Raw genomic sequence first — 144,179 nt, forward strand, 5'->3', positions numbered from 1 at the left:
CGCAGGGTACCTAATGATCCCTCCCCTCCCCTAACACTTCTGCACTCCTGAGGGGCACGTTCTTCAACCACACAGCACTGTTTGTTTCTCTGTCTGAACTCTCCTTTTTGATTGGTGCTTGCATCCTGCTCTTTGCTGGCGATTTTTCAAATCTCCTTTAGGAATTCCCTTCCTCCAGGTAAACCTCCCCTGACGGCTAATCCCAGTAGCAGGTCTAGGCTCATTTCTCCTTCTCTAAGTTCCCCTTGCACTCTGACCTTGACCAAGTCAACACTGGTCGTAGGATATCAATTCCCTTTATACTGGAAACTCTGAGTGAAAGAGAAATGTGTCTGCCTTCTTGACAATTGTAGCCCCACTGCCCCGTGATGGATGAATAAATGTTGAGGGAGTGAATATAGATTTGCAATGAAGGTGGAATGATTGAATGGATCTTTCCAGGGCTCCAGCTATGATTATTATAAAACCCATCCAATTCAACAAACATGTGCAAAACTTTTACTATTTTTCAAAGGTTGTCATGGGAGCAAAGGAAAGCAAGATAGATAAAATACAGTCCCCATGTTCAGATAATTTACAACCTGAAAAAGCTGTACATTTTTTAAAAAATTCATAGATATATTCTAAGAAAAAGAAAAGGTCTTTAAAGCCTCCACCTCCCAAGCACCTTTATAACAAATCCTACCCAGGAAAAATTTTCAGGGTAGGCTGCAAAGGAAACCTAAGCTCTACTTTACTAATTTCTGTTCTCATAGGCTTGGACCCCAAAATGCTTGAATTTCTGAACATGGGCTTTGACTGTTTTTTTGTAGATGCCTTTTGAAACTCTGGACATACACCTATCCACCTAGACACAGACGTTCTCATACATAATAACTTCCTGCTCCCACCAAGATGAATGAGATACAGCACCTTGCCCATAGCTGCTCCCAGGCTTTTATGGGTGACACTCGCCGGTCAGCATCCATTCTGCAGATGAGAACTGTGCAGCTACTCTCTGCTGGACACGGAGTGGGGTTCACACACCTGGGAGGAAGGCAGAGGAGAGGACAGTGGCAAATAGAAAGACACAACCTCTGTCCCCAAATACTCATTCCACGGGATTGGCTGACTGGACTAAATGCTGAGTGTATGATCAGAGATCCGATGGAGCAGTGGAACCAGGAGAAGAGAAGATGTTTAAGTTGAGTAGGTCCGCTGGGCCCACAAGAAAGCCGAAGAGAGAATGTTCCCTGCAGAGGAGCCTCCTGGGGCCAGCCCTGGGTGGGAAGAACACAGAACACTTAGTAAGGCCTCCCTGAAAGAGAGCAAAGAGCGGGGGGAGCACAGGGATGGGGCTGGAGGGCAGCTGAGCGGGATGGGCCTTTATCCCAAGGGCAATGGGGAGTCACTGAAGGGTTTTAAACAGGGGTGTGCTTTTATCATGTTTTCAAAGTTAAATGTTATGCTGACTGCAATGGATTGCTGTCCTCTGGATGGGAGGTGAGGTGGTCCAGGTGATGGCGAGGATGGAGAGGATATGAATAACTTAAAAATAATCAGGTATCATCACTGGAAGAGAGCATGAAGATGCCCGTGATGTATAGGATGAGTACAACCCCAGTGGGACCTTGTACCTGGTCAGGATGGCCCTGAAGGGCAAGTATTTACAGATGGACCATTAACCACATCCCTTTGTGACAATGCCCAGAACTAAGAACCATGAAAGTGATTCAAAGAGCCATGGGATTCCTAGGAAGGTCATTCTTGGACATAGAATAGGAAAAGGAAAAGTGACATTTGCTGTGCCTTAAAAACAGTTAAGGCTCAGGACCGTGGGCATGAAAGGGGGTGGAGGTATGACAGCAGAAGTCCCATCATTGTGACGCACATGGTCAAGGCCTGATTATAGAATGGTGCAGTTGACTGGGGAAATTGTGCTTAAAGGAAAACAAGCTAACCGTTTGGTGACTCTCTAATGGAAAGCGTCTTAAATGCCAAATTAAGGCAACTGTGTGTTATTTCATAAATCTGGGGAGCCGTTCAGTCACAATATGATTGAACTTGAATTTTAGGCAAGGCTTCACTGGACTCTGGTAATGCAAAGTCAGGACCTATAGGAGCCCAGATTACAGAGGCAGATGTGCAAATGCCTTTCACACAGCTCAAGTGATGTGCAACTGGAGGTGCCAATCTTAATGCCCAGGTGAGGGTATTGCAGAGTGTGAGCTTGGTCCAGACCTTGAAGAAGGAAGAAGACACCTTGGGAAACAGAGGGAAGAAGAGCGGACAAGAGTAGGAAAGAGAGAAAAGGAGAGAAATGTCAACAGCCAGAGAAAAAGGAGGAGGAGGATGAGGAGGAGGAGGAGACAGCAGTGGCTCAGGACTGAAGTTTGAGAAGCGCCTGGTGACTGAGGAGATATCCAACATCGAGGTCACCTTGAGAAGTCAGTGCAAGTCAGGAGGTGCTGAGGCCAGAGAGGCGGGCAGCAGTACTTCCTCCAGTCTTTGAACATTCCTTCTGGAAATTACTGAAATGTTGGTTTGGAGAGGTGGAGAGAACCCAGAGGCAAGGCTCTATTGAGCAATTATGACAGTAACAATGGAGTGAGGTGGATCATTTTTGAACTAAAGACTTGATAGGACCAGAAGCTTCTTTGGAAATCATCTTCTCAGGCATGGGGATATAACTCAATGGTGGAGGGCTTGTCTACATGCTCAAGGCCCTGGGTTCAATCCTCAGTTCCACATAGTAATAGTCATATTAATAATAACCAAAGATCACCTTCTCTAAACTTTCCCATTTCATAGAAGCCGGGAGAGTTGAACAGCCAGGCCTCATTGGGAGGTGGGGATGGATGGGCTGCAGTGGGTTAGAGGGATTAGAGAGGAAAGGGCTGGAAGAGAGCAGGTAAAGACAGCAGGCTCCCTGGGAGTCAGATCTTAGAGGACAATGGGCAGGTACCAATGGCACTCCACAGAGAGGACTAACTGGACATTATTCCTTGGATTGCGGGCCAGTTGTTTCTGTGAAGAAGGTGGGGGTGGAGAACAAGATGGACCCCTAAGGGAAAGAGAGGGCTGGTAGGAGGGTCACCTGTGCAGCCCTGGGCATGCTGCCTCTGAGGTACCTGCAAGCTGTCCTGCTGGAGGTGAAGCTGGAGCTTCAGAGAGTTGAACGTTTTAGCCAGAGTGATAGACTGAGGAGCCATATTTGGGGAGTGGGCAGCAGTTGGAGCCGAGGCAGTGGAGAAGCAAACCCTGGAAGTGAATAGAGATGAGGGCCCGGGACAAAATTCTAGAGGGAAGGAGGCATCAGAAAGGCACAGAATCCTAGGCAAGGCAGAATGACGAATGTCGAAAAGCCAATGTTCATCCAGTCTGGCCCTGGTCGCAGTCCCATGGCTGGTGGGCAGGTGGCAGGTCTAGAGCCCGGTGCTCCGACTCCTTTATCATTGCCGTCCCCAGCAGCCCATGCCACCACCCCTGGGCTTCCTCTCTTCCCCACTCTGAGTGCAAGGATAAAGAAAACTTTCAAAAAGCTCTTCAATGCCCAAGGATCATAAATACAGAGTGCCAACCCTGCCAAGACTCTAATTTCCCCTGGAAGTTTTATCTGAGAGATAATGTGGCATTATGAATGCGTTTCAACAGGCCCCACGGGCAAGCATTTCATAACCACAGGAATGGGCTAGAGGTGGGGTAAAGATGAGCCCGAAGTACAGCTTGCGTGAGAGGAGAGTACTGCTAAGAGGTGGGGGTCTGTCTTTGAGAAAGGATCCCACGGAGAAAAGTCTTCAATGGGCCCTGTCCCTGGGAGGCCATGTAAATAGGAACAAGTCTAATGGGCAGTGGATGAAAAAATCATTAGACCCGTGGGGAAAAATCTCAGCCTGGAATCTGGAAGCTAATGTTTTCTGAATGGCTTAAAATGGCAGCCTCAAAAGAGATGTGTGTATGGCTTAAGGCCAGCATGGTCATTTTTGTCCATCCATTTGCAGTGGGGCAAGGTCACGGCGCTCAGACCTGCAGTCTTTCCAAACACCCCATCTCCAAAGAGTCAGTGGACCCTTGGAGGGGGTGATGGCAATCAGACAAAGAGGAGAAGGTGGGGGAGATGGTCCAAATGTAATTGAGCCCTTGGCCCTAGTTGTTTGATATAGAACTTACTGTTATCTTCATTTTCCTGGCATACCTTGTTTTAATCTGCTTTTTCTCATTGTGACCCAAAGATCTGACAAGAACAACTTAGAGGAAGAAATGTTTATTTGGGGGCTCATGGTTTCAGAGGTGAGGTCCATGGTTGGCTGACTCCATAGCTCTGGGCCCCAGGTAAGGCAGAACATCATGGTGCAAGGGTATGGACAAGGAAAGCAGCTCAGGACACAACCATAAGGAAGGAGGGAGGGGGATAGAGAGGCATGAGGGACAAAACATAAGCCCCAAGGTACAACCCCAGTAACCTACTTCCTCAACTCACACCCTACTTGCCTACTGTTATACCCAGTTAATCTATTTAAGTGAATTAATTCATTGATCATGCTATAGCTCTCATAATCTAATCTAATGTGAATATTCTGAAATGTCTCACACATGAGCTTTTGGGATCACCTCCTATCCAAACCCTAACACACCCACGGAGGCTTAGAGAGCTCCAGGACCTTCGATCATATAGTTAACAAGGAATGGAACCGAGATTTGAATTCAGAACTTTCTGATACCAAACAGCTATGCTGTTTTCCATATTACAAGGAAAGTCAAGAGTCTTTATACAAGAAAAAAAACAAAAAGAGTAAGTAATAGCTGCTCCCTCAAGAATTCAGACAGAGATGGAAGATGGAGGGAAACAAGGAATCCCTGTAGGGTCCCAAACTCTAGGAACAAAAGAAATCATATTTCTTAGGGGCCTCTCCAAGGGAAAAGAATCTCAGTGATTTTGAAGATACCTGCAACCCAACCCATATTATGGTAAAATCACCTATGGACAGTTTTTTTTTTCTTTTTCCCCAGAGAAGCTATAATGTATTCAAATTCCTGGGTTTTCTTTGACTCATAGGCTAGGATTAGCAGAGGTCCTTGGATGCAGAGAGGAGTTCCAGATTAAGTACTCCTTGAGCCTGCTCTTTGCTCTTTGCTGGCTCATTAGGGAGACCAGACAGAGCCCCAGCCTGCACAAGCTTACAGCTGGTAGCAAGGCCGACTGCTGCATCACTGATCTAAAACAGCTTTTAACTAGGAATTAAATGTGTGTTCTGGAAAAAGACACATACATGAGGGTGACAATAAGGAATAGGTAAAACCCAAGAAGTCTCTACACCCGCCTATCAAGGGGAGTTTTGGCAAATTTTCTCCTCAATATTTCTTAGAACACTATTTCTCCAAAAGGTGCATGGAGCATTTTTATTACCAAAATAGAATCATAGAAGTTCCAATTCCCAGAACACATTAGCTTAATGGAGAGAATTTGCCCTCTATTGAGGATATAATTTTTCATAAATTGTTCTTAAACATTGGGTCCTGCGACCACTTGTCTGCCACCAAGTACTGCAGGTGACACAGAGAGTGAAGCACGTGGAAAGAAATGCTAAAGGAAAGCCAGGGATGTATTTTCTTAAAAATATTGTATGAGTGATTATTCATTTTTTACGTTGCAGCAACCTTTGTACATGTAATACGGCCATTTTCCCTGCTAGAAAAATTGTTCCTGGCCTGAGTGATGGAATTAAACATGTCAATATTTCAAGATATTTCACAAAGATAACTGAGACTCCCAGGCACTTCACCACCTAAACCACTTGCAAAGTCAGTGGGATAGATCCCCAGTGGGGAGAAGATGGAGCATATTCCAGATGTAGGAAGCAGAAAGAATAACTTTCTGCCAGGTGTGGTGGCTTATAACTATAATCCCAGCAACTTGGGAGGCTGAGGCAGGAGGGTGGCAAATTCAAGGCCAGCTTCAGTAACTTAGCCAGGCCCTAACCACCTTAGTGAGACTCTGTCTTCAAATAAAAAATAAGAAGGAATGGGTATAGGGGGTGTAGCTCAATGAACAGTAAATTATGCCTAGGTTTAACCCTCAGTATCAGAATAAAGAGGAGGAGGAGAGGATGAAGAGAAGGAGGAGAAGGGGGAAGAGGAATCCATATTTCACCTGCCACTTCAGGTTTGAAGCTCCATGGTCATAATTTTGACCTTATCATCACCAATGACAGCATCACATTTGAAAAACCTTGATACCAAGTGTCCACTCCGAAGACAACTTCTTCTGCTCCCAGGCCACCCTCTCCCATGTAGGTGCTCCAGCCATATGTGACCTCATCAATGCTCCCAAACTCAAGACCCCTACAGGTCCCAGCCCCAGTCCTCTTTCTTTGATGGCATACATTGTCACTACACCCACTCTCTACCAAACATCTTTTGTTCCTTTGCCACTTCTGCCCCTTCTTACTTCACAGAGCAAGCCCAGAGCATGATTAAATATGACTCTCCACCTGCTCCCATTTGCTAAAGGAAATCACAGGTTCATGAGATAACTGGTCTCACTTTAAATTCGTGGCCAGAAATGTCAAATGGGGATGCAGTGTTGCCTGGCAATCCTACCACTCTCTTCTGCTAAGTTCACTTGCCTGTTCTTCAATGACTGTTTCACACCTTGTACTTGGTACTCAAACTTGTCTTTGCCCCCGGATACTCACATGCTCATAGAAAACAGCCACAGTCCTTACCACATACTTGAATGCAATTAGATACACACTCTCTAAGATTTTCATACTGAAAAGAGGCTTGTTCAAAGCCCTCTTCTCTGCGTTCCCTCTTGTTTCCATGGATGAAGTGCCCCTATTCCTTTCCAAAGCTGCTTCTCCTTTTGTGTCCTGCAACCCATTCATCTTTTCAGCCCAAAGGGTTTGCTCTTGCAATTTCACACCCCATGCACCTTCCATTTCTCCCTTACTCTAGCACTATTTCCTTTTGTTAATTTTTTATTTCTTTTTAAATTAGTTATACATGGCAGTAGAATGTACTTATGCACTTTGATCTATCATACATAGACAGGGTATAATTTTTCATTTTTTTATTGGACATATTATAGAATCACATGGACTGTGCAGTCATATATACACATAAGGTAATAATGTCCATTCCATTCTATTATCCTTTCTATCCCCGTATCTCTTCCCCTCCCCTTTCTTCACTCCCCTCTATCTAATCTAAGGTAATGCTATTCTTCCCTAGTGCACACCCTTTATTCCATGTATCAGAGAAAACATTTGGCCTTTGGTTTTGGGGGGTTGGTTTATTTCACTTAGTATGATATTCTCCAACTCCATGCATTTACTGGCAAATGCCATAATTTCATTCTTCTTTAAAGCTGAGTAATATTCCTTGAATATATATACCACATTTTCTTTATCCATTCGTCTATTGAAGGACACCGAGGTTGGTTCCATAGTTTAGCCTGTGAATTGAGCTTCTGGAAACATGGATGTGGCTGCCTCCTTGTAGTGTGCTGATTTTAAGTCCTTTGGGTATAGACCGAGGAGAGGCATAGCTGGGTCAAACGGTGGTTCCATTCCCAGTTTTCTGAGGGATCTCCATACAAGCACCATTTCCTTTTATCTTCAGTACCCACATCCCATTTAACTCTTCAGCTGTGGTTTCATTTTTCAGTTTCCCTTCATAGTGAAACTTCCTTTTATAAAAAGATGCCTATACGGGTCTGTGTTTCCACCCCATCTTGTCTTCTCAACCCACACTAGCCACGATGCACACCCACCACCACCACAGAGACATTGCTCAGGCCTCCTGCCAGAGCCTCTGGGATGGCACTATCCAACAGCCACTTCTTCGCTCTCACATGGATGATTTCCCAGCAGAAGTCAACCATGCTCGCCTCTCCTTCCTGGAACCCTTTCTTCCCTTGGCTTTGGTAACTGATCACTTTCAGGGCCCACTCCCACTTCGCTGACCCCTCTTTCTAGTTCTTTGCAAATTCCTCCTCCTTTGCTGAATCTCTATTGGAGTGCTGCAGGGCTCTGTCTGGGGCCTCTTTCCCTCCCTTATCTACATTCCTCACCCTTGGTAATCTATATGCAAATGACTCCTCGATCTATATTTCCAGCTTTAATCACTTCTCAGAGCTCAAGTTGCAAATATCCCATGGCCTGCCTGACATCTCTGCATAGACATCTAACTGGTAGCTCTAACTTGGCAAGACCAAAACTTTTGGTCCCCAAAACCCACCTGAGCCTACCCTATACCAACATGGGCCTGTGTGTGCACACGTGAACACACACAGGTGAACTGGCACATTTTCTCACACATACGGAGCAACTCCCCAAATGACTCCCCACCGCCCGATTCTCTCCTAGCTCAGAAAGTATCACCACTGCTCACCCTGCCACATGCCAAATATCTTGAGTTCCCTTTATTCCTCTTTTTGACTCTCTGCCCAGTCCCCCAGATAATAGATCAACAAAGGCTACTGATTCTACATCCAAAATATGTTGGCAACTCTGCATAGATGTCTCTATGTTTCCATCCCTGCTGTTAACACCTTGCTCTCAGCCACCATCATTTCTCATCATATAACTAGAATAGCTTCCTAACTGGTCTCTGGCTTCCATTTTTAGACCCTTTCCTTCCCAGTTTCCATGCAAGAGTCAGAGAGATTTTTTTTTTAAAAGATACACATCTGATCATGTTATGCCCCTACATAACCTAGCTGCTGTATTTAGGACAAAAAGCAAAATATTCTTCTCTAGGAATTATAACACCTGCCATAATTCAGCCTTTACCTTCCTCTCCAGCTTCACTGTGCCACTCTGCCCCCTTGTCTGTAACTGATGATGTCTATCTCTTTGCCACCTCAGGGTCTTGGGACCAATTCTTCTTTCTATTCAGGATTCCCTCTCCCCCAGGTCTGAATCACTTAGTCCAAAGTAGCCACCCAATAGGGCATGAGCACATAACTCTGTTTTAAATCTGTGTTCCATATTTTCTTTCCACTTATTTATTGACCATCACCCTCATTAGAACATTATATATATGCAGACTGGGGACCTGGCCTTATTTTCTGCTGTGCCTAGATGGAACCTTCCAATGGAAAAGAGCCCAACAAACATTGTTGAAAGCATACATGAAAGGATATTACCAAGAAAATAAAGTCACTAATCTCCATCATTACAGAGATAATGTTTAGCCCACTCCAAAGAAACATATTCTTTTTAAGAACTTGAGCACCTTGCTACATTTGAATGCAAATGGACACTTACTAGTTACAAATGAGCCTTATCTGTACATGACAGCCGCCCAGCAAGACCTCTGGCCAGAAACAGTTTGGTAGTCAGGAGTTCCTGTGGTTTACAAATTGGAACATTCTTTTTATTTGTTTATTTTTTTAAAATTTGGCTTTGATAATGTTCTTTTGGTTTGCTAATTCAAGCTACTGTCTTCAGCCCCAAAGAAACAAGGTTTTGCTATACAGAATGGAGTGAGTTCCCCCAACTATCAGTTCACATTCATTCATTCAGCAAGAGCATGTCAACACCTGTGTGTTAACACACATGTGAATACAAAGCTGAGACACAGTCTCTGTTCTCAACAAGAACCCCATCTATTCACTGAACATGAATCAATATATTCTTGAGTAGTTTGTAAATATGGAAACTGGTTTAGGTGGGAAAAGAGACCACAGAAAGATTCACTATTGTCAAAAAAAGCCATGTGAGCACTACTTTCTTGCATTATCTCATTCAACCCTTCTGCCAACCCTAGGAGAAGGAATTTTTATCCCCGATTTACAGACAAGGAAACTGAGGCCCAGGGAGATTAAATCCTTGGCTCAGGATTACACAATATAAAGTGGCCATATCAGGATGATAACTCAGTTCTTCTAAGGCTTCCCCCGACCCTGGCAGCTACATCCAATGTTGTGCCCCAGACACCTATGCATGACGTGCTCCAGACCTTCCTGGTGCCACCCGCCTGCCTGGTCACAGTGACTGTGGACATCTGACTTGCAGTGGCATGGGTGCTACTGCAAGTAGAGTCTTCCCTGCCCAGTGCCACACAGCCCTGCCATTGACCACCTGATGAACCAGGCCTCCTTCTCTCTCCACTCTGCTCCTCCTGCTTCTGGGAAGGGCCACCTCCTTTTCTAGCAATCAGTCCAGGGATTGTTTAGAGAAATATCCACTCTGTATTGGGCACTGGGGAATGGTGATTAGGGAGCCACAAAGATGACTGAGACATGGTCTCCACTCAGAGCTGATCTCCACCTTGGGAGAACTAAGCATCTTCTGGACAAGCTGACCATCAAGCTCACTTTCAATGCCTGAATATGATAAGTGTCCCATGGCCAATGAACCAGGCAGGTCCCATGGTGGAACAGAGACTGGAGCACAAGATTAAGCTTGTAGGCATCTCAAAAGAAGAGTCAAAGCAAATCCAAGCTTCAAAGAGTGGTGGACCCCTGCAAGGTTGAGAAAGGCAGAGGACAGCCCAGGTACCACTGGGAAACTATGGGAAAGGCACCAAGGCTTTTCAGGGGCCTCTGTAAGGACGCATCCATGATTTCCCCATGGAGAAGAGATGGAACACACCTGGATGAGCACATGTAGGGTGATAGGGTTGGTGGTAATGAGCATGAGTTATTTCAAGAATTACGCAGGGCTGAGGCTGTAGGTCATGGGATGAAAGTAGAGACAGAATTTCAAGACTGGAGAATGCGGTTGCTGAGGCCTAATGACTTTCAGGTACAAAAGACGGTGACACCGACTGCCACTTCACAGAAGAGATGGGTCGAACACATGCAAGTGTATGGTATAGAAAGAAAGCACAGACACAGATCACACCACCTATGTCAAAGGGCCTTTAGTCTGGCTAGAGAGGAAAGATTTGGAGACCTGCAAAAATCAATAATAGGGTGAGGCAGTTCATGACAAATGTCAAGGCAGTGGCTTGGACCACAGGCAGCTAATGTACAAAGCAGATTAAATGTCCTTTGGAAATTGAAAAAATTCTTGAGATAACTGGTTAAGAATCACATGACTGCATTGGAGAGGATTAGGAGGACAGGGAACAGGGATTTCCTGTGTAGCTGAAGAATAAATGGACTTTGTAAGAGGAAGATTCCTGGGTGAAGGGCCCAGCCCTGGACAGGTCGTCAGGCCCACCTGGCCCTGATCTGTTTGGACAGGAACCACCTGAGACTTGGAACCTTTGGAGGTGTCTACACTCTATGATCCAATCTGCCTGTCCCTTTTCCTGCCCTGATTTGGATGGCTCACACATGATCCCTCAGACCTGTTGCTTGGAGCTACTTCTGGATGCTGACTTTGGCTCACCTATTTGTCCAGAATTTGCACTGGATATAAGAACTTCTGGTCCCTCTGAATAACATCTCTGGTCTTTCCAACCCAGTCCTGTAACCCTGCCCTTCCTGGCCCATCGGGCTCCCCAAAAGGAAGTGATAGAGTAATATCATGTTATCAACCAGCAAAGCAGGCTCCATCTGGAATTAACAGGAGGGATGAAGGGGATTCGGGGAGAAGATCTGAGCTTGACCCACAAGAGATCCACAGATCTGCAGAAGTGATCAGACAGGGCCATATCAAGAAGAGTCATCTCCATGTCCTACAAGCCCCCCAAACACAGCTGTGGCCTTCCTGGCCTAGGCAGGCTGGGCAGAGAATTCATGGCCACTCGTGGTTCTAATGTGGATTGAATCTGTTAGTGAAGGGTAAGAGAGTCATATCCGTCTCCAAGAAGCCAGGCTGTGAGGAGGGCAACTATCAAGAAGAGGGGCTGTTTGGATGTGAAGGGTCCCCCAAAGGCTCATGTTAGTGCAGGAATATTCAGAGATGAAATGTTTGAATTGTGAAAACTATAGCTTAATCTGTCCAGCCTAGTTTGAATGGTCTAACTGAATGGTAACTGTAGGCAGGTGTGGCTGAGAGAGGTAGGTCACTCGGACCGTGCCCTGGAAGCCATCATTCATCTTCTCTGTGGCCACTTCCCCTTGCTCTCTTTGCTTCCCGGCCACCATGAATGGAGCAGCCTCTTCCACCATGCCTTTCTGCCATGATGATGTGCCTCATTTTGGATCCGGAGCAAAGGAGCTGGCCCACTATGAACTGAAGCTCTGAAATCATGATCCAAAATTTACTTTTCCTTATCTAAGTTGTTCTTGTCCAGTATCTTGGTCACAGTAATAAAAAGATGACTAACACACTATCAGGGAAACAAACTTACATATTAATACACATAAACTCATATACATACATGTGAACACAGACAGAGACATAAGAGCTACCCACTTATAAAGCAAGCATGCCTAAGCCTGCACAAATGTGCGGATCCACGTGTACCACATACCCGTAGAAGAATACATCCCTCCACAAGGAGCCAATTTGCAATTTAAATCCCTAGCACCAAGTGAGAAATTCAGAGGCAGGCCCTTCTGTTTTGCAAACTTCCTCACGGGGAACCTCCAGGGGAGTGCTCTTGTCCTTCTGTACTGTGTGAGTTGATAATATCAAGGCTCTCAAAAGAGTTAAGGCCATCTTCTGCTAATGTCACCTGCCACTTGATGGTGGCATAGATTGATCTCTGTGTATTCATAGTACATTTTCTTGTGCTAAGCAATATTAAGTTTAAATCCAAATATGTGACTGTCATGTAATTATTCTTGGTGCTCACTTCCCTTTGGTTGCATTTGTCTTGCTATTTTATTTGTTGAGGAAGGGAGGAGTGGATAGAGAGCATTCTTCTCAAGAAATGTTCCCCTGAGGGAGGTCTTTACCCAGCATCCTGGCAAAGGAGAATCAGCAGGCAGGGAAAACCCTCAGCTTAACCCACATCTTCCCCCTGGGCCCACTCTGGTTTATCTCAAGGATCACTAAGCAGCATCTCCCTTTAGAGGTTGTCACCAATGTATCCACAACTGAATTTAGAGTGGTTCAATGCAATGAAGCATCCAGGTGTTGCCTAAAATGTACTTGGTCAAATCGTAACCCCTCTAGAACCTTGCCTTTCCTCTAAATAAAATGGGGATATTATAGTTAAGGTAATGATACCCAGATTATGCCTATGGGTTATTATTAATAGTGTCTCTGCATCAATGAATTATTAACACAGTGATGCTATTGAATGAACTACCCCAAAATTCAGTGGCTTAATAACCCTCAGTTATAATTGCTCTAAAGTCTCTACATATACTGAGATTAGCTGATCTGGGGTGGGCTCTGCTGAGCTTGACTCCATATGAGTAGCATCTGGGTCCCCTCCACATCGTTCATTCCCCTTGAACAGGCAGGCTGGCTATGACATGTTCTTATCATTGAAATGAGAGAATAAAGAGAGCAAGCCTCACAATGCCAGTTCATGTCATGTCCCCTACCTCATGTCATTGCCCAAGGTAAGAGACATGGCTAATCCCAATATCAATGATACAGAGAAAGGTATATTCTGTTCACAGGAGGAAGAGGTGAGGGGCAAATATTTGCTGAATAATAATTCAAACCAGGGGGTTGACAAACTGTTTCTATGAAGAACTATATAATAAATATTTTAATGTTTTACAGACCATAGCGTCTCTGTCACAACTGCTCAGCTCAGGCATTATAACTTAAAAAAACAACCAGAGATATTATGCAAAAAATAACTGCAGTTGTGAACCAAAAAAACTATTTGTCAAAACTGGCTTAGTTTACCAATTCCTGATTTAAACTATCACAGATTCATTTCACTCTCCAAAGTGACCTGGTTCAGATGATGGATCACATGGTCACCCTAATTATAAAAGTTTCTTCACGCATGGTCCTTGGACAGTCTTTATCAGAGTTACTCAAAATGGGAAGAGTGGATGCGTATTGAACATGCAGATCCCATGTCCCCAGCCCTGACTACTGAATCACAGTCTTTGGTTGGGAGCAGGGAAATCTAGAGGATTACTTGAATAAATTCCCCCAGGAGAATATGATGTACTCTAACATTGATTACTGCTGGATTGGATGGGTTAGATGGTCTTAACTGGTCCAAAATTTAAGAAAATCCATGCTCTTTTTTGGAAAGATCTTTCAGATAAGAGTATAAGCTCTTCCCTGTGAACAACATTTTAAATCCTGCCCCTTCCCTATATACATGACTATCCCAAGACCAAGACTTGGTACAGCAACATAGGGCATGCAGTACTTAGGACCCAAAATTCAAGGAATCAGAGAGTCTCAGGGTCATGCAAGTACCAGTGGCCCCAGACAGTGGTTGCTTCTTTCAATGATGTTCCCAGGGCTCCTTGTGTGTCTCACCTAGTCCTGGTCTGGGTTTCCTCGTGCAAACACATATGCACATATTCATTCACACGGGCACTGGCTTACACACCATCCAAGCACACACTGTTCTCATGTGTACAAAACGCTTGTTAGGCTGGAGCCCCTCTATGGTCTACACTGAAGATGAAGAATGCCTCCCTCCCTAAAATCATTGATACACTTGAAATTCTTCTGTTAGACATTTATTCCTTCAAATTCTAGAAATGTTTCTCTCTGACTTCATCTCCCAGGAAACCCAAGCATGCCTGAGGAAGGTCCCATCTACAATACTATTTGTCTAAATCAATGTTTGCCAACCTTGAGGCCCAGGGAAAGAGGGGAGGAAAGATACCAAAGAGTCATTCAATGAGCATTTATAGAGCACTGGCTTAAATGCTAGGAAAAAATATTCAACATTGATGGTGGACTCACAGTTCATTAAAACTTTCTGGGCCTTCTAAGTGAGGTGAGCAAGGCAAGAATAATTAACATTCTCCCTTTGCACTGGAAAAAAAAAAACAACTCTCAGGCAGGTTCAGAGACTAGCCCCTGACTATGGTCTCATTCTCTGGAGTCTTTATCTGCAAGCCTATGGCAGCTTGCATGCGTGGTACACTGGTCCCCAAGGAGATGAAGGTGTTTCTCTAACAGCAGCCTGACTTACCAGAGAAGACCTTCGTCAAATACAGCACACAGAGAGCAAAGGTGACCTGTGTTTTACTTGCTCTCTGAGTTTTGAAGCTGCTGACATTTCTATATTTGTGGCATTTGGTTATGTATTAGGCATTTAAGATGCATTTATAATTTTAACCTTTTTAGAGGGGCCACATTTTAAGCAGTCATCCCTGCCTGCTTAAAATGCAACTCTGAGTGCTAACTGCATTCCCAGCAGTTGGAGTTAATGAATCAAAGCTATGAAATGCAGGGACGTGTGGGAGGCCACAGGATGGAGAGGAGGATTTTGATAACAAATGACCTCCAGCAAAATAGCAGATCCCCATTCAAGTGGCAACACTACAGCTAAAAAGATGTCAAAGAGGCCCAGTTCATGCCTTCCTGGGATGTTAGGAGCTGGGAAGTCATCACAGCCTTGGGTTTGGATAAGGTCAGAAAGAAGAGTCAGCCCCACAAAGACAAATTTACCCTAGTGCTACGTGGGCCTGGCATGAGGAATGAAGGGCCCCCAATTTTCTGAGAGTCATACATTATGAGGGGATCCTTTCTGTGCACTATCCTCTCTAATCCAATTTGCACAGAAATCCAAGTGGCTTCTTAAGATACAAGTTGGGCCCCCCCTGAGTAATTTTTCCAAGGGCAGAGCAGGGCTTAGCAGAGTGTGGCCCATCGGCCAAATCCAGCTACATCTATCTTTGTGAGTAAAATTTTATTGGAACACATCCATGCTGATTCATTTACATATGGGTCAATTTTACATAGGGTCACTTTTACTCTAAGACAGCAGAAGGTGGAGGACATCACATGAACCACAACATTAAAATATTCACGGAAAAATATTTCTGACCCCAGTTTTATAGAATTGAAACTCCAGTCTATGGAACCTGAGTCCCAGAGCCTTGCAGGGTTGGGTTTCCTTCCATGTTATTCATTCCTTCTTACCTCTGTGATGTGCATTCTGCTCTGTCAGCCAGGAATTTCCCTCTCCTTGTTTCTTCAAAGCTCAGGGTGAACATCATCTCTTCCAAGAAGCCACCCTGGATTGTCCTGCTTATACCCTCTCTCATTGTCACTGGGATCTCACTTCTTCCACACACATACCAGAGGATGCTGAAGTCCCTCGTCTCACCCAATACTCCATGAGATCCCAATGGAAGGGCCTCTTTGCCTATCCAGAACACCTCAGAAAAAAAATCTCCATTGTCTTTGCCTTGTAAAGACTCAGGAACAGAAATATTTGTTGTATGAATTAATATTTGCTAATAAATATTTGCTGTATGAATTACCTATTTCACAAAAAAAATGCTAAAAGCAATTCCTAGCCCTTTTGACTGGTGAAGAAAAATTGAGACTCATAGAAGTAGAGTAATCTGCCTCAGGTCACTTGACTTGGAGGAAGCATGCGTAGCAAGGACTTTGGAGCCAGACCACTCAGCGTTACGATCTGGATCCTGCCATTAATTACTGCAAGTCATGGGGCAACAGCACTCTGCAGAGCCCCAGTTTCTATACCTGCAGAATACAGACTTGTGATGAGGATCAGTGAGCTGATAGATATAAAGGGGCCCAGGCAGGACTCAGTAAGTAGTAGCCATTATTACTCCATTCTATGGTACCGCTGCAATTTAAACCTAGGTCCGTTGGACTGCAGAGTTGGAGTACCTTTTGGTTATGTCTGTGCTACCTCACTGGAATGTCAATGTGCCCCAGGATGGTGGAAACTGAGTCAGGCCCTACCGATACCCTGGGGCCACTTATCTTCCATAACCCTCCATGAGGGGGAAGGACCTTTTAGGAACATACAGGCCGTGAGCCCAACATAGAAGAAGAAAGGGAGCTGGAAATTCTCAGGAGGCATTTCTACCCGGCCCAGACAGCCTGATGAATCACCCTTCTCTCTAGGAATACTTCTTTCTCAAGAACCAAGGCCATTTGCGTAGGGTCAGAGCCTGGCCGGCTCCTCTGGGCCATGATCACACTGACAAATCTGACTGTCCCACTCCTTTCTGTATCAGTCAACAGAGCCCCGTTACCTTCTATCTGACAAGTTACATCAGCATCAATTGGGCCTAGCTTTACAGAATCAGTCACAGACTCCAGCCAGCAAGAGTAAGTACCCAAGCTAAAAAGAGCAGGCTCGATGAAGGGACCTGGGTCTTGTGTCACCTGCCAGACCCAAGACCCATGGGTGCCACATCCTCCCTGGGCTTCTCTGTCCTCATCTTGTGGGGTGGGTCACTGAGAATCTCCTGAATAGCTGTTGGGGGGATCAACCTCCTCAACCACTGGGGAGCTCTGCCAATCACTGGCACACAGTAGGCACTCACCTCTTTCAATTCCCCCCTACCCTGACACCAGGACTAGGACAAGCAAGAGGCACTTGTTTCAGGTGGAAAACTGGAAGTGTTCCCAACATGTCAGAAACCAAGATAAATTTTAATGCGGCAACTCTGATAAAAAAAAAAAAGAATCAAAACTGATGTCAAAAAAAGAAAATCCGTGATGATCAAAAGATCCAGATTTTAAATAAAGACAGCATCTGTCTTAGTGACATTCCTTTGCTTCAGGTTCCAATATGGCTTGGCCCTGTGCACAGCACCCATGACAAACTTAAAGAGGCTAGGGACTCTGTGGTTATAAATGCTTCTTCTTCTTTTTTATTTTTTTCTTTTTAGTTATACATGAAAATAGAATATTTTTTTAATAATTCAGAGAGGTTGGGGTGAGGGAAGCATGCAGCAGTACTGGGAGGCTGAGCAGAGGGAGGGACTCTCTCTGACCTCTCCTGCCCCTGCCTACTCCCCCACAGAGAGTGGCACCCGAGGAGCGGGGTGGTTGGAGGATAACATAGCATGGAGATTATTGCCGAGGTCGGGATGCATTAATACCAGGAGAGCTATAGGGAAGTCTTTGGAAAAGAAATCCCTGACTGGGGCTTTGCCCTACCTAAGACCTGCCTGTGGGAATCCCAGGCTCAAATAGCTGCCGTCCAACAGGGGGTCCCTGCAGGGTCACCCCTGCTCCATCTTCCCCTGTGAGGCTCAGCCCAGACTTCTGCCTCTGGCTTTGCAGGCAGCCTCTCTCTGCCCCTGCTTCCTGTGCTTACAGTCTGCCAGTCCCCTGCAGCCTGGATTCCAGATCCCGTGCCTGGTTCTCACTGCCCACCTGCCAACTCCTTTGAGGTCCTGAGTGTCTTTTCCCCACAATCGTGACTGCTCTGCCCTGCTCCCGTTGCTCCTAGAGAGTCCACACTGCCTACGTGGCATGCACGGCTTATCACAATCTGCCCACATCCCGTGATGGCCCGTGTCTCTCCCCAACCCTGCTGCGTTTCTCTGCCCCACACGCTGGTGACAGTCACAGGTCCCAAGACACGGGGTCTCCTGTGCCTCTGTACCTTGGCTCAGCCTTCTTCCTCTGTGCTCTTCCTGTTTTCTTCCAAGCAAATTGCTAATCATCCCCGAATGATGACATCATTCAAATGTCACCTCTAATCAAAGGAGAGTCTGTGACTTAGACTCCCTCCCTTCTGTGAATCTATTATTTCTGAGTACAACTTGTGTGTCTGGGTTGGGAGCAGGAAAGCTGAACTTGAGGCTGAGTCTTTCTGTCTCAGTCCTAAATCCTAAATGCCAGGTTAAGTGTTGAATCGGTGATTCTGACATTGGGCATCCCCACATTTGTGCCTATAGTTGTACCATCTCAGCTGTCAGACCTCTTTTGCTTGGACATGCTTCTGCTACTCCCTTGGTGACCCAGATGGCAGTCCTTGGGACATACCATTTTTTTTCATTGGAACCTCTCAGAAGCATAGGTTCGCCTGTAGGTCAACCACACTTACGGATATGTAGACCACAGCCTGAGGTTCTAGAACATGTCTTGCTAAGTTGCTGAGGCTAGCCTCAATCTTCCAACCCATTATTCCAATCTTCCTCAATCTTCCAGGCCATTATTGAGTGACATGAGATTGCTTGAAAAGAAGCAATGTGATACCACAATGGTCAGTCTGATAACTAGGACAGCTATGCCTAATAGGCAGGTCATGTATACAGTGTGGATACACTGGACAAAGGGGATTGATTCATGTCCTGGGAAGGATGAAGTGAGTGGCATGAGATTTCTACACACTACTCAGAATAACACACAATTAAAAACTTAAGTCTTTTTTTATTTATGGAATTTTCTTTTTAGTATTTCCATGACATAGTTGACCATGTGTAACTGAAACTGTGGCAGATAAGGGAGGGAATGCTATTGTATCTTTCCAGGAAACAGAATCCAACCATGACACCTCTATCAATATCTCAACCTGGAATGGGGGGTCTCTTCTAATGAACTGCCTGAGCATTCTGTACTTCTGTACAGCACAAATTACACTGATGATAAGTATCCGATTTCTTGCCATATCTTCTCCTGCAAGGAGTCTGTCTCACTCATTCTGGCATCCCCTGCCTGCATTGTACAGAGTGCACAGTATTTGGACAATTTGTTCTGTTGTGGTGAACCAAATACGTGAGTGATAGGTTCATTTATTGGTTTTTTCGTGGACTTAAAGTACATATCAGATAACCACTGTATGTTTATGACTATCAAAAGTCTTTAATTTTGTGATGTATGAAGTGCTGTGCTGGGCATTCAGGCTGAGATAGGAAGCCATTCCAACCCTCAAGTTTTGGGAAATGCACCAAATGCTTGTAGAATCAGTGGAAGAAGATATTTCTAGTCTAGAGATTCAGTAGAAGCTTCACCAAAATGAGACTTGGGTGGGACCTGGAAGAAATGAAAAGATGATTGGAAAGGAAGGAAAAGGGTGCTCTGGAAGGAACCATATTGTTAGAAGTATAGTGGAGAGGTTGCGGGTGATGTCTGGGGAGATGATGGGTTGGCTTTTTTAGTTGGTGGAAACTGTTGAAGAGCATTGGGAGGTGAGTTTAAAAGAGATTGACGGGGGAACAGTAAAGATTCTTGACTTGTTGTATAGACAATGAGAAAACAGGGAAGTACGTGAGAGATTGGGCAATGAGTGGTGTGCTATAATCTTGAGTTAAAAAGTTTAAACCAGGCCCTGAGGTGCATGCCTATAATCCCAAAGACTTGGGAGGCTCAGGCAATTGGGTTGGAAGATTGAGGCTAGCCTCACCCACTTAGCAAGACCCTGTTTCAAAATAAAATTCCAAAGAAAAATAAAAGGACTAGGGATATAGCTTGGAGGTACAATGCTCTGGGTTCAAAGTTAACATTTATCATGGTGGATCAGGTTCATCCCTAATGGGATCTGTACTGGAGCAGTGTTGGGATAGGAAAGAAAAGAGCAAGGTGAAAGAAATTATGGAGAAAGAATTGTCAAGACTCAGCAGTGGATAAGGCAAAGGAAACAGCTCAAAGTCCTTGTGGGACTCTCACAGAGATAATAGGAACCCCTTGGGGAACAGTGGGTCAGCAATTCTGTTACCATCACAATGTTTTATCTCTGTGACAAACAAGACGCTCTGCAAACATGCAACCGTTGGGTCTTTTCCATAGACAGTGTCTTTGCTCATGTGGGAGGTTTTATTTTCTAGGAGCATCCCAATCTTTTCTCTTTGCCTGACCTATAAATCTGCATGTAGACACATCCTACACACACACACACACACACACACACACACACACACACACACACAAACACACCCCTCCACCTATCCAAATCTGTTTCATGAAACTCAAATCTCCAGCTGAAATGTCACCTCCTCCATGAAGCTCTTCGGATCTCTCCGGTCAGAGCGTTCTTGTCTTGCTCAGAGAGCGCATGGCACTGTCTTTGACCTTCCTTTATGAGATTCATGACTTACAGCCATTCCTAAATGTGTTTCACCTCCAACTAGACTGCATGTGAAAGCTGTGTGTTCATTCTCTCTGTTTCCTAACAGTGCCCAGCATAACAGCTGACCCAAAGGTTTCCTCCAAATATATTTGTTGATGTAATTATTCTCCCAAGCCAATATGCATCAGGTGAAAAGGAATGATAGAAGAGATGAGGGAATTTTTTTTTGAGTGACCCCTATACATTGGCCTTGAACACAGCTCTGAAGATATAGAATGAAAAAGCACAGGTCGGTCCTCATGAAGCTCAAGGACATATGCAGTTGTCCTTCTATATCCATGGATTCCTCATCCACAGACTTCATCAACCAGCTGTGGATTGAAAATATTTAGGGAAAAAAAAACTGCATTATACTGAGCACAGACAGACTTCTTTCTTGTCATTATTCTCCAAACAACATACAATAGCAACGGTTTGCATGGCATTTTTAATGGCCTTAGGCATTGCAAACACTTTAGAAATATTTTAAAGCCTACAGGAGGATGTGTGAGGTCACATGCAAACACTATACCACGTTCTGTAAGGAACTTGAGCATCTGTGGGCTTTGGTATATCTTGGGGTCCTGGAACCAATTTCACAGGTACTTAGGGATAACAGTATAGGGGTACTGACAATGCAAGTGTGACAGATGAAGAACAACAGAGGGGCTGCTGACCCATCCTGGGGTCGGAAGACCCCCCGGCCAGAGAGCATTGTTGGGGAGGGGTGACCTTTATGTCCACTCTCCAAGCTCACAGGAGCCCTTGATTGCCATGAGAGGAAAGAAGCTTGCCCAATACATCGACCAAGCTTGGGGACCACGGCACTCCAGGGGAAGCAGCCTCCTGGATGGAGGCAGAGGTAGAAGAAATTCCAGACAGCATCCAAATTTATTGGGGCCTTGTTTAATTGCTTTAATTAGCCAGCCTGTAACCATTAAGGCAAGTGGCATGGAAGGCAATAACACGAGAGTGGTACCCAAGATTAGGCCCCCTTGATGGCAATGCTGCTTTCCTGGTGACTGGAACCTGTTCTGTGAGGCTGGACCAGGAGCCAGGAAAGAGGAATGTGCAGGGAGGGTGTGATCAAAGGTGGACCAGCGCTGATTAGCGCCCAGTGTCGCACCCTGTCAGCACCAATTCCTGGGGTGAATGAAGAGCCTACAAAATGAATGTGCGTCGGGAGAATCTCCAAAGTGGATTTTATTCTTGCCCGAATGTTACCCAGTATTTTAATTAACCTGGGCTTATTGTTCTAATTACTCGAGTTTGGTACCGTGCATCGCCGTTCGGGAGCAGCGACGATCAGTAAATACAATTACCATGTAGAATATTTCCTGCAAAGCTTTGTCCTTAAATTTTTATTTAAAAAATAGTAATTAGTAGCATAAATCTTTAATTTCTGGTTCACCGGGGCCAGGAGAGTAGGATGTTGCAAAAGCTTTCTTCAAACGCAAAGATGTGGTCTCACCCATCACCTGTCATCTAATACTTTAATGAGTCGTCTGCGCTTTGAGAAATACCCAGCGATAAAGCTAAAGATGGAAATGGATGCCATGATATGTTACTGAGTGAGAAAAAAATGAGGCAGAACAGAACGTAGGTGACAGTAACATTTTTAAAAAATAATTTTTAGAAAGCTACCATGAAAGTGTTTGTGTGCTCAAAACACGTGGGAGGGTGTGTACCAAACTGTTCACACTGATTAGCTGCCACTGGAGAGCAGGTCTAGGATCAGCAGAGTGGTGAAAAGGGATTCTTTGCTTCCATTTTAAATATTACAGGATGGAAGCTTGAATTTTAATACAGAAGTATTACATTTGCAAGTAAAGCTTTTAAAAAAATCTGAAAATGAATACTCTTTGAAACAACAAAGGTAATTGCAGCACCAAAGCTCTGCCTGGGGAGTCTTGCACGCAGGGCTGCAGAGCATCCATGGTCTCAGGGCACCTTTTATTATTCTTCCAGAGACATCTGGTGGAACCTGGACCTCTCTGCTTGCTTCCCTGGATTTTGCCCTGGGAAACTGCCCCTAGAACTTGCAACTCTTTCTTAACTTCTCCACTTTCCTTGGGATCCCTCCTGGGTCCCTACATTGACCCCAGACCAGCTCTTTCTTAATCTTTGGATTCTATCATGGTGCCCACCTTTACTCTTCCACCTTGAACCTCTTCTGATCTTGGTACCCAGCCTCTCTTCATGCCATCACACCTGCCCGCCTAAGGCTCCTCCCTCTGAGCTCCCAGACCCTGTTTAATGATACCTATATATTTTTGTAAGGTGACAAACAGAAACCATTGGACAAACATTTTAACTTTTTCAAAACTATAAAGTTACACTGAAGATGGAAGCTTAGATCATGGGTAAAACATTCAGAAGTTATGTGTGGGCAGTAGTTTTACTGTGATTATAAGGGATCTTGAGAGGTTCCCAATTATTTTTTGAAGTTGTTTTAATTAGTTATTCATAACAGTAGAATGCATTTTGACATATCATACCTAAATGGAGTATAACTTTTCATTCTTCTGGTTGTACATGATGTAGAATGACACTGGTCGTGTAAAAAAAAAACATAGAGTAATAATGTCCAATTTATTCCACTGTCTTTACCACCGCCATACACCCTACCCTCCCTTCATTCCCCCCTGTCTAACCCAAAGTACCCCTATTCCTCCCTACCCCAGCCACTATGAATTATCGTCCACATATCAGAGAGAACATTCTGACTTTGGTTATTTGGGATTGGGATATTTCGCTTAGCATGATTCAATACCAACCATAAACTAAACCAATTACTTATTTCTAGGGTCTGCTAAATAAAAAATCAAACTTCCTAGTGCAGAAGAGAAATAAAATAGGTTCTTCTTGTTGATAAATAGCCTTCTCGATTGTGTGTCTTCCTAAGAAATTGTCAGCATGGTTTTTATTTGCTCAAATTTTTACCTTATACCCCATTATTAGAACCTAACCCCACCTAAGATGTAATTCCAGAGAATTCCATGGAATGAGATGCAACTATGATGGAAATAGATAAAAATTTCAAGCACAATCTCAGTCTCTACTCTTAGGTGATAGGTAGGTGGGATTGGGTTCAGAGGTTTCCACTTATTTATTCACTCATCATGAATCAATTGATTCTTTAATAAGATTCTATTTACCCACGATGGATGGGCAGGTTGGTTAGTGCTGGGGATGCCAAAGTGAAATAGGCCCTGTCCCTGCTTCTCTGCTCTCAAGGAACCACAGTGCAGCAGGAAATGTTACCATAGGAGCAGTTCGGGGTTCAGAGGGCAGAGGAGGTTAAAAGCGGAAGCATTTTCTAAGGTAAGGCGGCAGCACCAACTAGCACTAGGCACCAACTAGCACCAAATTAAGCATCAAAGCAAAGGCAGACATGACCGTGAGCCCACTCAGGCCTCAAAGATCCCATTGTCAATCCAGAGAAAGACAGCCTATTGCAAGAGAATGTAAGGGTCTCCAGGCATCTCTAGGAAGAGGGACAACACCTCTGGGTAGCCAGGGATGCCCTAACAGAAAAGGTGCCATTTATATAATCTTGAAAAATGAATGAGCTCATGTGCCTAGCTGACATGGAAGGTGAGGGAAGGGAAGTTCTAGGCAGAGGGGAAAGACTGTGCAACGCTATTATGTATCCAGGGAGAGATAAATGATTTAAAGACTTGGAAGTACCTGTTGGACAGCAGTGGCTCAATATAGCAGAAGTTCCAGGGTGAGGAGCTCAGAATGCCCAGCCAAGGAATGCCACTTTAGTTTGAAGACAGTTGAGATCCACTGGGGACTGTTAAGTGGGGGATGGACACGTCCTTGTCTATATTCTAGAACTCCCTTTGGTGCCCTTGGAGGAGAAGAGAGAATGAAACTAAATGCAGGAAGGCTTGAAAATGAATCATCTCATTAGCTGAGACACTCCCAGGAAATTCCACATGAAATTACCTGCTCATCATGGAAGGAGGAAAGAAGTTGGTCCAACTTATTAATGTGCTACTTGGTACCAGTATCCAAGATGGATGGTTCTGCCTTTCCACTCACTCGTTGCTCAGGATGATACTGCAGGATGGGGTAGGGGAATTATTAGCTCCATCTTGCAGAGGAGAGAGGAAAGGGGCTCAGTGAAGGTGAGTCGACTCATAAGGTCACACAGTTTGCCCAACCAGAATTCAAGTGCAAGTCTAATTGGTGTCAAAGTCCTTGGTTTCCTTCATCATGGGCCAAAACACTAATGGGCAAGTGGAAGACATGTATGCAGTTGTGAACGGGTCATTAGATGTAATGTCATAAATTCCTTAGTGGTTTGTGATAAATTCCTTTGGAAATGGAATGCTCAGGAAACATTTCTTTTCCTTAAACAGTAGAATTATGTGCTCTCAGTTGAGCAGAATTATTTTGCATATTTCCCACTCTTGGCTTGTTTACCAGGAAGCTCCAAATTCTGTCTTTAAACTCAGTAACCACCTTCATCCAAGTAATTACAATAAATATATGCTCTCCTAACCCTTTACAGATTTTTTAAGTCTCTCATTTTGTTGTATCCATATAGATAGAGGTATAGATAACTCAAAGCTTTTTGATATATAAATAGAGGATGTTTAAGAATAACAATACAAAATGTACTTTCTCCTTACCTAGTTCTTTTTTCCATCATTTTTTCTGAGCAAATCTCAGAATAATTGCCACAGTGGGCAGGCACGAGGCTTCTCACTCCTGGGTGGGTTCTAATTGAGAGGCGCTCTTAGACAGCAGCATTGTTCTACCTTGGTACATTTTCCACGTGTCCCAGGTATTCTTTCAATCATGCATTTGTACCTTTGAGGTACCTGATGCTTGGTTTTGATGTTATGTGCCTGATCACACTGAATTGCTCTACCATGCTAGGTACTTATGTTACCCACCCCATTGTACAGATGAGAAAACCAAAGCTCAGAGCCCTTAAATGACTTGTCCAGAGTCACACAGGTGGTAAGGAGTGGAGATGAGATTTGAATTGAGATTCCTCTGGTCCCAAAGTTAGCTTGCTTTCCCTCGACTGCAGGAGCTCCAATTTTCTTACTTGTTTTGTGATGGGGTGGGTTTATGTCTCATGCAACCTCCTATCTCTCTACCCTGTCAACTCCCCAATTAAATTTTTAAAAGGGGGGAAAGAAAATGAAGAGATTGGTCCACGCTTTATTGGCAAGACTAAACATCTTTACTGGCTATTTTTTTCTGATGGAAAGCAAGTGCTTTCAAAGCATAAAATAGAATCTTTCTTTTCCATTTATCTTTGTTCTTAAGAACCACAGAGTGAAGAATGTGTCAGACCCCCTGACTTGTCTATGGTTGTAAAAAAAAATTCAACCTTTTCCACATAGCTCTTCTGCTTTTTTTAATGAAGACTGGTAATGAAAACTCAATGTGCAAATCCTAACATCAAATCCATGTTGCATAATAAACCCCTGCCTTTCCAGCTCTCTCCAGAACAGATTTCAGTGAGAATGTTTCAGAACTGAAGTGCTAGAAATGCTTCTGCACAGTGTTGGCAATCTCACTGCCTCCCTGTTCACCTGGGGGCAGAATGGTGTTTTTTTGTGCTGAAATCCATCTCTCAGAATGTCCACCTTCCTGAAAACACAATACTCAGCCTAGAATAAATTGTGTCCCTAGGAAATCTCAGCAAACTTAGCTAATGGTATTCAGAGAGTCCCCTCCTCATGGGCTGGGATGAAAGGGAAGAGAAAAGAAGGAGAGAGACAGAGATTGACATTACTGTGTCCAGAACAGTGCTGAGAGCTCCCTAGGCCAGCTCTCTCTAATCGAATCCTCCTGGCAGCCTTTCCTCAGAGTTCCAATGAGAAAACTCAGGGTCTGACTGGTAAGAACCTGACAGCTCTCAAAGGGTGAAGCCACAGAGGCAACCCATCTCTCTATAGCTTCAGACCCTATGGCCACCCCCCACATAACCCAGATAAAACAACATCTCGAGATCCACAAAGAACAGCATGCCATCTGTGAGAGAACTCTAGAAGGAAGGTGTCACCCATGACAACTATCCCCGTCTTCTCTTTGCCTGAACTACCCCCTGTTTAACTAGCCTAAGTGCACCATCAATCCCTCAGGGGAGACTTCTGGGCAGCAGCCCTGTCTGTCCCTACCCCTGTGGCTTCTCAGGATGGCCTTTTCTCGCTCTGCTTATTCTTAGTCCAAGTAGAAAAGAGTCTCTTTCTTCCTAGATGCAGCCAGGAAACAATTGGAATACTTCAAACAGCATATATAATGGGCAAGCACAAGACAGAAGAGATGAGAACTGACAGTCAATCAGCTTCACAGAGAAGGTATTTCTTAACAAATGTCACGTAGCATCTCTCCCAGCACCAGATATCTGTGTGCCATAGTAACTCGAAGGGTTTTTATCTCTGCATTTGGTAAAGAAAATACAGAAATGGGTAGAAAATGACAAAGTCCACACTCTTGTAAATGAAAAAGATACACCTTCATTGGCATAATTGTTGACAATAAACCATACAATGGCTTAGGATACTGGTTGATAGAATAAGTGATAACTGCCAAGAATAGCTCTTAGCCACCATGGTTAAGGGACATTTTGAATGATGTCAGGATGCTTCGTTGAGTATGAGGGCTGCTCCTAACCCACACTGCTCGTGTTGAGAGATTCACTTTCTACCCTAGGTCTTTGTCTACCAATGATAGAAATCCTGAGTTTTTGCCTCCACATATCCATTTTTCACTGAGTCTTTCTCAGTGATCACTATGGATCTATTTACTTCTCTCCAAAATCTTAAATATGTGCTGCCCTTGCTATCTGCTGCTCTTCTATTCATAGGATGGCTGGGTGAGGTCTGCCATATTGGTTCCATAAGAGGGTTCCATGATGCTTCTCTACAATGCACTGGGAAAAGCACAATATACTCTACTTAGCAAAAAAAATAATCACTTCCTAAATTGAGGTCCATTATACAATAGAATTCTCATTAAGTAGAAGGTTGTACATTACAACACTTCTTGTGTCACACCAAGTGATGTCTCAATAACTATTGGGTTCTGCCATTTAAGAATGAGTAACAGTTGTTTATCACACACCTGGTACTAGTTTTTAATAACTTTTGCCACTTTCGTTTGATTCAATGTTCACAAAAGAAGTTTAAATCTCAGCACCATTAACTCCACATAAGGAGACAGAGTTGGGGACATTGCATGACTCGTTCATGTGGAATAGGTTATAGCGTTGATATTCAAATTAGGCCCTTGTGTGCTTGACAGTGATCCCAAAGGTGAGGGGAGCTCTACAGGATCTGAACAAGGAGGAGCCAAGTGATTCAATTTGGAAGCAGCATGGAGAATGGGCAAATAGGAATGGAGATGGAGACAATGGCAATATTCCAGATAACGATGGTCTTGACAGAATAAGTGCATGGAGACAAGGAGAGAAAGGAGAATGGATTTGGGAGATGCAGAGTTGGGAGCAACAATATCTGGGGGTAGGCAGAGGAAGAAGGCCAGATGACACCTGGGTTTCTTTGGTGGGCAGATTAATGAATGATGGAACAGACTGGTAAGGTGATACACTTAAAGGAGGGTACTGGGGAGAAAAAGATGAGGGGGCCTGTGCTGCCATGCTGAGGTTCAGATTCCTGTCAAGCATTCAGTGGAGCATACGGAAAGAGTCACATAGGCAGGCCTACACTCAGAAGGGAGATTTGGCAGAAATTGTAGGTTTGGGAGTCATTACTTTACTCATGAAAGTTAAAACCAGGGAGACAGAAGATGCTCCAAAGAAAATATATAGAATAAGAAGTGAGATGAAGAGAGAGACTCAGAGATGTGGCTAATGATAGGAAAGCATGTTCTTTCTGGGTTCAAAAGAAAATCTTCAGCTTTCTTCCTGCACCCAGGGCTACCTGCCACCCAACACTCCTCAGGATGTTAATAGGGTTGAATTCTGCAAGCATGAGTGAGAAGAAATTCTGTCTCCATCTCCCAAATTCCTTGATGTTCTGCCCCTAGTAGGGCAAACAGGGACATGAGAAATTAGAAGTTTCCTGCCTGTGAGATAAATGTATGTTCAGGGGAGACTGAGCAGCCCTGCATTTCCCCATCCTATTACCACTGCCACACACACACACACACACACACACACACACACACACACACACTTGCTAGGAGCATCCAGAATGTGTGTGTGGTAAGATATTGCCCCATGTGCCCTTAACAGAAAGAGCACTGTCTTGCTAGTCCTCTGCAGCACACACCTCTAATCCCAGTGGCTCTGGAGGCTGGGGCAGGAGGATGGTAAGTTTAAAGCCAGTCTCAGCAACATAGCAAGGCCCTAAGCAACTCAGGGAGACCCTGTCTCTAAATAAAATACAAAATAGGGTTGGGGATGTGGCTCAGTGGTTAAGCATCCCTGGGTTCAAACCCTGGTACTAAAAAAAAAATCACTGTCTTTAAGTCAGACAGACCTGGGTTCAAATCCCAGGTTTAACCTGGAACATCCAGCAACTTAATTCAACTTTCTATATTTCCTCTAATTATGCAATGGGCTAATCATACCTGGAGACCTAGAAGCATGACTGGAAAGATCAGGAGAGATGCAAAGCAGCCTGTTACCTTGTATGTAAGAGTTATTTGACAAAGGGAGCTCTGCCTTCCTCCTCTTCCTCTCCCCAGACTGGGATGGAGCCAGAGATGTGCAGAGAGTCCAGTCTTTGTGACACTCCTCACAAATTGTTGGAGCCCAGAGGGAGTTCCGACAGGTCTGTGTTTTCCTAAGTCTGCCTCTCTAACTGGAGGCTGCAGAATCAGTCTCCGTGATTCCCTAAGAAAGCTCCAGCCCTTGAACCAGATTAGTGATGCTAGAACAAAAGTGCCCCACCTTCCTTTTTCATATCTAAAGGGGAAAGGGAATTTTTTTCTTCCCAGCCCCCAAGCAATCTCACGTACAACAAACATCACTGAAATCAGCAGGTGTATATTCCCAGAGAAGATACTATCCCTGGACTCTATTTAAGTAATTTTTCTCTTCTAGAAAAACATGAAAAGAGAGAACAGCAGAGGATACAAGGTAAGGATCAAATCCACGCACAGCCAGTATCCAACTTCTTCAGAGGCATTTTTTACATAGGTTCTGAGCCTGAGAATCAAAGTCCAGGCTGTTCCCTCAGATAGGCACCACAGTACCTAACCCCTGTGCCTGCAATGTGGTCAGAATTTACCTGCCCCCAAAAAATAAAAAGGCTGGGGATGCAGCTCAGTGATAGAATGTCCCTAGGTTCATTCCCAGGTGTTTTTTTGTTTTGTTTTGTTTTGTTTTTTAGAGAAGGAAGATCGAGGAACACAAAGCAGGAAGTCCTGGAGGTAGGATAAAGCAACCCCCCTGCACAGAACCTGGGCCTCAAACCTTGGGGAAGGTCAGCTTCCTCTCCAGGACAGGAGAAGAGGTAGACATTGTGGCTAAAAGTAACCCTGCCTGGTTTGAGTCAATATTATCTCAATGGTAAAACATATACATTTAGAGATTTCTTAAATAATAATCTGGAGGCCAGTGAGTCACTCTCCTTAATTAGCTTCATGCTCTCTCCCAGACAAGAAATCCCCCTTATTCAAGTTGAAACTTGTTTGCTTAAATGAGGCTCCTTGTCTTTTTGGCCTCCTTAGCATCTTAAGGGGTGTGTGCATCCATATGGTTTGCCTGCCTGAGTTTCACCCCACCCCCTGATTCACCTTTCCTACCACCTCACTAAGCAGCTTCCCCATGGCTCTCATATATCCCCCCCTTCCTTTCCAGGCCCACAGTTGCCACCATGCTCAGGCCTTCATCAATTCAAGCTGAGGAAACTGTATTGTCTCCTGCCTCCTCTTTTTCTCACCTTCTCCAATCCATTCGGCTACCTATTGAGAACTAATGTTCTAAAAGCTTCCTCATCCTTATATTCCCCCAGCCAGACTTCCTACAGATGAAACAAAATAAAGAAACCCTCTCAATTTTCTAAATAATAAAGCGCGAGTACTTGTGCTCATGCATGCACAAACATATACACACGTGCACACTCATGTGCACACGCTCACACATTTGCATGCACATGCACAAACATGCATCAACCTGGCCTTGAACCACCTTCATACATGTCTATGTTCATCCGCCTTCATGTGCACAGGCCTGGACTGCCAAACACGCATGAATGGAGCTCTCCATAGATCACATGCAGCTGATATTTCTCGGGTGTTGTCATTTCCTCTGCTGGAAGGCCTTTTGCTCCTCTGTGGTACAGATTCTGTAGTTTATCAGGAGGGAGGAATGCTAAATAAGGAGTTCTGGAGCTGGATGAATGCCCCTGGACAAGATGCTGAGTGTCTCTGGGCTTCAATTTCCTTGTCTATATGAGATGGGACAAGTTGATCTCTAAGATGACCCTACCTCTCATCTAAAATGAAATTCACCCAAGAGTCTCCCTCACCTGCCTATCCCAAGATGAATTCTCCTTCTTTGACATGATGGTCACACCCTGGTATAGAGATGGAGGGTAACTGGACTCAGTTTTCAAAATATCCCAAACTATGTGTACTAAAAACAAAAGATGGAGAAATGACTCAGACACCTATATCAGAAGATCATGATACAAATTGGAATGCCTGCCTTGGTTACCCCTGTCTATCAAATAACAGGGGTAGTATTCTCTGTGGGCCTCACACTGTTACATCAGGGAACACGAGTCCACAAGCAGGGTTGTGTATTGGCAGCTCATCCCATGCATCTGCCTTGAGACCAAAAGCTTAAATGAAGGGGCAATGCATGGGTTCACAAGGTATTTGTAAAATGCACATATTTTTTTTATATATCACATACATTATATTGGACCCTCACAAGAGCCAAATGAGGAAAGCAAATATCAGCAAATAAGAAGGTCCACTAAATTCCAGGCACCGTTCAAGGTGTTTAGTATAGACAAGTGGACATCTCCTTCGTGGATTTAGTATACTCAAGGGCTTCTCCTTTGTGGATCTGGAAGCCCAGCAGAGCAGAACCTGTTGTGCTGAGATAAGTGGGAAAATCTTCAACAAAAGAGGAGTTCACAACCATTGCACAGTTACAGGAGAAGTGCACTGGCAAAAGTTTGATAGTTAATAACGACCACCATTTATTATTCAACAAATATTTACTGAGTGCTTACCGTATGCCAAGCTCCATGCTTAATGTGTTACATATGTTGTTTTATTTAATCTTTATGCTAACCCTGCAAGGCAGGTATTATTATCTCCATTTTTCAAGTGAGGAAATTAAGACTCAGAGAGTTTCAATAACCTTCTCCAGTTCCTCCGGCTGGCTTGTGTTGGAGCCAAGTAAAGGAAATGATTAATCCTGTTTGTGGAAACAAAGGAAAGATTTCAAGAGGGGCACGTTGAGCGGGGTCTCAAAAAAAAAAATGAATGGAAGTTCACTGAGCTAAAAAGAAAGAGGATCCCATCTGGGCCTCAAGTTCAAAGTCAAGAAGTTGAAAAACATGTGATGTGTATTTAAGCTGGGAAAACAAGAGGCTTCCATAGCTGGAGGAAGGGTTTGTGGGGTTGGAAGTTGCCCAAGAGGTCAGTGGGGAAGATGAGACAAGAGCCCGCAGGGCCTTCCTTATAAGATAGACTTTTGTAAACTTTTGTAGACTTTTGTAGAACCTTCTGGAATTTTTTCATGTAAATGTATATACACACACACACACACACACACACACACACACACATATACACACACACACACACAGCACATTGGGGCAAATGGCAAGGCGCAGATCTTTTTTTTTTTTTTTATTGGTTGTTCAATACATTACAGAGCTCAAGACATATCATCTTTCATACATTCGACTCAATTGGGTTTTGAACTCCCCAAATACATAATACAGACTCACTTCTGTTACATACTCACATTTTTACATAATGGCATATTAGTGACTGTTGTATTCTGCTACCTTTCCTATCCCCTACTATCCCCCCTCCCCTCCCCTCCCCTCCCAACATCCCTCTCTACCTCCTCTGCTGTTGTTCAATTCTCTCCCCTTTTTCCCCCCACCCCCTTGCCCCTCATAACCTCTTATTATTTTGTGTATCACTGAAGGTCTCCTACCATTTCCATATGTTTTCCCTTCTCTCTTCCTTTCTCTCCCCCCATTCGTCTTAGTTTACTGTTAGTCTTTTCCTCATGCTCTTCCTTCCTGTTCTATTCTTAGTGGCTCTCTTTATATCAAAGAAGACATTTGACATTTGTTTTTTAGGGCTTGGCTAGCTTCACTTAGCATAATCTGCTCTAATGCCATCCATTTCCCTGCAAATTCTATGATTTTGTCGTTTCTTAGTGCTGCATAATACTCCATTGTGTATAGCTGCCACAATTTTTTTATCCACTCATCTATTGAAGGGCATCTAGGTTGGTTCCACAGTCTAGCTATTGTGAATTGTGCTGCTATAATCATTGATGTGGCCGTATCCGTATAGTGTGCTCTTTTAAGGTCCTCAGGGAATAGTCCAAGAAGGGCAATAGCTGGGTCAAATGGTGGATCCATTCCCAGCTTTCCCAGGAATCTCCATACTGCTTTCCAAATTGGCCTCACCATTTTGCAGTCCCACCAGCAGTGAACAAGTGTGCCCTTTTCCCCACATCCTCGCCAACACTTATTGTTGTTTGACTTCATAATGGCTGCCAATCTTACAGGAGTGAAATGGTATCTTAGGGTGGTTTTGATTTGCATTTCTCTGATTGCTAGAGATGTTGAGCATTTTCTCATGTGCTTGTGGATTGATTGTATGTCCTCCTCTGAGAAGTGTCTGTTCAGGTCCTTGGCCCATTTGTTGATTGGATTATTTGTTATCTTATTGTTTAATTTTTTGAGTTCTTTGTACATTCTGGATATTAGGGCTCTGTCTGAGGTGTGAGGGGTAAAAATTTGTTCCCAGGATGTAGGCTCTCTATTTACCTCTTTTACTGTTTCTCTTGCTGAGAAAAAACTTTTTAGTTTAAGTAGGTCCCATTTGTTTATTCTTGTCATTAACTCTTGGGCTACGGGCGTTCTATTAAGGAATTTGGAGCCCGACCCCACAATATGTAGATCGTAGCCAACTTTTCCTTCTATCAGACGCAGTGTCTCTGTTTTTATATCTAGCTCCTTGATCCATTTTGAGTTAACTTTTGTGGCTGGCGAGAGAAAGGGATTCAATTTCATTTTGTTGCATATGGATTTCCAATTTTCCCAGCACCATTTGTTGAAGATGCTATCCTTCCTCCATTGCATGTTTTTAGCCCCTTTATCAAATATAAGATAGTTGTAACTTTGTGGATTAGTCTCTGTGTCCTCTATTCTGTACCATTGGTCCACCTGCCTGTTTTGGTACCAGTACCATGCTGTTTTTGTTACTATTGCTTTGTAGTACAGTTTGAGCTCTGGTATCGCTATACCTCCAGATTCACACTTCCTGCTTAGAATTGCTTTTGCTATTCTGGGTCTTTTGTTTTTCCATATGAATTTCATGATTGCTTTATCTATTTCTACAAGAAATGTCTTTGGGATTCTGATTGGCATCGCATTAAACCTGTAGAGAACTTTGGGTAATATCGCCATTTTGATGATGTTAGTTCTGCCTATCCATGAACAGGGTACATTTTTCCATCTTCTGAGATCTTCTTCTATCTCTCTCTTTAAGGTTCTGTAGTTTTCATTGTATAAATCTTTCACCTCTTTTGTTAGGTTGATTCCCAAGTATCTTATTTTCTTTGAGGATATTGTGAATGGAGTGGTTTTCCTTATTTCCATTTCAGAGGTTTTGTTGCTGATATACAGGAATGCCTTTGATTTGTGCGTGTTGATTTTATATCCTGCCACTTTGCTGAATTCATTTATTAACTCTAGCAGCTTCTTTGTAGATCCTTTTGGGTCTGTTAAGTAAATTATCATGTCATCTGCAAATAGCGATAATTTAATTTCTTCTTTTCCTATTTTTATGCCTTTAATTTCTTTTGTCTGTCTAATTGCTCTGGCTAGTACTTCGAGAACTAAATTGAATAGAAGTGGTGATAGAGGACATCCCTGTCTTGTTCCAGATTTTAGAGGGAATGCCTTCAGTTTTTCTCCGTTTAGGATGATGCTAGCCTGAGGTTTAGCATATATAGCTTTTACAATGTTGAGGTAAGTTCCTGATATCCCTAGTTTTTCTAATGTTTTGAACATAAAGGGATGTTGTATTTTGTCAAATGCTTTTTCTGCATCTATCGAGATGATCATATGGTTCTTGTCTTTAAGCCTATTGATGTGGTGAATAGCATGTATTGATTTCCGAATATTGAACCAGCCTTGCATCCCAGGGATGAATCCTACTTGATCATGGTGCACAAGTTTTCTGATATGTTTTTGTATTCGATTCGCCAGAATTTTATTGAGAATTTTTGCATCCAAGTTCATTAGAGATATTGGTCTGTAGTTTTCTTTCTTTGAAGTGTCTTTGTCTGGTTTTGGGATCAGGGTGATGTTGGCCTCATAGAATGAATTTGGAAGAGCTCCTTCTTTTTCTATTTCTTGAAATAGTTTGAAAAGTATTGGTATTAGTTCTTATTTGAAGGTTTTGTAGAACTCCGCTGTATACCCATCAGGTCCAGGGCTTTTCTTGGTTGGTGGACTTTGGATGGCTTCTTCTATTTCTTCCTTTGTTATTGGTCTGTTTAAATTGTGTGTGTCTTCCTGTCTCAATCTGGGCAAATCATATGCCTTAAGAAATTTATCGATATCCTCGCTATCTTCTATTTTATTAGAATATAGGGTTTCAAAATACTTTCTAATTATCTTCTGTATTTCTGTAGTGTCTGTTGTGATATTGCCTTTTTCATCCCGTATATTAGTAATTTGAGTTCTCTCTCTTCTTCTTTTTGTTAGCATAGCTAAGGGCTTGTCTATCTTATTTATTTTTTCAAAGAACCAACTTTTAGTTTTATCAATTTTTTCAATGTTTTTTTTTGTTTCAATTTCGTTTATTTCTGCTCTAATTTTAATTATTTCTTGTCTTCTACTATAATTGCTGTTGTTTTGTTCTTCCTTTTCTAGGTTTTTGAGGTGTAGTGTGAGTTCATTTATTTGTTGTTTTTTTCTTTTTTTGATGAAAGAACTCCAGGATATGAATTTCCCTCTTAAAACTGCTTTCATTGTGTCCCATAGATTCCGGTATGTTGTGTCTGTATTATCATTTGACTCTAAGAATTTTTTTATCTCTTCCTTTATGTCTTCTGTAAGCCATTGATCATTCAATAACATATTGTTCATTTTCCATGTGGTGGAGGATTTTTCCTTCCTTTTTTTAATCATTGATTTCCAATTTCATTCCATTATGGTCAGATATGGTGCATGGTATTATCTCCACACTTTTATATTTACTAAGATTTGCCTTATGGCATAATATATGGTCTATTTTTGAGTAGGATCCATGTGCTGCTGAGAAGAACGTGTATCCACTTGATGATGGTTGGTATATTCTATATATGTCAGTTAGGTCTAGGTTATTGATTGTGCTGTTGAGTTCTATAGTTTCTTTATTCAGCTTTTGTCTAGAGGATCTGTCTAATGGCGAGAGCGGTGTGTTGAAGTCACCCGTAATTATTGTGTTATGGTCTATTTGACTCTTGAACTTGAGGAGCGTTTGTTTTATGTAGATTGCAGCTCCATTGTTTGGTGCATACAAATTGATAACTGTTATGTCTTGTTGGTGGATGGTCCCTTTTAACAGTATATAGTGTCCTTCTTTATCCTTCTTAATTAACTTAGGTTTGAAGTTGATTTTATTTGATATGAGTATGGCCACTCCTGCTTGCTTCCGAGGGCCATGTGAGTGGTATGATTTTTCCCAACCTTTTACCTTCAGCCTGTGTATGTCTTTTCCTATCATATGAGTCTCCTGAAGGCAGCATATTGTTGGATTTGTTTTTTTGATCCAGGTTGCTAGCCTATGTCTCTTGATTGGTGAGTTTAGGCCATTAACATTTAAAGTTACAATTGAGATATGATTTGTACTTCCAGTTATGCTTCTTTATTTATTTATTTTAGTTTGGCTAGTTTTACTTTTTTGGTTATTTTCCTCCTCCATTACTGAGATACCTCTTGTTGTTAGTTTTGGGCACTATTTTTCAATTCCTCTTCTTGTAGTATATTGCTCAGTATGCTTTGCAGTGCTGGTTTTCTTGCTGCAAATTCTTTTAGCTTTTGTTTATCGTGAAAGATTTTAATTTCGTTGTCAAATCTGAAGCTCAATTTTGCTGGATACAGTATTCTTGGTTGAAATCCATTATTTTTCAGCATTTGAAATACATTGTTCCAGGATCTTCTCGCTTTCAAAGTCTGTGCTGAGAAATCAGTCGTTAACCTAATTGGTTTACCCCTGAATGTAATCTGTCTCTTTTCTCTGGTAGCTTTTAATATTCTCTCCTTGTCCTGTATGTTGGCTATCTTCATAATTATGTGTCTTAGAGTTGGTCTATTATAGTTTTGAATGTTTGGGGTCCTGTAGGCTTCCAGGATTTGGCAATCCATTCCCTCTTTCATCTCTGGGAAGTTTTCTACAATTATTTCATTTAATATGCTGTCCATTCCTTTGGTTTGAATCTCTGTGCCTTCTTCTATCCCGATGACTCTCAAATTTGGTTTTTTAATGACATCCCATATCTCTTGAATAGACTGCTCATGGGATTTAAGCATCTATTCTGTGTTGACTATACTCTTTTCAAGTTGATAAACCTTGTCTTCATTATCTGATGTTCTGACTTCTACTTGATCAAGTCTATTTGTAATATTCTCGTTTGAGTTTTTAATTTGGTTTATAGTTTCCTGCAATTCTAGGATTATAGTTTGATTCTTTTTTAAGATCTCTATCTCCTGGTAGAGCTCGTTCTTTGCCATTTGAATTTGTTTGTTTAATTCATTTTCAAAATATATTTTTATTGCTTGGACTTGCTGTCTCATGTCTTCTCTAATATTCCTTTCCATTTGAGTTAGGTATGCCTTGAGTTCTTTCCCTATCCCTGCTTCTGATGTTTCTATGTCCTCTTGTAGAATTAAGTTGTCTTGCATTGTTTGTACTCCTTTTTTCCCTTGTTTTCTCATGTTGTCCCCGTTGCTTTCCAGCTCTATTTGATTGTCGTGTTTCTACTCTCTTCTATAGATTTGTTTTGGTTCTGTATTACTCTGATAAGGCGCAGATCTTTACAGTCCCTGCAGCTCCTGCTGTCCCAAGCCTACCTTGCCATCCCCAAAGCTGTGAGTATTGACATTTTTACTCCCTGTCTCCCGTTGTGTGACACAATGTGCAGACCATAGTGATATGTAGCAAGCAGTGAAGAGCCATCAAAGGGTCTCAAGCAAAGCAATGGCATCAACATCCCTGGAATGCCAGAGGGAGATTGAGGCCAAGAGAGGGGAAATCTAAGGCAAGGAACCTGAACCCGTGCAGGACTGTAATAGCAGGGTAAGAGATAAGCTGTAGACCAAAGGACCCAGGAGGCAGCCATGAGAACTCATCTTAGGCCTGTGCCAGAGAGTGATTTAGGAGGTAGCATCGACCCGAATGGTGGCCGGTGAGGGCTTAGATGAGGCTAATTCCAAGGCTTCTAGATAAAAAAAGGAACTTAGAATTTATGAGCAAAATACCTCCTCCCATACGTAAAATTCCAGTTCCAAATGTAAAAGACTATTTTTGTCAATACTTCCCAAAGCAGTGCAGACATTTCACTCTATCAATCAACATGTGGGTATGCAAAAGGAAAAAAAAAAAAACTCTGTAAGGGAAGTCTGCGTCCAGGAGGTCACAGATAAGCTGTTTACTGAGACCTTCTGATATCTGACAACCTCCATAAGTCAGAAGCCCGCTATCACTTGCTGCAACAAGACTTCCAAGTCCTACAGAATAAAACCCCCAAATGTCTCTGATACAGTTAGGAAAGGTAGAACTGATTTTTCAAATATAATTCCATTTCTCTTTTATTGTTTCTTCCGGCAGGGGGAAAAATGTGGCAAAACTGGTCTTTCATTGTTTTGAGTTTAAGAAACAGAAAAGATATAGAAGCATTTAAATGTCACAAAACTCCCTATTTTACAGCGACTGTGTTCAAAGCATAACCCAACTGACAACGATGTGAGCATTCTGGATTTTTAAGCCATGAATTGAATAACTGCTTAGCCATCAAAAATAATGACTGTAGATAGAGGAAGGGGGCCGAGGGGGAGGGGGAGGGATGAGAAAGAGAGGAACCGTGGAATGAAAGTGATCAAATTATGCTACGTGCATGTATGACTGTACCACAATGAATTCCACTTACAAGTATAACTACAATGCACCAATTTTTAAAAATTAATAGAAAGAAGACAGAGTCGAGGCAGGGGGTTGAGGGAGGGAGGAGGAGGAGGAAGGTAGTACTGGGGACTGGAATGGAGCAAATTATGTTATATGCATTCATGAATATGTCGAAATGAACCCCACAATTATCTGAAAATAGACTACACTAATAAAAACATTAAAAAATATGACCATAGGGAAACTTAAATCCACCCTGATGGCTGAAACAATGGAACAATGAGACAGAGAAACCTTTGTTATTTAGACCTTCCCCCTTGGAAAAAATGTCACTTTTCGGGGGAGCCAAGGTTTCCAAGTGTTAAGGATTTATGTCTTCCTTTAAGCACGACTTTTTTTTCTTTTTATTGGAACCCTCCAGTGAAAACTCCTTCTGAAATACATCTCATCCTCTTCTACCTCCATGTGTGGATTAGAGAGAATGAAGTATAATCTTAATGGCTCAAGGTCGTCCTCCTGAGTTCCAGCTATTGTTCTGGGCTAAAAGACTCAGAATTATTTGAAAGGTGTAGAGTTTGCCATAATGTTTAATGGCATCCATTTTTTTAGTCCTTTTATCTGTTTCTGTAGTGGTTTTTCCTCTCCTTTGTACTCAGGCTTTGGCGGTCCCTGCACACTATCAGTCCTCTTGATTCTTAAGCCTACTTTTTCCTTTTCGTAATTCATATTATTCCTAGTCTACTGAGTTACTGAAAAGCAAATAACCAAGCATGTTATCAGGGTTGTACATAAAGCAAGAGTAAGTAGGCTCCAGGAATAGACAAGGGTCTGCAACAATGTGGTAGCTTCAGTGTCATGTGATGCAAGGGTTGGGGGGAGGATTTGACATCAGGAAAACCTGAGTTTGACCTTAATAAATCACTTTCTATCTCTCCAGCTCAGACTCATCCTGGATGGAAACAGAAATAATAACAGCAGCTTCATTAGTGTTACTGTGGGGCTTGAGATAATTTGTGCAAAGTTCTTAGCACCAGTCCTGCCACAACGCTGTCCTCTGTGAATCAAAGCTATTATTAATTATTATGGATTTTGTGATGTACATCTCGACTGCTCTAGAGCTTCTTTTTGACATCTTCTTGCACCGCCTCGAAGCAGGAAAGAAGAATATTATGCAAATTAAGGCCACAGAGAAATTCAAACCAGAGTTCAAGATGGAAGGGTAGTTGTCGTCGGGGAAAAGGCTCAGGCCCTCCCTGTTGGTTGAGGTCCAGCCACGGTCAAGGGCACAAAATCAGGTCACCCAACCAAGATTCATTCACAAGTCACTAAGGTCTCCAGTCAGAGACTGGGAACAGAGGACAGAGACACAGTAAGCAGAAAGTTCAAGAAAACCAGGACCTCAGAACTCACTCTCACCCAAATACCTCTCCCTTGTTGGGAAGAGTTCTGAGTTGGTCTTGGTTGTGGGTCACTCTGTGGTTACAGGGACTCCCTGGGATTTGAGTAGATTGAGGCAGGTGGCAGTCCTGGTGCAGCCTGATAATAAAGGGACACCTAGAAGCTAGAAGCCAGAAGGGAAATGCTGGAACACTCATGGGTCAGGTTGACCAGCTTGCTTCCTCTGGTTGGTGGGCAGTACAGGACTAGGAAGATGGTCAGAGGTGCTGATGCCCCAAAGTTCCATGGTGTCCCTTTACAGAGACAGGGACCCCTTTCTGGCTCCAGTTCACCTTCCCAAGCTTGCCTGGGTTTTGTTTATTTGCATGAAATTCAGATAATTTTACTGTCTTTCTGACCATTGTTCATGTTTGAAGCAATGTTTCTCTGCAGCAGCAGTGGTCAGGGGTTGTGTACTTTTTGGACTCAGATCTTTCTTACTCAATACTTTTCTATCCAAAGCAAAACACTGGCATCCTCATCATTTCTTTTAAAGCTCTAGATGGACACAATACCTTTATTTTATTTATTTATTTTTATGTGGTGCTGAGGATTGAACCCAGAGCCTCACACGTGCTAGGCAAGCACTCTACCGCTGAGCCACAACCCCAGCCCCCCTCATAGTGTTGTTTTGCAACAATGGCACAGTGTTTTCATGACAGAGCACCACCATCTCATTTGTCTGACTCTCTCCCTGTGATTGTGCACGTGAAATACAACAAAACGCCCCACTGTGAACACCCTGGGCAGTTTCTCTTTACTTTTGGGTTATTTCCACAGGGAATCTTGCAGGGTGTGTAGAATTGCCAGTTTGAAGGGCACGAGCTGCTTCGTGGCTCTTGTGACTCACCAAGTTTATGAACTTGCCTTCAAAACTCCAAGAAATTTCAGAAAACTGTTTTGAATCTAATGGTATATGTTAGTGCTGTAGGCTGCCAAGAAATATTGAGTGGGGAAACTTAAGCACTGTCGGGCTAAGGAAATATTGATTAGAAAGGAGAGCAAGGCTGAGCCAGGGAGGGAGGGGAGGAGGAAGGGGAGGAGGGAGAAAGAGAGGAAAGGAGGGAGGGAGAGCAGGAAACAAAGGAAGCTGGCTTGGAACCCCTTGGTTTACAAAGATGAGTCCCTACCCAGGGGCCACATGGTGGCTCTTGGTCAGCAATGTCACTTTCATGTCAAGAGACAGAATATCTTATCTGGCCTTTTCTAGCTTACTGACATCAGCCTGGAACCTTGGGGGCCTCCCTGAACCCCTCCCAACATGGATTTATCTACACCAACAGCCTCACACCAACACTGGGAAGAGTGCAGCTCTTCATCCATCGCAGAACCCCAGAGCCCAAGATCTGGCCCCAGCAAATCTGCTTCCAGTTCCTCCAACTGCCCCTCCTCTAAGGATTTCTATGAAACTAAGAATTATCTTGCCACTCACTTCATCTTTTCTCTTTTCTTAAGTCCTGGGTTTGTGCTTTTCCAACACTCTGTGTGGCCCTGGCAAAGTGACTTCACCTCTCTGGGCTTTCTTTCCTTCCCCTGGAAAAGGAGGCTTAACTCTGTGCCTGACTCTGGTTAAGCACTCAGTAAATGGTTGAGTTACGTGATCACACTGTCATGGTTTCAGCATCGAGTGACAGAGAAGAAAATAAATAAGACAAACTTCCTACAGCATCATCCATAAAATGGGGGATGGGGGCTGTCCACCACCTGAGGGGCTGCTGTGCAGAATCCTTCCATGATGCACAGAATAGGGGGTGCTCTGGTGGATACTCCGTTATTTTCCTGCCCTCCCCATCTCATCTTTTCTTCTGTTTGGATAATCGCATGGTCCACACCAACTGAATCCCTCCATTTCTGCTCTTCCTGGGTGCACAGGGAGATCAACTAGGAGCAAAGATCCCTGGGGAAATGGCTTGGCCAGGTCTTCTCTAAGCGAGAAGAGAAAACGCACTCTGATGCCTGAGACAGGGGCAAGCTGTGGCGAGGAGGAAAAGTAGCTTGAGTAGAACTTTTGACAAATTGACTGGCCTTAAATCTCCGAGCCAAGGCAGAGGGCCTGTTGGCAAGACAGATTCGGGATCAGTGAGTTAGTGCTCCCCAAGGTGGAGGTGAGGGCCAGGGCAAGATTGTCATGATGGAAAAGAGCGAGGGGACAGTCAAGCCATGGGGAATAAAATGCCTAATTGTACCTGGGGTTTTATATTTCATTAAATTCTATTTTCACTGCCTGCCTTTTCATAATATGAGTGGGTGGTTACTGCTGGAGAGGGTTATTATGCTTAACTATTTTAACGAGAGCTTTCTTATGTGTATAGAGGAACAAATTGGGTAGAAAAGTGTGCGAGGCTCCATTTCTCTGCTAACTTTATGGCCACGGCCAAGGTTACAATCAAGTCTCAGGTATTTAAGTTCAAATGCAGAATAAAGTCCTGCTAGGCATGGGGTGCTGGGGGGAGGAGACCTAGTAATTGTCAGAGTGACCTGAACTTAGAAGCTAAAAGTCACAGGTTGAAAAGACGTCACTGGGAACTCAAAAGCCCATGTTAGGAGGAGGAGGAGCAGGACTTTGTAAATGTGGATGTTGTGGACAAAGAGAATCCGCCATACTCAACGTGGGGAATGTTCGGTGGCACTGGTGTGTCGCCTCTGTCCTGAATCAAAGGGAGACCACTGGGACAGAGATCAATGCTCAAAGAGTTTGGGTAAGAAAATGACAACAAATGGAAAAATCCAGTGGAAAACAGAGAAATTATATGGCAAAGTTTCTCAAACCAATCAAGGGAGGTCCCTTCATAGGGATCCTCTCATTAAGTTCATGGCTGGTAGAGCATTCATTAATTTTTATAAGAACTACCTGTAAATATTTCATTAGAATTTAATATTAGAATTTACTGTTCTCTTCCCTCACTAGATTGAAACCTACGGCAGGGACATCTGAGCAGATGCTGTATTCTCAGTGCCAAAGACAAGGCCCACATCCTTTGGGTGCTCGATAAATGTTCACTACAGACATTACCTTCAGCTAATTACAACCAAGTTAATTAGGACCTTGCACTGTACAGCCAAACTACTTGGGTTTTTATCCCAGCCACTGACTGGATAATTTTTATACAGTTTCCTCCTGTTTAAAAAAAGAAAAAAAAAGAACTATAATGGTGATACATACCTCAGAGGTTTCTGTGAGGATTAACTGAGTTAATTCTTATCCATTGAGCACAGTACCTGACACCTGGTCTGACAATGTCAGCTACCTAATATCCTTATCATCATCATTACTGTTAGATCAACTTCTCAGAAACCAGGTGACACCCACTAACCTCTGGGCCTCCGTTGCCTCTTCTCAGTCCAACTGCATGATCGTGAAGGTCATGTTGGGCCCTGGTGACTTCTGGTTCTCTCCATGGTATGTTTCAGCCACTCTGCATATTAATTTCAGAAACATCTAAATCCCAAGCTAGCTTTCTCCGCCAATCCATGTTTGGACACCTTCCTTGACCAATAAGAGCTGTGTGCTCAGGGCACTTAGTTGTGTGTGTGTGTGTGTGTGTGTGTGTGTGTGTGTGTATGTGTGTGTGTGTAAATGCATTCATGTGTCTGTCATGATTAGCCAAAGGAAAACATGAGTAGAAAATTAGGTTCATGTAAATACATCATATTGTACAACTCAGAAGCAAACATATATCTTTGCATTACCTGCTGTTGGAGATTATCCACATGAGAGCTTTTATCCATTAGCGTATCTAGCACAGGGTTAAAGAAAAAATCTAATAATAAAATGGCAAGCTCTGTGTACCACCTTGTCAAAGAACCTACTGTCCTTTTTGGATGGGAGAGCAGGGTAATGTGAAATGAGAAGTTGAGGAGAATAACAGAAGTTGGAATGAGGTGCCAGAAGAAGGAAACCATAAAATCACAGGGAAAAAAAAAAGATTGGAGAACAGAAACTGTAATTATTCTAGTCAATGGTAGTCACGGAATGCAACATTGTATGTAAAAAATGGGGGTCATGTGAAGATTATATATACATATGAATATTCATAAACGTTCTCTAAAAGATCACACAGGAAATGGATGACTTCATTCGCCTTCAGGAAGGAAAAAAAATGGGTGGCTGGGGATGCGTATGTGGACTTTTTACTGGAAATTACTTTGTGTTTTTGAACCATGTGAATGCGTTACAAATTTCTAGATAATTTTAAAAAATAATAATTTCATAAGGTGCACAGAGAATGAAGTAGGACCTGAGTGCTGGTCCTGCCTTGATCAGGATCAATCAGTGTGATGGATAGCAAACTTCTTTTCTCTCTGGCCCTGGACTTCCTAGCCTGAAATGGAGGAATTAAATTAGGTTTTATATTCAGCTTCTGCTTTGCAGGCTTCTCCTTCAACAGAGACCAGGTGTTTCAGCCAAGCTACTTCCAGCCCCATGTCCATAAGCCTGCCCACCGGTCTTTTCCAGACCTGGTCCTTTCACCCTGGAATCCCCCTTCTGCTGGCCATAGTTTGACCTCTGAAGCCTGCAACTTGCTGGTGAGAAAAGGGTGGCGTCTCCAAGCTTGAAATCAAGTAAAATAAGGATGACTGAAAGGGCAACTACATATGAATATATCCTATGAGTGTAAGAAAAAGCCCAGGAGAACCTCATGCAGGGGTGCACACCTGTAATCCCAGCCATTCAAGGGGCTAAGGCAGGAGAATCACGAGTTCAAAGCCAGTCTCAGCAACTTAGTGATACCTGCCTCAAAAATAAATGATAAAAAGGCTGGGGATGTGACTCAGTGGTTAAACACCTCTGGGTTCACTCCCTGGTACCAAAAAGAAGAAGAAGAAGAAAAAAAAGCGCAGAAGAAGAGAGAACCAGAAGAAGCCAAGTGTGAAGAAAACCATGTAGGGGAGAAGAAAGGAAAGTTTAGCAGCAACTGTAGTGAGTGAGGAGTCCTCCCTGCTCTCTTTCCACCAGCATGAGAACCTCCATCGTGACTACTGGAGGTCCTGAGGCCCAATCCACCTCTAGGGAACCGAGGCCACCTGCAGAATGAGCCAAGAAGGTGTCAAGAGGGCTCCTAAGCTTCCAGCACAGGTGGGGAGAGGAGAAAGGGTAGGGAAAGAAGAGAAAGGGAAAAGAGAAAGGGAGGCAGAGTCCCAGAGAGCCATGGACAATATAGAAACAAAAATGAATGCGAGAGAAGAAAAAGACAGAGATTCAAGTTCACAAGTAGAGCCACAAAAGCCCCAGTGCCTCATATTATTAAAAAACTCTAATACTGAAAGTAGTGCTAACTGAGTGCTGGGGATGTGGCTCCATGGTTTAGTGCTTGCCTGGCATGCATGAGGATCAGGGTTCAATCCTCAGCAGTAACACACACACACACACACACACACACACACACACACACACACACACACAAAGGTAGGTGTCATCACTATTAGCAACATGATCCCAAAGGACAGTGCACACAACCTTCTAAGCAGGGAAGGTTAGAACCTGTCCTACTGACCCATCTTGCCACCCAAAGCCTCCACAAAATCCCAAAGGCAAGAATTAAGAGCCTATGAGGAGTAGAATAAAAGACCAGTAGACTAGAAGGGTCAGACCAGAATGCTGGGTCCATAGACTCACACTCTGCCGGCATGAAGGACCACGGTCTAAGGATGTTGGCATGTGTGATCCCATCCCAAGAGTGGAACTTACAGGGGAAACAACTGTTAGGAACTGGTGACATTTAACCTGGAGAAGAAAAGACTGGCTTGCAGACCTTGCTGGGTAAACAGACTTTGGAAGCTCCATCAGCACAGAAGGACTTGGAGTCTACAAAGTATCTGAAGAGTTCCTGTAACAAAAGAGACACCAAGCTTATTTTGTGTGGCTCCCCAGAAATAAAGTAGGAGAAAGGGGAGAAATGCATAAGGAGAGAGGTTTCAACTGGGTGGAAGGAAGAAGCATTAAACAAGGCAAGATGCTGGTTGCTGCAAGGAGGTGTTGAAGGGCTTTCTGAAGCAGGCAGAGAGCAGGGTTAAGTGACCTCTCAATACTGTCCAGTTCTCACTGGGGATAAATAGGAACATTGAGGGCTTCAGTAAAACCTCATCAAGCCAACAAAGGTGCCAGTTCCTAAAATTGCATTATTAAAACAGAAAACCACATTAACTTGATCTGCTCTTCTCCTCCCTGCAAACCCCCATTTTATGGGAGAAAAGAGCTAATCAGCTGTGGCAGCGGTCACAGCCCAGAATATGCCCTGTCTGCCTGGAATATCTTTCTGCCACTGCACACCCACATCACACAGAATACCTGGTGCCAGGTGCAGGGCAGCACATACTGTAGAAATAAACAAGCAAAGGAAATATTTCTTAAAAGCTCATTGTTCAGAAATCACAATGCTAAATTCCAGTTTCTTGGAAGAGAGGTTACATAGGTCAGCTTCTGTGCTGCCTTGTGAATTCATTTTTTTCTGGCCAGGGACATGGGCCAGGATGTGAAAGCTAATTCACATGAGCTATTGTTTGAGTGCAGAGGGAGGGAGCCCCCAGCTGCCTGGATTCAAATCCTGCTCTCCTGCTGAGAAGCTATGTGGCTTCCAGGAGTTACTTTACCTCTCTGTGGCAAGAATTTCTCTTCTTTAGAGAAAACATTAGTATTTATCTATTACGATATTTTTGAGGAATAAGCAGTTTGAACATTTATGACATTTGTTTTTTTTAATATAAAATGCTTAGAACGAACCCTAGCACTTAGGAAGGCCTACATTTGTTATAATATTATTATTATTAGTAGTAGTATTTCTTAAAGTACTGTTGGAAGAGGCATGATGGAAAGGGGAAATCTTGGGCTTTGAAATGATTTACAACTGGATTCATATCCTGCACCCTAAGTACTTTGTTCAACAATAGCTAGAAAAACGGTCAGAATCCTTCCTCTGCAGGGTTGGAATGAGAAATGAAATATGCACTTATTTCTATGCCTGGCATAGAGTACCTGTTCAAGAAACTTTCTATTTCCCTCTTCCCCTGGCCAGTGTTTCTTGTCAGTGCCCAAACACTGCTAGAAGACAAGGACCCACATGAGAATGAGATGTAGTCCCTATTCTCAAAGGGCTCCTGGTCCTTAAGAAAGACCTGGATGCACACGATGACAAAGTGCTGTGACAAGGACTCTCATGGAAGTACCAATACAAAGGGTTCCAGGATCATAGGGGAAAAGATCCAAACAAAGTTGATCTGGGAGACTCGAGGAAATCATTGCCTGGGAGGCAGCACTTGGGCTGAGGTTTGAGAAAGACCAGGATGCTGCGCTGGTCCAAGTATTGGAGGGAGAGGAGCTGGGACATTTCAGGCAGCACAGAGGATGGGCTGTGAAGAGAGCCACAGGCTTTGTTGGGATCACTAGCCACCCTGCATCTCTGGTTTCTGTGCCAAACCCCTTGGGGTCTAAACAGTACATCCTCCCCACCCTGAACAAGCTGCTCATGTGGAGAATACACAGGAAAACCCCTGGCATAGAAGACACTCAAATCCAAAGTAGCATGCGTACACCTCAAGGGGGACATTGCCAGGAAAGTTAAAGTGAACCCCAGATGGACAAGTCAGAAATGTGGTGTGTTTTAAATGCTTTTAATAAAATGGAGCTTCATGCCACTCCAGAGTCACCCCACCTTGGCCAGAGCATGGGTCACTGGCATACCTGGGCTGGAACTCTGAGTCCCAGCTAGGGGCCCTGGAGTATGAGCTTCCGTCAGAAGCCCTCACACTGTTGGCAGCCTCAGACCCTTCTTGCCACAGCCAGCACAGATGTCCTCAAGGATTCAAATCCAAAACTGCACTAGTAACTTCTTCCTCAGGAGAATGAGCAAGGCCCCCAGGTGTGTGTGATCATATGTAGTGTGTGTGTGTGTGTGTGTGTGTGTACAGTGCATGTGTGTTTGTATGAGTGTATGTGAATTGTGTGTACATGTGGGCTTGTGTATGCATGTGTTATATGTAATGCATGGTTGTATAAATGTAAATGTGTTTATATGTAGTGGCATAGATAGTGAAATATGCACATATGTTTGTGGGCATGTCATGCATTGTGTATTGTGTGTGCATTTTGTGTAGTATATGTAGCAGGCATATATGCATGTGTGTGGAGTGTGGTTTGTGTATACATGCACTGTGTGTACATGTCTGTTCATGTATATGACTGTGTGGATGTATGTGAGTGAGAGATAAGGGGCTTTGAAGTCCTCTTCTGCAGAGTCAGGATTCAGAGTTGCCACCGGGAGGGAGGCTCTGAAGCCCACCTTAGTACTTCAGCCCTCCTGCTTGGAAAACTGCTGCTATTTGACAGATCTGGCTGAACTACTCCTAATTCGTCATCATAAAGTGAGTGAAAATCTTCTCTGTGTCCAAATATTTCATTCCTCAAGTCTCTTGCACCAAAGGACAAAACTTTGGCCCTTCTTCCACTAGAGTGCTCTCCCACTCAGAATCCCTCCTAGGTGTCTCACTTGTCAAATTGAATCTCTGGGAAATGTCTGGGAAACTCCCAGGGAGCAGTGGGGCTCAACAAGTTACCTGTCTCTAGAAGCCTCAGTGAGTCCTTAACAGGAAATGTAGGTAAGATCCTACCAGGCACTCTCCACAGCCAGCCAGCCACAGGAGTAAGATCCCAGCCCTGCCCTCAAGGTCCTGGCCCAGAGAATGAAAGCTATAGGGCTCTTTGGGACACTAGAAAGTGCCAGGAAACCTGGGTGCTGAATCCAGTGACCGTGGGCAGGTACTTGGCCTCCCTGATCTCACCTGTGAAATGAAGCCAGCATTAAACTACACACCTCATTCAGAGTCACAAACAAGTTAAAGTAGAATATTAAAAAGACCAAATTAAAGATCCAAAAAGTGTCCAGGGGTGAGTGGAATCCCCTAAGCCCCACCATCAGTGTGAGATGAGCTGGAGAGAGAGTGGCTGTGCAGCTAGGGCTGTGGTATCAGCCACTGGGATGAGATGGAGTCTCCCCCTGCCCTTGCTCCTGGGAGATTTGTGCCTTACTGACTAGGTTAGGACAAGAGGCGGAGCAGGGATGCCCAGGCAGAGTTCCTGGGAACTTCTCAAAGGGGCAGATTAACCCAGCAAGGTCAACCTGCCCAATAACTAATTACTCCCTGCACCGCAGCATACATACTCTTTTACATGTCTCTCAACACATGGGCATACACAGAACACACCAACTAGGCATTACATCCAGAAGTGAAACTCACTCACACCCACCACATAGTGTATGCACACATACACAACACACACAGTACATGCATCCCATCGTAGACTATCCTACACACACACACACACACACACACACACACACTCTCTAGCAGCCACACTACATGGCCTGCAAACACGATTTTCACATTCAATGGTTTCACAGAAATAGGCATTTCACTCATACACAACGCACATCCTACGCACACACACTGCATGATACCACAGCCCTAGCTGCACAGCCACTCTCTCTCCAGCTCATCTCACACTTATTTGCACAAGGCTGCGCATAAACACGCGTTGACGCTACTCTATATCTCTTCTATAAGCCCTCACACTCAGGGCCCATCGGTGCAGTGCATCCCCCACGCGGCCAACTCCTGCAAGAGGCATCCCGCTCAGTGTGCAGCGGCCACAGTGGCCAGGAATTAAAATGCAGTGAGGAGGAGCCGGGCGCGTCAGCATTGCGTCTCCAGGAGTGCACCGCGCTCGCCACCGCTGCACCCCTCCTGCGTGAGCCGCGTGGCCAACGAGCGGAGAAGCAGGTGCTCTCCTAGAGCGGCCGCTGCTCAAGTTCGCCCAGGGCCCAAGCAGGGCCGGGCAACCGGGAGAGGAGCTCAGCCACCGCCACCGCGAGCTTGGAGTCTGGAGAGGAGGAGAAGGGCTCACGGACCAAGGAGTCCGGGTCACTCCAGGGAGGTGTTGCCGGGGCTCCGCAGTTCCTGGCTCCCGGCGGGCGCCGCTGGGGCAGGGAAGAGAAGAGACAGGGAACAGCGACGCTGGGCTTTTCTGGAGACACGAGGCACCTCTGAGAGTGGCGCCAAGGGGAGAAGCAACACTTTCCCCTGGCCGGCAGCCTTGAAGGGACTCAGCAGCGAGCAGCTTCCCGCAGAAGCCTCTTCCTTGAGAAGAAGCCCCCAGCCCCAGGCAAGGGCGGGCACATCGCAGAGCTCGGGCGCTGGACTTGGGGAAGCCTTCGCGGGTTCCGACCGAACGCAGCCCGGCAGCAATAAGAAGGAAGGGTCCTGGAGAAAAGAGAGTGAGGAAACAGCGGCTGGAAGACCACTCACCCCAGTACACACCCACCCCACCCGCCCAGCCAGAGAGCTGCGGTGCGCCTCTGGGGGCGCTCGTTCCTTGGCGCCTTCTCTCGCAAGTCCCAGCACCGCTGGGCTATGGGCCAGGCTAGTGGGGTCCTTGGGGATGTCCAAATCAGGCATGGTTGCCCAGTGGCCCCTCTCCCAGGACCAGCGTAAAAGCTGGGGTTAAGTGGGGCAGGGGGGACACAGCGAAGGGTCCCCCGAGGTCCAGAACGAGTGGAGGCAGAAGCAGCGCCCAGGGACAGGAGAGGCGGCTCCCAGTGGGGCCCCTCCAGAGGTAGTGCCCGGTGTCTGACATCCTTCAGGAAGACAAGGGGCCAGGAAAGCCTGGGAGGCGCTCGGGAGAGGCCAGTGCCAGGGGCGGCGGGTCGAGGCGGCGCTCAGTCCCCGGCGGGCGCCCGCGGAGGCGGCGGCGGCGGCGCGGGACGGGCATGCCGCGCCAACGGAGCTCCTTTCGGGCGCACGCTTCCCTGGCGCGGGCTGCGCGCGGCTGCTCCTGCTTCTACTGCTGCTGAGGACTCCCATGGCGGCTCCGCCCTGCCGGGCCGCCGCTGCCGCCAGCCGCGGGCTAAATGAATGAGCCGGAGCGGCGGAGCCGGGCTGCCCACGGCCGTGCTCCCAGCCCGGGACGCTTCCGCATGGCCCGCGAGCAGCTGGCGCCCGCGGCGGTGGTGGCTGCCGGGCAGCCCAGGGGTGGTAGGGGCAGCGAGCGGGCGCTGCAGGGGCCAGGGGTCGCCCGCAGGGGGCGGCTGTCTCTGAGCCGCGCTAAACTGCACGGGGCTGCGGCACATGTGCGCCAGGCGCACAGCTGCAGGGGGCTTTTTCCAGCGGCGGGCGCTCTGGGTGCTGGCCTTTTGTACCTCCCTCGGCTTGCTGCTGTCCTGGTCCTCGAAGAGCCTTCTCTACTGGCTCAGCTTTCCGTCACACATGCGGGTGCACCCCGAGTGGAGTCGCCAGCTGCCCTTCCCCCTAGTACTTAACATTCATTAACAGTTATTTATTTCAAATGAATAACATTTTTATTAATTCACTTCATAACTGAATTATATCCAGCCTTTTAAGTCAAGGACCAGTAACTCTTAATAGTGATATAAGTACTTTGTAATATTTTTATTGGTGCATTATGATTATACATGAAAGCAGAATTCTCTGTTACATATTTGTACGTGTAATTCAATAAGTTTAAGCATGATTATTTCTCATTTTTACAGTAAGTCCAACAATGAAATTACTAATATAAATAAATAGTTTAAGTCACATGTGTAGACAATGGCTGAATATGTGCTGAAAGCTAGAGTTTCAATTTTGTTGGTTTTTTTAAACAAATAAATATTTTAAATAAAGCCCATTTCAAATTGTCTCATAGCAAAAGAATAAAATCTTATTAAGTATTAGTGTCATTATAGTGAAATGAAAGTGTTGTTACACTTAATACTGTTTTGCTAAATATTAGAGGTTAACCCTAATGTAATGTAAATTAAAATAAAAGCTTCCATCTAAAGTGTGATATTGAGAGTGCAGTGTATCAGTTCTGGCCTAGCAATGGCTATGTCTCAGCCACAGAAAATCTCTGGTCATCCCTGAATGTAAATGTGTGGTGTGAGACTGTGCAGTCAGGAACTGAGTGACCCAACATGAGAAGCAGATGCAAAGGGACTCTTGCCCACCCACAAGCCTATACCCATGTTTAGTCTCTGACTGGATGAGCAGATCTTGACTAGCAGAGTTACTTTCTCCAAATGTAACCAGTCAGTAAGCACCCAAAGCACCTTGCACTTCACTAGAATACTTCATAATCAGTTGAAACTACAGCATCCTGGCCTGTGGGAGCCATCCTGTCCTGATACCCAGAACCAGATGGGTGTGCATGGTGCTGTGTTCTTCAGAGCCTGCCTTCATAGCCTGCCATGTGTTGAAGGGGATAGAGGAATGTACAAACCCAAGAAGAACAGTGTTGGGATGGACTTATGTTAAATAAGTGTATCTTTCTGATTTTTTAAGCAAAATTCTCAATTTTCAGCTTATTTTCTAATTTTTTATTCCATGGTAATACAAAAAAATTTGAAAGTGTTTAACATTAAAACTCCTAATTGCTAACTAGCACTGAGGAAATGGGAGCTATCAGTTAAAATAATAATAAAGACAAAACATTTTTCTTGAGCATACATATATGACAGGGTATTAAAAAGGCAGCACCATCTGCTAACTCCAAGGGAGTTAGCTTGTTCACACCACTGTGGCCTTTCTTCATTCAGGGTAGTGTGTGTGTGTGTGTGCAGCCACCCTCCATGGTGTTGTCTGATGCTAGTCTCCTATCCTGGTAACTTCTGGCCTTTCCTAAAGGTTGTGAGGGAAATGATCTCCTGTTCAGCCTCCTCTCTAAGGATGGTCTTGTGGATCCTGAGCAGGGCTGGCCATCCTTTCCAAAGCACAGATGATTTGCAAGTAACAATTCAGGTGAAACTGAAACAATGGAGTCTAATGAGGCTATTGCTGAACAGTACCAGGGCTGAATTTATATGAGGTATGTAGTCCACTCTTGCAGTACTCTAAAAAAACATTTACTGTGCTGTTGGCGGCCAAAGGGCCTGGACAAAACCCTTCTCACATAGAGGAAAGAATGGTGGCCACGTGTATTACTTCTCCCATGTGCAGAGATAAGGCATTGGTGCTGAGAATGAAACCTTTGCAGCTTCAATTGGACATGCTTTCTTTTTAGGAATATTATTCCATTTTTAGCCATTCTTTTGTCATTTCTACAAAATTGCATGTAACTGTATAAGTATTTTTAAAAGAGAGTTTTGTAAATATTTAATATACTGCTAATTTGATTTTCAATTATAAAGGTCAAGTATTCTGTCTTTGGGGTCTTTATGTTTTATAGTACTTTGCTAAAAATGAAAAAAAAATGTACCTTTACAGAATGTTTTAATGTGGATTTAATTTAGTGAAAATAAGAGTTTTTTTAAATGTCAAAAAATTGCAATTTAAAAAAATTCAAAAAGAATATTTTCCATGGCAACTGTCATATATGATTTGGTTAGTGACTGTTGGAATTCTTGTCTTACTAATCTCTTCCTCAAACTTGCCCTTATCTTTCTGGCCACATTGCACTCCATTTTGCTCCTTAAACATTGCATGTGTTTTTTTTTTGTTGTTGTTGTTGGTTTTGTTTGTTTTTCTCTCAGGAAGCTGCAAACACAGTGCAGTTTCTAGATATCTCAGTTCCAGAGCCCACCGAGGAAGTGAACCCAGACTGTACTTGCCAGAGCCCCTGAGGAGGAGACCCCAGCCTACACCCACCAGATCCCATGGCGGACACACCCCAGGCCTGCCTCCATCTGATTATGTGCCCCAGCCCTGCACCCTCCTGAAACCACCAAGGAGGCGCCCCAGGCCTCTGCCCAGCTAAGCCTACTGAGGAGGATTCCCCAGGCCTGCCTCCAACCAAGCCCACCAAGGAGGCGCCCCAGGCCTGCACCCTCCTAAAGCCACCAAGGAGGCACCCCAGGTCTGTGACCTCCTGAAGCCACCAAGGAGTTTCCCCAGTCCTGCCTCTGCCCAAGCCCACCAAGGAGGCACCCAAAGCCTGCTTCTACCTGAGCCCACTGTGGAGGTGCTCCAGGTCTGTGCCCTCCTGAAGGCACCAAGGATGTGCCCCAGGACTGCACCCTCCTGAAGTCATCAAGGAGTTGCCCCAGGCCTGCACCCCCCCCCCCTGAAGCCACCGATGAGGTGCCCCAGGCCTGTGTCCTGCTGAAGCCACCGAGGAGGTGCCCCAGGCCTGTGTCCTGCTGAAGCTGCCAAGGAGGTACCCCAGGCCTGTGCCCTCCTGAAGCCACCGATGAGGTGCCCCTGGTCTGTGCCCTGATAAAGCCACTGAGGAGGTACCCCAGGTCTGTGTCCTGCTGAAGCTGCCAAGGAGATGCCCCAGGCCTGAGCCCAATGAGTCAGCGCCCCAGGCCTGTGACCTCATGAAGCCACCAAGGAGACGCCCCAGTCCTGTGCCCTCCTGAAGCCACGGAGGAAGTGCCCCATACCTGCGCCCACCTAAAAGATAACCCCAGCCTGTGCCCGCCCAAGCCCACCGAGGAGGTGCACCAGGCTTGCCCCCACCCTAGCCCACTGAGAAGCCACTCTAGGCCTGTGCCCACCCAAACCCACCAAGGAGGCACCCCAGGCCTTTGCCTACCCCAGCCTGCCTGGCCTGGGCTCATGGAAAGGCTCAGGTGCCTGTGGCAGTGCGCTTCTCCAGGCCCACCTACCTTGCTCTAGTGCTGGGAACAGGTGCAGCTGGAGCACCCAGCATTCCTGGCAACTGGGACTAAACTTTGCAGCCCACTGCCTCTTGCTGTGCTTTTGACTGATGTCTTAGGTGCCACAGGGTTTCAGGTGCCACATGGGGACCATGGAGATGGGGTCTGGATAGTTTTCCCGCTGCCACTCCAGACAGCCAGTTAAGGGGGCTGAAAAGTTGTTAAGGACAAATGCTCAGCCACTGCCCTAACCACTCACAGCCACCCACACCCTATGTTGAAAAGAATGAGCATCAAACCACTCGCCTGCTTAGGCATGGGCCTCTGCAGCTCGACACTCACTGCCAAATGGCTGAGAGAGGGGGAATCTGCACTCAGACTGCCCCCTCTGCTGACCAATTTTCAAACTCACCGGGCTGCCTTCCTGCAATTTTGAGCCAGTTCCTGCAGCTTCCACGCCATTATGCCCTCTTTGGAGGACACTGCCTTGGATGCTATTTTGGCATGCCCTCCAGTGGCGGGCTGCTGGGCCCAATGTTTTCGATCTCTGGTACCAAAAAATCTACTATAGAAATGAGATAATATGCACACCACTCGGTTTGAAGGGGAGAGGAAGAGGCAGCCTATCAATCGGCTGATCGCAAACACTAGAGCATCTGCAAAGTCCATTTTCAAGTCTACAAGAAATAAAATGTGTGTGTGTTTTAAAACATAGTCTTCATTATTATTTAGGAATGTCAGGGCCAACAGCTTAGAGGAAGCTGCCACTGAAGAGGTAGCTTGTTATGTTCTGTTTCTAGTTAAAGGGTGCACCATGACGTGAGTGCCACACAGGGGCTAGGAGCACTGGCATCAGTCAAAAGCACAGAAGAAAAAAAACACAGAAGAGAGAAGAAATGTGGGCAAGAGCTCTTGGTGTGGTTTCTATGATTAGGAAGAAGTAGGGTGGGGTAGTGAGGTTTAGGATTGTCTGGCTTAATTAATTCAGTGGGACTTGAGGCAAAGGGCTGTTCCTTATTATCTGCTATCTGTTCCTGAGGGCATTAGCACAGGTGGATGATGACCCAGGGAGTGAGATCTCTGTAAAGCAGACTGTTGGAGCATGAGCTGGCTCATGTTTCAAAAGCCTACTCAGGCCCACATTGCCATCTCTAGGAATTAGCAAAGTTTGGAAGTGGAAGAAAGTCCCCAGGGTTTCAGGAAGACCCCAAATGTCAAAGCATCAACTGCAGGTGCTTCCAATTTAGCCCTTTCAATCCATGTTTGTTATGTAATAAAGAGTCATAGTTTTATGGAGGTAGGAATGTTTATGTGAAATTGTTTTTAAACTATACCTCTTCCCTATTCATTTAAAAAACAGAAACAAAGGTCAATGTTTTTTTCTTTTCATCCATGCTCTTTGATGGGAGGGTTCTTCTCTGTCAGATATATTATGAGGGCTTATCTGATGCAGAATCAGAAGGCAAGCTGGGCATATAGAAAGACCAGTGGTTCTTAAGTCTGCAGGGCACTTGAAAGAACTTCTAAATGAATCTGGGAAAGTTGTAAAGAAAAAGGGGTAGTTTTTACTAAAAAATACGTTTTTGAATATGTTCTAGTGATGATGTTCAAGATATAATTATGAAAATCTCTGATTGTTGTGAAATTATGGGGGTGGGAACCTGGAATATTTTCTTTCAAATATGATATTACTCTGAAACTCAGTCATGCCTACCATAGATTCCATTTGTTACATGATTACTAAATGTCTTTGGATAAATATTTTATTTCCTATAGATATTTTTTTTTCTAGAACATAGAGCCTTTAATTTTATATGCATGTAAGTGAACTTTAAAATTTAAAAGAAAAGTAATTCACATATAAAACTATAATTCTAACAAAATTATAATTCTGCAGAATTTTTTTTGTAATAGCACATTTAAAAAAAATTCCATTAACAAAAGTGTGTATTCTCCACTTACATGTTAACTTTACATTCATTTAAAAAATACATAGTATTTCATTAAATATATTTATTATCACTAAACAATAATAATTTAATTATTATATACTTAAAGCTTGCTTTCAATATTTAGACAATAAAATGCTGGGCATCTGTGGTGTATATATAGTCGCTTAATTTTCAGTCTTTAAGGTTGTTTTACTTGCAGAGCTAAGATAGAATGGAGAATAAGTATGGGTAGCAGGGTCAGGGGGTGATATTTCTATCACTGCTAGCTAATAATGTGTGAAAATGAATTTAGAGAATTGCATGTCTCCATGAACTACATCATGTACTCATTAGAGAAAAAATTGACCTTGATATTGATGAGATTGACTTATCTATAAATTTGACAAGCATTCAAGATGGTTGAATGAAGTGATATTTCCTGTGTGGTGGCTGCTCTCATAACTGCATTAATCAAGGTTTAAACAGTAACTTCTATAGTTCATTTGAATGATTAGGTATGTGTGATGTGAAGATGAAAATATCATAGCAGATATGGAATTAAGTAGGCAGCTTTTCAGGAATCAAGTCACAAGTAACAACAAAATATGTAGAGAGGGGTATTTTATAATGTAAAAGACTTTTAAAACTGTTTAATTGTACTTGCTAGTAAATCTCTTCATTACTAGTGCCACCCCATGTTAAAATATAACAATAAATTCTTTGGAGAGCTTTAAAAATTCCAAACTTATGGTCAAATTTTATCTACTCTCTTCTTCCCACCCTTTATCTCTCTTAGCCCATTTATCAATTACTTAAAAAATCACATCTCTCTCTCTCTCTCTCTCTCTCTCTCTCTCTATATATATATATATATATATATATATATATATATATATAATTTTCTATATATATACATATATGTGATTTATATATAATTATATAATTTTCATGTAATTATATGTATATATATATATATATATAAAACAAATTACACACACATGTTCATCTTCATGATTATCACCATCTCAATTCTATCATCTGTTGTATTTGTATGAATTTTATGTTCCCGTAAAGATTAATGGGCTGAAATTTTGGCCCCTAGTATGGCAATATTAAGAATCTTTAAGAAGTGGGACCATGGAAGGTAACTAAATCATAGGGAATGAATCCTCATGAATGGATTAATGCTATTTCTGGAAGTGGGACAAATCTCATAGAATTGAATTAGTTCCCATGAGAGCTGATAGTTATATAGAAAGAAAGCCTAGGTCCTACCACCTTCCACTGGTTATCTTGCCATGTGATTTCTCTGTTCCACACCATTGTGATGACATCCACAATGGGGCCATTACCAGAATAGAATAGATGCTGACAATATGATCCTCTACCTCCAGAGCTGAGATATATAATCTTCTTTTTCTATGAAGTATCTACTATTGGGTATCTTGTTATAGCAACACAAAAATAGACTAAGTCAGTTACTCATCTTCATTTGTACTACTCACAAGTTTCTTGAAAGAAGTTTGCATTCTGATAATTGTGTAGCTGGGAACTTACTACTTCACTTTACAGTTAATTTGTTAGCGCTTTCTAATTGAGATTTTGACCCACACATACCATCTGAGACTGTTTTGTTATATTCCACAAAGACTTACTTTTTTGGTAAATCCAATAAAAATATTATTTTTATTTTACTTCTATTACATCTAAAATTATTTAAGTTACTGCCTCTCTAAGCCATTGTGACAGTGTCTTTTCCTTATTCTTCATCTGTTCATTTTATTTTACTTCATAGTTACTTCATTTTTACTTTTTACTATACCCATATGCTCAGGGTTCTTAAATCTTTTTTGGTTTTCTACTATATCAACATGCTGGTAATTCTCAAATATCCATTTGATGACCAAACCTCCCTTTCTTCCAATGTTATACCCATGTAGTCAATGCCTATTAAATTTCTTCAGCTGGATTTTTTTCTCATTTAAAAATTATTAACTGATACATAGCTCGGCTGAATTCCATAAGTGTCATTAAAATAAAATGCATAGATTTCTCATCCTAAAGTTCTACCTGAAATTTGTAACTCTGAACAGCAGTGAGGAGTACTTCCAGTCCCTTAGTAAACCCGCCAGAAATAAATTAATCCTTCATTCTTTCCTCCCTAGTTTTCCTCTCCATACTCTATTTATCTTCTGGGTAGCTTTCAAATTCAAATTCATTAGTTGAAATTCTAATTCTTTATTATGTGGATTGTTAAAATAGCCTTTGATCTGTCTCTACTCTCTATTCCATTGGGCTGTTCTTAGTACTGTATCAGGACTAAGGTGCATGTATTTAAATCCCAGCATACTTTCTAATGGATTAGAGTTTACAATTAATGTACCATAGCTTTCCAAATAACACTGAATTTATTACTACAGAATAATTGACTTTTGTGACTCCATTATTTTTTTTCTCTTTGCACGCATCTCTACATCCCTGTATCAAAATACTACTTAAACCCAAAACTCATGCCTCTGGGAATCTTCATTCTGCCCTTCTCTGGAAATCACTTCCCTTTCTTTCACCATGTATACATTTCTTCTGAACTTTGGGATTATGGTTAGTTACTTCTTTCTCAAGAAGTCTTTCTCTGACTCTGCAGCCTTTGTGTATGTATTTGTTCTCTATCCCTGTGACCCAAATCACTATGAACTTGATGACTTAATAAAGAAAAAATCTTTTAAAAAAATCATTCTCACAAGTCTGAAGTTAACACCCAAGAACCCCTTGGAACTTTTCTCACTACTGTAAAATTCACTTCTTTGGGGTTGCATATTTGTGGTTCCCATGCTCTTGCTGGCTGTCAACTGGAGACCTGTTTCATGGATTGAAGTCCTCCTCCTTTCCTTCTTGCTTGGCTTCTTCAATCCTCAGAGTGCCTTCAGTGATCAGTTCCTATGCTTCAAGTATCTCTTATTTATGTCCCAGCCAGAGAAGGGACTCTGCTTTGAAGGGCTTATGTGACTGGTTAGGCCTTCTAGATCACTTTCCTACTTAAGGGTGATCTGTACCATAAAACATAAGATAAGCTTCAGAATGATATCTTCATATATTGACAGACTCTGGAGATGGGCAGGACAATACTGAGGGCCTCTTTACACAGTCTGTGTACAACAATCTAGTAAGATTTTTCTCCTTACATGTTCTTGAAAGCTTCTTATTGGGGAAATAATATGCTGCAAACCCAATTTTATGACGAAAACTATACCTTAGAAAAGTAATGTAAATCAATGTTGAGGTGTACAAGCTAGGGAAATGTTGACAGAGATTATAAGAAAGTTGTTAAAACACTGAAAAAATGTGGTTATTTATATCTTCTTAGTATACATATCATCATCATAAATAAGGCACTTAAATTAACATAATTGCTTTATATAATATATTAATAATAATATCCTGATGGATATCTGCGGGAAACCCTTACCATGTACAAACCATTTTACCACATCATATAATCTATTTTGAAATTAAAACAGAAAAAGAAAAAAGGGGGAGGATGTAAATATGCTAAAGTGAGGAAATATGCTAAGTTGAAAAAAATTATAAATATATTTAAAATATAGATGTAACATACTGAGATTAAAGTTTATTTTTAGATAAAGGATATTTGTAAATGATTAATCAAACAGTTAATTACAGTTTCAAGTCTTCTAGAAAATAATTCTATTTTATGTTGTTGATACTGCCTGTTTCCAGTGACAAGTTCTGCTCCCTCACATGCTGAAGTAGAACATTAGAAAATTCACACTAAGGCAAGCATATAAAGCAGGTTTTATTTAATAAGGGATAGCATAGGCTTCTCTGAGGAGGGAGAAGGGGGCCATAGATGGTATTTCTAGAAGTGAGGCTATTCTGCCTTTTTTTATTGGACTTAGGCTTCCTTTGTTCTCCTGCTCTCTTCCCCTTATCTCTCTCCTTACTGCTTATGTGACTAGGCCCAGGAGCTGCTCACTGTGATGGCCAAAATGTGAGCAGTAGATGGGATGGAGGGGCCAAGTTGGAGCCATCAGGTCCGGAAGGCAATTAACAAGTCTCTATAGGAAGGGATAATCTCTGGGACAGGTTATTTTAGCAACAGGTTGGAACAGGTGCAGGGTTATTCTTGATATGGGTGGAGAAAGAAAGGCTCTCAAGGCATTAACATTTCAATCCCACCATTCTCTTGATCTAACCCTTGCCTATCTTCCTCTTTGATTCTTGCTTCATTGTTTATTTAAAATTTTATTTTCAGAACAAAATACTACCATTATATAATTCTGGTGTTATGTATTATACACATATATATTCTTTGAAGGTTTTTTTACAAAATTTTAAAATATTGGTGAATAGAAATACATTCTTAAAAAAAAGTCACTTTGATAAAGACAGGTCATGGATTTAAACACATCAGCTGCATGCTATAAATTCTCCCTAACACCAAAATATTTCTCAGAGAAAGGACCTCCTTAATGCATGCTAATATATTCAAAATACTTTTTTTTACTCTCAAGTGGCATGATTAATCAGAAGAAAAAATAAGTACAATGGCTAAACATGGCATTTATTTTCATCAGTGATTTCTTTTGAATCCATGCTAAGAGGAAGTATTTCATTTCTCTGTAGTTAAAAAAAAGTATAAAGATTAACCATATGTTCACTCTCTTTTTTCAAGGCATTTTTCTTTTACTGATCAACAATTTTGATTTTTGATCTAAAATCTCACTTTTCAACTTATATCATTATCTTAAATCATTGAACAGTATAATTCCTACCTGAAAAGGTAATATCAACAGAATCTGTAAGGAGAGTAGTCCACAAGGTCACATCAACTTCTTTCTTGCCCAATGGCACTCTCTCTATCTGATCTCCTTCATTACATTCCATATAACATGTTTTATTAATGAACATCACTTAGCAAGCTGAAAGAAAAAAATTCCCCTTTCTATTTTCTCTTAAATACACTGGATAGATTTAAATACAATTATTTAAAACATATTTTATTATTGACATCATAAACTCTGAAGATGAGAGATCCACAAGGCAGATGGTTCTTTATAATTAGACTTACTCTTAGAAAGCAGTATTGGCCTACTATTACATCTGTACTGATGGCAGAATGTTGATTATAAATTATTTATTTCACGTGTTTTTTTTCCTCTTTTATTTTTTTCTCTCCTCGCCCCCACTAGCCACCCTCTTCTTGGATCATTGCTTTTTCACTTAGATTGGATCAGGACCATTTATAAAAATCACCTGTAAACTCACATAAAGCTGTGAAACATCCAAAGCAAGATTCTTTTGCTTGCTTGTGAGAACATAAGACTTTTGTTCAAGCTTTCCCTTGATTTGATTTGTATCTATAAGGCATATGTTTTTAGTCCTTTTCAGCATTTCCAAGTCTTCTATTTCTTGCAGAAAACACATTGTTGGATTTTATTTTCCTTTGTGAAATTTATGGATCCTTGTATTTTATTTGGTTACTTTAATCCATCTTCATTTGTTTTAATTTCTAACTAGGTTTTTATTCTGCCATATTATTTAATGTTCTTTTTATTTCTTGTACTTCCTGTGCTCTTTTAATTAACTTCTATAATATTTTCTTCTGGTGTTTAAAGTTTTATACAATAATTTTATTTCTGTTTCTCTTTAGAGACACAAACAATACTTGTTTCCCTAATATATCAGTGGCTGTATCTTCCCTCTTAGAAAAGAAGAGCATTAGTAAACCTCATGTCTTTACCATCTCTATGATGCCCAGAATATTACTTACTTCTGGTGACATGAGTAATCTTTCTCTTTTCTTACATTTATATATTCATGAATCATAGTTTATTATATTTATTTAAAATTATTCCACTACCTTTATTGGTTCTTTGGGTTTGGAGAAGAACCAAAGGCCAGAACATAGTGTTTATCTCTGTAAGAAAGCTGAAGAATCTTGTGTGTGGGACAGGGCATGGACATGGACTTTTTGACAGAAAGTCCCATGCAGTGCATCATAAGACAGCTATCATTTGATTTTGAAATAGCCCAGCAGAAAATAACTATGGTCAAGATGGCACCCCAAGTTCTTTTTTATGTTGGAATGTAGATAGAAGACAGTTTTGCCAGGTTGCAATCTACAAACACTGGGAGTTAGATTAGAGAAGTAAAGGACTGAATGCCCAAAGCATGTCAGCCTCCACCTACTTTAACTTTACCCAGAAGAACTCTTGCCCAAGAATATCCCCACAGCAATGATGTGAGGGCAAAAGGATAGGCAATAACAGTCCAAATGCAAAGAGGTGGGAAATGGGTTGGGGAGAGCTAAAGAATAATTGGAACTGATCTTCCTGTGTTGCCTCTAGCTCTTCTCTGCCCTAAGCTGGCCACTCACTCCCTCAACAGAGTAGTTTAAAATATACTTGTTAGTGTTTTTGTTGTTGTTTTAGATCTTGCAGTCCATTTTTCTAATCCTGTGGATTCTTGGCATCATTTTTTGAGGCAGTAACCTATACAAGTTGGACATCTTGTTGAACACCTGCTATCTTGGGGGAATATATACAGATGTGTGTGCATGTTGAACTTGTATCTATATTCAGTATATATTAATTATATAAGGGATTTCTCTCTCTCTCTCTCTCTCTCTCTCTCTCTATATATATATATATATATATATATATATATATATATTTGTAAAGGTTGATACCTTTACTATACTTCATGTTCTTCATTTAAATCATTTGGTTTTTTTCATTTTCTGTATTCAGTGATAGTATATATGGTTTTTATAGCTAGATAATATTGTACAGTTTAAAATCTGCTTATTTTACAATGAAAAACGTTTCCATGTACAATGAAAATATATGTTCTGAAAGATGACCTTATAAATTCCTTTGAAAGGACACTTCATATAGTGTGAAAATACCAAACAAAAAATTTTTAAATGCAATTTTTAAATAAGACACAAATTTCAAACCTGCAGTCAATAGGCAGCATTTGGAAAGAGTTTTGAAGTCTCATCAAAATTTTTGTTTTTTTATGTACAAAATTGAATACTGGTAATTGTTACTTAGTTTATAGCATAAGTGACCTCCAAACATCATTTTAGTTTACCAAAGCATTTTTTATTTTTATGGTGCTTGAGCTTGAACCCAGAGCCTGTGCATGCTTAGGCACATGCTCTACCACTGAGTCACCCAAAACCCCATATTGATTTGGCTAAAACAAATACAGCAATTAATGGAAAAGTATATGTTTGATGAAGTACATACACAAAAGCATTAACCTGAGCACATTATCTTGTGTTGGTACTGCCAAAAAAGCAAATACTGGAGAAAAATTAATACTTACTCAAATTCCAGTTTAAATTTTGTTAATTCTCCTCATCCCCAAAACAATTTGTCTCAAGAAACACTGACTGTACTACTTATTGTTTCCTCTCTTCTTGTCCCCTTTTACTATCCCTGCTTCCCTTTTCCTTCTTGTTCCTCACCCTGCTTCTTACTTTTTTTCTTTTATTTTCTGCCACCACTGTTTCCTCCCTTTTCTTCATATTTTCTCTCCTTTTTCCTTATCTTTTTCCTTGGTCATCAAGTAGCAGTGGTAATGGTTGCCAAGTTGCACGTACTAATAATGGTTGTATTCATCATTCAGTAAATACTTTCTATGTGCTGGAAATTGAGCTCAGCTTTTAACCAGATGAGTAATTTTAGTTGGTAGTTCTTGGGATTCAATGGGAAGTTCAGTTCAGTTTGCATGCAGTTTGATTAAAATTATGCTCTGACATCTTTGAAATTTGATTGAATTAAAAGACTAATGAACTTATATTAAAGAAGATAGACTTTAAAATAACTCTAGAGTTGTATTTATATACTCCAAGTAAAGTGTATAGCCCCACTATATACACTTTTTCCCTGGGTTAATTTAAAAATGGAAAAATATAATTCTTGAGAAACAAGAATTGTCAATATTTGAAAATAAAATAACAAATTAAATTTAATTGTCCATAAGTTTACTTTATAAAAACATTACTTTTTTTTTTAAAGTACTCTTCTCTTTGCTTTAAAACACCAAACTAAAACATATGGTACTTCATAATAAACTTAATGGAGATGGTATTGTATGCAATAATAATATTTAGGGTTGCTAAAAAGTTTCTTTCAGAGAAATGTGTTATAATAGAAAGAAAATATAGAACAGCTTCTTGATAGGCAGGTGCTTACTTCACTGATGTATTTTTGTGATTGACTTTTGAGGGTAAAATTCATTATCAAGAAATTCTGTCTTGAAATTATTTTACAATAAATTGGTTGCATTAGATAAATGCTAACTAGGTGTTTTTTCTCTAAGAAGTTTACCATGTTTGCTTTCCTCAGCTCATTTAGAAAGAATGAAAATATGGAAAGAAAATTTACATTGTAACTGCAGGCATCAAACCAATTTGACTTTGTAGATGCAAAAAGTGAAATGTATAAAATCATTTTCCTTTTAAATCACAAGAATAATGATCCTAAACAAGATGAAGAAGATTGTAGAGTAGATTTTTGTTTAAACTTGGTTGAAGTATAATAAAACACAAACTTACCTGTGAGAACTTATCAGATTCATTAGGCAGAAAGTAATATTTTGGGGATGGGGTGGTTTATAGTGTCCTGGAAATTGGTACACAATAAACATAGCCAGTCTACAGATCATGAAGAACTAAATAAATGATGGTAATGCATTTTAAATTACCTTGAATTTGTAAAGAAGCAGCAAAGCACAATCTCATTCTAGTTTGGAAAGATTAGTTTTGCTGCAATATGGAGCAATTATTAAGTGAAACAAAATAAGAGGAGGGACTACTTTTAAAATGTTATTGCACTGATTCTGAAAAAAAAAACATTTATTAGGTCCTGGAGTAGAACACTAGCAACTAAAATAGAAGAGATAGATTTGGAAATTATTTAGTAGTAGAATTTCTTGAACTTGAGATAGATGATTGTCGGAGGTTAAATGTCAAGGATGACACATAGGGGCTTTATAGAAAATTATTTTGATAACTTTGTCATTGCGACAGAGAATCTAAAATAAGAAAAAAAACTACTAGAAGATGACAAGTTTTGTTTAGAATACTGAGATTGTGATGCATGATGGATATCTAAGTAGGCATGGCTGCTCAGCAATTTGACATATAATATAAACATTATTAAAAGAAGTGAAATAGGTTTTAGTAATGAAATAAATGTAAAGAGTCAGCATGATATTATCACTCATGATTTTTCCTTGGTGAGTATTAGCTTTCTATTTTATTATAGTTGGAGCTCAAATGAAGTATGTTAATTGCAATGGAGAATGTTAAAATGAACTTCAAATGAAGAATGTTAATTACAGTTTTTAATGGGGCATCAATGGCGTCTAAAGGTAGTGAATCAAAAAAAATGAAATTATCTTTTAAATCATTTCAATTTCAACAGAAATTAGCTTCTGCTTTTAAGCCTCTGACATCACTAGGATTTATATATATTCTCAAAATGAATATTACAATTGTGAAGGCAAATACCAAAGGGAAAGTTACAGTAAATACATTTACGAAAAGTCACTCCCCTTGTCATCTCCAATAGTCACTCATACTTGGTATGTAAATACAATATAAACTTGAAATAACATATTCACTAATATAGCCAATATTTTTCAAAAGAAATCAAATGATGGGAGCAAGGTGATAAACAGATACATATATTTATTTCTAGAAGCATTTTTGCTTAAACTGTTTTTTAATATGATTCAGTAATAGGTAGACTGAGTATGAAAGGTATTTGCAAATAGTATTTGATTCATTCTACTCCCTCAATTTGTCCTAAGGAGGATTTCAAAATAAGAAATGGAGATATGTATGAAAATGTTCAATATGATTCAAAAGTTAGCCTGATATCCTCAAAATTTAAATAACGTTATATCAGAAAACTGCATTGAAAATTCACATGCAAGGGAATGGAAAATTAAATTAAAAAGAATGTCTACTAAATCTCGAATCTTAAGATTTTCTTTTTATTCAGAAATTATTTATTAATTGAATTGCATTTTCTTTTTGAGACCAATTTCACTACATGCTTTTTTTAAAGAGAGAGACAGAGAGAGAGAGAGAGAGAGAGAGAGAGAGAGAGAGAGAGAGAGAATTTTTTAATATTTATTTTTTAGTTATCGGTGGACACAACATCTTTGTTTGCATGTGGTGCTGAGGATCGAACCCGGGCTGCACGCATGCCAGGCGAGTGTGCTACATGCTTTATTACTTAAATAATATGTACATACCAAAATTATCACATTTTATCAATTTTATAGGTAATCAATTTATAGAAAGAAAATACAAAACTTATTGTAATTGTATAGCAATGTAGCCCTATCATATAAAGTAAATGTTCATAAATAAAAATTGGCATTTGTGTATAAAGCTTTCATGATCAAGGATCACTAGGTACCACCTAAATAAGACATGTTAAGAACCAGATATTAATTAGTCACCTAAAACATTGGTGTCTATTAAAATATTTTAAAACAATATTATTAAAAATTGTGTAGCTAGGGAAAATTGAAGGAGCAGGAGAAAGAAAAATGGAGCCCAATTGAACTGTGTAAATTATCATTTTTAATGGAGCATCAATGATTTCTAATGGTAATGAATCAAATAACAGATGAAATTATCTCTTAAATTTTAGTATTCAAAAAAATAAATTTAAGAATGTGTACATCTGTGAGACTAGGGAACAAGAGAAAATAAATTTTCATTTTTAATTTATATATTTTATATGCTTATATGGAGTTATTTAAAAACATTGCATCTATAATCAACACGTTTCTTCTATAACATATTGTTCAGTTTTTAAAAAGTTACTATAATTATTATTTGAAATTGAAATGTGTTTTAAAATAATAGGATAAACCCTAGCACAAAATAATGTATGCCATGTATTGCACATGCAGCCGTGAACTCCCTGATCTTCAGACTGTCTCTCTGGAGGCTCAGCAGAGCTCTGATGCTTCCCTGCTGCTCTCTGTGTGGTTTCTGAGCCTCACAGCCCTGTGAATTCACAACTGCCGCCTGGGGATAGTGACCAGAATGGCAGCCCATTTTCAGGCTGTGACCTTCTTCCTTGTCAGGGGGCTGTAAGGCCTGGTTGTGTTGGAAATTCGATGCCTCTGAATGGATATTCAACAAATGGAGTCAGTGCTGTTACTTGATCTCAGTGGCAGAGGGTCTGATTGAAACTAGTGTCTTATGGCTGAAAGAGAAAGTCCCTGGTCTGTTTTCCAGTGTTTTGCTGAGAAAGTTTGAATTTTTGTAGAGTCAGATTTATCTGTCTTATTCTTTGTGGTCTCTGGCTGTGTTATCATGCTTCAGTTGCTTTTTCTAAGCCAAGTTTATACAAGTCGTCATCTATATTTTCTTCCAGTGTTGTGTGTATTCAATGATTCATTTTGGCACTTTTCCAGTGTGGTTGTTCCATTTTACACCCCCACCCCCTGGGAACACGCATCCCACACCCTTGCCAGCATTTAGTATTGTCAGTCTTTAATCTTAGCCACTCTGGTGGGTGTGGGTGGTATCTCATTAATGGTTTAATTTGCATCTCCCTGATGACTAATGATATCAGCACCTTCACATTTGAAAAAGGTTGTGATTTACATTTTTTACATTAAATAGTTAAGCGAGAAGATCCTAATGAACACCTGCAGAACAGCCCTGGGAGCTCAGGACGTCTGTTCTGACAGTTGCGTCACATTGACAGATGTCAGTTTCAGATACATCTTCAATCACAAATGAGTTGGCAACTCGGTTAAGAAATAAAAAGCGAGGGGAGGAATGTATTTAAAGAATTTTTGGAAAATAGCGGAAAATGGCCAGGCTCTCTCCTCCCATCTTGTCCCCCACTGAGAGCTAGCTTTCTAGAGGGAAGATTCTGGTCCTGACACACGCTGATAGCACCGTGATGTTCCTCCTCCAGCTCTGAGCACATTCCAGCCCCTTGGCCCTCCTGCCTCGCACTGACCTGGGATGTCCATCCACTAAGCTCTGGCTATTCACAGCCATCTATGCACTTGCAACACAGCCCTTCCTCCCTGGTCCCACAGGGCGACTCTTGGCTTGGCTGAGGAGGCTCAGTCTGCACCCATGCCAACTCCTCCTCTGCCTGGAGCAGTTTTTGTAGCTGCCTTGTCATTGTTTACTTTCTTCTCTCCCTCCCAGGCAGCATCCCTGGGTGGCCTGTCCTGTCAGCATTCATCTTCATGTTCTCAGCCCAGCCAGCCCCCAGCAGGCTGCACCCAACGCTGCTTGTTGGGTGGGGACAGATGCCCATAGGTTGTTGGGCACAGGTTCTGAAGGATCTGGGCCTTCCTCTCTTGGAGCCTGCTTTCTATGGTTTATTTAGTCACACCCTTTTCAAGTGTGTGTGACCACACCTGTGCATTCCTAAATCTAAGACACAAAATACAGGCCCCCGGACCTTGCATCCTGACCTCCCTGTGGCCACTGCACCCCAGCCTGTGACATGGGGCTGCCATTTGTCCCCATGGGAACAGGGAGCCCCAGAGTTGGAGGTGGCCAGGTGGCTGGCAAGACCAGCTAGAAGGTGTTTGAGGCATGGCCTGAGGCACCTAGACCAGGACTAGGTGAGGATTTGTTTGGATCCTGTATGAGAGAGCCCAGGCATGACAGAAAGTGGACGCTTCTCCCTGTCCAAAGAAGCAGTGGTCAGGGTAAGAATTAATGAGGTGCATTGAGCTGTATCTGGCATCCCGAGGGAGTGACCGAGAAGTGTGTGCCTGATGCCCAGGTGCAGCGTTGGCGTGTCACCGTACACCTGAGAGCACCCCCAGAGCACCAGCCTGGGACCTTGCCCTGCAGGCCCTATAGCTCCCAGGCCATGTTAAAAGACCTGGATTCAGGAGGCCTAGGCTGGGGCGGGAATCCTGCCTGTCTCTGAGCTCCCTTGTGACCCTGATGCTGCTTTTCCCAGAGCCTCACTTTGAGGAACTGGGGCTGAACCTAAATTTACCAGAAAAGAGCAACTTGGTTGTTGGTGACTGGCTGGGTGGTTCATTCTCGTCCACTCCATGTGAGGCAGACCAGCATTTGTACATCATGGAATTTATACTTGTGAAAACATTGCCTTTAAGAAAGGATTTGGGCTTTCTTTATCATTATGGAGAATGTACTGATACCTGAGTGCCTGAAGTGTATTGGTGGGTTGGCGAGCTGCTTGGCACCTGCTCCAACCATCTGAGAAGGCTTAATTCTATGAATTGAACATTTGTGGCCAATTTAGATTTTGGAGGGTACTTTAATGTTGTGATTTTACTGGAAATTCATGAAACTGATGGTAAACTCTAGGTCCAGAAGGGTTCCATTCATTGTTCATTGATTTCTGGTTATAGACTTATACAGTCGCTCCCAACTCTTTCTTCTTTGGGCTCTTGGGGGTTGGCCCCTGGGCTTTGCATGTGCTGGGCAAGTGCTCTACCTCAGAGCTACAACCCCAGGCCTTTTTATTTAACTTTGAGACAGGATCTCCCTGAGTCGCCCAGGCTGGCCTTGAACTCTCCACCCTCCTGCCTCAGCCTCATGCAGCTGGGATCACAGGCATGGCCACTGCCTTCCCCAGCTCCACCCCAGGGGTTCTTTGATGGGAATAGCCTTTCTTTCCTTCACTGTTTCCTTACAACTTATGAAGTCTCTTTTGTAATTAAACAAGTAGAAGATGGGAAGTTTTGTCAGAATTTGTACTTTCATAAAAATTCTGCATTTTATGATTATTAAATAGAAGCAACTATTCATTGTAGGAAAGAATGGGACTTTTTACTAGAGAAAAACATAAAGAAAAAGAAGTCACTAATAAGCTCATCATTCAGAATCGTCAGTACTGAAATTTGGGTGCATTTCCTGGTATATTTTCATGCATGTTAATGGATGATTTTACAGAATTGTTTATAACAGTGTTCACTTTATATTACTATTTCATACTGTCCTCATGATTAAACTTCTTTATAGTTTTCATTTTTAATTTATTTAATATTTTTGGTGACAGGGTACTGGGGAATGAACTCAGGGGCACTTGACCAAATCCTCAGCCTGATTTTATATTTTTTTTAGAGACAGGGTCTCACTTAGTTGCTTAGAGCCTCACTTTTTCTGAGCCTGGCTTTGAACTCGTGATTCTCCTGTCTCAGCCTCCCGAGCTGCTGGGATCACAGGTGCATGCCACCATACCTGGAATACTCCACACTTTTAGTAATACTTGATAATGGGAGATTATATACCATAGGAAAATTTCCACTCATTTCAAAAGGAAAGGACATTGTTTTTGAAAAAATGACATTGCCCTATGCCTTCTAAGAATCTAGTGAATCCTGGCTGAAGCCCAGAGGGTAAATTTTCTTAGCTGCTTTGTGGCAAATTCTACTGTACATAGCATACATCTAGTAGATTATGGTTAATAAAATACTAGTACGTTATGTTTAATTATATTTCCACATAAACATATTCAACCCCAAGCAGAGATCCATTCCCAATGCAGACCTAAACTTGTCTGTTAGTGTGTCCAGGATGTAGAAGTTTGGGAATTGATCTTGTCAATAGTCTGTCCTATGTACTTGTGATATTTATTACATTGCTGCTGTATTATATTATCCCCAAGCATAATGACTTAAATGAACACTTGGTTTATTTTCTCTCACTGTCTGTGGCTCAGGAACTTGGGAGCAATCTGGGTGGTTCCGACGGAGAGAATTACAAGATGGTTTTCTGAAGGCCTGGTCAAGGCCGTGGTGTCCCCTTCTAAAGCGACTCACTCCATGGCTGACGAGTTGGTGGCTGGCGGCCTCAGTTCCTTTCCTTGGAGAATCTCTCCACGGGTCTGCTTGAGCATCCACAGGGCATAATGGCTGGCTTCCACCAGAGCCTGCAATCCAAGAGGCCAAGGTCAAAGCTACAGACTGCTGAAGACCTGGCTTTTGGAGTGCCTATCATTACTTCCATCATATTTTGTGGGCTATACAAGGCCATCCTGAATCTACCAAGGAGTGACTACCAAGAGTGTGAGACCAGGAGGCAAAGATCACTGGGCCCTCTTGGAGCTGGCTGCCCCATCTGTCACTATGAATATTAGAAGTATTACTATATTAGCATGGAATTGCAATGACATATGTATATTGGTTTTCAAACATGATTCTTGACTTTTAACTCCCTTTCCAAGGTGGGCCTAGAAACTAATCTTCCCTCACCTTTACTTGGCCATAAAGAATTCTCTGACCTACCTTGTCTGTTAAGACTCTCCTTATTCCAGAGAAGTCGTACCCAATATCTCGAAGGAAGGAATGCTACTGAGAGAGGCCATGGAGAATCTGAGTAGGCAGGCCCTAAAGAGTGTCCCCACCCAGCCTGTTAGCCTAGCACCTGTGCTATGAGTCTACATAAAAACTCACAGGGACAGAGTTCTTGCAGGGAGCTGAACACGTGAGGTTCTTGGAGGCAGATGCACCCCTAGAGGACATGGAAGCCCCCTGTCCTTTCTCCCACACATTGCCCTATGCATCTCTCCAATTGGATCTTTCATAATGTCCTTCATGATACACCAATAAATGTGTTTTCCTGAGTCCTGTGAGCTGCTCAAGCAAATTCTGCTTTGTGGAAAATTCTACTATACCTAGCATACATCTAGTAGATTATGGTTAATAAAATACTAGTACATTATGTTTAATTATATTTCCACATAAACATATTCAACCCCAAGCAGAGATCCATTCCCAATACAGATCTAAACTTGTCTATTAGTGTGTCCAGGATGTAGAAGATTAAACCCAAAGAAGGGTAGTGGGAGCCCTGATTGACAGCTGGCAGGTCAAAAGTGCATGTTATAAACCACCTGGGGCTTGTGACTGGCACTTGAAGTGGAGGACAGTCCTGGGGACTGAGGCCTTGCCTGTGGAATCTCATGCCATCTACACTGGCTCAGAGGATACCCAGTCAGGTTCACCACTGCTGCAGAGTGTGCTTGGGTTCAGGGGTCTCCCGTGTTGATTGTGGGGGAGCAGAGAGAAAAACAGATACCTTGTCATCTTGACTCATGGAGGAATAAGGAAGAAAAGTGTGCTCATGCCAGATGGATGTGGTTTCCTTCCCTGGCAGGGCCAAGAAGTCTCCTAGATGTTGCTCTTCTAGTTCTGTTTCCTTGTAGTTCTGCATTGAGTTGTGTGCATCCACACAGGGAAAGTTCCCAAGCCTGATTTCAAGGTCACTCTGTGAGTCAATGGTCTGAAGAACATGGATTGCCCTCGACTGTCACTGCGTTCAGGTTCCCCATTGGTGAAAGGTGTGGTTTCCTATCTCCACCTGCTGCACTGTGTGGAAACCACTGCTGCTGGGAATCTGGGACATTAGAAGAGACTCTGAGATGTGAATAGATTGTGTGTGTGTGTGTGTGTGTGTGTGTGTGTGTGTGTGTGTGTGTGTGCTGGACTCGCAGGCAGTTAGGTTCATAAAGTGACTTACAAACTTAGGCAGCTTTTTAAAAGTTTGTTTTTAATCTTTGTAGTGCTAGGAATTAAACTTGGGGCTTGATGTGTGGTAGGCAAGTGTCTGCCATGGAGTCACAGCTCAGCTGAAATTACCAACAATCTGAAATCATAAACCCAAGTAAGATGTTTGCAATGATAGTAAAATCCTCATTTTATACAAAATTTAATCTAAAGGGGAAATTGGTTTGAATTACTGACAACCTTGAGCTCATCAAATCCTACTTCTAGGATGACAGAGTGAACCCTCCCTTGGAAAGAATTCTCTTGATATATTTTACTCGGAAAGAATTCTCCTGATGTATTTTACACATTTATTTGTCCTTTTATTAGTGTTTGCCTTGTTTATTTCTTCAAAACAATTTATTTGGCATCTTTTTACTTGAGGCAGAAAAGCATCAATAAAAATATAAATATCATCGGGAGCACTCCTGTCATGTAACTTTATTTGGATAATTAAAAAAGCATGAACCTTGAAAGGATATTGAAACAGATTCAGATTATAAAACATACAAGGCTTGTCTCTCACAGAATGGCCAGTTAGGTTTCATTTTTTTTCCTTTCAGAAAAATAAAAGAACTTCAGTCTTGCCAGAGCCATGCACACATGTTGGAAAGGAAAGAAGGAATGATATCATATCCCTGTTCTGAACTGTGGTTATTTTTATTTTTTCATCTAATACTGTCCTGGGAACATCTTTCCAATCAGCAGCTGCATTGTGGTTTCGTTCCTAGCTCAGTGACATGGGGTGCCATGTGTGTACCTAATTAGCTGGCCATTTCTCTCTACATTTTGGTACCCAGGATTGAACTCAGGGGCACTTAACCACTGACCCACATCCTAGTACTTTTTTGTATTTTATTTTGGGACAGGCTCTTACTGAGTCGCTTAGGGCTTCCCTAACCTGCAGAGGCTGGCTTTGAACTTGCAACCCTCCTGCTTCAGTCTCTGGAGTTGCTGTGATTATCGGCATGTGCCATCATGCCCAGCTAGCTAGCCATCTCTGTGTTTTCAGGCTTTGGCAGTTACAGATATTTCTGCAGATCTCTTGACATATTTCTGATGTCCCCACAGTGCATTCCTGAGGGTGGAGTTCCTGGGTTCAGCGCCTTGGGTTTCTTTGGGTCTGCATGTTGCTCTCAGATCTCTTACTCATCCTCAGTTCTGGGCCCAGAGCTGTGCTTGCCACACTGAGAGGCAACCGTCTGCCCTGCAGTTTCCTCAAGTCATTTCCTTTCTTGAGTGCGGAAGGAAGATAAAGACCTGAAGCTCACCTCACCCGGTGCTAGCCCTTGGTTCAGAGTGAGCTGAGCCTCGTGGAGGTAGGAGGTCCTGGAGCACTTCATCGGCTTGAGCATTCATTCAGCAGATGCTTATGGACATCTTGTAGATGTCAGGAAACCAAGATAGAAAGGTAGGATTGTGACCCACTCGAGCCCAGCGTCCCTGGCAGACTGGCATGTTCAGGGGCTTGAACATGGATGGTCTGCAGGAGGGTCAGGCATGTAGAACCACTAGGCCTTGCAAGCAGTGGGCAGAGGAAGGGCTCTCGAGGCAGAGGCTTGAAGGGAAGGAGCCAGAAGTGTCTCTGGGGACACATAACCATGGCACCTCATCTGGCCACACTGGGTTCAGCCAGCTCAGGTTCTAAATGTACGCCCTGGAATGGTAAATCCCCAGGTGGATGGACTCACCTTGTAAAATGTCTTTAGAATATATGGTATACTATGGGTGTCAAATTTTTGTTTCTCAAAAAGTCCAAACTCCCGTCCTCACCAGTGCATAACTGTAAGTGCATCTTCTTCCTGATCAAGTAGCAAATACAGAATGATAAAATAAACCACAGTCCCAGGGTGGAGGGGCAGTGGCATTGCAGACAGTTTTTGATGTGACACAGTGGTAGGTGCACACTACTGTCACACACACACACACATACACACACACTCAGGACAGACTGTGTTCACTGGGATGACAAGCAACTCCAGATTTCAGTGGCTTAGCATGACCAAAGCTTGCTTCCTGCTCACCCATGCACGGATGCCAGCTGTGGAGCTGGGGAGTGGGGCCTGTCCTCCCTCCCTGTATGGAGGCCCAGGCTGAGAGTTCTTCTTTCTCAGCATCTGGATGGTTCAGGCAGAAAACAGGGAATGTGGCAGTTCATACGCCCTCCTGCAGTGGAAGCTACATGTGCCATTTGGCTGACATTTCTTTACCTAAAGCAAGTCTGAGTCAAGTCAGAATCTCACAAAAGTTTGGGAAGTGGAGGTCTATCATGTGGCCCTAAAACCTAGGTACAGTGGGAACAGCTCCAGTGATCAGTGCAACTGAAGTGTCCTTGGGCTTTTGTTTTTAAAAATTTTTTGTCTCTTTTTACCATCTCCTTTGTGGGCCATTGCTTACCCAGGGCAAGTTTGTCCCCGCTCTGTAGTAGTGTGTAGGACAAGTGGAAGAGAACACTGCTGGGGGCATTTGGAGGAACAGGGGGATCCAGCCCAGGGGGCTCCACAACTGAGCTACATTCCCAGCCCTTTTAATTTTTTATTCTGAGAAACAGTCTTGCTAAGTTGCCTAGACTGGCCTCAAAATTGTGATTCTCCTGCCTCAGCCTCCTGAGTCGCTGGGATTATAGGTGTGCTTCTGTGCCTGGCTGTTAGGGCATTTTTAAGGAATGCTAACTAAGGGGTGTTGGGACAGTGAGACACACAAGGCCATGAGCTGGCAACATTTCTGGAGAAATGAGCTCATCTTATTCATAGTTAAACCAATGAGTCGATGACTTTCAGCAGCAGGGCCCTTTCTCCCTCTCCAGGCACTGGCTACAGCCCATGGCTGCTCCTGGCAGCTCAAGCATCTGGTCTTAGGGCATCCCTTTGGGTTCTGGTGTGGTTTTATTTATTTATTTATTTTATTTATTTATTTATCTATCTATTTATTTAGGTACCAGGGATTGAACCCAGGCAGGGGCACTTAATCACTAAGCCACATCCCCAGGCCCTTTTTAGTTTTTATTTTGAGATAGGATCTAATAGTTGCTTAGGGCTTCACTAAGTTGCTGAGGCTGGCCTTGATGGTCTGGTGTTTTGACAGGCTGCTCTTTCCTCCTGGCAGAAAGAATAACTGATTGTTTAAAGTGAAGCTTTCTGATTGTCTCAGTCTGTTTTGTGCTGCTGTAACAAAATACTGCAGACTAGGTAGTTTATAGACAACATAGGTTTGTTTGGCTGATGGTTCTGAATATGGGGAGTCCCAGATTCAGGGGCCTAGTTGGTAAGGGCCCTCTTTCTGCATCATCCCAGATGATCCACATGGCTCTGGGGTAGCCAGTGCTGCTTGTTTACGGCCCCTTCCCTTCACGGGCGGTTCCTTTTCTGTTGTTCAGAGGTTTGTTTGCTGATGAGAACGCCATTGGCCTAGACACAGTCTTGCCTGCTTTTTGTGGTTAATTAAAGTGATGTAAGTTCTTCATGGTTCTGCTTTATTTTAAAGAATTCAAACTGTGCAGAAACAGCAGATAGGAGTGAAGGTAGTTCTTGAGTGTTCCTTCCTGCCCTGCGTTAGTGGGAGATCTCTAGAGTACTGTGTGTGTGTGTGTGTGTGTGTGTGTGTTTACATATATGTGGTGAAAATTGTTGTAAGGACTTCTCGGCTGATAGGACTGGGCGGTGGAGGCTCGGGGAGGTGTGGCAGTCTGAACTGAAGGCAGATTGCTGGTCACCCTCTTACTGCCCAGTGTGTAGGCATCATTTTTTCTCTTAAGGCCTTCAACTTATTAGATGAGGCCTACCACATTATGATGGTCTGTTTTACTCAAAGTCTACTGTTTTGTGGTTTTTTTTTTCATACTTACGATTGAACTCAGGGGTGCTCTACCACTGAGCTACATCCCCCAAACCTTTTTATTTTGAGACGGGGTCTTGCTAAGATGCAGAAACTGGCCTGGAACTTGCCATCCTCCTGCTTTAGCCTCCCAAGTCCCCAGCATTACAGGCATGTACCACTATACTCAGCTCAAAGCCGACTGGACTGTTTTAAGTCTTATCTAAAAACATACCTTCACAGAAACATCTAGAGTAATATCAATCCAAACACCAGGGTCGTGTGGCCCAGCTGGCACCACACCACACTCCCTCCCTGTGTTGTTTTGGTGGGGCCCTTTCGGGTGTTTTCTGTGCAGTGTGTGTGTGTGTGTGTGTGTGTGTGTGTGTGTGTGTGTGTGTGGCTCTGAGTGTTCTGACCCTCTGAGCCTGCTGTCACCCCCTTCATTGCTATTGCTGTAGACGCCGTGAACAGATCCCTAGTGTCATGTCCTCCCTTATTCCTGCAGGGAATGGGCCTTGGCCCATCCCTTGGTTTTGGTGCTGGGATTGAACTCAGGACCTCACACATGCACAAATTGAGGCCCTCTTTTTTCAGGTCATGGTCATTTCTGACCAGGGATGTCACTGGCATCCAGGCTGCCATCAGTAGAGACCTGTGGTGTGTTTGGGGCAGTGTTTCCTGAGGGGGCAGGAGGGGTGTGGAGGTGCAGGTGACCCTGAGCAGGAGCCTGGAGAGTACCCTCTACCCACCAGTGGAAGCGTCCCTGCCCCTGAGTCCTTACTCCTGGTCCTTCATAGGTCATGTGGGGTGGCAGGGCACCTGCCGTTGGGCCTTCTGAGGGTGGGTCTGTGGTGTGTGCTGACAGCTGGCCGGGGGTCTGTTCCCTTCACTCCTGAGCTCTACCCTGAGGAGCTCTCCCGAGAAGGTAGGGAGCGCTGTGCAGGACCCCTTAGCTCTAGGGGATCCCTGGCAGGGTTCACTCACTCCTAGGACAGAAAAATGAAAAATTGGCAACTAGGCGCCCAGAGAGGGGACCTGTTGTCACTGGGATCCCAGCACTGGTGGAGTGCAATGCCGTGTGTCTACTAGATAATTTGACACTGGTGCTCTTGTTGATGTGAGAAGATGACTGCTGAGAAATCCCTGCCTGAAATATGCTACAGAGGGTCCTGTGTCCATGTGCATGTGGGGGCATGAGGACAGGTGTCTGTCTTATTTATGTCAGGAAATTGTGGCATAGTGGAGAAGTCCTACCATGCAGAGAAGCTCAGAATGAGGTTTGGGTGCCATCTGGAGTCCCAAGTGTCCCTCCCATTGTGTAACAGGAGCCCTCAGGACAGGCCCATTGCAGAGAGGAGTTGGCAGCCCCAAGCCCCGGTTAGCAGAGAAACTGCAAGTTCCAGGAGCTTGTTAGTGGATCAGCTGCTCACTCCATATTCTTTTCTCTTTAAAATCAAACTATTAAAAAGCTTTTCACACTATGAATGGATCACTCCAAAGAGTGCATCAGCTAGAGAATGCTCTATTGAACGGCTTTCACTGAGTTGATGATGTTGTGAGGATGTCGATGTTAAAATCTATCCTTGGTGTCCTCTAGAACTTAAAACAACATCCATGATCTTCTGTCCTTGGGAGGGAAGCTGGGAAGCTTATTGAGATATCAAGCAGGAGGGGTCAGTGAAAAATGGTGTTTTTATTAAGAATCTGGTGGTAGTAGCACTAGTCCACTGTGGGGTTGCTCTGAACTTGACCTTGATGTCCTAAAGCAGTGGCAGGTGTACTGGAAGTGCTGGCCGTGGCTTGAGTATTAGCTCTGGGTTGGATTTTATTGTCTCTCTGCATCTGCATGTCTGAGGAGGTGGACCTGAGTCTTAGCCTGCTATAAGGTGTCTCAGTTAGCTTTGGCTGCTATAACAAACACGGTAGACTGCGAGGCTTGTGAATCACAGGAACCTCATTCTCACAGTTCTGGAGGCTGGAAGTTCCAGGTCAGGTGACAGCAGGGTTGATTTCTGTTGAAGATGGCCACCTTCTCTCTGTTTCCCCACATGATGGCAGAAGGGGCTAGAGAGATCTTCAAGGTGCCTTTCATGAGGCTCCACCCTCGTGACCTCAAACCCTGGGGACTCTACCTCCAAATATCACCATGTTGTGGGTAGGGATTCCAACAGGCAGTGCCCTCTGAGACCAATGGCTGCCTCCTTTGGACTTGTGTTTCTTATCCTTTGGTCATTCCCGAATACACTTTCCTCACGTGTGTGGGGGGACGTGCATATGTATGAGTGGATGTGTGTATACTGGGGATGCCAGGCCTGGATATTTAGACTCTGCAATTTCAAAGGACAGCACAGGGTCCCCACCCCTTCCTCCTATCACTGACTCAATGAACTGATAGTGTAAAACCTACTTCTGGAATTCCTCCAACCCCACAGGGAATGTCACAGAGTTCCAAGGGGTCAAAGCCCTTTCCCTGGGAGTCACAGGTGGAAAAAAATCTGCTAATGCCAGCACAGACTTCAATGTGACTCATATTCATGGGCAGTTTTAATGATATGCTGCTGATAAGGCAAGTGCATTCATGAATTGGGAATCTTTCCATGGCAACCATACAAAACCCAATTCATATTAACTTATCATCTCTCTCTCTCTCTCTCTCTCTCTCTCTCTCTCTCTCTCTCTCTCTCTCTCTTAAAAAAGAACAGCAAAAAGATGGGTGCAAAGTTTCATCACCCCACATAATCTGAAAGTCCAGAACCACCATATCAGGTGAGACTTGATCCAGCTGCTCCTCCCATGGCTGCAGGGCTGGGTTCTCTGTCTTTCCACTCTGTCTTCTTTGACTGGAGCCTTGCCCTCCAGCTTCACCACCTTCTCCTGGGCAGCAGCAGAGCACAGTGTCTGCCAGAGCCCTGTATCCCCTTGCCCCCTCCTCCAGCCAGAGCCATGGAAGCTCTCCCCTCCCCATAGCTCTTGCTCAACCCCTGTATCTGTCATTGGCCTTGTTAGGTGACATGCCTCTCCTAACCCAGTCTCTGTGCTCAGGGATGGAGAGGTGACGGCTGGGATCCCTGGAAGGGGGAAGGCTCACTCCAATGAAAACTGTGGGGCTGACTCAGAGTGACTCATTCCCAAAGACAATTGTGCCATGTTAACCCGAGGTGAGGATGAATGTTGGAGGCCACAAACACACACCCAACTGTGGTGCTTTTGAGATTTATCCTGTAATGAAAAGTGACACTAGCCAGTTTAGAGAAGAGGTGGTCCCTGTGCACAGGGGATCAAGGTTGGTAAAAGTGGGTTGAGTGCTTTTTTTCCCAGTCCAGTTCGTAGTGCTGAGAAACCTAGCTCCAAACAGCAGAACTTTCTTGTCCCATCATCTGCATATCAGAAGTCTGAAGCCCAAGGGTCATGGGAGGCTATATCCACCGAGGCCTGCAGAGGAGAGTTTGTCCTGTCTCTGCCAGCCCTCTGTGTCCTCTGCAGTCTCTGCCATGTAGTCACATGGCCATGAGGTCACATGGCTTCTCCCTGTGTCTCCCCCCTCTCCTATAGGACTGTAGTCACGTTGGATTGGGGTCTACTCTACTGAGGTGTGATCTTGTCTTAACTGCTCCCATCTACAGTGATCCTGTCTCCAGATAAGTTCATGCTCATGGGCATGGGGGTCAGGACTTACCATCTCAATCTGCAGGGTCACGGTTCATTTCATAGAAAAGCCTTTCTGGGGAGCTCAGGGAGGACTTGGTGGCTTGGTGTTTATTTTGGCTGATGGGCAAGGCTGGCTGCAGGCCCTTGGCCCTGACTGTTTTATGGTAGAGTTGCTTTGTCTCACCTCATAAGTGTTCTGTGCACCCCACAGAGAGGGCTTTGGCTTAGGGCCCAGTGGGCACTGGAGACAGTGAGCCAGGGAACTGCTTCATGGATGGATTTATCTTCACCTCCACGACCTGCTGCTTCCTGTCCGTCATGGCCAGGGGACACCAACCAGTGAGTGCAAGGATGCAGGGACCAAGACTCAGCCTTGCATTCTGGCTTCCTGTGTCCCTCGCCAAGGGAGCCCAGGCAAGTTCAGTGGCTGCAGGCTGAAGAGGCCATCCTGTGAACCAGGTGACAGGTCTCTTCTCATGGTCATTGTGTCAGACGTGCAGGTGGGATGCTGTGCCTGGCAGTTGCCAGGGTCTTCTCATTGCTGTTGCTGCTGAAGATGTGCACAATGGCGCACCTGTCATATGCTGTCCCCTCACCAGTGCATGATGGCAGGCCTGTCGTCTGCTGATCCCTCACCCATGCACAAAGGTGGGCCTGTCATCTGCTGTCCCCATGCACAATGGTGAGCCTGTAATATACTGTCCCCTTACCCAGGTATGATGGCGAACTTGACATACACTCTCCCCTTACTCATGCATAATGGCAGGCCTGTTGTCTGCTGTCCCCTCACCCATGCACAATGGCAGACTGTCCTCTGCTCTCCTCCTCACTCACCAACCTGCTGTAGAGTTATGTTTCCTTGTCTTGCTGGAGGCCAGTGGTCTCAGGCTGTTGGGGTGAACCTTGTTGTCCAGCTGATCAGCAGAGGTCCTAGAGGAGCTCAAGTGCTATCGCACTTTTAGGAATAGAGGACACTGGGAAAATCAGGCCACCTCTACATTAAGTTGCTGATGGTGTTCACGTCAGCGATGACTCTCTGTTGAGGGTCTCAGATATTAATATTGCATATGCCTAATGGTTTGGCAAGTATTTACTTAATAGCTCTCCAGAATCAACTTTCAGCTTGCTTCTCTATCCTATTTGCACTTCTTCCCCAGGGCCACACGTGTCCACCTCTCCCCAGGTCTCCTCCTGGCTGTCAATGAGGCCATCTTTCCCAGCACCTGCTCTGTGTGTCTCCTCCATCTCATTTGATGGTAGCTGCATCTGCCCAGTTGCTTATTGGGGTCATGCTGGGCTCTTCTCTTTCTTTCACAAACCATGTTCACTCTAATAGAAAAAAAAAAAAAACTTCACAAGGTGTCTGGAATCCAGATGTGTGTCTCTCTCCTCTGCCCCTCTGCTGGGTGATGGCCCTGCCACCTTCCTGGTCTCCTGGAGCCTGCTTCTGGCCCCGCAGCCAGATCTGAAGCACAGTGGACAGCCCACTCCCCTAAGCTCTGAGGGGTCCTCCCGCCTCACCCTGCTCCATCCATGCTGCCTGCCAGCTTGTCCCAGGGAAGAGAAAGTCCTGAGGATGTTCCGTATTTCCTCTGCTGGGCTGTTTCCCCTTGATGTCCCCCAGGCTCATTCCCTCAGCTCCTACATGTCTTGGGTCCCAACAGCCCCTTCTCCCAAGTCAACCTGCCTCACATCCTGCCCTGTACTCACATCCCACCTGCCCCATATTACAGTCTAAATCACCTGAGTGCTTACCCATCTCTGAGGCCTGCAGTTCACTCTCCGAAGGCTGGAGCTGACTCTTCTCTGATCTCTCCACACGCCATGCCTCTCTCACGTCTGATCAGTAAACCTTTGAGTATGAACCAGCAGGTGATTTGCTTCACAGTGTCACTGAGAGCTGGGGACTGTGGGACCTTGTTGCACTTATCCAGCCCCTGGAGGTCAGTGGTGGGTTGAAGATGCTGAGGCTGTGCCCCTCTGACCCTCTTCCCCTCTTCATTTCTAGACCAGCCTTATTGTCGCCTGCTACCATGGCTTTGTGGACACTGTGGTGGCCTTAGCAGAGTGCCTCCATGTTGATGTCAACTGGCAGGAGAAGGAGTGGAACACGGCTCTAATCCCAGCTGCGCAGGCAGGTAAGAGCTGGCCTTGCCTTCCTCCTGACGCATTGCTCTGGCAGCGTGGCCTGTCATGTCGGAAGGATGGAAATCCATCTGTGCTAACAGGTGCAAGGAGGGTGCTGACAGGTGTGCAGGCAACTCCTCTCTGTGTTGGGGACCATGAGGAGATGACCCATCCTGAGGAATGCAGTGTGGGGCAGGCCAGTTCCCAATGGAGCTGGCTTCTTTGGATATGCAGTTGCACCAGAAACCCAATCTCCCCACCCCCTCACCCAGAATTTCACAGCCCAGCCAGCTCTCTGAGAAGTCATGGCTGGGTGCTGTGAACCCACTAGAGGAAGAGACTGGAAGAGACACGACCATGTTTTGGTGACAGCTAAACATGATAGTACATACACTTGGAAGGTGACCTTGCTCTTTACCTATAGTTTTAAAGGGAAACACTAGGAATTGCTTTCTGAGGGCTGTTAGACTATTAGCATCACAAGGTGAGGCTGAATTATTGAGATGGCTCTGGAAGTGTGTGTTGGTACAGGTCCTCAGGCCTGTTTACTGTCATCTCAGGAGGCCAGCATTTACATTACCATGGCCATGTGCATCCTGGCCTCCTCCTTAGATTGTGTTTAGACATTTTTTGAGGTCAATGAGAAACCTGCATTTTCCCTCTCATGGTAACACTTCAGTCTTAACTGAGGTCTTGACCAAGTCTGTAACTAATTTTTTCAAAGAAATTGGCTTCCAATGAATAATCAGACCTTTGTACCCTCAGGCTCCACATCAATCATGGGTAGAAAATATTTTACAAAATTTGTACTGAACACATTCATATTTTTTTCATGTTATTATTCCCTAAACAATTCAGTGTAACAATGATTTAAATGATTTTAATGTAGTATTTATGTTGAAGTAGGTGTTATCAGTAATCTAGAGATTTAAAGTGTGCAGGCAGATGTATAAGTTATATGCAAATACTATGCCATTTTCTATAAGGCATGTAGGCCTCAAAGTCCCTGAGGAGGGACAACTGTGTATCTGTCTCATCAGTCAAGACCTCAAATGCAGGTAATTCAGCTGCCTCAGAATGAACCAGAAAGAGAAGGGTTTGTTTATTAAGAAACTTAAGGTAGTTCACGAACAGGGCCCAGGGCCAAGAAGCCAGAGGAAATGCTCCAAACCACACTGTCCCTTGACCTTGGTAAGGGAGTGTCTGCTGTTGTCCCCAAAGACAGACCTCCTGTCCCTTCTTGTTACCTTGGCTTCTGTGTCAGTGCTTGCCTGGGTGGATCTGATTGGGGGCCCTAGGAAAACTGGAAACATTATACAATTGTTCTATTTGGCAGAGTGGGCGGTGGTCTGTGCACCCTTATTGTCCTTCAGGACACAGGACAGAGGGCTCCCGAAACTCAGAAAGGACCGGGGTTTGTGCTAACACCTGTTTCCCTAAGTGTGGTCTCCATTGAGGAGTCCAGGTACTGCAAGCCGAGGTCACAACTTTGAGAACAGCAAGCATGTCAGAGGCCATGGTGAGGTGCTTGGTGATCAGAACCTCTGGTGGGCCAGGCACCGTGCCAGGGACCAGGACTCACAGCAAGGGGAGGCTTTGTCCTTAAGTCATTTTCTAGCTAACAGGACAGAAATAGACGTGGAACCCAGCACTGTCTATTGGAGTTCTGATGAAGGGGTGCCCTGGGTTTCATGGAATAAGATCACTCCATCTCGCCTGGATGTTCAGGGCAGGGATTGCTGAAGAGGTGGTTTGAGTCCAGTGTTCTAGAAGTCAGAGGCAGATCCTTTGATACAATGGTTTGCAAAGCCCTGGGGCTGAGCTGGAGCTGAGAGAATCTCAAAAATAGATGGCCTGAGGGACAGAGCAGGTGGTGTGGTGGTAGGATGAAGTTACCTGGGAGAGATGAGAGGCCCCTGAAGAATGCAGGTACCTGATCACTAAGGGTCTGATGCAAGGGGATGCATTCCAGTGGCATGGGGCCTAGTGTATGCTGATGGAGCCCCAGAGGTTCCAGAGTGTGTGGCTGGAGCACTGTTGTCAGAGGATGTGAGGTGGGCAGTGGATAAGGGTGAGTGGGGGGGCATTGTGGTCAGGCATCTGCCCAGGGTCAGTGCTGGCTGCAGAGGGGAAAGAGAACAGGGAGTGGGAGACACACAGGCTTTGTTCTGGCCATGGGGCCTTTGAAATGCTGTGAGACATGAAGTGAGCAGACCTGGCTGGCGGTGGAGAGGACAGCAGTGCCCTTGCTGTCCCTTCTGGCAACAGCTGGGTTTACTGGGATGGGGGACCTTGAGGGCTAAGGATGGGGTAGGATCCTGAGCAGTGTAAGAATGTGAGGGAACAATGCTCCTTTTCTGAATAATTTGTGGGAGTGTTCACTGGGACTGTTTAAAACTGTTTTTATTTTGTATTCACATATAAGTAAAATTTATCTGGAAAAATAGCACACTCCTCCCTCCCTTCCTTTCTTCCTCATTTCCTTCATTTCCTTTAGTCTCACAGAGAAAGAGGTGGAGCCCAGCCTGCTCTCTGCACCTCTGTTATGGTTTGGGTGGGTGGGGTCCCACCAAAGCTCACATGTGGAACAGTGCAAGAAGGTTCAGAGGAGAAATGACGGGGTTGTGAGAAACTTAACCAGTCAGTGATTAATCCCCTGAAGGAATTAACCAAGTGGCAGCTGCAGTGGTGGGTGTAGCCAGAGAAGGTGGGAGTGGGTGGAGGGGTGGGCCTAAAGGCATGGCTTGGGGCGGTATCTGGCCAGTGGTCTCTCTGCCTTCTTATCACCATGTGAGCTGCTTCCCTCTGCCATCCTCTTCCACCATGATACCCTGCTGAGCACTGAGCCCTGAGTAATGGAGCTGGCCTTCTATGGACTAATACCTCTGAAACTGTGAGCCTTCAACTAAACTTTCCTTCTCTAAATTGTTCTGGTCAGATCTTTCAGTCCCAGCAGTGAAAAAGCTAAAACAGTGCCCTACTTGGAGGAGCTCCCACCCCTCCCTTGACACTGGGAGAGGAATCCAAAACCCCCACTGTGTGTGCCTCAGTCCTTTTTGTGTTAGTTTGAGTTAAACTCAGTATTTTTCCTTTAGGACACTCCCCCGCCCCCATCTCTGGCTCCGGGTCTGCCTTGTTTTGTTTGTGCCCCCCTTGGGTGTCTCACCTGTGATGACACTACTGTCCCTGCCCAGCCTCCTCTGCAGCACAGTGGGACCCTGCACCACTCAGGTGAGTGGCTGAAAGGCCCTGGGTGAACCTGAGACATTCATGTGACCAGGACAGTGGTCTCTGCCTTCTCCTCCTTCCTCCAGAAGGATTGTCTGGGGATCAAAGAGGAAGACCTGCAGAGCAGGAAGCTTCCCAGGGCCTGGCTTCCTCCTTTGCCACCTCCCGACACACCCTGGTCCCTCTGGAGGCCTCTTGAGAGTGAGACCCACAAGAGTACCGTTCCCTTTCAGAGCACGCCACCATCACCAACTACCTGTTGAACTATTTCCCTGGTCTTGACCTTGAAAGGAGGAATGTGTTTGGCTTCACCGCTCTGATGAAAGCAGCAATGCAGGGCCAGACAGAGTGCATCAGAGCACTGATGCTTGAAGGTACGTGCCTCTTGTCCCTCGCACCTGTGGACCCTGGAAATAACTGACTCCTTTAAAGAACGTCCCTCAAAGAGATGAATCATCCCCATGGAAACAGCCTGGCAGATGCCTCGAAGAAAGGGGTCTTTGTTGAGGTGATGACAGTTTTCAGGGTTGCAGAGGGGGTCACAGCCAGCCACTTGCAGGTCAATGCTGAATTCTGAGAAGTGACACCTTCCCTTGCCCTTGGCTTCCTCCACACACCCACATCTGCTCCCAACCCTCTGCACATCTGCTCTTCAGAAATGTGCATTATGGTCTTGTCCCTGGGCCGATGTCTGTTGAAGTGGGCACAGGAAGAGGTGGTCTGGGCCAGGCTGCCTTCTGCTTGCTGGCAGTTGGAGCTGCAGGATGATGTGTTGTGTGGCAGTTTCCAGAGTCAGTGGAAAGTTCCAGGCTTCAGCTTGGGATCAACAGGGCAGCCCACTTTGTCCCTTAGGTCCTTATAAGCCTGGAGAAGACACTCACCGGTCCCCATCTGCAAAATGGGGGTAATTACCTCTTTCTGTCCCTTCTGCCTGAGGATTAAATAGTTTATAAACTCTCAAGAGCTATGCAGTTTTAATGAGTTACTAAACCAAATTCCTTTTGATGAACCTCTAATTCTTTTCTTGACTTGAAACTGGGGTCAGGGATAGTCTTTAGTGCAACCTCACCAGGTTATTTTGAGAATTAAGGGAGAAGATGGGTCTAAGTACATGTAATGCACTCAATATCCAATAGCTGTTGCTGGTATTCATTTGCTGCATTAATTTATCTTTATTTTTGGCTGTGGCACTGGGGTCAGCCAATTCTGCTTAGTGCTACGAGTTCCTGAAGAGCTGACATTTTTTCTTAGTCCATTTTTGCTGCTATAGCAAAATACCAGATGGGATGATTTATAAACAATATGTTTATTGCTCACAGTTCAGAGGCAGGGAAACCAAGATCAAGGCAACAGCAGACTGATGTCCAGTGGGGACCTGTTCCGTCTTGTCATGTCCTAAGGGAAGGGCTGGGGGCACCCTCTGGCCTCTTACATGAGGGCACCAATCCCATTCCTGAGGCCCATGCTGTGACCAAGCACCTCCTAAAGCCCCCACCTCTTTATACCATCCCCTTGGGTATGGCATGCCACACATATGAAGTCTGGGGGGGGGCAACATTCAGATGGTGGTTCTCCTGGGAATGCCATCAGAGCTCTTCCAGATCCTGTCTCCTCCATTAATGCTCCTTCTCTGTCACAGGACCCCCAGCTGGCTCCCCGTTTAGTTGTCATGGGTTCCCAGTTGCCTCTGGCTTGTGACAGTTTGTCTTCACATATTGTTTATGAGCCTGTATTGTATGAGCATTGTATGAGCCTGTTTTTCTTTCATCCATCTGGGATTTGGGGATTTACAACTTAATTTTTTTCTTCCTGCTTTAAACTCCATGTCTTACAGGATGCTATAGGACAAATGAACTCAAAGAACAAGGATGGAGGTTTTGAAGATTGCAAATCTACTTAGAAATATAAAAAGATCATAACTAAAATTAATCCCATTGGTTGTGCTTTTGATTCAGTGGCAGCTTTAGTTTTGAAAAGCAAGATCTCAGTTTCAGCAGAGTTTAGGCCCTGACTATCCTGTATCAGTGAGAAGTGGTCCCTCCTAATTAAATGGTGATTGTAGGATGTTCTTGTGAGTGGCAGAAGTTTCATCTGCTTTCATTACTTTTGGGTTGAGTTTTAATTGAGTGCAGATTTTTAGTAATTTACTTTTTCAACTGACAGTGTATGGGTGTCAATCACATCAAATACATTTTTCCCAACAAGTTAATTTGAATTACCAACTTTTTTTCCCTTTTGGTGGGGGGTCAATTGCCTTCTAATTGCCCTGGAAAATATGAGGGGCTCAGTCTCACTATCATTGTCATTTTGTCTTCTTTGGGTCTCTTAGAAGTTTCCAGCATTTGCTGCAGTAGTTATAGGATTACAGAAATGCCCTCCACATCTCTTGGGGAGATAGTGCTGGGGGCGATGGGCTGGGTGTTAAGGTCACCTCTACCCCCCAGTTGTGGTTACAGATTAGACATCGGGTCTGTAGATGCTCTTCCCTGTCACCTTTGGGAGTTCTCCCCCAGTGAAGTTTGAAGCCCTTGTGGGCACAGGCCCTCACCTGTCCATGCCTCGGGCTTCCCTCTGCACTGTGCTGAGGGTAAGTGACCCAGAAAGCCAGGCCCAGACTTCAACCCAGCTCCATACCTGCAGCAGTCTCTTGCCTTTCTGGACCGTGGTTTCCTCTTCTCTGGGATGGAAGCCATGATGGCGCTGAGGGAGGTAGCTCTCTCCTGCCAGGGCCACCCTAGATGCCTGCCATCAGGGCATGTTGCTTAGGATTGTATTGTTACCATTATTAGGGAGTTTATGTATTCTGTAGTTATTCATTAAGTGAATAAAAGAACAAGGCATATTTTTCTCTTTGAAAAATATCCTGTGATGAGATCTTTAATTTACTAGGGTAGTAAGCATGAAACTCAGAGGTTTCTTAACCTTGGCTTGATTTGAGATTTGGGGCCAGATAAGTCATGTTGTGGAGGTGGGGGGAGGGGAGGTTCTGACAACTGTAGGTTGTTCAGTGATGTCCCTCGTCTCTACCCTCTATATGGCTGAAGTATCCCCAGTCTTGACAGCCATAAATGTCCCAGGCACTGCCAAACATCCTCTGTGGGGTGAGGGGGTGAGGACAGGGACTACTGATATAGCTAATAAGTGAGAAAGGATGAAAAAAGAGAAGATCTTTTTGTTCTTAGATATGTTTCTCCCTCCCAGCTGGTTCTATGTTGTCTAAAATAAAGATGAGACCTTTTCCATGGAGCATTCAAGCTGCCCCCTTAGGCTTTAGTTTGGAGTGGTCATTTGCTATTGTCACTAAGTTAGATTACAATTATCAACTATTTTTATGTCTCTTATTTCCATTTAAACATATCCATATCAGGAGAACTTAACACATTGAAAGTTCCCAACAGCCTGAGCATTTCTTTTAGATTGACAGACCCTTCAACATGGAGTAAGTCTATGTATAGCTTAGGAAGGTTACCCAGGAGTTAACTGCAAAACTGTCATCCTGTGATAATTTGAAAAGTAAAGTGTGCAACCATTACTACATAAAAAAAACATGCCTTTCTAAGTTCTTCAGATAAGGTGATCTTTGTTTCCTGAATGTTTTTCTACTCCTTAGTTTCTGAGCTGCAGTTTATTTTCAATAGCAAACATTTCAGCTTATACATGATGAATGATCAAATTGGATGAAACCCTCAACTGTTTAGATTTTCTCACCATCTGTAATGTACAGGTACAGATCAGCTTGGGTCTGCATTGTTCAGTAGAACAAAAGATTGTTAGAAGTGTCAGAAATTTTAATTTAAATAAAAAATATAACCAGATTCTGGAAACCTGATTCAGTGGGTCTTTGGGTTTGGCTTCTCAATACAGTCGTCTGTGCTGATGACAATCCCAAGGGAGGCAGCAGGACCTTGTTGGTTCAGTGGAATATTAATATCCCAGAGTGACAAGTCTAATTCAATTGGTTGGCTCTGAGAAGCCGCATGGAGGACAAGATTTTTTTATGGAGATTGCCGGTTCCAGGTTGCTTTTGAGAGCCCCTGTTTATACTGAAGTGCGGTATAAAATAAGGCTGCTGCCTTGGGAGGAGAAACATTCAAAGGCCCGCATCTTGCATAATTCCAGAGAGCCAGAAAAGACACTGTGCTCTTGCTCCATGGTCCTGCTCATCTCTGGCAAGCCCTGACTAGACTTCTGGTAAACCAGGGACTTATATTAAGACATTGCTTTCTGTTTATGAGGAAAACGGGAAATTTTTGTGAACTGAGAATTTGTCACACTGGAGTTGTTTCACGTTATTAGAGAAAAATTAACTCAGGAAATTCATACCCCACCCCTTCATCCCCAAAACAAACCCTGAGACAAGGACTTGAGGACAAATAGATTTTTTCAAAGGTTGCTTTTGGGAAGCAGCCTGGCAGGGTGCGGGTGGGGGGAGTGAGTTGGGAAGAGACAATGCTAATTCAGTGACCTCGGGCTCCTGAGCAGTTGCTGGTGGGTGACTGGGACTCAGCCCTGCTGGGCCCTCTGAGAGATGAGCAGAATCCATCTGGGAGATACCCCAAGGGACAAGGACACTGGGGGATTTATCTTCCAATTCTGGCCCCCCATGAAGGCAGGGTACACTTTTCCCACTTTCTGTGCCATGGAGGTAGCTCCTCAGTCCCACTGGGCTGGACAGCAGGCTTTCCTCTGTGACCCTGCAATCCTGACTTGCTGAGCTGATTACACAACCAGTGCCCCAGAAGCAGGCTACAGGTGGCCCAGCAGGAAGCTGGCAAGGGCTGGCCCACCCTTGTGGTGTGTCACCTCCTGTGGCAGGAGGGCAGCCTGGGCTGGGCTGCCTAGGAAGGATGCCTTCAGGATGGGGGCTGGTGGAGAAGAAAAAAGAAAGTGACTACTGTGCCTGCCTCCTACTGTCCTCGGGGGCCTGGCCTGACTCCCAGGGAAAGTGAACTGAGAGGGCTGGAACATCATTTTTCCCCTTTGGCACTAGTTTGAGATGTTTTCCACTGCAGTAGCAGAAATCCTCACTTTGAGAGTGGATTATACAGGTGTCTTTTCCTCATATCTCACTAGGAGTCTTAAGGTTGGTGGTCACTGTCCAAAGCTGGCCTTGGTTCAGAGAAGACAACATGGATCTGATTTTCTTCTCCTATTCATCAATTCCCTTAGCTTCTTGCTTTTTCACCTCTTGATTCCAAGACAGTCACCAGACATCTGGTAGGAGACAGTGGCAACAGAAACAAGTACACTTGTCCCTGTTCTCAGGAGGTGAATACCCCATAGGGCTCTGGCCAGCACAAGGTTGCTTGGACACAGGCAGCCGGACAAATGGGAAACAGACTTCAGTCATTAGGTTAGACCAATGGTTCATAATCAGGGATGATATTGCCCCCCAGGTGACATTTGGCAACAGCTGGATACATTTCTGGTTGTGACAGCTGGTGGGGTGCTACTGATATCTCTTGAGTAGTCACCAGAGGTGCTGTTAAAAGTCCTTCACTGCACAGGAGAGCCCTCACCACAAGCATGGCCCAAAATGTCAATAATGCTGAGGTTGGGCAGTCTTAGGCTAGACCATTATGATCCATTGCCTAGAACTGAGTATGTTGCTTTCAATACAATAGAGGATGATTTTGTGCAGACAACTCTTAGCTATCAGCAAGGTGGCAAGTGGACCCATTGGCAAGAGCCCACCCTTGGTCCACAGCTTTGAGCACTATTGGGTAGGAGGCAAGGATGCTGGTGGTGTCCTGGGAGAAGATGGACACAGTGGCATTTTGGAATTTCTCTATATCCGTTTAAAGGTATTCAAGTAAAACGTTAATCATCAGTACAGTTGATCCTCCCAAGTCCTAGGTTCTGTTTCATGGATGCAGGCAACTACACATATAAAATATCTCTAAAAAATGCATTTGTATGGAACCAGTACAGACCTGTTACCTTGTCACAGGTCACTAGACAATACAGCCTAGCAACTGTTTACAAAGCATTTACCTTGCCTTAGGTTTTATAACTAATCTAGAAATGGTTTGGTGTCTATGGAAGTGCATGGGTTATATGCAAAGATCATGCCATTTTCTACAAGGGAGTTGAGCATCCTTGAAATTTGGTGTCCATGGGGGTCTTGGAATCAATCACCTGTGGACACTGAAGGGTAGCTGTGCTTGTTATTCATAATTTACTTGCTATGTCCTGGCCATCAATGTCACCCTTAGAAGTGGTTTCTTAGAAAGTGAATCCCTAATTAAGCACCACTCAGATCCTAAAACTGCATGGCAGTCACAATGGCTCTTGTTCTTTGGGGTGTTTTTATTTTCTGAGCATTTTGAAAAGGTGGGGACAACAGGAAGAAGAATGCTGCGCTTTGGACAGCTGTTCCTTTCATTTTCCATTAGCATTTGAAAAATGTCTCTTTCATGCAGTGTTCATTAAGATTTTAAGTTTGCAGGGTTTTTTTTCCCCTTTTTTAAGTGACATGCAATTAATTAAGGTTTAATGTGCCATCTATTTTCTGCAATGATATTTTTTACTGCCCCCTTTTCATTTTAGTCAGTTTATAAATTGTACTCTAACTAATGAGTTCTCCTGATTTCTGGTTCCAAATAATTACCACTCTTGTAAGATGGCTATTCTTTAATGTGTCACAGAATTAAGACCATTAGCAGGTGAGCTCAGGTGAGCCAGGTCTGCCTGGCTATGAGGCCACTGTGGGCTGGCAGGGCAGGGAATTGGCAGTGCCCCCCCTCCTGGCTCCTGCGTCTGCCCCTGCCTCTCTCAGCTCAACACGTATTGATCAGCCACTGCAGGTCAACACCTGGGTCTGTGTGGGACATAAATGAAGCTGCCTCTGTCAGGCCTGTCTCCAGGGAGCTCACAGACTAGATAATTGCCCTAATTTTTCACATTGCTTTGCCAGTAGAGATATGACTAATGAGACTTGAAATCCTGAATGATTTCTAACTGTATGTGGGGTGAGTTTGGGTCAAGATTAACAGCAACTTTGTAATAATTTCTACATTGCCAAGTTGAAATTTATGCATATTTCACCAGGATGATTTGGAGTTTAATGTTGGAATGTTTGTATGTGGGGGGGGGGTAGTGGGTAGAATGGAGAGACATTCAGGAAGACGTTGGGGATACATCATTAAAGATTCTCTAGACAATCAGAACTGATAGGTTGCATAAATTAAGATATTTATTTTAGGTAATTGGCTCATGCAGTTGTGGGGGTTGGTAAGTCTAAAATTTGTAGGCTAGGCCCACAGGTAGGAGTTAATACTGAAGTCTAGATGCAGAACTTTTCCTTTTATTCCATGTTTTTTGTTGGTGCATTATATTTTTATGTTTTATTTATTCTACTTAGTTATACATGACATCAGAATATATTTCAATTAACTGTACACAATGGAGCATAACTTTTCAGTTCTTTGGTTGTACATGATGTAGAGTTGTACCATTCATGCCATTATACATATATCTAGGGTAATGATGTCTGTCTCATTCCACCATCTTTCCTGCCCCATGCCCCCTTCCCTCCCCCACCCTCCTCTTTGCCTAATCCAAAGTTTCTCCATTCTTCCCTTGCCCTCCCACCCCCACCATTATGAATCAGCACCCACTAATCTGAGAAAACTTTCTGCCTTTGGTTTTATGGGACTGGCTTACTTTACATAGCATGATATTCTCCAGCTCTATCCATTTACATACAAATGCCATAATTTTATTCTTTTTAATGCTGAGAAATAGTCCATTGTGTATACATACCAGTCTCTTTATCCACCCATCTACGGATGGGCATCTAGGTTGGTTCCACAGATAAGCTATTGTGAATTGAGCTGCTATAAACATTGATGTGGCTGCATCACTGTAGTATGGTGTATTATAATTATATATAACGATGGTATTTGCTGTTGCATATTCATATATGAATGCAACAAGAACTTTTTCTTCTCTAGGAAATTCGAGTCTATACTCTTAAGGCAGTCAATGATTGGATGAGGCCTAGCCACTACTTTGGGGTTGATATCCTTGACTTAAAGATAACTGATTAGAAGGTGTTAGCCAAAGCTACACGATCCCTTGAGGCCACACCTAGATTAGTGTTTGATTAAAGCACTGGATGTTCTAGTGTAGCCAAGCTGACACAGAATACTGACCATCACATCTGCCCTGCTGGGTGGTTGTTAGCACACAGAGCTGAGTGCAGGGGACTCAAGGCGCTCCCTGGAGCTCTCTACTTCCTGGAGCTTGCCAGCTTTGCAGCCCAGGCAGGCACCAAGCCACTGTGATCATCATTCATTCTGTAATGAACCTTTGTTATAGGCATGCCTCCCACCTGCCAGGATTAGATGTGTTGCAGAAGAAAAATGCATAAGATATGGCCTCTGTTTTGGAATAGCCCACTGTCTGGTCTATAGGAATATGGGCTGCAGTACCCTAACCAGTTAACTATCCAGTGGAAGAGGTGAAGGAACACCATTTCCCACAAAAGAGGACCCACAGCAGCCCTGCAAATGAAAGGACAGAAGAAATGGTACCGAGTGCCTTGCAAGTGACTGTTACTGTTAGCATTTAGAGCACTCCAGCTGCATCATCAAGTGATCTCAAGACATTGTTGTTGTCTAGTCATGTCTCCATTGGCAGAGAGCTATGGAATCTTCTTTCTTTCTTTTGGGTACCAAGGATTGATCTCAGAGGCACTCAACCACTGAGCCACATCCCCAGCCCTATTGTGTATTTTATTTAGAGACAGGGGCTCACTGACTTGCTTAGTGCCTTGCTATTGCTGAGGCTGGCTTTGAACTTGCCATCAATCCTCCTGCCTCAACCTCCTGAGCTGCTGAGATTACAGGAGTGAGCCACTGTGCTCCGCTGGAATCTTATTTATTAAAAAGAAAAAAAATCCTGATTTAGATTCAGACAAATTTTTACTTAGAAAAGACAAAAACATCAAATGATGTATGAGAAACCTTTTCTTGTTGCAGTGGTAAATGCAGTAGGTGACTATCACATGCAGGTGGCAGTGGCTCCAGGATAGAGCTTGTTATTAGGTTTTGGAAATTTAACCTTTGTTCCATTCTTTGAATTGCTGCTGTACCCACCGATTTGTGCTTCTTGTTTTTCAGGGGCAGATGTACACACCCAGCCGCCTGCGGGATGTCACCCCAGGAGTGGGCTGCTTACACAGGCAGGGTGGAGGCCATCTAGCTCATGCAGAGGCTGCTGGAACGACCCTTCCCTGAACAGTTTGGGGAGAAGTACAAGCTAGAGCTGCCACTGACCACGGAGGCGGTTCTGAAGCCTGTAGCCTCCAAAAACTGCTTGCAGAGGCTCACTGAATTCGTGCAGTATGCGCTGACCTCGCACTCAGGCCGGGGCCTGGAGGATGGGGGCATCCTTGACCATATGGTCAGGATGACAACAAGCCTTTATAGTCCTGCTGTGGCCATCGTCTGCCAAACTGTATGTCCTGAGGACCCTCCCTGTGTTGGAAAACGGCGACTGGCAGTGCAAGAAATCCTGGCAGCTAAGGGGGACCAGGACACCCTTGCCCAAGAGAGGGATGAGGCAGAAGGAGCTGAACAGCAATTTCGGACTTCTGAGTTGGTGGGGGCTCCGGAGAGGAGGCTCCAAGACACAGTCCCCTGTCTCCCTACCTGCCAGGGGCCCAGGGGTCAGCCACTGCTCGGTGAAAGGCCAGCCTCCTGCCCTTGCAGCTCCTGTGCCGGAGCAGTGTGCGGCCGGAAGTGGTGGTCCCCAGGGTCTGCATCAGCAAGGTGCCTGAGGCCCACCTTCCAACCAGAGTGCATAGGCCGCAAGGGTAGCGCCAAGGACAGCACTCACCTGCAGATCCCCAAGTGGCGGTACAAGGAGGCCAAGGAAGGAAAGAAGAAGGCAGAAGAGGCCGAGAGGAAGCACCAGGAGGAAGCTCAGAAAGACAAGTGGGCACCGCGCTGGAGGAAAGGGACTTGAAGGGGTTGATGGGCAGAGGGCCAGTGTCGGGCTAGCGCTGCGGGCGGGGGGGGGGGGGGGAGGCGCAGAGCCCCGGAAGGGAGGAAGGCCGGAGCTGGGGCGTGGCATGACTGTGGAGAAGGTGGAGGAGAGGCGCTTGGGAGGCTGCCCCCCTGCTGGACGCTCAGAGGTGAGCGCCAGGCTCCTGCAGTGTGCTCATATTGTGCTGGGCCACCTCTCCTGACAGCAGCCTTCTGGGATCCCAGGAAGTGGTCAAGTGTTCCCAAGAGGGAGCTGGGAACAGCACGTATTGATTTGCCTAACCGTCCTTCCCCTAGCAATCAATACATCTAGCGGGCAATACACTTAATCTCTCCCTTTAGAGAACCACAATTAAGAATTTTTAAAAACCAATTTATCAAAGGGCAGGGTTTTTGTATAATTTTGTACTTTTAATCATTATATACCAATCTGCAGCATTTTACAAATGATGGGGATGTTTGTATTTAAGGCAGTTTTAATATATGAGTCTGAAGACCCCTGGTTTAAAATGCTGTATCTAGCAATAAATATTTGTGAGAGCTGTATGAATTCACACAATTCATGGGATTCTCCTTTTTGCCATTGGTTTTGGCTTTTGCCTTTCCATCTCATTGTGGGTGTGCTTTGGTGTAGATTTTCCTATTTGATTAATTGATGCTAAATATTTGTTTTTATTTGATGGAGGCATTGACTTTTACAGCAAAATTATCAAATGAAATAGTTCAGATTTCAGTGTCTTATTTTAAATCTCTTTTGTTCATACAGTAATAATAATGAAAATCATTGTCAAATTATTAGGAAACAATGCATTAACTGCATTTCTTGCTAGACTCATTTTAAACAGGGCACTTTGGATAAACTGCATAGGAAATCTTTTATTGGCTATAAGAGAAAAAAATGTCTTTTAATAAGTGGGGTGAGCTCAACAAATGATTACTGGAAATACAAAATTAAGTCTTACGTGCTCTTAGATAAGTCAAATCTGTATATCCTTAAAATGTAAAAATTCAGGAAAGATAGGATCCCAGAGGGATGGAACTGCTGAAGGGGGCAGGAGGGTGATTTATAGGAACAGGAGGCTAGAACTGAGTTTTAACAAGCTTGTTTTGGGCAAATTTCTAGGAGAATTTGCATTTTCAGGGCAGCCCTCTCATCCAGGCTCTAGTGGAGTTTACTTCTATTTCTCCTTTGATGATTGTCCCTGATCTTTAGTTCATCCTTACGCCAACTGTATAAGATGTCCAGGATGTGGGGACTTTGGCAGGATGCAGATGTGATTTGCCTGGGCCCTGAGCTCTCAAGGGAGTTTTCTTTCTATGCTTTTATCTCCAAAAACTGACAAATTCTTACTGGGTCTTAGAATATCTGTCACACATGCACTTTATTTAAATATTTAATTGAAATACTGGGAACCATGGATTCAAAAACTATCATAGACTGTTTGGAAGCTCCTTACTATAACCCTGGATACATGCTGACACACACTTATCTGTCTCATGATGCAGGCAGAGGGTGGCTCTGGGTTCTCCTTGCGGCTTCCCATCAGCACCTTCGGGGTGTTGAGCAATGGGGGATCTCATGCCAGCCCTTCCCCACTTATCAGATCATAAGGCTGTGCCCAGGATGTTGGAGAGACTGGTGAGATAAAAATACTGTGTTTCAGAATCAGATTTTAGCGTGTTTCTTCTTAAACCCAGAAAGACATCAAGATGAATGCCACAGAATCCTGGACCCACCTTTAGAACTACGCAAATTACTTGGTTGTAGATCACCCCTGTGGCTTGGAAGTTGGATTTGACCACATCTTCTTGACCTCAGTTATCTTTGGAGGTTGTCTTTTCTGGGTCCCTGGCATTGTGGCATCTCCGTGCCATGTCTGTAGAATCCACAGCTTCACCTAGCTTGCCACAGCTCCTCCCTCATCAGCTGAGCGCCCAGCCAGGCAATGCCAAATGGCCTCTAATCTGTGACATTCAATACTGAGTGCCCTGAGAACCACCAGGCAGTTTGTCAACATTTCTTGCCTTTACCCCTACTGCGGAGGCTGGCACTGTGTTGTTCTGGGGGAGAAGAACCCCAGTGTTTGAGTTCCCAGGAGAGTACACTGCAGCTTGTGTTGAGAACTGCAGCTTCTCCTATCACTTGGGGGTTGCTCTTCCTGGACACCCATCCTGAGCTCCCACAAAAGACTCTAACTTTGTAAGAAAGTCAAATTGTCATTGGAACAGCCAGTGTTAGGCAGTGTCTGTTCTGGCTGATTCGGCATCTGCCTACCACTGCATTGCCAAGTAATCCTGCTTGTTAACCACCATGGGACCTATGCACTGGGAATGGTATGGAGCCCCACACCCTGTCAAGCCATGTCTCTGCTGCTACCTGATCAGAAGTGCACATTCCTGGTCCCATCCAGCCCTCTACTTCACATGACCCATTGTCAGTGTCCAGTGATGGGTGGACTATCAACATCGAGACAGGTGATTTCTTCAGTTTCTGTTCTGGGGCCTCCTCTCCTGTTTGTTCCAGCCTTGACCAGCTGCACAGGACACACCTGACCAGCAAGGGGTTTGGCCAGCAATACTGCTGGTGTCCACAAGACAGCTCTAGAGATACATGCATTTACAAAATCTATTAGGCCAGCAAACTGGGGTCAGCACAGAAGTTTCTTTGGCAGAGTTGAAGGTGAACCCACCACATTCCCTTTTCCATGGGAGTGGCCATGACCTGGTGGGATTCATGAAGAAAGACAGATGCGTGGGAGAGCTGACTGGCAGGAGGGGAGCTGAGATGTACCCCCAGACAGAAGAAATTGTCTGTGAAGCCCAAAGGACTCAAGTGCAGGAAGTGTCCATGCAGAGCCTGGTGCAAACTCTCACCAGTCCCTCTCTCCAGAATCAAGTCACTGTGGCTGTGTGGAAGCATATTTGCCAGCAGTGTTTTCCTTCAAGGACAATGTCTCTCCCCTCTTTCCTCTAAGGAGGAGGCTTTTGCTCTTGTTTTCTCGGCCTCTTTGGAGTGGGCTACACGACAGCCAGTGGACACTGTGCCCAATCTTGGGCAGGTAGAGCAGAAGGTCAGGAAAAGAAGTCTGGATGCTTCTCAGCAGGTGGCCTTTGGAGTCTCTCAATTTGGGGATCTGTGTGAGCACAAGGACAGATATCCTTAAGTGGGACCCTCCTGCACAGGCTTGATAGTGTCACTGTGAGAAGGGTGGGGGAGGTAGGTGGGGGCAGCAGCTAGGCTTGTGATTAGCTCCATCGAGAGAGTGAGTAAGCTGGGTGACCTTGAGGAGGCTTGTGGGGCTCAGTGAGCCAGTTCCTTCTTAGGCAACATTGTTAGGGTGACCTTTTCTGGGTATGGGATTCACAGAGAAGATATGATCGTCTGGTCCCTGAGGCAGAGAGAAACCACCTCTGGTCTCCCTGACAGCCCAGCTGGCGTCATTTCTGTGTGTTTTCACTGCTATGAACAGCGGCAGGCACCTCGTCACTGAGGCTCCTCCATCCATTTATCATCAGGTGCTGATGGGCGAGGACCCACCACAGTGTCCCATCCAGCTTCCACATTCCTTCCCTGAAATTCTCTTTACCTTCTCTTTAGTTCCCCCTTCTTTTTCTTTCTTGACCTGTTTTCTTCTCCCAGTTTGGTTAAACTCCTTGCTCATCTTTGGCACCTGCTGTCCTGAGGTCTAAAATATCAGAACAGGGGTCCCTGAGAAGCATTATGGTGGCCCTGCTGCATTGTCAGGTCAGGACCTCTGAGTCCCCAAGGATGAGTGAGCAGCAGGCCCTGCCGCTCCTGTGCTGGGGTCCTGCCTCAGCACCCAATCCCTCCTACTTTTAGGAAGGGTGGCCTGGTCTGCTCTCCTGACATGGGACAGCACAGAGGGTGAAGGCTTGGGGCCTCTGCTTGCACCCAGGGTGTTTATGAACTGTAAATAGTGAATTTCAAGTTGACAGGTATCTTCTCAGGGATTTATATATAAATATAGTTAGGAGAATGTTGAAGTATATTTTAATATGTTTTAGAGCTTGAGTAAATCATGATTAAACTGGACAGAAGAAATATTTTGAAAACTTTGTTAATGCTGCTGATTTTAAGTGAGGTTTCTGGAACTTACCCTTCATCAAAGGTTTCCTTGGTTACTGGAGATTTGGGGACCCTGGCAGAGGAATTGGCTGTGGGGTGGCTGTGAAGTCGCTTCTGTGTGAGAAGAGGTGGCTACTTGAAAATGCAGATGGGCTCTTCATGGCTTCTACCTCTAGAGCTGTGTACGCCAGGTCTGACGCTGCAGATGCAGAGTGATGCTGATGCGGTTTTTCCCATTTGCTGTGTGCTTAAGCGTCCTGCAGGCGGCCCGGTACTAGCCTACCAAGAAGGAGCCGGGAAAGTCGGAGCTGCTCCTCTCTGCTTGCTGTAAAGAAGTGCCCACTTCACATCATGGACATCCTGGGAATCACGGACATCATGGTGAAGCCTCTCGGGCTACCCTAGCAGATTCCCAGCAGCTAGATACCTCAGAATTGCAAGACCATCACCAACTCCGCTTTGGGCACTCCTGAGATGACAGCTCATTCCATGGCTCAGAAGAGTTTGTGACATGGGCTGGAAAATGGGATTTGTGATGCCTCTGTTCATTCCTTCCCTGCTGTCAGCAGGAACCAGACCTCTGGAGTAGAGGCTGCTGTGGGTGAGACAGAGGCCCTGGAGGTGGCTAGATCACGGCCTGAAGTGATAGAAAGACTGCCATCTCAGGTGGGAAGCCACAGGACTCCCAAGTTCCATGAAGAAATGACACTTGGAGAGTGAGGGAGTGAGCCCAAAGCAAGGAGAGGGTAGGAAGTGCCCTGCACGCTCCCCCTGTCCACACTACCTAAAGCCAGAAGACCCTTTTTGTATAATTTGCCTTGACCTAAGTTTGCCCTGGGGAGTGAGTTGCATCCTGATGCGAGTCTCCGGTGTACCGTTAACACTACGCTTGCTTCCCACTCAGTTGGGAGTGGTCAGGCACTACTGTGCGCTCCCAGCACAGTTGGTCTGTTATGTGATGAAGTACTTTTTCTTTACAGTACTTGGGAAGTCACCTATCTTCCAAGTATTTCCTCAGGATCCTGGTCTTCCACAACAGGTAGCTGTTTGAATTCTGGACCCTGCTGCCTCTTCTTGGTTTTCTGCCCACCAGAAGCACACAACCCCCCCACACACTTTGAGCCAGGCAGTCACCTGGAGGGCCTCTGTCTTCTAGGGAAAGAAAGGATGGAACATTGATCCTGTTCTTATTAAGATTCATAGGAAACAGAAAGTATCAATCGCAATAGATCCTTACAACAAGCCAGTCATGGTTATTGAGGCACTTGGAACTTTCACAGCAGATGACATTAGCCACAAAGAACTTAGAACAAACCTAATTCTTCCTAAAATGCTGATTGTTCAAGTTCCCACCTCTGGACGCATTTAGAACTTGTTTTATGCACCTATATAATAACTCTTGATTCAGCGAGTCATTTCTGTGCCCTTGGGTTCACATTTCTTCATTAAGATTTTAAATAAGTGGCTAAAAAATGCCTCTTCTTTTTTTAATTTAAAGAAACACGAGAAAACAAAACAAAACAACTACCTGCATTGATTTGACTGATTTTCAAGGACATTGAATGCCAGTGCTCACACTCAGTTTCCTCACTCTGCCTGCAATAAGACTTCTGTGCAAAGTGCACCCCTGTTGTGTGCCAACAAGCACAGTGTGTGATAGGGTGACTGTGTGCAGAGGTGACCAGGCACACACACATGCATGCACACCAGGTACACATAGATGACCTCAAGGGAGACCAGAATGCCTGGAAAGGTGACAGTGGCTCCCAGGGAGTGTCTAGGTGACCTGCTTGGTCAGAAGAATCATAAACCTGAGGGCTCCCTGGGAGTCCAGGTAACACATCTCTTTTTGAAAGATGACCCAGGCAGTTTAAACAGAGCCACTTCAGCCAGGTCTGTGAGATCTCTTTGCCTTGATCAAGGCACCTGACCATCTGTTATGAGTTCTAGAAGCTGGTTTTGAACCAGTTAAATATGGTTACACTCAATGGGAACCAAGTGTATGATACCAAACTCCCAGGAATGGTACCCAGCAATCCCAGGAACCCTCGGTGGATTCAGACTCTTGGTTTGAATCAGATTCTTCATTCAAATGAAGTGTCAGAGCTAATTTTACTGGGATTTTCTTTGCTCAGATGGCCTTTACTGGATGTCCCAGGATCTGTGTTTTTAAGCACTGGTGTCTTTGTTATGGATTAGGAATGGAACAGACTTTTGCACAGGGTGCTGGGTTTCAAATTTTGTCATTTTGGTATAAACAGGTATTAGAACCAGTTTTCTGGATGTAAATCTATTTTTTAATTATTTCTGTAAACCCAGACTTGATACTGTAAAGCTATTGAATATGGATATAATTGTATACATTTCAGAGTGTTTTGTTTTAAGGTGAGAGTTTTGTTGCAGTTTATAAGAGATATTTTCTTATTTAGATCTCAGGGCTATCTTGGGACCTTCATCTAAATGTGACCCCCCTCCCCAGCAACTTCAATTATTGATATTCAAATATCACATTTTAAGTTAAATGTGTTATTTTAAGCAGAAAGAATGTTTTCTTTCATTTTTAACTTATGACAAATTCTATTGAATATTTTAAGTCTAGAAAAAAAAGATGTGGTAATGTAAAAACATGGGGAAATTGTGGCAAAAGAATTAAAACCACTTGCAAAATAAACATATTCTCATGTGATATTTGAATAAACTGTGTGTATAAATTACAAAAGATATATATAGTATATTTCATGTGATATTTTAATTGAATCAGATTTGTACTTTCTTATTTCTACACTCTTTCACTTAATTTTTCCAAGGTAAGTGTTTAAAATATGTCAATTCCCCATGAATACTTTCTCATACAGTGAAATGATGGAGAATTGAGATGGTATTTCTCAAACACTTCCATAGGCAGGAATTTACATCACACACAGAAGCAAAATAGAGCTTCCTTTTACCTATATGGTATGCTGGGTGTGTTAGGGGGGACCTTTTAAAATAATTTAAAAAGTATTTTATTAACTTTTGGAGGAGTGGGTACCAGGGATTGAATCCAGGGTTGCTCAACAAGTGATCCACAGCCCCAGCCTTTTTAATATTTTATTTAGAGACAGGGCCTTGCAGAATTTCTTAGGGCTTTGCTAAATTACTGAGGCTGGCTTTGAACTTATGATGCTCCTGCCTCATACTCCGAAGCTACTGGAATTACAGGCATCCACCAATATGCCCGGGCTTTTATCTACTTTTTTTTTTTCAATAATTTTACTAAACCCAGGGATGCTTTACCCTGGTCCTTTTTACTTTTTTTTTTTAATTTTGAGACAGGATTGCACTAAGTTGCTTAGCTAATGAGGCTGGCCTCAAACTTGCAATTCCCCTGCTTTCGCCTCACAGGTCCCTGGGATTATAGGCATGTGCCACCACACTCAGCTGGAACCAAGTTTTTAATATGCTCTTCCCGCTCTTGTATAAACAAGATACCAGTGGACTAGCAGTTTTGTTCATTGTATTTTGGGAGAACATTTAGATCCCCATTTCATTCAATTTCTGCATAGTATTCCCCAGGAGAGGTGAAGCATTAATGTTCTTGGTTTTTACCATTTATAAATAAGGAAGGTCCCCGTACCTATTTATTTGTACACACAAATGAGTGTTTTTTAAAGAGCAGAGTGTAGAAGAAAATTTTGCCTGGTAAAGGAAATATGCATGTTAATTTCTATAGTGACATTACAAGGCTCTTTGCACAGGCTCAGACTTGCACTCAGCCACCAGCAGGGGGCGAGAAGGCCTCTTCCCTTGCAGCACTAATTTTTCAAATCCAGTGGTGAATTAAGGCATCTCTCATTGCCTTAATTTTCATTTCCCCGGTTATTGGGGAGGTTGAGTATCTTTGCATGTTTCTCCAACAATTTTTATTTTCTGTTTCCTAAATTCCTTATTTATATTTGTTCTTCATTTTTTTATTTTACAATTTAGCATCATTTTTGCAGATTTTTTTTAAGGTTTGCTATGTATTTGGGGAATTGAATGAGGGGATACCTTTTGTATATAAACTTAATTTAAATTAAATTTGTCAAGCTTTTAAAATATTTACATTTAGTGTTTCTCTAAGGAGACCCTTTCTACCCCCAAATCAGCAGTTTAATTTTCTATAGTTTCTTCTAATGATCTATTGGCATGTAGGTTTTTTTTTCTTTTTAGCTCAAAGAATTAAAAATACTTCATCATTTAGGTTAATTTTTACATTTTTGTTTTAATTAGTTATACATGACAGTAGAATGCATTTTTGCACTTTGATATATCACACATAAATGGGGTAAAATTTCTCACTTTTCTGATTGTGCATGTTGTAGAATCACATCAGTCATGCAGTCATGTGTATACATAGAGTAATAATGTCTGGTGCATTCTACTATCCTTCCTAATCCACACCCCCTCCCCTCTCTTCATTCCTCTCTACCTAAAGTTACTCTGTTCTTCTCTAGTGCCCCCCCACACCTTTTGTGAATTAGTTTATTTTTGATAGGACTTGAAATAATTAGTTCCTATTTACTTGGAAGTTTTACTCTGATCTTAGGAAGTCTAAAGCCCAACTCATTAAACATCATAGTAACACATGATTTTTAAGGAAGGACCCAAATAGGTGATTTTCTCTTTAACTTTAAACAAAACTTTGTCCTAGGGTAGAATTGTAATTGGAGGTAATTGATGCTTACTTATAAAATAGTCAATGATGTATTTGGTGGGTGGAAATACTAAATGAGAAGTTAACAGACAAGAAATGGACCTTGTAAAGTAGTCTGAGAACTGGGACGTGAAAAGTAAGAGGGGGAGGCAGGAGGAAGAAGACAGCAGTCTTGTCTCTGGTTTCTGGCTGGAATACTTGGGGGCCTGGAAGGACTAATCTCCCCCCTGTAAGTTGAGAGTGTGGTGGGTAGACATAGACCAGCGCTTCCCTGGGGGTTCAGCCTGTCCAGTGGCCTTGGGAGGAGTGTGTGCCTGCATAGTATGGTCAGGAATGTCTGTGAGGCTTCTGCATGCAGGCGCCCTTGCCCCTGGTTCACCACAGAGCTTCTCTTGCCACTGGCTTGCAGGTCACACCTGCTGTGTGCCTCAGTGAGGACTGGGCAAGTTTCCAGCCAGGGCCATGAAAGGCAGTCCTGAGCCTCCAGTCTGTCCACAGCTGTCAGTGCAAATTGCTCAGGTAGATTGCCAGCTTGCAGCCAGCGGCTCTGTGATCCTGAGGGGTCATTGCCCCTGCAGCAGGGTTGGCCAGATGGGTCTCTGAGCAGGTGTGGAGAGTGCCCAGATGGCCATGGGCAGGGCATATACCGCTGCCCATCCACCTATGTTGCATGCTGCTTGTTGCCCTACTGTGTTCAACTCTGCCCTGCTCTCTTTAAAAAAATCAACAGAAACTGAAGAAAAGTTGAATGTTTTCCTAGCTAGAAAAAATATGTGAATAAAACTCGAGTCCACCTTGATATTTCAGAAGTGTGATTTAAAAAAAAAAGGATATCAAGAAATTAGCTGCAAGGAGATGACTTTACCTTGTCTTTACCTCCTACTAAGACAGAAGCCTGGTCAGTGTCACAGCTGGGTGAGAGTCTGGATAGGGACTGGGTTCACAGACCATGGTGAGGAAGCCATTTCCCAAAGGAGTCTGTCAGGGAAGCCACTCAACAGCCTGGGCTCACTATGTCCAATCTGGATCCTGCAAAGGGATCTGCTCTGAACACCCACTACCCTTTCTCCCCCATGGTGCAGCCCTGACCTCTTACAGCCTTAGGTGACCATGTGAAGGTGGAGATGAGAGGCCCTTCCTGTCCCTGTTCTACTGGCATGGCCTCCCTGTGCATTTGCATTCTCCTCCCTTGAATTAAATGCAGTGTCTTCTTGGGGTGACAGGAATAGGTCAGGGGTGGGAAATGCCACACCTGTCCTCTTCCTATCCCTGGCTCTAAAGGTACTGGGTCTGAATGCCCCTATCCTCATACTGAGCTCTGAGAGCAGGACTCCACTCGCTTTCCCAGTCCTGGACTCAGGACTAGGAGGCCCTTGATACACTGTGGCAACCTCCACATTCTTCCAGATTAACCCCCATTACCTGAACCAGTGGTCTTCAAACAGTGATCCCAGCAGTATCAACACACCCAGAAAATTGTCAGAAATGTGTGTTCTTGGGCCCCACCTGGATTCCTTGGGTTGCTACAGCAAATCACTACAACTTGGATGACTTGTAACAACAGAAATGTATTTTTTCTCACTGTTCTGGAGGCCAGAAGTTCAATGAGCCACATTCCCTCAGAAGCCCATGGGGAGGGTCCTTCCTTGCCTCTGCCAGCTTAAATGGCTGCTCATAATCCTTAACCTTCCTTCGCTTGTGGCAATATTGCTCCCATGTGTTCCTGTCACCACATGGCCATCTTCTGTGTCTGTGTATGAATTTCGCTTTTCTAGTCATTGGATTAGCATCACCCTGCCTGAGTGGAATCATGTTTTAACTGTATTACATGTTTAAGGTCCCTATTTCCAAATAAGCTCACATGGGTACCAGGGATTAGGACTTGCATGAAATTTGTGGGGACACCGCCACCCGAGTATACTGACTCAGAGCCTGGAGGGCTCTTGTTTCCTTCATGCACACTGGATGCAAATCTGAGTGCCTCCCTTGCCTGGACTAATTCTTGTCCACCTGTAGGTGAGGGAGGGATTCCTACCTGGGTTGTGAGTGGAGCACACAGCACTGGACAGATGAGAGCAGCAGATAGAACCACAAACACTCACAGACTGAATGAGAAAGACTCTGCAGACCACAATGGACCACATGGGGAGCCAGTGGCAGAGGGCGTGCCAGGAGGTGGGCACCCCCTAGTTTCTGCAAGAAGATGTGACTGGCATTTTGGAAAATTGCAGGGATTAGCAGGCCCTGTGTCTGGTCGTGGGACAGGAAGGCTGCTGGCTATTTGTCCACAAGCTGAGTGGGAGATGGAACTTGTGGTTGGACCATAACTGTCTCTCCTGGTTCTATCAGTGGTTGAGGAGGCATGCGATATTAATTTTAGGTTCAGGTCTTACACCGTATTAATTTGTAAAATGTACCTCAAATCCTTCACCTGTCATTGGCTGCCATCGGGGTCTGAGCTCCAGTCCTCCCAGGCAGAAAACCATGAATCCGACCCTGCTGCCCTCCAGCTCAAAACCTGCCACTCCTTTCTGCTGAACCTGGAGAAAGACCCAGCCTCCTTCCCTGGGCTTGAGGTGGGCGGGGAGCAGCCTGCTGTGCTCTCTGTGTCCCGGATGTCCTAAATATAAGAGGGGATGAGAGGATGAGAAGGATCTCCCAGCAGACTCGTGGATTTGTACTTCTCCCTGCAACACAGGTCTGCCCGGTCCTAGCTCTGCTCTCCTTAGGTCCTCTCCTGGACACCTAGCTAAAGCTTGACTCAGACTTTCTGCCATCTCACTTGTTCCCCAGTGGCACTCTGTGTGTTATCCTACTTGGCCTCCATTCCACACCTAGCAAAACCTCCTAGGGAGCTAGAGCCCCATCTTTCTCCTTCCCAGGTTCTAGAGCAGGGCTTGCACCGTAAGAATTGCTCCATTTCAACTATGTGTTGCAGGAGAGGTTTCCTGGCTTTCTGCTGAGCTGGGGCCATGGCTGAGTCCAGCTCCCATCCCCTAAGGGGTAGCTTGGACCTCATAGGGCAGAGGCCATAGGTCAGCTCTGCTCCCTACTGGCCATGGGGTCCCAGGGGCAAGTCACTGAACTTCTCAGTGTCCATTTCAGCAAGGATTGTTCCCACTTTTAGGGTTTTCATGATGTAACTAATTGACATAGAGATCATAGTAAGGTCTTAACAAGTTGGTGGCCACTGAACGGTTGTGTCCTACCTTCTTCTGTCAGACTCCAGACTAAATAGTGGACTTCCATAGACCCCAGGGATGACCACAGAGACATCCACCTCTTGAGTCAGGATCCCAGGTAAGTGAGTGGAGATTGAAACACAGCCCTCCACCTCCCACACCCACCCGCTCACCTTCATCAGTTCCAAAGGCTCCTTGACTACACACAGGCCACATTCATGGCTTCCTGCATCTTTTTATTCCAAAATTAAAGATGGATCACAGATTGTGCCTGCACCAAATGTACTTGGTGTCCTCAGGGCTAAAGCCCCTGCATCCCACAGCAGGGCAGGAGCAAGAAGAGGGTCTTGTGACCCTTTGTGCTTCTACCTAGAAGCCTCTTCAATGCCAGACAGGGCGGCACCCCCTCCCAGCTTGGGCTGTGTGGCTTCTGACCCACACTTTTGAGCTGTGTCCTTCCCAGGAGCAAGCCCCCTTCAGGAAGGTAAGCAGAGGCTGCCCCTGTTTGGAGCAGTTACTGACCTCCCCACCTTTTCTGTTCAGAGGGCAGAAATGGCCTGCTACCTGTTGGCCTGAGCAGAGTGACTGTTCTACCAAACCCCTCTCCATACTTTGCAGATGAGGCCATGTTGATGGAGGTGCTGGCATTTGACTAGGGGGATGTTGAATGACAATGGAAATAAGCTAAATCATCTCTGAAATTATGGCAATGTAGAAAATACTGGCTTTATTAGACCCAACCTGGCTCTTTTCCCATAAAAGCATTCAGGGAAGAAGATGCTTGGCTTGCTTAATTAAACCAGATGACAACGGACATATCCTAAGCTATGTGCAGATAGTCTTTGGAGACAGACTGACAGGTTTGATCCTGGCTGCGTGCTTTCCTTGTGATCCTGCTTTGTGCATGAATCAGTGAACACTGAATGCCAGTGCCTGTGATACAGAGGGCTTACCTCAGCAGATTCTGTGCCCATTGCTTTGACTGATGGTCCTGGGGGTTCCCCATGTCTTCCCTGCCTCCCTGCCCTCCAAGTGATCAAGAGCATCTCTCGAGGCCCCCAGTGAAGCCTGATACAGAGTAGAGAAGCACAGTACTGGCTTCTCATATTTTAAGTCCTTCTGAGTTCTAAGGATGTCCATAAATGTCTCCCCAGGGAGAATCAGGCCAACCTGCTCAGTCACAGGCCTTGTATGAACTCCGATGAGCTTCTCTGAACTATGCATGGTCTTCAGACAGGTAGAGAGGGGTCCTTCGTTCCTTGCTCCCTGGTGCAATCATGTTCCCAAAGAATCTATGTTCCACCTTGCCATATGTTCCCCAGTGGCACTGTGTATTATCCTACCTGGCCTCCATCCCACACCTAGCAAAACCTCCTAGGGAGCTGGAACCCCATCTTTCTCCTTCCCAGGTTCTACAGTTTGTCACTGTCAGGGACAGTGTCCTGAACAGTCTGGGCCAATAGCTTTTCAGTTGTGGTGAGAGGGAGGCAGGTGTCTGCCAGGAGGAGTCATCATCTCCCTGGAGCCTTGTGTGCAACCAGGAGTCTTGTCCTTGGACCTCCCAGGAGAAGAAGGACAATTCTCTCACCTGCCCTTCCATTACTCACCACTTGGAACTGGGAGAAAAGCTTTAGACCCATTGCAAGAGTCACTCCAACTCAAGAACCAGTGGTCCTGAGCTCTGGCCCTGCAGATCCTCAGGGGTTGAGCCTGCACTGGCATATAGACATGGAGGCTGCAGCCAACAGAACAAGTGTCTAATTTTTTTTTTATCTTTCTTTTCTCATTCATCGGCAAATAAAATTTATGCTACTTACTTAAAGAAGTTGATTTTCTTAAAAAAGCATAGGCTCTTTTGGGGAAGCCAGGGCTAAAAAATGCATGTTCAGTCTCACTAAGCCACAGGCCACTGCCCTTGGTTTCCCTGTACCCTCCATCAACTAATTGGATCCCCCATGAGGGGATCTAATGTGGGATCCCTTACCTAGACCAAGAACAGAGGGTGATGTCCTCCTGATCCTTGAGGGCCTGAGGTGGCCCATGGGGCCATCTGATACTCAGGTCTTTATTTCTGTTTTGTAAAAGGATTGGGTGTCCAGAGTTAGCCAAACTGCAAGGTGTGGGGGCACAGTCCCCAAGACATGCTCACTTCTGATGAAATAGCATCATCAGATGCTCAGGGGTGGGTGTTCTCCAAACTGTCCTCAGCTCCAGTAATTTCCTAGAAGGACTCAAGAACTCAGGGAAAGCCACATACTTATGGGTCACCCCTCAGCGCTGAGGGCTATGTACAGTCCCCACACTTGGACTCCACTACTGAGTGAGTGTGAGGAGGGTGGGAGCACTCTCCCTGAGTCCCCCTAGCTCTGCACCCCTGGTGACAGCAGCATGGACCTGTGGAGGGGACATATGGTCAGGATAGTGCTAGGAGACAGGATGAAGACCAGGCCACAGTCGCTGCCTGAAGACAACTCTCCCTGCATGAGCTTCTTTCACACTGCTGTTCTACAGGGCAACACTCATTTTCTTATGTAATCATGTGTCCCTTCACAGAGTGTCCTGATAATCAGCTCAAGGCACTCACGGTTCATGGTAGAAAATAGGCTGCAATCATTTGTAAAGAGGTTTCCAGACTTTTCTTTGAGAAAAATTTAAATGGCTGAAAGCCTGGATGCCCTGGATGGGTGTGCAGGGGAAGCCACCAAGGACATTTAACTCTACTCTTCTTTGTATCAGTGCCTGAGAAAACAGTCATTATGCTGGGAACCACTTAATGCTCTTCTGAAGGAACAGATCTGCTCCACCTAAAGTTTCCCACTGCATCCCACCTTTGTGTAAAACAGATTCCCCTTCATAAAGTCTGCATCTCAGCAATTTGCTGTTTTCTGCTCCAGGGACTGAAAACCCACTCAAGCTTGAGCTACTTCAGCCATCTCCACTGATGGCATACTCACCTCGGGAACATATATTGCTTGTTTTCAAGATTCCAGGTTGAGGACATTGGCCTTTGCTTGTTTAGTTACATTACTATAAGCCACGGATGTCTAGAACAGGGCCCAAAGGCTTGTTGGCTTTGGCATTCTGGACGTTTTGGATGCTATCATTCTGTGTAGAAGGACGCCCATGCATGGGGAGACATTGGGTAACACCTCTGCCCTCTGTGCATTAGATGCCACTAACTGGCCCCCCTCCTTCCTGTGCCAACTAGTTCTGAAAACTAAAAATGTCTCCAAACTTTGCCCAAATTCCCTGGGCAGCAACATTGCCCCCAGATGATTACCACTTCTCCAGGGATAATGAACATTGTCATTATCGTTCCAATCGTGTTCCGTGTTCTCTGTGAGAGGAACGCCTGCAGGTTTGGGGTAATTTGCATAGTAAATGTTGGTCTTTCTCTTTGAAGTGACCAGTGGCATTGCAGAATGACAAGGTTAAAATGTAATCAAAAAGCTGTTCAGGTCTTCTGGGTTGAGTCCCAAATCCTCCAGATTATATTAGTTCATAACATCAGATAGTGTTGGGTCTTTTCTGGTTGACAAATTGGATTTTTTTTAAAGCAAGGCAGTTGGTATTAAGTATTTAGGATTAAATGGGAGAATAAGGGGAAATCATTTTCTCTTGCCCTTAACTGAATTTTAGAGAGTCTGTTTGGAAGAGCAAGTTCAATGTCAGGGAGAGAGAATGTGTGAAGACACCTCATTAGGACCCATGTAAAAACAGACTTAAGATGCTTGGAGAGTCAAAGAACATTGACCTGTAATGGACTCTTTAATATATATATTTTTTAGTTGTAGATGGACAGAATACCTTTATTTTATTTATTTTATGTTGTGTAGAGGATCAAACCCAGTACCTCACACATACAAGGCAAGCACTTCACCACTGAGCCACAACCCCAGCCCTGCAATGGACTCTTTGCTCAATTTTATGTGTCAACTTGGCTGGTCTGTAGAGCCCAGATATTTGGTTAAACATTTTTCTAGATGTTTCTGCAAAGGTGTTTTTGGATGTGGTTTACATTCAAATTGAAGACCTTTGTGTAAAACAGATTCCCCTACATAAAGTGGTGGACCTCCTTCAATGTATTGAAGGTCTGAACAGAACAAAACCCGCACCCTCTCCCTGAGCAACAGGGGACTCTGCAGAAGAGATCCCCAAGACTTCACTGCAACATAGCTCTTCCCGGGCTGCCAGCCTGCCAGCCCACCCTGCAAATAGAGAATTTTCCCAGTCTCCATAAGTTCATGAGCCAATTCTTTAAAAAAAGTTTGTGTGTGTGTGTGTGTGTGTGTGTGTGCCACTAAGGACAGGGATATGTTCTGAGAAATGCATCCTTAGGTGATTTTGTTATCTGCAAACACCTTAGAATGTACTACACAAATCAAGATGATGGCCACATCCCTATGCAACTGAGTCTTATAGGCCTACCACTATATATATGGCCTGTTGTAGAACAAAACATTGCTATGAGGTACATGACTGTCTATCTACAACATCTTATTGGTTCGGGTTCTCCAGAGAACCCTAACTAATATAACCATTCCGAGGACATTTCATGTACTCAAAGTTTCATGATTTGCCACCGTCACCCACTCACCTTCTTGTTCTTCAGGAGCATATGGTTATAGAGGCCTCCTGGGAAGGTTACAAAATGCCTAGGATTTTGTTTTGTTTTGTTTTTATCCTGCAGAGGCCAGCAGGATGCCAAGTCTTGGGGGGGGAAAAACTTTACTTTGAGTTTGTAAAAAAAAGCATTTAACCAGCGGAGCATCTGTGGAGTCAGGAAATCTGCAGAACAGTGGAAGAACATCATGGGCTGTCCAGTCAGGAGGTTCCATGAAGACCTTAAAAGTAACCTAGCCTATGTGAGTCACTGGGTTAAGTTATCAGCACCACATATAAATAAGTGAACAAAATAAAGATTCATCAATATCTGTAAACAAAAAAGTAAATTTATGTATTCAATGCACACAAAAAGCATGTCATATAAGCAAGAAAATAGGCTGAAAATAAAAGATGCAAACATGAATTTCACATGGTCTTGCATTTCTGATAAATTAGTGAGAAAGAGATACTTATAAATTATTATAATATGAAATGTTCTATAAAACAAATGGGTACAATATAGTATGACATTATGTATGCCACAGAAGGTACAGATAATTGAGTATGTACCTTAGCATGACACTATAGAGGTGGAAACTTAGGGTTTAAACTGTAATTTATGGAGTTTAAAGGTAGAATAAGCACCGAAAGGGCAACCTTGCCTGTACTCATTTCTAATCACCTAATAAGAAAAGTAAAGTAAATGCACCTATCTTGACTCATTATGGATGGCCTCATTGATTGTGGACTGTGGGGATACACAGGGAAACCTCTGGGCATCCCTGTCTCCCCACCCAACCAGGATGAAATGCCAGCTAGACCTCCATGTGGACGTTTCTTCTCATAATGTTATGACTATTCTGTACTAATTTCCTAGGGCTGCTTTCTTAATGTGTTTGGGCTGAGTTCCAGGAAGCCCAAGATCCAGGTGTGTGGGCAGACTGTAGTCTAGTGAGGGCCTTTCCTTGTAGTTGGCACCTTCTCACTCTGTGTTTTCATGTGGAAGGGGCAAGGCAGCTCTCAGGGGCCTCTTTGGGAATTCTAATACCATTTGTGAGGACTTCACTTTAAGACCTAATCACCTCCCCAAAGGCCCCACCTCTCTTATTATCACTGTGGCCATTGGGTTTTAAGATTTGAATTCATAGGGGACTCAAATATTCAACATGAGCAGACATTTTAATGTTCTTTCCTCCCACCCAGGGGACATCTTTGCTCAGTCCTGAGCTCCATACTGTCTTTCCCACAGGAAAATGGTAAATGTGGCCAGTCTTCTGAAGGGTATCAAATAAAAGGGTAAAAGGATCCTTACCAAATAACAATTGGGACATGATCTCTGCAGGGTCCTCAGTGTCCATGAGGTGAAGTGGAAATGATGGCAGTCCTTCCTCATAAAATCACTCTGAGGATGAACTATACTAAGACATTAATATCCTTGGAATACCTCCAGGCTTGGGGTGGTGGCAGGGAGGTTACTAGTCAGTTTTTTTCATTGCTGTGACCAATATACCTAACAAAAACAAAATAGAAGAAAAGTTTATTTTGGATCTCAGTTTCAGAGGTTCAATCCATAGACAGCTAACTCCACTGCTGTGGGCCTGAGGAGAGGCAGGACACCATGGTGGAAGGAAGGGTGTGGTGGAGGACAGCAGCTCAGGACATGACAGCCAGGAGACAAAATATAAACCCCAAAGGCACACTTCCAGTGACCTATTTCCTCCAGCTACACCCTACCTCCCAAGAATTACCACCTAGTTAATCTTTATCAGTGGATTGAACAACTGATTATGTTGCACCTTTTGTGATGCATTCATTTTTTCTCTGAACCTTCTTGTGCTGTCTCATGCATGTGCATATGGAGGACACCCCTATCTAGACCATAGCAGGAGGATCAATTTAATCTATGGTTGCTACTACCATCCCTTTTTCTGCAGCAACTTCTAATCCTGCCCCCAGGAGCCCCTCAGTTTGGTTGAGAATGGGGCTTGGGCAACAGATCCACAGAGTAAATGTGGGAAGATATAGAGGTCATGAGCTCTCTGGTTGGAGCACAAAAAGAGGCCCAGGAGCAGGTGCTTGGGCATTTCCTGTTGGAGACCAGCAATATGAGGGATTGTAGGGAAGACCACAGCCATGTCCAGCAGGGAAGAAGGAGGAGGGATCACTGAGAGATCAGAGTTAGAAGGTGGAAGAGGAGACTTCATTAAAAGCACTTTTTGTTGTTGTTTTATGAGATTCTTCTTTTCAAGATTTATTTTATCACTTTAAAAGAAAGTAATATTTACACATAATACTTGTCTGTGCTAATGTTGATTTTTTTTCCATTCTAGGATGCTATTTTGCCTCCTGTCTTCAAAACTATTTGGAGGAGTAAACAATTGCATTTTAAAAATAACAAGTGATTTCTAATCCTACATCCCCATCTGATTTACACTGTCAGGATCTAGCATAGCAGACTCCATGATAGTGCATGGTTAAAGGTAATGAAAATAGGCAGCCACACTGAAGGGTATCTGTATCCAGGGTTCCAATTAGTTAATGACTCCTTAGCAGGCTCTCCATCACTTGTGATGGTGGAGACCTTTGTTTAGTGCTTGCCTGGTGAACAGACTTTCCTCTGGGGAGCCAACTCCTTTGCCCCACTCAGTCCACACGTTATCAGTAAAGCAAACTCTAGCCCAAGTTCAGAGGTGAGCATGTAGCTCACACCTGGAGTAGAGCTGACTGCCCCTGGGGATCTCATCACCCCCCAGGCCTTCAGGTGTATGAAGGGTCTTCAGAACCCAAGTCCTGGTTCTCTAAAGTGGGCACCACTCATTCTGGTCTTCCTACGTCCTTGAAGCAAAAAAACAAAATCCAAACTAGCTGGAGCCAACACCCAGTAGCAAAAGCTGACTCTGTCCTTTCTTCCTGGCATAGCTCTCCCCCACTGATGCACTAACACAGTTGTTCCACCTGCTGCAAGGTTAATACAGTAATCATATTACTTCCCGATGCACGCCTGGGTAATGTCCATCATCTCAGGATGACTTTGTGTGTGCTGTTACATGTGTGGTCTGTGGGATTCCTCACACTGGAAAGGGAGTGGGGGTCTCACAGAGGAAGTCAGTCCTTGAATAACTTTGTGATGTCTCAGGTATGTGAATGTACGAATGAGGGGGGGAAATCCTCTTTATTTGAAGGAAATCAATCTCTATCTTCATTTGAAATAAACAATCAGAATGGTTAAGACAGCAGGAGTGCGAATATTAAAAATGATGTGAAAGCCAAAACCAAGGGAGCATTTTCCTCTGAAATATAGAGAAGGAGAACAGCCTGGAGACTCAGAGAGGAAACTCTGAGAGCCAAACCCAGAGAGGACACTGCAAAATCCAGTATACAAGTAAAATGTCTAGATTTACTTAAAACCTGTGTGTTCCTCCTGCTCATTTCTCACTTGACACTTTTTTGAGATTCTAGGATGTGTGTTTTTTTAATTTTTAAAAAATATTTTGTATAGTTGTAGATGAAATCATGCCTTTATTTTGTTTATTATTTATTTATTTTTTGTGGTGCTAAGGATCAAACCCAATGTCTCACATGTGCTAGGCAAGTGCTCTGCCACTGAGCTACAACCCCAGCCCCTAGAATGTGTTTTTTAAGGAATTCCAAGAAGAGTTGGTGCTTCAAAAGGAATTTTAAAAAGTAAGTTTTATGTGTCCTGACTTGAATGAGATTATTAAATGAAGGACAGCACTGTTATCTAAGGTTGGTTCCCATGAGAGGAATCCCTGATTAGAAAAAAAGAAACAAAAAAAATTCTGGTGACAGCATAAGCCCATTTTTTCCATCAGCCCTTGGGATTTGTCTTCTAGAATAATCTTAATAGCCCTAGACTTAATTATATATTTGTGGCAAATGACATGTATATGTATCCATTATATTTATATATCTGTACACATAGATTATATGTATAGATATAAATGCATAGATATGGATATATTATGTATTTTATATATACACACACATACATGTATGTGGATATGCAATATGGATATGTGGCAGATTGATAAATAGATTATGTCTGACTATATATGCATGTATACATATGTGTGTATATGTATATTTATATATAAACATAATCTATTCGTTTACTGGTTCTTCATATATTTATTCAGAGGTAAGATCTATAAAATTTGCATAAACATATGGTTATTAGTGTTACAAAGGACACATGACAAAGTATTTTCTATCTTATCAGTGTTTCCATTTTGATAAGATATTATAAACTAAAAATACATATTCATAAGAGTATTTTCCATATGATAAATATGGACTTGTCATGGTAGCTATGAGATTTTTGAAAGGTCCATTTCTGATTGTGGGTCTATGTGTTTAATAGACACCACAGAGCTGTGTTCTACCTTTTGAAGTCATGTGCTATTCTAAATGGCCTGTGTTTTTCAGAGAGCTTGGTCAGTTCCTAATTAGGAACTTCCCCTCTTTGCTTTTCCACTTATCCTACTGTAGAAAAGCTTTTTCCTTTTTAGGATATTTTAATTAATTCATTCTCAAAGCCCTCCTTGTTTATTCCATCACAAATGAACAGCTGAAATCCCCTTTGGTCATGTCATATGATATCTAGCATTGATATCTGGCTTGATGTCATAAGTAACTTTTCTTCATCATCTGAGTGTGAACATTTAATTGAGGACTAAAATGGAGTATTCAAAACATTTATTGTTTTGCAAGGCAGGTTGAGGTTGACTGTCAGTTGTTAACTAATTGAAATTAATTCGCATTGCTTCTTGAGTTTTGAAGCTAATAGTGCTCATTAATTTGGAGATACTGACATTGATAAAAAGAAAATTGGCATTTTATAGTAAGAAAAAAATACATTTTAAACTGAGATTCCATTGCTCATGATATATTACAGTTTGACAAGTCCAGTAACTTCGTTTTTTCATCTATTGAAGATCATGTTCAATTAGTTGAACTGGATTGTTGAACCACTTATGCTCTAGCAGCCACTAAATTATATAAGACAAGGAGGAGAAGGGAAAGAAGGGTGGCAAAGAGGAGGAGAAGGCTCTGGTTGGAAGTTGAGTGGGTCATGCATCTGTCATGCCTCTGTACTTAAAGCACATTTTATGTGCCAACATGCTCTGGAGGATGAAATGGAAGATGGATCCTCACTTTTTCATCATTCAGCTCAGTTTTCTGAAGGCATTTCACTATTTCCTTAGTTTCTTTACTGTATCTGATGTGTAAAATCTCATAGTGGAGCATAGCCGTGGGCCACCAACTTGGAGGACTCTTCAGAGAAAAGGCAGCACACTCATGAAGCTAAAACTGTGTTTGGTAACCAGGCTGTTTGCCAGAAAACCCAGTGTACCTTGAACAGCTGCTATGTACTGAAGGATGTGGCAGTAAGATCCAGGGTGCTTCCCCAGCTTTCAACTGTGGCCCAGTGGTTCTCAACATCTCTGGAATTCAAACAGTAGTTACACTTCCAAAGACACATGGGCACAGCCTAGGTTAGCCAGTGTTTTGATTAGCATAAGGTCACCACCAACCTCTTAGAACACAGGAAATGCAGCCTTGAAATAACCTTGGAATTAAGAACAGTCTCTGCAATAGAATGAAAGGGCCTTACAAGGGGCAGCGGGAGGAAGTTGGTTTGAAGACAGATGTTTGGAGAACACTGACATGAAAGCCACACCAAGAAACAGTCACTCTCTGGACAATTAACTAATGTAATATTAGATGAAGGTACTCATTTATGTCACACTGACTGTGAAAAAAAAATCCTGGATTCTCATTTACTTTTCCTGCATATACTGTTTTGAATGTTTGATGAATTAGTGAATGACTAGGATTATATAATTTCTTCTGTATATTTTTTGAGTTTGCAAAGAAGAAATAATCACAATCTTAATCATTTCTTTAAAAAAATCCCAATATCCATTATACTGTGTGAATTAACAATACCTGTTTCAGGGAGCAAGTCCATAGTGTGGCCCCCAAGGACCCCGATCTCCTGTTGCTCACATCCAATATCTTCTGTGAAATACCTTTTACCCTTTTCTTATTTAAAAGAAAAAAAGCAAAGTGTTGAGAGAGTCCAAATGCCCATGAACTGATGAATGTTCAAAGAAAGTATGATATATACACACAAAGGAGCATTTAAATAAGCCACACATAAAAGAGAAAATACAGTGTGATTCCATTGACATGAATAGCATGTCAATAGTTTGGGTATGATGTATCCTCCAAAAGCTCTTGTGTTGATGCAGAAATATTCAGAGGTGAACTGTTTGGATTGTGAGAGATATAGCCTAATCAGTCCATCTAGTTTGAATGGAATAACATAGATGTTAGCTGTAATCAGGTGTGGTGTGGCCAGTGAAGGTGGGTCCCTGGGGTATGCCTTGGAGGAGTGCATCTACCTACAGCACTTCCCTTTCTCTCTCTGCTTCATTGACTTCCATGAGTTGAGCAGTTCTCCTCCACCATGCCCTTCCAACATGATGCTCTGCTTCACCATGGGCCCAGAGCAATGGAATCACCTGATCATGGACTAGACCTCTGAAGCTGTAAGCCACAATAAACTTTTCCTCCTCTAAATTGTTCTTATCGGGTATTTTGATCACAGTGCCAAAAAAGCTACCACAATGAGGTACCTAGAGTATCAAATTTATGGAAACAGAAAATAGATTAGTGGTAACCAGGAACTGGGTGGAGGGGACCATAAGGAGTTAGTGTTTAAGTACACCCTTTCTCTCTGGGATGATGAAAATGTCCTGAAATGGTGATCATCGTACAACATTGTGGACATACTGTTATAGTTAAAGCTTTGTCCCAGGGTTTCATAAACTCACTTCCAGACCACTCACATATAATCGAATCAAGCCTTTATTGAAGCACACTGGTGGTGGCTGACCAGAAAATGAAGCTGTTCCCCTGATCAGCCCTGAACAATTGCAAGGGCAATCCTTATAAGCCTGAAAACTGCAAAAGGGATGTTCAGGGAGTCTAGTCAATGCAAGCAAGCCAGGTTACAGAAGTGGGACAGTGCAGTCAAGCGGAGGGAAGCCTAACTAATCACAGTTAGCCCAGTCACCCCAGTTACAGAAACTGAGCCCCGTTACCCTAGTTACAGAAACAATACCCCATTAGATAGTTCCATGTTCTTAAACGTTTCTATAGCAAAAGGAAAAGAACATCTTGCTCCAGTCATGACTCTTCTACTTGGTATGGTTGTTTTACAGGATGAAGTCATTAAACAAAATGGAGTCACATTTGCTCTTACTATCACAATACTTAATGCCACTGAATGGCACACTAGAAGTAGTTAATTAAATATAAAATTTATGTTGAACATGTTTTACCATAATAAAAGAATAGAAGCCAGCTACACACTGACCAGGCACTAGTTCTTACACACAGAAAACATAAAGAGGAGTGTGTGGAAGCCACAGGGAAGTGGAAAGAATGGAAGCGGCCCCCATGGACTTGAACATGATTCCAGAGCAGTAGCTTCTCTCAACTTTGTAGGAAGCTCCAAAGCCCACTTCTAAGGAGAACATCATTTATTATCCCTTGTTTATTATTTGCCAAATATATTGCCAAAGTAAGTTCTTTAATCTCTTTCCCAGACTTTCTCATGATCCAGTAAAATAATAACAATAATAGTCTGTTACAATGTATTGCCTAATTATAATAAGTATAAGACTCAATTTAAAGAATAAATGTAAAGTAGCTTTTTAAATTAGTTGGCATAATATTGCTCTACAGAAGAATAATATTTATTCATATTATTCAAGACATACTGCCTCATGGTGATCAGATTTAGATATTTTTATTCATTCATTGAAAGTAGCAGGCAACATTGCTAATATTGTAAATGGGACCTTTATGGAGTATGAACACTTTGTGTCTTCTAAGCAGTGTGCATGTTTTTACACATAAACCCATAGGCATGCAAATTTAATAAATATATGCGGCTTCATAAACTCACTTCCAGACCACTCACATATAATCGAATCAAGCCTTTTATATTTGCACATTTATACAAATACACACACATGTATGCACACATACAGATACACACACACACACACACACATACACACAGACTGAACCTACTCTGAATAAGTAACTTCAAATCCTGTAACTATTGATATGTTTTCATTTTTTTTAAAGAAAAGGTTTGATTGCCCTACACTGTTGCTTTAGTAAAAATGAAGGCAAAACAGGCAACATACAACAGGACCCTTACACACATCCCACAGTGCTACGCATCTGTCATTCAGACCCAGGCCTTTGATTGAAGCGCTTGTGTGTAACATGCTACATTAGCTCATTCATGGCAGTAAGCACTTATAAGTTTCAAGGAATGAGAATGCACTTCGGTGATCTCAGTCAATAGGATGGGTCCCATCATGTGTGATCTGGATGCTCACATATAGGCAGTGTTCATTTTAAAACATATATTCCCAAAGTAGGCTTGAAAGGTGATACTTGAATTTTTACTTCTTTATTCATTTAAAAATATTTAATGATAATTCAATATAAAAATTTAACATTTACTTCTGTGGTGCTTAATATTTACCATTTCTGGATTCCTTTCCAAAGGGCTATCCCCACCCTGTGGGAGGCCACTACCGTGGGAACCCTGTTATCTGTCCCCTCCTCTCTTCACTAACCTAAAATTGTCCATCAATTTCAGGTATAATTATCCAGAAATTCCCTCCCCCAAAGCCTAACTAGCCACATTGTGCAGAACATAACACAAAGCTGGCCGCACCCAGCACACCTGCAACCCATGGAGCCTCCCTCTCCACTGTCACCCAATTGTTGTCAGAGCATGTTCTTTACTCTGAGTTTCTTACACATTTCACTGAATGTCTCCCTTAATGAGCAAGAGCCAACAGGCAGCTAAACCTCGGCAGTTGATCAGTGGTGTGTTGGCTGGGCTAGAAGCCCAAGGAGTGGCCTCCTGTGGGTGCTCAGAATTCATGGACAGCCCTGGGAAGACTGGACTGGGGTCATTCCTACTGCTAAGTTCTGGTTCAGCCCTAAATCTGAAGGCCACTAAGCAGCCATGATGGGACCATCTCATTGAGAGGCTCCCAGGGCAGCTGGGGGCTCAAATTATTAAGAAAAGCATGTGCATCTGTCCACAGACATGGACCGCATGTTAACAGTGGTCATCACCAACGCGCTTTGGTTTGTCTCCTCTTCATGAAGGATCATATGCTACTAGGGTGCCATATTCTGCCCTCTCGATACCATTGAAAGTTTGGGAAGATAGGTATTAATTTACAGGTGAAAAAATGACAGCTGCCATCATAAGGACCTTGAGTCCATGATGCTTGGTGGTCCACAGGTGCCAGGAGTTTGCATGGTTGTGGGGTCTCACTGGTTAGAAGTTTGTGGAACTCATGGACTCCATGGGGACACTGGGCAGGGAAGCCCCTGGTGGAGAGGGAGGTAAATTCACCCCAGAGCGAAGCTACTTCCCTGTTTCCACAATCCCACCAAATCAGAACTGCCCAGCTTCCTCACAGTAAGAATTTAATGACTGAAAGAAAAACAAGCCAAAAGTAGTTCTTTGGGGCCGTGTCTTCTGCCACCTGTTTTCCTCTCTCACTTATTGCTTGGACTCACTTCAGAGCAAAGCTTCCTAGTGGCCTTTCCAGACTTAGAGCCCCACCGCCTGGTACTTGTGGACACCAGTACCCAGGGAGGGGTCTGCTCTCATACTCCTTGGGCCTCTTCAGTCCCGAAGCCTGAAGCCTCCATTGTTCCAGCCTTCCGTGGCTGCCTGTTAAACCCGCCTTTCCCTCCTTGTTTTCCAGCCCACCTAAGCCGACTGTGTTCATCTCCTGAGTCATCGCCTGGGTAAGCTCACCCACCTGCCCGCCCTGCGGCACCTGCAGCGCCCGCATCAGATGGGAGTATCGTGCCACCACCTGATGCTGGTTCTTGGGAACCCATCCTAGACTAACCTGCAACACTGCGCACCCCTGCGCCCCCCCCCACACCTGGGGCCTGTGACTTTCATTTTTGTCCTATTTCCTTCATGGAGCCCATGTCTGCCGCAGAGGGGACCTGGCTGCCCCGTGGTCAGGAACACCTGCCTCTGCCCCTGCCCTCTGCAGACAGCCAGGGCTCCACAAACCACGCCCTGGGGCAGGAGCTCTTCAGTGACCTCAGCTAAAAGTGTTCTCACATTTTTAAATGACTTAAAACATCAACATAAGAATCATGTCATGACACAAGAGAATTTAAGAAATACAACTTAGTGTCCATGAATAGCTTTAGTAGCACGTAGCCATGCCCGTCCACTATGTCCTAGTGATGGCTCTTTCTTCTGCCCTCTGCCGAGTTAAACCCATGGTTTAGTTGCACCCTAACCCTTTGAATCCCCCTCATCTTGGAGACTACACTCTGCCTGTCTGCAGGCTCTCTCCATAATGCCACCTGGGCTCTGCTGCTCTCTGCACATCCAGGTCCTAATCACGCCATGCCTGAAGAAAGGCCCACTAGTGAGGACAGCTCTGTGATGGAGCTGTAGCCACAGCCATCCAGACACCCTGGGACAGACAGACATGTCTGCCACACCAGCATAAGTGTGAGGCCACCCCGTGGCCAGGGCTCCACTAAGTACACTGGGGCTCTCGCCCACCCCAACCTCATCACAGCCCACTGTTGGTGCAAGAAGCCAACTGACCCCCCCACCCCCTGGAAAACACCAGGCCCATTCTCCTGTGCCTTTCCTTCCCCACCAGCACCCAGGCCGGGCCCACAGTCATGATGGCAAATCTGAGGCTCAGGTTTGGGTCCTTTTGCCTCTAATGTGGATGATCACAAAGATCTAGCGGGGGGAGCTGCCAGCACCCAGCTCAGGGCAGAGTGAGTCCTGCTGTGCATCTGTCTTGTGGCCTGGGGCAGAGCCAGCAAACACAGTCCCTGTGGAGCCCTCCCCCCACCCGCCCCTGGTTCTGAGGCCCCCTGAGAGCCTCGGCCCCCAGCCACAGGAGAGGGGCTCCTCGCTGCTGAGAGGTCACTGCCCCATTGCCCCTCAGTCCCTGATTTCCCTACAGAAAACCAGTGGACACTGGGTGTGGGCCCTGGCACCTAGCCCACCCTTTCACAGTGGCTCATTTGTATCTCCTGACAGAGTGAAAAGGACTTCCCCCCAGCAGCTGCACAGGGGGCTCACCAGAAGCCTCACACCTCCATAGATAAGCCCCCTTACCCCAGGACCCACCACATCCAGCAGCCTCACAAGTGAAGGAGCACCTACACCCCGGCAGTCCTGGCTTCGCTTCCCTGTGACATCCCCCATGGACACCCAGCACCTTCTCCAAGAGCTGCTCAATCTGAGAAATCTAAGACAAAGCCAAGCATCCCTTCCTTTGTCTTAAATTTCCATATTTAAAATTAAAACATTCAAACCCCAAATGTGTCCTAGGAGTCTTGGCGGGATGTCATTGAAAGATCCTCGCACCCTCCCTCAGAAGTGCCAATAGCAGAATTTGCTGAGACCCAAGTAAAATGAAGTCCTTCACCCTTTAGCCTAATTCTGTCTCCACAATGTTCTGAAGTCCTGCCTGTGGTCCTGAGAACAAGAGGGCACAGTGTGGCAAGATTCAATAAGGTTAAGGAAAAGCTCAACTATTTCATGAATTTTAGTAAAAACATAACAGTCTGCACAGCCATGGGAGGGTATGACATAGGGCTGGGCTGGTAGGTCTCAGGGAGGGTCTTTGAGCAGTCACTTTACACTGAATCCCCTCCCTGGGCAACAGGGGGTCTCATTACCAGGTACCCAAGCATCACAGGATGCAAAGGACAGAGGTCAGCTATGAAAAGGCTCTTTCTTTCCAGAGGCCATTGTGCTGAGGACGTGGGCAGGGGGATCCCAGGAGCACTTGCTGAGTGAGGTCAGCATCGTCTCAGTCCAGGCTCTGGGAAGAAGGAGACAGACCTCAAGGTTCAGCAGTCACCTCTAGGGCTGCTCTGGCCTTCTGGAGGTGACCACTGCCCAGGGTGGAGGAAGACACAGCTAGCTCTGGGGTGCTTCACACAAGAGTTGAAAGCATGAGAGATGGGGTTGAGGCCTGCCCTTTGCCTCCCCAGGGATCACCATGTCCCCCCGAGCGTGGTTTGTCTCCCTGTGACCAGAATCCCTCATACCCAGGCACACATCTGCCCGCACCCACCCTCGCTTGGGCACATCAGATTGTGCAGTTTCTACATATGTCTCCTGCCCCAAGATGCCCTAGATTAGTCCTTGTCTTGAGGCTATGGTGTGCTCTGCTTTTCCAACAAAGCATTCATGAGAAGTTCCTGGAGCACTGCTCAGGAGAGGGTGTGCCTGACCGTCCCACCCACCAGCAGTGGAGTCTGCTGGAGGTCCAGGTGGCACTGTGGGCATCGTTGACCAGCCTTTCTGGTACCTTCTCAAGGCTTGTGTTCCAGGTGGAAAAAACCAAGGCAAGCTGGTCAGGATCAGCTTGTCCTCTTCCCTGATGGAGAAGCCCAGCACCACATTGATGGGCAGCATTGGTTTCCTGGGATGCCAGGGCATAACCCTCAAGGCTCACGTTTCATATTTCTTAATCACTGAAACGTAGATTTGAACAGAGGGTGTCTCTGGAGACCCAGACTAGGCTGGCAGTACTGCCATTGAACACGCCACAGGAGCAGCCTGCCCCTGTCTTATTGAAAGGACCTCCTGCTGCCAGAGGCATGCCAGTTTTTCCAGAGGCACATTCCGTAAACTTCAAGCTAGATTGCACATGCGACTGTGGACTCTAGATCCCTGAAAGCAAGTGCTTTTCTGAATGAGTTTATCAATTGCTGATTTCAAGAATAATAGAGATTCTGATAAAGCTCCCGCATCAATTCTCATGGCTTGTTTCTCTCACATCTCAGAGATTCCCTTTTACATATTCCTGGGGTTGCCAGGTGGTTTCAGTAGAAATACAAATGTACATATGTGATGAATATTTTCAAAAAATCATTTCCCAGTCACAGATCTTAACTGTTGAACACCTGGCAACTGGAGCATAATCATCTACTGAGATTGGCAAAAAATGGAAAAGCTTAATGTAGTTGGTTGAAATGTATTACTTGGGCCCAGCAGCTGTGCTGGCCCTGTGCTGAGCAGGCCCATTGGGAACAGATTTTAAAGAGAAGTACTCGTAGTAAGCCTAGGGGTGGTAGTCCCGTAGGTGGTTCTTTGTTATATGCCAAACATCTGCCTTCATGAGAAGGTGTCCCAGAGGAAACCAGGAGGCAGACAACTCAGAGGTGCAGGACCAAATCCGTGTTTGATCTGGGAGGGACCCCTGGAATTTTCTCCCTGGAAGCTGCAAGGTCAGGATGGACCAAGCTTGGGTGTGGCCGTTATGCACACAATGCAACTCCCTACAGCCCTCTCTGTCACATTCTGCTGCCTCTGGAAGCTGCTGTTTGTATGTGGTTGTGTCCTGTCTCCTGGGGACAGGGCTGAGGGTCTTACTCATTTTGTGTCAGGGGGCAGTTGATATTCTCCATCAATCCACAGTGGTGGATGGAAGCACCACACACACATCAGACATGGACGGGACTGACCCCAGGTGCTTCCCTGTCACTAAGTAATACCATTGTCCCCTGCATTGGTTCTCTTCTGCTGCCATAATAGAGCCACAAACTGAGTGGCTCCAAACAACAGAACCGAATCCTCTGCCCATTCTGGAGTCTGGATGTTGAAAGTCAAGGTGCTGGCAGGACATCTGTCCTCCCTCTGAAGGCACAAGAGGGGCTTCTTCCCACCACCAAGCTTCAGGCAGTCGCCACCTTTGCCATTTTTTATTGCTCAGAGCAACATAAATCTCATCTCAGACTCTGCAGTCACATGGCCATTCCTTTCTCTGAGTGTCTATGTCCAAATGTCCCAAAGGACACCAGTCATTAGATTTGTGTCTCCTCTGATCCAATGTGACATCATCTTCACCAATTAAAAATGCAAAAACCCTACTTCCAAATGAGGTCACATCTGCAGACAGTGGGAGTCAGTGCTTGAATATTTTTTGGGGGGACACTAGTCAACCCAGGACACCAACCTCTTGATAAACTCCTGGCAACAACAGTCCATTAATTGTTCCTTTAGTAAATCACCTTTCCATCACTGCATCCACCATGCTCAGTTCATGGCAGTGCCACTGGTCACCAAGCAAAGCCATCTCCAGGGGTGGGGAGAGAAGACTAGAAGGGAGCGCAAAGAGGCAGATGCCCCCCTTTGCAGAGAGGTGTCTTCCACTGGTTCCCATAGCTCATGAGCCTACCCTTGAGGGGAAAATGAGGGGGACATAAGCAGATATGGACACAGGGAAATGGTGTTGAGGTCAGGAAGAGGACAGCTAATGGCACACATTGCAGAAGCACAAACTCAGCCTCTCTGCAAAGCCTCTCATTCTGCAGAAGAGGCAAGGAGAAATGAAAGTGTGCACCACACAGGGCCAGCTGAAGGTGGTGCAAAACCATCTGAGCCTTGAAAGACTGAACTGAGAGTAGAATGGACCGCAAGTGGAGTTGTTCCAGCCAATCTTAGGACTTCTTCCAACATTGACCAGAGACAGACCTTGGAGGAAAAAAAAATCCACTTTACTTAGGCATGGTTACCAACAGGGTGGGCTGGTGCAAGGTCATGAACCAGAGGATCAAGTCTTGTGTCACAAACTGGAATATTGATTGGAAGGGCACAAACACTCCCACACAACTATACAACCAGTCCTGGCTCTTCCCTAAGCCCAGGTTCAGGTGTCAGGTAAGCACCCATGTGCACACGGCCACAAAGCTACAGGGTGAGATATGCCCATCATTTGCAAGAGGCCTGGCAATGGAGACATGGGAGTGATCTCCAGCCAAGGGGAGGGCACAGCCTGGGCAGGAGGAGCCTTGAGCTCAGACAGCCAGAGAACGAGCAGGGACTGTGGGGAAAGGCAGATATTGTCAACCTAGCAGGTTTGTAATGAATTAATTATTTTAAAAACATCTTTTTAATTTTTTTTATTATTATTAGTTGTTCAAAACATTACAAAGCTCTTGACATATCATATTTCATACATTTGATTCAAGCAGATTATGAACTCCCATTTTTACCCCGTATACATATTGCAGATTCACATTGGTTCCACATCAACTTTTTTACATACTGCCATACTAGTGTCTGTTGTATTCTGTTGCCCTTCCTATACTCTACTATCCCCCTCCCCTCCCCTCCCCTCTCCTCCCATCTTCTCTCTCTACCCCATCTACTGTAATTCATTTCTCTCTCTTGTTTTTTCCCCTTTCCTCTCACTTCCTCTTTTATGTAATTTTGTATAACAATGAGGGTCTCATTCCTTTACCATGCAATTTCCCTTCTCTTTCTCTTTCCCTCCCGTCTCTCCACCCTGTTTAATGGTGATCGTCTTCTCATGCTCTTCCTCCCTATTCTGTTCTTAGTTGCTCTCCTTACATCAAAGATGACATTTGGCATTTTTTTTAGGGATTGGCTAGCTTCACTTAGCCTAATCTGCTCTAGTGCCATCCATTTCCCTGCAAATTCCATGATTTTGTCATTTTTTAGTACAGAGTAATACTCCATTGTTTATAAATGCCACATTTTTTAATCCATTCATCTATTGAAGGGCATCTAGGTTGGTTCCACAGTCTAGCTATTGTGAATTGTGCTGCTATGAACATCGATGTAGCAGTATTCCTATAGTATGCTCTTTCGAAATAATAAAGACATTTTTAAACTAATATTTTGGTTGACATCATATTTCCCCTCTAAAATACTCCCTTGCTATTTTTAAATTTCAAAATTTAATCTGAATACCTTTCATATCAGTCTCTTGCTCTGCAAACTCTTGGGTTTCCCATCCAATTCCAATTTTTCATTATCAGCCAGTCCATTTACCTCCTCTTTCTATGCTATCTTCGGTATCCTTGGTCTCTCAACTGCTCTGCTAGAACATATTAAGTTCCCATCCCTTATGACATGATGCTTCCAAACCTATTCCAGATGCTAAACTAATGAAAAAAAATTAATTTCTTCATAATTACATTCATTACATAACCACATTCTTTGATAAATACACATTTTGAGTTAGTTGTTTTTTGAAACTTTAAAAGCCTGAAAAATTGTATTTTATAATCTGTAAAATGAAATTTGTTTTGACATAGTATTTCACTCCTGATTGTAAGCTTATTCTAAAACTTTATATCCCATGATATAAATTACATCATTTTCAGTGTTGATGTGTACATTCATATTCAAGGTCTTTGATTTCACATAATTAGAGGAACTTTTCTTTGTTTGCTATCATATTTTTCCTATAATGAAACTGGCTTATTTTATAGATCTCTTTCAAGTCTAGCATTACTCAATTTCATGTAATTCATATAAGTCACAATTATGAAAATTAAAATTTAAATATCTAGCATAAATAATGTGGTATTCAGAATAAGAATTAAATTATTTAATTATAAAGAATTTAAGGTTAAGGTACTTCATAATGTTCTATTTTGTGTTTAGTTATGAGCATGCAAGTATATTGTTATTTATTAAACTATTTTGTATATGCCTTTTAATAATCCATATCTCTAAATACATTTATCTAGAAACACCACCTAAACTTTGTACAAATGTTTTACGTTTTATGAACAAAAATATTTCAAAATGCATAAGATACAATTTGATCATAAGAATGGAAAAATAATGCACAACTCAAAATTATAGTCATTCTTGTATGAATAGGATTATGACAAATTAATAGCATTAAGATTATCAAGCTATAAAGTCTTATATTGCAGTATTATTCAAATGTAGATAAATATAAAACATTAATTTGTATAAAATATGCAAGAATTTCTAACTAGAGCCAATAAATGTCTTGAACAAATTGTCTCATTTTAAATCATTATACACTCATATATGAATATATGCAAAATTTGAATTTTTTAATTACCTTTTAATGGAAAGAGTAGCTATAGCATCTTCCTATTTATTATTTATTTATTTATTTATTTATTTATTTATTTATTGTGTTCTTCAATCTGTTTATGTCTAAAAGGAGAGCAGAATGCATTTGAAAAAAATTCTACCTCAGGGAAGGCAGTTTCAACTTTATAAGAACATCAGAAAGGGTTAATGTGGTACTGTGTGGTTAATTAAACAAAAACCCCCAATATTCTACTTCTTAATTAAAGGAATGTTCTAAATAGGACATTCATTTTAACTTCTCTTCAGCAATACCCAATGGGCTTGTTTTGTCAGCCTAATGGTTAGATAATGGATTTCTATAATCCTGCTCTCCGTGTGCCTTCATGGTCAAGGAAAATTTATTTTTCTTCTGAAACCAGTGTCCTTACTTTGAAATCAAATGTTTGTATATCCCCACTAACTCACATAGAAGTAGAACATATTTAGAGGGCAGTTGGACATTCATAAATGCATCTATTGAAAACTAGCTGGAAACTTCTTGAAGGCACAGTTGTGTGATTCATCTCTGGCACTTCATCACAATTTCCTTATCAATAGATGTAACTATTAAAATATTTATTTTAACTCAACCAATTGATGATAGAGCTAACTGGTTTACTCCAGCATACAAATACACACACACACACACACACACACACACACACACACACACACACATCATTATCATCATCATCATCATCATCATCTTATTTTAGACTCTTAACTTTTATGTTGCATACAGGTGATGATGTGCCTTGGTTTATTCCTGCCGTGATGCTATTATAGTTTGGATCTGGAATATCCCCCAAAGGCTCATGTATCAAAATCTTGGTCCTCAGTGCAGAAATGTTCAGAGATGAGACATTTGGGAAGTGATTGGATAACAAGAGTCTAACTTCATCATCTCCATTGATGGAATCATAACCGAATGGATTGTTGGGAGGTGGTGGAAACTGTAGGAGATGGAAACAAGTTGAGAGACCAGATCTTTGGAATTGTGCCCTGCCAAAGGATCTCTTTAAAATAAACCTTTCATCCTTTATGTTGATTTTCCCAGGTATTTTGTCACAGTGATAAAAAGCTGACTAATAAATATGCCATAATTATTTTTAGAGATGGCCTTATTTAAAGAGTGTGATAAGAAGAATAATAAGCCCCAAAATGTCTAATTCTTAGACATATATTCCATGAAAACATTATGTTACATAAAAAAGGAATTTTGCAGATATGATTCAGAATATGGATCTTGAGATGTAAAGAGTATCCTAGATTAACTTGGACCGAGTCTAGTCACATGAGTCCATAAAAGCAGAGAATTGTTCCTATGAAGATCAGAGGGATATGACAAGATGGAAAGGGGAAAACATTTCAAGCACAGTATGGTCAACTGTTTGCTGGTTTGAAGATGGAGGACAAGGCCCTAGGTCAAAGAATGTATATAGCTGGGAACAACCTTTTGCTCACAGCCACAAAGGACTAAATCCTATCAGTAATGCAAATGAGCAAAGAAATGAATCCTCCCCTAGAACCTCCAAACAGGAAAACACACCCTGATAGCAAGTTGGATTTTAGCCTGGTGAAGTTTTACAAAGTCACAAAACTGTGAATTAATAAATTCATTTCAGATGTCAAATTGGTGGTAATTTATTATAGCAGCAGGAGAAAACTAATAGAGATATTTTAATATGGTCACTCCAGTTGGAAAGCTACATCAGGGCCTGTGAACAGGGAACCTGCAGAGGGAAAGCCAAAATCATAAATTCCCTTCAATTTAAGAGTCAGAAAAGTGCAGAGTGTCCAGAAAGGCAGCCTCTCCATCCTCTTTAGCATGCATCTTATTTCCCTTAAGGTCTTGGAGAATGGGAGCATGTGTTATACACAGAAAGATATTAGGAGGGCTAGTTTATGTCATTAGAGACTGAAATTTTAATTTCATCTCTTCAGAAGAACTGGTTTAAAAATGCATACAGAAATGACAATGTTGGCAGTGTTTTAGAGTATCACAATACAGTTGAATGAATATGAGTTATTTGAAAGAAGAAAGCACTTAAGTGTTTAAGATAAAGCTGCTTTGGCTGTTTCAGATTTCCACTGATTGAGTGCAGACTTCTGCAATTGCCTCTGCAGCTGTTCAGGCTTCAGTGCTACTCTTTTAACTTGACATTCTGGAAATTAGTTACTTTAGTTTTAAACAGCTGACTTACTGTTAAGCAATAAAATACATCTCTTTAAGAATCATTTCTCTCCTCAGGAAAAGAAATTACATAAGTAACATAAACATACAAGCTGCAAGCTGAGTGGCAAATTCTTTGCTGCTGTAAAGCCTCCAAGGTCCTGAAGAAGGGCTCTTCCTTGCCTGAGAGATGGGCCACAAGGAAGAATCCATGTGGAGACAAGTTCAATTATGACTTTGATGGAGAAGAGGAATACTTTGAGGACAATGTAAAAATGGCCAGAAATCGAGAAAGCCATCTCCCAAACACCAGAGTTCTCTAGAGTGGTCCCCAGACCGCAGTATCTAGTAGAAACTCATTATAACAGAAAATACTTGAATCTCCCCCAGGCTTTAAAAAAATTCTTGTGGTAGAACTCCAAACTCTACACTGTTACAAAAATCCTACAGGTGATCCAGATGTCTGCTAATGTTTGAGAAATAGTGACCTAACACAACCTCTCTGGTCACTTTGTAAATTTTCTTCTTAGCTTCTCTAAAGTTTTCTTTAATTCCTGAGATGCCTCCAGGAATTAAACAGAGGCTGTTCTTAGTAGGTTACTGCCCCTCAACCTAATTTATTTTAGGATACTGTGTATGAATGAGTTCTCACTATATCCAATAAGGTTCTTAATATGCCAAGTGCCCAATCAATGGAAAATAATTAAAATTGATAATACAGTAAGAACATGTATAGTGAGTGAAAGTTAAAAAGAGAAAAAAAATTCAATCTATTTGGTTTTAAATTTATTTTGTTTGCTGTCTACTTTTGAGCAAATTCATTTGCTTGCTAGCAGCAAAATATTGTCATGAAATATATTTTGAAAATATGGATTCTTAGGCCTTTTCCCTGCATTTTTTACATAGTTATATCCAATACTTACTTATTTTCCTAAGAGAGGTCCTTTCTTTTGTATTTTGTCTAGAACTTCAATAGTTTACCAGGAAGCTAGGAGCATGCTTTTTAAATTAACCATCTAATCATCTAAATAGTTGAAGGCTAATAACAGAGTTAGGAAATTTACCAATTGAAACTAATTTTTAGAAAATATAGCTTGCTATCTTTTTTGAGATTAGTTTTGTCAGACAAATGTTAATAGGTAAAAAAATCACTCACTGTACATAATTAAAATATTTGGGGGAAAATGGCTGCAAATAGGACCTATAAAATGTTATACTTTAAATGCAACTTAATCCTATGGCTTTGCTTGTTTGTTGAATGTTCTTTAGATTGAGATATTATTTATACAATGCTGTTTTAAAGTATTAATTCACTGTGTGATATATTTGATTATCTTAATTTTTATGGCTAATCAATATTCCTTGTTATTCTAGAAAAAGTAGATGAAACTGAAAAGAATGACAGTTATAAGCAAATAAAAATTATAAGAAACTTTTTTTGCACTGCAATCCACTTCAAAGCTCCTATACCTTGGAAAATGAAAGGAATGGGGGTTCTTAGTATATATTTGTGAAACTAGTTAATTTGGACTTCTCATACTCATGAGAAATTCTAAAATAAGAATTGAGGTAACACTTTGTACTACCTAAAATAATACTTAAGACAGTGATTGGAAACTACAACTTGTTGTTGACTTTCATTTTACTCATGTCTGAAAGTTTTCTATATATTTTGTCATTTTATAATAGCATTAGTCATTGAAGTACCTTAGTTATTTCTTTTTTTCCCCTGTAGTTAATAGATTGGTCTAAAAAAGTGCATAGATATGCATATGAAAAAATATCATTCACTGCTGGAAAGTAATCTATAAAGAATTTCTGCTGCTTCTCAATTAGTGAAGAGAAACCAGTTTGCTGTTTAATTCTCTAAGATGCTAGATATGCATTAACTGAGGAGAAGGAGTGATGTAGAGTGGAATTGCTAACTCGCTGGGTTACTGAAAGACAAATAAACATAATGTCTCTTTTGACTCAGTTTCCACATATGAAAAGCCATTTCAGTTTTCTGCATTACTACTAATGCTTCTCAGCAAAGCACCATGAAGCTGGGGAGCATGGCCATAGGAAGGGACGTAAACTGAGCTGAGTTTTCCAAGGGGCAGGCCCATGGTGGGTAGGGTGCACAGTGACCAGTGCTGAGGATGCTGTGGTAAGATGCCTGCTCCATCTCTGTCCTGGGTTTTCTCCCTGTGGAGAGTGGGTCAGGATCCTTCCCTGGCAAGGGAAGACCTCAGGACGGTGAAGACATGTTCCCCTCCACCCACACAGGAATGCCACATCACATGTAGATGGATTTCACTCAGGTTTGCCCCAGGAGGCCAGGGCAGGAAGCAGGCTAGGACAGCAGGAGCCAAGACCACACTGCTAAGAATGCCTCCAGGTGGCCTTCCCACCAGATGATGTGCAAGTAAGTGTCCACTGCCAGTGAGCCTGAGAACCTCCTCTGCAAAATTATCCCTGACTCTTCTTTTTCTCTTTAGGAGTTAGCATAGCACTTGGAAAATCAAATTGTGTCATGAATAAGCAGTAAGGAATGTCTTGAACATTCTAGAATGTACACTCCAAAGTGTGATTCTGAGGGTTTGTGTCCTGGTATCATGGATCTGAGCTATGAAAGGGACCAAAAACCTCCACCTGTGGGGAGAATAGGGGAATGCAGTGCTGAGGGCAGGATTCCCAGGGGTTCACAACTGTCCACTCTGCAATTTATTGCTGAGACTGGAAATTATAAGAAAATCTATAGACATTGGGAAAAACATTGTAAAAACTACCAACCATTCTGAAGTTAACTGCAAGGAATATGTTATTAAGGTAGCAAGCAACAGAATATTGTAAATAATTCTTAAATGTTGATAGAGATAACAAGTGCTGCCTTGTGAATAAACAAGAGCAATCAGAGTGTGTGGAGTGGCTACTGTAATGGAGAACTCTGTCTTGCAACTAATTTTCACATTCAAAATTAAAGGGTCACTTGGAAAGTAATTGTTCTTCTTCTTATGTGCTCACTAGCTCACATTTAGAAATATTTCTCTTAAAATATTTCTTTCCTACTTATGCTATTAGAATTGTTCTCTGTATGTGGAGCTGTGTACGTGCACATGTATATTTAAATTATATAAATTCTTTAGTTTATAAAAAAAGAAAGAAATGCAAGCTTAACATTTGTGCAAATAATTATTTCCTTTTCTGAACACTAAGAACAGAAATTGCAAGGTGAGGTTACTTCTACCCAGAGATGAATACATGATATTTTCCCAGCAGAAGTGCTTTATTCCTTGCACTGGACATTCTGAAGCTGTGGGAGGGATGTCGACATGCTCTCTGGGTCTGCTGCACAGAAATCCAGAGGGGTCTCCAGTGGAGGCTTTGAGGAGGTTCATGACCCAGGAAAGGGTGGTATGGGCACCAGGTGGCCTCCAGGGTGCCTTCCCTCACTCTCTCACCAGCATCAACCTTGTTTTGCAGTCATACTGAATCCTTATCTGGTTGAAGATAAAACCCTTTGGTGTGCAGACCTGGGTCACTTGCTACAGTGTGGACCCAAGGCTGAAGGCACCTGTGCTGGAGTGCTCAGCTCCCCAGGATATCATACCAGGGCATGGAAAGGCTTGCTAAGCCCCAGGGGGAAATAGACAGAGGATGGTGTTCCAGGGATATTCCAGCTCCTTCCTCATCCCCAGTGGAAGTGAGATTAGCTCTAGTGTTACTTTAGCTCTGGGGTTCAGATCGGAAAGACACTGAGGACTTCTGAACCCTTCACTCCACGGCTTCCCAGAAAGCCTTGATACTCTGAAAACAACAAATGCAAGAAGATTTCATAGCAATTGGGATATTCCCAGTGGGATTGGGCTGACACTACTTTGGGATTCTGCCCCACTGGGGATCAGGAACCCCAACCATTGGATTGTATGCATATCCATCTCTTTTCTTACTTCCTAGTTCTTTAAAAACAAGGAACACTAGAATAAATAAAGAAAGAGCCTTCTTCTGATCCCATGTGGAAATGGACAGAATATATGGAGCCAGACTGAGGCCTGACCCCAGCCTGGGCCTCCTACCCATGCCAGGCCATGGCTGAGCCCCATACAGAGAATGAGGCCATGGGCCAGAACACGGACAGGTGAGGAGGAGCCTGCTTATGTTTCCACCCCACCTTCCCAGCCTAGGATTTTCTGCCACTCCTTAATAAATATATCTCAACACTCCATGGGCAGCAGTTGGCTGGCCATGATCACACACTCCTTATCAACCCTTACTTATTTAATCTTAGTTTTACTAAAACCATTTGGGTAAATCTCATGTACTGTGAGAAATTATTAAGGTTAATTTTCTTTAATTTGAGAAGCTCAACAAGGCTAACACAAAGATACTAAAACAGTTAGTATCCTGACAGTCATACATTAGTGTCAAGCCTGGCCCTAGGGCAGATGTTGGCCTATGGGACGTGACAGTCTTGTGAGGGCTATGACCTGTTAGAATTCATACAGTGATGGGTTCACATGCTAATGATTTTGGGGAACTTTGTGATATAAGTAAATTCTCTCAATGTCCCCTGGCCACTTGGATGTTAGTGCTTTGCACCATGATGTTCTGCCTTATCAGGGACCCAGACACAATAAAGCCACATGACCACAGACAAAAAACAAAGTAAACCTTTGGTCCTTTTTACTTGTTTCTCTCAGGTGTTTTGTCATGGCAACTGAAAAATGTGAATCAACAGAATATCCCTTCATCTAAAGAACTAGAAATTTTATTTTTAATTTTTACATTGTTTTCTAGTCACAGAACCATTTTTCTTTGGAAGATGTCACACTTAATAACACAAGCAACAAGCAACACAAATGTGTTATATAGACTAGTAATATGGTAGTTGGGCTAAAAAGTGATATATATGTATACACACACACACACTTATTTACTTTTTGTAATGTTGTTATTTTTTCCATCATATCATTGAAGAAAATGTATCTTGGAATTATGGTAATGTGTTCATCTAGGTTAATGTCCAGGCAGCAGATGGTCTGGCATGTTCAGGGCGGGTGAGCACAGCTGTTAATCTGTCTCTCCGTGTGGTCTAACCCCAGGAAACCAGGGAAGAAAACCAGACCTCAATGCCAGGAAGAATATGGTGTGCTGCTACTTACTTCTGGAAAACCCCCACCAGCAGACCAGTGTAAGCCTTTGAGTATCTCTAATTGACAGAGGCTGCTGGGACATGTAGGCTGTGCTGAGAACTATAAGGGAAGAATTTTGAAATCAAATAGAATTTGTAACTAAAGATCTGCACTTAGTAATTTAATTGAATATGCTCTGAGACATGCTTCTCTAATGTGGAGCAGTGTAACTTATGTGCCCAGGAGCACATGGGCTTAGAGGCCATGTGTGCAGCCTGTAGTGTGGAGTTAGCTTTCAGAACATGCAAGATGTCAGGGCAGGACATGCAGGTCCTCCAGAGCCTAGACTCCAGGCTCTGCAGACTGCATCCAAGCCCTCCAGCTTGCAGTGTACCATAAATATGCTTCAGGCCAATTGTTATTTTTTAGTCAAAGGGAAAACTGAAAGCTCTCCAAGTGGACTCAGGCACATGACAGGGTGTGAGATGGCGCATATGTATCTGTTGTCTTTGGGTGTGTTTCTGGGAGGAAAGCACATCAGGCATGCCACCCCCCCCGCTGTGGCACTTGTCAGGGTGACCATGTGAACCCCTGTGAAATGGTGCTTCTGTGTCCTGGTGAGCACATCATGGTGCCTGACATGTGGATGGACTTGGAGGTTTAGGGCCATGATGCCAGGGAGGTTTCTCCTGAGCTGTGCTGTGAACCACAGAGCAGTTCAGTGCTGGCCTAGGCACCGGTAGGGCCTGTGGTCTCCTCTCCAAGAACCTCCTAGAGCCAGACCTTCTCTACCACAGAACCACACCTTCTCAGAGAATCCCCTCCAACATCACTGCCTTCCATGGCCCCCACATTTTCCATTATGCTCCAAAAGCATTAATTGATTCAGGAGAACATGAGATGCCAAGGTTAGCACCCAAGAGCCCCTTCCCTGGGAGCCCCATAGTGACATCTTCCACTCTTTTTCAGAGTTGTGCTGCTAGGCTGAGAGTGTGCTCCAGTTCTCCTACCAGTCCCAGCCTTGACCCTTGCTTCAGCAGGAGCTGATGGTGTTTTGCTCTCCATGTCTCTGTCCCTTCCTGATGTTGGCCATGCCCCCAGCAGCACTGAACAGCATGTGATGCCCTACTGGAGTTTACAGGAACATCACCACACTCATGGATGTTGAGTTGCACTAGCTCTGAAGCCTCACACCTTCCTCTGTCCCTCTCCATGTCTTGAAAACATTTTACTTCACTATTCCCTAACTATTTCCCCTGGCACTGGGGGCAAGGGAATATCATCCCTGAGATGGGACCCTGGAAGAAAAATCAATGTCAGAGGGAAGGCCTGGATTCAGGCAGAGCTGGCCTGCACTAGACATTGCTAACACTGCTGAGGGGAACACTGGGTCCATGCTGCATAGATGGGTTGCAGGATGAAGGATGTCAGGCTTCAGACACAAGTATGAGTCCTTCCAGAAGGGAGCTGAGGCTCTGAATATCAGTGAGTTTCCTGAGAGAGATTATGGGAGAAAGCATCAAGATCACACACTGCTCATGATGCCACAACTCTGGTTACTGATGGACCCTTCAGAAAGGGTGAACCATACATTGGCTTCCTGTCATGCTTTTCTCTCTGCAGGGTGATTTCTTTTGTCTAAAATATGTCCTGTGGGGTTACCCATGAGAAAGTGAAGGTTAGCTGTGTTGAGCTGCAGCCTCCAGAACCCAGGACCTTGGAGTGGGGGTGAAGTTCTTGCTTCCTTCTGGGCAGCTATACCTGCACAGCCCCTTGAGCACTCTTGTAACACTTCCACAAGGGTCTGTGTCTTTGGGGTGCTCCATGCTGCCCTGGACAGGACACACAGCTCAGGGCTGGACCAGCAGGATATAGAAGCCTCCATCCCCCTTGACTCCCATCAGATTCCAGCATCAGGACTATACAGCTCCCACCCTTCAGGCTGAAGCTCAGTCCAGGCAGGACAGGAACTGTGTGGCTATTGTGGACATCTCTTGCCTGCTGCCATGATGGTCTAACATCCACATGTGTTCTGGTGCTCCATGGAGCTTCCCAGGGTGATGAGATGTGACCTCAGGTGATGAGATAGGACCTCAGGCACACTTCACGTTGGGTTATGGGTTTCAGTGTAACTGAGGCACTCTCTGCTTTTTCTCCACACATGCATGCACAATACATACTCAAAAGACTTTATATATTTTTATGTTTTATTACAGCAAATTGGTAGATGTTAGAATTCAAAAGATAACCATAAAATGATAACTTATTTTGAAGTTGGTCCCAAGAAAACTTTAAAAGAGACACAATAAAAAGCATTTAGAGGGACTGAGGTTGTGGCTCAACACTAGAGCACTCACCTAGTATGTGCGAGTTGCTGGGTTCAATCCTCAGCATTACATAAAAATAAAAACAAATAAAAATATAAGTATTGTGTCCAATTACAACTAGAAATTTTTTAAAAAAGAATTTAGAAAGAAAAAAATAGAAAAAAATATGAATCACTTAAATCCTTCATCAACACCAAATAACTTCTACCTGTGCCTTACGACGAGGTGGTCCTGCCTTGGACGACATGCTGCCTGTTCAGAAGATGATTAAAACCTGCCCAGCAGTGAGCTGCCCATGCCCTAGCAGCATAGCTGGCTCTGTCCCTCAGAAATCCCTCAACCCCATGGCCAGGATCCATGCTGACCACACCTGCATCCCCACAGCCAGGCTCAGGGCTGACCACACCTGCATTGCTCTTGGCTATTTTTGGTGTGCATCTGGACAATTTTGTTCATTTTCATTTCTCTTTGTAAATATGCTCCTAAACTCAGTGTTTTCCAGGGGGTTAATAGTTATAGTCTTACATCTTTGTTCTTTGAGGCTTGCCCATGAGAGGATTGATTAAAAGGTGCATTATTCTCAGTTAAGAGCTGTAGAGACCAAGCCGCTGCTGATCCAGGATGGTGACACTATGCTGAAAGCAGATGGACTATATTGTGACAGCCCCTGCGAGGGTGGAAGGGCAGTGCTGGGGACCCATGCACACCACAAGCAGGCGCTGACTCCTGGTGAGCATAACACAGGGCTTCCTAACATGAAAAGGGAAGCCTGGTTTATTCCTCATCCAAATCGGAAATTGTGCTTGATACTTCAGGCAGTCATTCTTTTCTACAATGCCTTGGATTAATGGGCTGCTCAGACCAAAAAGAACACTTATTTCTCATGTGATCAATATGTTCCATGTAAACATTCTCAGTTTGGGGATGAGATCCAAGTTTTATTTTAAACTTCATGTATTTTTTTCTTCTTCTTTTGAACAGAGTGATGCAGCATGCCAACCCTTTGTGCACTGAAACACACCACCAAATGCTCTCCAGAATTGAGCCACAGGGTCAGGGTGTCTGGCGCTTGGTTGGGAGGGGCATGCACAGGGTGGGCATTGGGCAGGAGTGGATGCTCTGGGGCCTTCTGTTGTGCTAAGCTTGTGCATTAGCACACTGATTCTCTTACATTGCAGATGAGAAAGCAAAACTCGGTTCAGAAAAGGCAGACAGCTGGCTGGCCTGTTCCTGGACGCTGGACCAGAGCTCAATGGCATGAGTATCCGAGACCCTGCTGGATCAGCACCTCTATTCCCAAAGAGCAAACCTCAAAGTCATCACTGTTGCTCTTGTGTGGAGTTAGATAATTTGGACCACAAACCGCAGTTGTCACAAAGGACTCAAATTAGGCTCTTGGAAAGCCTCCAAGAGTATTAGCACCATCAGCCGCAGCCATGTCATGGAGTCAGGGAATGGCCTCTCTATGTGAGAACAGAGCAGTACCTCCCTGAGTCACACATGAGCAGGTCAGTGCTCCAACCTACATTCCAGGAAACAAGGAACTCAGGATCCAGTTCCCGAACCAGCTCTGGCCACAGTCCCACAGTCTTAAATGGGCCAAGAATGCCCCAGCCTACCTCATGTCATGGATGCAGATACCACATCAGAGTCTGTAAATGTCAGGTATTTTAGGCAGTATTTTAGCAAAATATCATTATTTATATTCAAATTGTTGGGAAGAAAATAAAAATATTTAGGTGTAAAGTTGATTTTACCTCCCTTCTCTGCTCTGTGCTTTTTCTGGTGTTTACATATTTATTTACAGGTAACACCAGAACTACCAATTGGTGGAACAGACAGGACTCATGTTTAAAGCATACGTCAGAGCTACACCCCTAGTATGTGGTCACTATTTGGAAACTGAGCACAGGTTCACAGAAAGAACACCCACAGAGTGGAGGTCCAATGCCCCAGAACCTCACCAGGGACAGTCTAGGGCTCATCCTAGTGATCCTGTTATCTCAGACAGTCACAACAATGGCTTAGCACAAAGAACTCCTCAAAAGAATAAGACCTGGCCTTCATAAAGGCCTGAGAATTGTGCCCACATGCCTCGCTCTAGCCCAGTTCACTTGTTTTTGTTGTATTGTGGCACATAAAGGAGCAGCAGAAATCTAAGAGGAAGCCAATAGTGTGGTAGTGGGGCCCATGGGCACTGGAGGCCACCTATTCCTCTGCTGTTCCCCTGATATCCAAGAGCCTGAGCTCAGTTGCTGTTGGAGCTCAATAGCATGGGGGCCAGAGACCATTTGGTATCCACTGGCTCAAGGGCAGCTGTGGAGTAACAGTGAGGTACAGGCCTACCTGCTTACCAGGCCTCACCTGAGAAGGATTGGGAATGCATGTAAACTGGGCTGCACAGAGCCTGTGTCCTACCATGGATGGGGTTGGCTGGGCTGCAACCAAGCACATAGAAATTCACAGGGGTCATGAGACCATTAGTACTGATGGATTTAGGGATACTGTGTGCTATGACTCATTCTCTGCTTGCCATTCCATTTGGAAATGTCCTATTGGGAGCAATACAGCTAAGGAGACATGTAATTCCAGTGTAATTCAAGTCTGATCTTCTAAGTGATCAACTGGCATTTTTTGGAAGATTTAAGGGGTGTTTTCTATGTAGAAAGATTGCCATAGCTGCTGCTCAAGGGCCTACTGGGCACGAAGGGTGCTACCACAGTAGACGCAGAGTACCAGGTGTCTGTGCTAGTTGTGAGATGGGTATTCCATTTTTTAAGTTATATGTCATTATCAAAAGCAAAATAAGTCAAAAAAAGAAGCAAAACACAGAAAACCAAATGGCAGCCCAGAAGCCCAGGCCCACCTGGAGAATGCATGCATGCTTAGATATGGAATCCTGTGAACTCACCAGGGATTCACCATGATGCAGAAGCCCTGGATGGCTTACCCTCCCTAGAGCCAGAACCATGGCTCTCATTAAATCAACTCTTCATTCTATGATATGTGATTTTTAATCCAAATGAAAGCCCATTAGTCACTGGCACATTCATCTCCCAATGTCTTCTCTCACCTCTGCCTTGGCTTACAAGAAACAGGTCAAATTGTTTTGCCAGAAGGAAGAGAAATGGAAATTGCAGAGAATGGCAGGAAAATGCCAGGAACAATGGAGGACAAGCTGGTGTGGGCCTGAGGCCAGCAGAGGCAAGGCTCCAGAAGAAGATGCTACCAACAGGTGGAGGTTCCTGCACTCTAGAACCCAGATGAATCAGAAACAGTTCCAGAGAGGGGTGGAGCTAGGGTAGAGCCTCCAGGCCAGGGTCCTCCCTCTCAAGCAGGGGCCCATAGCCTGTATCTCTTGAAAAGCCCCACTTTGCTTCTGTATGGCAGGTCCAGGCAGGCCTAAGGCTCTACAGGTAAGACCATCCTTGTAGTGGAGCTGAAGCTGAAGGCCCCAGGACCTCCTGAGGGTGGCAATATTCAGACTGTCCCACTGGAGCAATAGGAAGACATAAGCTTCTCCTGACCCAGGTGATCCTGGCTTTGTAGAATTTGAACAGAGCTGCCCTGATATTGCTGTATGTGCTTAGGCACTGAACAGTTATGACAAAGTAGGTTTAAAGATCAAGACATTTTATGAGGGCCAATTTATTCATTTGTATCTGCCTTTAATTTCAGGGAAAAACTTGGCTAAAAACAAAGGGTTATTAAAGGTACTATACACCTGTCCTTTCCTCTGTCAAATAGTGACCTGGAACTTGTCTGTGCTGTGAAAAAGTTGCATTGTACTTCACAAGGTTCAGTCAGAAGCCACACTGATTTGTGAACTTTAAACACTTTTTGGATTAAAATGTCAACTCCATTGCATGATATTTGTTCATGATTTGGAAAGAGACCAAGATATATAAATTTTACGACTTGCAAAGCATAAACCATATGTTGGGGAAATATATAAAGCTATTTTATGCAGTATAGAAAGGATTAGAAATGTCATTGACTTTTGTTGTGAAGACTCAATTTGCAAGGTGTAATGTAAATAACACACAATTACTCCTGTGGAATTGGGGAAGTTCTGTTTCTTCCTCCCTCCCTCTCTCATCTCTCCTCCAATACTCCTCCTGCCACTATGTGAAAGATGTGCTGCTGAGATCGGGATTTCACAGGGAGAAAGTTTCTGCACATCATTCTTTTTGAGCCTCTTCATCTCTTTTTTGCTGCACTCTGACTTCAGAACCAGGCCTTTATGTCTGGCCTGCTTGCTCCTTGTCCAGCTCTGCTGCTCCTGCTCATGGCTTCTATCCCAATGTGCTGAGGGCCACAATTCTCTCCAGTCATGCTTCAAAATGGCCCTGAAATAATCACAAAGTGACACTAAAATTACTGTAAACATTGTGAGGTGGTATCATGACATTCTATAACTGGGACCTCCATACTCAAGCCTATCTCAAAGCACAGAAGAGGAGAAACATGTTGTGACATCCAGGAGCCCAAAATGTGCATAGGGAAGAGTAAACACAGCCATGCAGAAAGCCAAGCGGTGTTCCCAGCTGTACCCCATGACATTGGC

The 144,179-nt window shown here is 43.7% G+C and overlaps 1 pseudogene; it reads left to right on the plus strand.

Annotated features, from left to right (window-relative positions):
• The first annotated feature begins 51,678 nt into the window (after nt 1-51,678).
• On the plus strand, nt 51,679-96,424 carry LOC144364697 (ankyrin repeat domain-containing protein 33B-like; annotated as a pseudogene).
• Nucleotides 96,425-144,179: the final 47,755 nt, after the last annotated feature.

Source organism: Ictidomys tridecemlineatus, unplaced genomic scaffold (assembly GCF_052094955.1).
Source record: "Ictidomys tridecemlineatus isolate mIctTri1 unplaced genomic scaffold, mIctTri1.hap1 Scaffold_83, whole genome shotgun sequence".
Taxonomy (NCBI): Eukaryota; Metazoa; Chordata; class Mammalia; order Rodentia; family Sciuridae; genus Ictidomys; species Ictidomys tridecemlineatus.